The sequence below is a fragment of the Polistes dominula genome, unplaced genomic scaffold, assembly GCF_049000335.1.
Source record: "Polistes dominula isolate Pdom_NZ unplaced genomic scaffold, Pdom_raw_medaka contig_28, whole genome shotgun sequence".
In the NCBI taxonomy this organism is placed as follows: domain Eukaryota; kingdom Metazoa; phylum Arthropoda; class Insecta; order Hymenoptera; family Vespidae; genus Polistes; species Polistes dominula.
In genome coordinates, this window is record NW_028300879.1 from 4,826,047 (window position 1) to 4,970,225 (window position 144,179).

General features: G+C 28.3%; 8 protein-coding genes and 1 long non-coding RNA gene across 14 annotated transcripts in view; 3 read left to right on the forward strand and 6 right to left on the reverse strand.

The window, feature by feature from the left end:
* Positions 1 to 148: 148 nt before the first annotated feature.
* LOC149033645 (uncharacterized) lies at positions 149 to 3,729 on the reverse strand. The gene is made up of 3 exons (XR_016176390.1): positions 3,476 to 3,729; positions 689 to 930; positions 149 to 268 (listed from the first exon to the last, which is right to left on the reverse strand). It is a non-coding gene; the product is annotated as an uncharacterized LOC149033645 (long non-coding RNA).
* A 46,307-nt stretch (positions 3,730 to 50,036) lies between these two features.
* Positions 50,037 to 55,991, reverse strand: LOC107066898 (uncharacterized). Its single transcript, XM_089172269.1, has one exon. It carries the CDS (start codon positions 55,206 to 55,208, stop codon positions 53,607 to 53,609), a length of 1,602 nt encoding a protein of 533 aa, XP_089028395.1. The 5' UTR covers positions 55,209 to 55,991; the 3' UTR covers positions 50,037 to 53,606.
* A 2,617-nt stretch (positions 55,992 to 58,608) lies between these two features.
* On the reverse strand, positions 58,609 to 67,574 carry LOC107066934 (uncharacterized). Its single transcript, XM_015322001.2, is given in 8 exon segments — positions 58,609 to 62,001; positions 62,358 to 62,570; positions 62,655 to 62,788; positions 62,891 to 64,921; positions 64,924 to 65,627; positions 65,731 to 65,939; positions 66,142 to 66,306; positions 66,390 to 67,574. Coding segments are annotated over 8 exon segments (4,362 nt in total). The 5' UTR covers positions 66,957 to 67,574; the 3' UTR covers positions 58,609 to 61,662.
* Positions 67,575 to 67,706: 132 nt separating this feature from the next.
* On the forward strand, positions 67,707 to 69,927 carry Cdc10 (cyclin-dependent kinase 10). 2 transcript variants are annotated; one of them, XM_015322003.2, is made up of 6 exons: positions 67,707 to 67,866; positions 68,159 to 68,313; positions 68,398 to 68,998; positions 69,083 to 69,379; positions 69,487 to 69,620; positions 69,709 to 69,927. In XM_015322003.2, exons 1-6 carry the CDS (start codon positions 67,857 to 67,859, stop codon positions 69,742 to 69,744), a joined length of 1,233 nt encoding a protein of 410 aa, XP_015177489.1. In that variant the 5' UTR covers positions 67,707 to 67,856; the 3' UTR covers positions 69,745 to 69,927. The 2 variants fall into 2 exon arrangements, with proteins under 2 accessions (XP_015177489.1, XP_015177488.1); XM_015322002.2 differs by having other exon boundaries at positions 67,720 to 68,007.
* On the reverse strand, positions 69,713 to 72,647 carry LOC107066937 (ejaculatory bulb-specific protein 3). 4 transcript variants are annotated; one of them, XM_089174821.1, is made up of 4 exons: positions 71,645 to 72,646; positions 71,095 to 71,217; positions 70,757 to 70,999; positions 69,713 to 70,615 (listed from the first exon to the last, which is right to left on the reverse strand). In XM_089174821.1, exons 3-4 carry the CDS (start codon positions 70,938 to 70,940, stop codon positions 70,431 to 70,433), a joined length of 369 nt encoding a protein of 122 aa, XP_089030947.1. In that variant the 5' UTR covers positions 70,941 to 70,999; positions 71,095 to 71,217; positions 71,645 to 72,646; the 3' UTR covers positions 69,713 to 70,430. The 4 variants fall into 4 exon arrangements, with proteins under 4 accessions (XP_089030947.1, XP_089030944.1, XP_015177491.1 ...); XM_089174818.1 differs by having other exon boundaries at positions 70,757 to 71,217; positions 71,645 to 72,647; XM_015322005.2 differs by having other exon boundaries at positions 71,095 to 72,646.
* A 251-nt stretch (positions 72,648 to 72,898) lies between these two features.
* mRpL12 (mitochondrial ribosomal protein L12) lies at positions 72,899 to 74,092 on the forward strand. The gene is made up of 4 exons (XM_015321999.2): positions 72,899 to 73,069; positions 73,197 to 73,440; positions 73,535 to 73,663; positions 73,784 to 74,092. The coding sequence occupies exons 1-4, from the start codon at positions 73,005 to 73,007 to the stop codon at positions 73,898 to 73,900; spliced, it is 555 nt and encodes a 184-aa protein (XP_015177485.1). The 5' UTR covers positions 72,899 to 73,004; the 3' UTR covers positions 73,901 to 74,092.
* A 5,135-nt stretch (positions 74,093 to 79,227) lies between these two features.
* On the forward strand, positions 79,228 to 82,060 carry LOC107066932 (protein maelstrom 1). Its single transcript, XM_015321998.2, has 10 exons — positions 79,228 to 79,836; positions 80,004 to 80,205; positions 80,289 to 80,663; positions 80,734 to 80,894; positions 81,007 to 81,210; positions 81,300 to 81,431; positions 81,510 to 81,546; positions 81,627 to 81,713; positions 81,860 to 81,916; positions 82,018 to 82,060. The coding sequence occupies exons 1-10, from the start codon at positions 79,699 to 79,701 to the stop codon at positions 82,041 to 82,043; spliced, it is 1,419 nt and encodes a 472-aa protein (XP_015177484.2). The 5' UTR covers positions 79,228 to 79,698; the 3' UTR covers positions 82,044 to 82,060.
* Positions 82,061 to 83,916: 1,856 nt separating this feature from the next.
* Positions 83,917 to 111,812, reverse strand: LOC107066949 (G protein-coupled receptor dmsr-1). Of its 2 annotated transcripts, XM_089172230.1 has the most exons (3): positions 106,558 to 111,812; positions 87,527 to 87,691; positions 83,917 to 87,208 (listed from the first exon to the last, which is right to left on the reverse strand). In XM_089172230.1, exons 1-3 carry the CDS (start codon positions 107,786 to 107,788, stop codon positions 87,138 to 87,140), a joined length of 1,467 nt encoding a protein of 488 aa, XP_089028356.1. In that variant the 5' UTR covers positions 107,789 to 111,812; the 3' UTR covers positions 83,917 to 87,137. The 2 variants fall into 2 exon arrangements, with proteins under 2 accessions (XP_089028356.1, XP_015177510.1); XM_015322024.2 differs by having other exon boundaries at positions 83,917 to 87,691; positions 106,558 to 111,612.
* A 28,522-nt stretch (positions 111,813 to 140,334) lies between these two features.
* LOC107066912 (uncharacterized) overlaps positions 140,335 to 144,179 on the reverse strand; it is a 92,488-nt gene continuing 88,643 nt past the window's right edge. Inside the window, exon 9 of the mRNA XM_089172246.1 lies at positions 140,335 to 140,359. Coding sequence (XP_089028372.1) covers position 140,359 — 1 coding nt within the window. The 3' untranslated portion in view covers positions 140,335 to 140,358. The remainder of the gene's footprint in view (positions 140,360 to 144,179) is intronic.

Genomic DNA, 144,179 nt, shown 5'->3' on the forward strand with positions numbered 1-144,179 from the left:
CATAAAAACATATGAAATGTTTAAACCAATATATATGCATAGAAACAATCTGAAATGTAATTAGAGTATATTAGAATAATCAAATAATTGTTAATTAAAGAATAAGAGTGCCTATTTTTATTTAAAAGCTTACATATTATATATGTACCTTCTTTCTCGAGATTCACCTTATGACTGATACATTATTCTCTATGAAAATACTTTATTTTCATGTTGTTTATGTTATTTTTCAAATGTTGCCCATGTGTATGTAACGAAGTAAAACATTCTAAATAAACAGAGATTCAGATTATAACTTTCTAATTTTTACACTCTTCTCACTTTTATGTAATTACTATTTTTGTTAAATGCATATATCATTTGTACTCATTATAAAAATAATGGATAGAATAAAAAGAATGCAGAATAAAAACATTATCTTATGGTACACGAGAAAACAATCATGTAGAAGAGAAACTTTGTCAAAGAAATTTGAAAAACAATTGACATAAATTTATATATTGAATAAATAAATATTATATTATTTATGACAGGCATGTGTATAAAAATTTTAGTTCTCTTAAATGAAACGATGTAAATATCGGTGATATATTTGAAAATCAACCCCCTGGCTTCCTTTGAACATATGTCGTCTTGTCGATACGAAAAAACCGAAACAATAAATACACAGGGAGTAAAAGAAAGATACCTATGTCGTAATGTATAGGTTCGATGTGTGGTCTATCTTTTTCCATGGGAAGCTTTCAACCTGTCTGCATGTGTGTGTGTGGGTTTATGCGTGCTCCACTTTGAAAACGTGCCGTGAGAATATTTTAAACGATCATTTCAAGTGAGTTTAACAGTTTAACCGTTGTCCCTCCCATCCACTCCACCCCCAGTTAAATTCAGATAATTATATTTAGCAAGAATGATCACGCATGTGCGTTTTACCTAAAAAAGAAAATAAGAAACAATGTGTTTAGTTGTTTACTATATATATAATATATTTTTTTTATCTAACGTTCGTCACAGTATGCAATCAAAACGTTTCTGAGTTGGAGGATTAATAAAAAGATAAGAGAAGAGAAGAAGGGGTGAGTTAGGTGGGTTGGGTAGTTAAGAGGGTGGGGTATTAGAGGTATATTCATCCAGTTGTAAAGAACGGCCGCAATTTTTTCTTACAATCGTTTATCGGTGTAATACGTTGTAACGTCCGCTTTAACGTTCGCGTTTCGCGTTTCGCGTTTCGTTTTAGCGGCCCCCTTTTTTTTTTTACTTCACTGTGTCTGTAGTTTCAAGGCAGAAATTATATGCGCGACGATACGACGTTAGATTAGTGAACGGTATGTGGGCCGGTGATTTGCGATATCCCCTTTCGTGGCAACGAAATGTTTTTGCACACCGTGAAAGCGATCGTGAATGTTGAAGTAAGCAATTTAGGATTAAATTTTATCGCCTTGAAAAACGTTAACGTGCAACCTTAAATCTAAAACACCTTTTTTTTTCTTTTATATACACTTTTAGTTTTAGTTTTAGTTTAGAAGAAAGTCCAGTGCACTAACCCCCCCCCCTCCCTCCCAATTCTCGCCTATCACCATTTTGGCATAATCCTTTAAGATACAACTTGCTTGACAATGAAAATAAAGAAAAAAAAAACAAACTCCCACCCTCCTAGAAACTCGTACTTGATTCCCAAACACCATGCGTATTCTTCTACGCATTTTGGGGATTGCGTCTGTTACTTGACAGTTGAATGACAGTTTGCTAGGGACTCGTTGACACCGTAATACCATCGTTTCCAATTGCCGAGATTGTTCTGTTCCGTCGATTACTTATTTCTATTAGATACGAGATCTCGTTTACAATACAATATATATATAACTGTAGATGTATTCAACAAAATGTTGTGTAGATATTCTATCTATAAACTTAAATATATATGTATATATGTATGAATATAGGTGTATCTGAAAATTTATGAAAATAACCGTGGATAAAATTAACGAGAAAATATTCGATATACGGATTTATATGTATGTATGTAACAGTTTTACTTAGAAACGATCCATAACTCTAAGAATAATTCTTAAGGGGGTAGTAAGATTGTGCTTGAATTATTACTTAAGATGGTTTTCGGTGAATTCTCAGAACCATCGAATTGATATGAGATATTATTTGATTGATTTAAAATTTATATACTTTTAAAAAAAACTTGGACACGTTTAACATTCATCGATTAGTTTCAATGTTGTAAATCCAAATTCTTGTATGAAAATTCTCATATAGGTATTAACATTTGCATGTTAATTTTTTTCTATTTCCGTTAGCATATTGACCTCGTTTAATTATTATTACTCGACCATAAGATTCTCAATTTTGAGTAGGGGGAACAACAAGTGCAATCCACAAAGATAAAATTGAGATGATAAAAAACCAAACCGAGAGAGTTTTCTTCTCATGAAGAAAAGCGCCACAATCATAGTTGAAGAGAGCTTTCGTGTTTTACGACAATATACAGTGTGCTTGCTTGGGTTTCTCTACCCTTAAAAGATTTCTATCGAAGAACTCCGTTCCACGTTGCTAATTTTCATCTCTTACTCGTTTAATTGTAAAAACCCCTTTTTTTCTTGCCATTGTCGTTGTCGTCGTGAGGTAACTGCATTAGGAGGTAACTAATCTCAAGGATTGACCACCAAGATATTGCCCTTTTCGCGCAACTTTCGAACTTTACCTACCTACCTACCTATCTACCTACCTACCAACCCTTTCCCTTCGTATTTATTTCTTTTCAACCATTTCAAACGTAACGTTTCCATTACCCTATAATAAAATAGGTTCTATATATTTTTTATTATATTTTTGTTATTAGTTATTTTTATTATATTTTAATGAAGACTTTTTATATTATAATCTATAACAAAAAAAAAGGTTTTTTTTTTTTAAATTTAAGTCTACCATTTTAAACGTAACGTTACTATTATCCTATAATAAAAAAGTAGGTCTCATATCTTTCTTATTATATTTTTGTTGTTAGTTATTTTTATTATTATTTCTTAATGAAGATTTCTTATATTATATGTAACAAAAAAGAAGGAAAAATTTTGTCATAATACAGCAGGCGTACGTCACGCTTTTTAAACTTTAAGTCTATCGTTAAAGAAAAAACGAAAAACATGTTAAAATGATGCATTTAATCTAGCGTGATTCTCACGTCAACCGATAATATTGACCGGAACACGTTCCGCGTCTTGTGTTCCCTTATATTTAATCTTTATGTGCCTTAAACGGGGTTGGTTAGCTTAGTTCGTGGCCTGTTGGTAATATAATTCTAAGGGCGCGTGTTAAAAGAGGAAAGAAAGAGTGGGGGGAGGAAGGTAAGGTGGTATACCAGTAAAGAAGGATATATCAGAAGCCTGCTGAAGTCTTTTTGAAATATTATAGCTTTACCGGTATATACCCGGTGTGTAAAATTATGTACACTACTCTTATAACTCACCCTCCATTCTCTTACCCCCCTTTTTATCCTAGTGGACCTAGTGGACCAATCAGCGTATCGGCGCACACACCGGTATCGAATATTATACCTCGTTATATTATACCCATACTCGTTGGCTATCTTCTCATTCTTCTTCTATTCTATTCTATTCACTTTGTTTTGTTTTTTTTTCTCTATCTCTTTTTATCCTTAAACGAGTAAAAGGATCCTCCTTGGCACGTGCCAGGATGCGAATACGTCTCGCCGAGTGCGTAATTCCGTGTCATCGATATCGGATAAATGGGATAAGAAGAACCCACCTTCATCAACCCCCACCTCAACCTTCTTCCTTTCTTCATCGATCCATTTTTTTTTCCTTTCTACCTACCTTCCTCCTTCCCTTTCCTTTTCTCATCGGATCCTTCCGATCAATGGCCGATGTTATTTTTTTAACTCTACAACGTATTATTATTACACCAATGTAGGTCATTCCTTATTGGATACCGATATCTATTCTTTATCAATAATTAATCAAACTTGCATTCGTATACGTCGATCAACTTACCAAATTAATATCTCGGTATATGTAATTCTAATCATTTTCAAATCTTTTAATCTTTCGATTTCTTTAAAAGGATTATTTAAACAATTGTTCTTATACGTGACATTTTCTTTCGAGATTAAAAATATTCATTTTATATGTAAGATGTTGGAAAATTGTAAAATATCGGATTATATAAAAAAAATATGATTTAACGTTACTGTTAAATATTTAATATCGTTGTTAATTATGATAATGGAAAATAATATAAATTATTCAATCAGTTCTTTTTTTTTTTTTATTTTACTTTGATTTCTATTCTTTCACTTAGTTCACAAGTGTCATATTTATGCATTTATGATGCGCGATATTAGTTAAGTATTGATCCATTAAAACGAGAATTATTTCTTATTATTTGACATAGTTCAAATTGTTTGCTACACTTATGTACAAAAAAATTATGCAATTACGTAAACAAAAAATAATTATCTACGTATACCTAAGTACTTATAAAATAATAAGCTAATGACTTTTCAATTCATTTATATATATATAACTAAATATTTAATTATAATAAATTAAATAATTAGGATAAATAAAAATAAAATTATTTGCCAATTTTCCTATTGAACAAATTATATTATACTTTTTTTAAATATATTTTCTATTATATTTCTAATACTAACAAAAAATATATTGTAATCCCTTGCAATCATATATCTATCGATAACACAGTGCAATGACATCAATTTTTAATTCACGAAAGAGTATAGAAAAAAAGAAAAGAAAAAAAAGAAATAATAAAAAGGCAAAAATGCAATCCCAAGGATGCTTTGGTAAATTAGAAGAATCGGAAAAGACTTGTCAATCGTTTATTCCCTTTGTGTAAGCGAGAGAAGGAAGACACAGTGGTGTCGGGTATGTCGCGATGACATGCTGGGGAGTCCCTTCAGGGGGTTGATTCACGGACAACACGAGTAGGATAAGGAGAAGGATTATGAAAAGACCAAGAAATAGTAGTAGACTTGTTACCTTATTTTCCCTTTATTCAGTTCGATATCAAGGTACAAGAATAGAATAGAACGTTACAGAATAGAATGCACAGATAGACCAACATAAAATTCCAATTTTTTCAATTTATTCATTCACTCACGTTTCTTTTTTTATTTTTATTTTTCAAAAATGGGCTAGGAATTTTAGTTTTTTCTTTTTTCTTTTTTTTTTTTCTTTTCCTTCCGATATCATTCATGCGAATCTAATGGTAGAAAATAACGAAAACGAATCAATTATATTATCTTACCCCGGTCAATTACGTTTTTCCCTAGTATTAAATCAATCCTATAGTATTATTTCTATTTTTTTTTCACACGACGATACGCACAAGCAAGCAAGCAAGCACACACACACACACACACACACACACACACACAATGATGATACGTGCCATAAGGTGTACCTAACATTAAAAGAACAATCGGTCCCTGACGTGTTTCGTGTTTAACACAGGTGTTCTATACGTTTAATAGATTTACAGATTTTTTTTACTGGGCCTAAAAAATAATTTTTCTTATCGATAATTTCTATACTAATTTTGTATCTTTATTTTTATTATTATTATTATTAATATTAATATTTTTAATTAAAAAATTACAAGACGAAACGCGACATCTGAAGACTGTATTTTTTATTTCTTTTTTGTAACATTATATTATTATTAGGGTGTTTTCTTATTTTTTTTTGGCTTTATACAGAAAGGAAGCCCCACTCGTCGTCTCCGACACATTAATTCTACGTGGTATACCTACCACCTTGTTCTTTTTTTTGTTACCTTCTTTTTTTTTTTTTGGCGCGTGCACTGTTAATCGCGAAAAAGATCGTTTAGAAAGAAAGCCTTACGTAGTTGATAGAAAACGTCGGATGAAACGATCATAAAAACCGCTATGGTCATCTTCGTGAAGCAACGAAGACGAAGACAAATAAAAAAAGAAAAAGAAAAAGACGAAGAAGCCCTTTGAGAAAATCCCCACCAACGTATGGTTTCCGAATATTTTTACTCTATTTAAATTCCATGCATGTGTATATATATACGTGTGTGATACACATAAACTCACTTTTTTTCCGTATCAAATCAATCGATTCGACTATTTCAAATGTGTACCCTTCCCACGCATTTTTATTCCCCTCCTCTTTAACTTAAAACAGGGGGTGAGAAGATGCGCATCCTTTGTACAGGTGAAAAAAGACAGGGTGCTTTGGAGGATGGGTGTGGGGGTGGTTGAGGAAATTGATCGAAGGCTGACAATGACTTTACACACGAGTTTACTTAGCAATGCTATTCTTTCTATGGGAACTTTTTGTCCCTACGAATTCAATCCACCCCTTGATTGGTGTTGGGAGGGAGGGTGAGTTCTTCTTCAACTTCCGTTACATCATTTTATATCGCTTTTTCTAACATTTCCATCATTTTTTTTATTTTCTTCAGAAACTGGGTAGGTTTTCGACACGTGGTGGGGTCCCATACCAGCTTCCTTTATTATCTTTTTCTTTTTTTTTGCTTTCTTTTCTTTTGCGAAATCCTAACTTACAAAAACGAAACTGAAGAAACAAATAAGAAAAAAAAAATGAAACAAAAATTTACTATAAAAAGTATACAGATTCTATCGTAAAAAAAAAAAAAAAAGAAAAGAAATGATAGAAATCCAAAGTTACTTTACACAGGTTAAAGAAGGAGGAGTACGAAGAAATAGTATTACTGCAAAAAAAAAGTTATAATAGTACTAACATAGAGAAAACATATTACACAGGAAGGAAGTGTCGTGGTCGTTCTTCCGGGCAGCTGTTGTTACTCTGTTCTGGATATATAGGAATATATAGGCACTACGGTAAAGTAATCCACTATAGGACACCGTACAAGTGCCATTACCGTAGGGAGGGCATCAAGGGCTTCATTTGATACTCGCCGGTTCATAATTAGGATCCGGATAAATATAATATTTGAGAACCCTCCATTGAAAATACCCCAAGGGGGTCTTTTATCTCTCTCTCTCTCTCTCTCTCTTTCTTTCCTTCTTTCTCTTTCTCTCTTTCTCTTCGTTTTTCTTCATCGATAAAACGTGAAATTCCTTTCCGAGAATCATAGTAATCGATAAACGATCAAATTTGAATGAAAATGAAGAAATTTTGGCCCAGCGTGTGTAGGATAGGTTTAATGGGAAGAAAAAAATGCAATTTTCTTTTTCTTTTTTTTTCTAAAGAAAAAAGGTGTAATTTTTTTTCTTTTGTAAAAAAAGAAAAAAATTTATAACAAATAAATTACTGAACGAGTATTGTTTGGCAAAATATCTCGTTGGGTTCTTCTTCTTCTCGGTGTTAATAAACTTCAATTAAAAGTTCATTGACGTTAGGAATTTAAATTGCAATTAAGGAAGAGAAGGGTGGGGTTTGAGGGGTCTCAGGGGGAGAGACGAATGTCCGTCGGTTATCTAATTTTCCAAAAGGAACTTGAGATTCATCTCACCATATCTTTTTGTCGGAGGATTTATCGACGTACAACAATTCGCAATATTCTTAAATAGGAGTGCTTGTTGAACGTTCGAGAAAACCTTGATAAGGTTCAATTTCTTTAAGAGAAGAAGTGAAAGAAAGAAAGAAAGAGATAGAAATAAAGGAAAAGACGGTGTTAAATGAGGGAAAATAATTTTTCATAGCAATAATTTTGATAGAATTTAACTTTAATAAGTAGACGTCAGTTTTACTTCGAACCAAACCCATTCCTATCTTCTTTTTTTATTATTTTTTTTTATTCTTCTTTTTCTTATAACAATTAAGATATATATAATATTATGTTAATTAATTAAATATAAATTTAATATAGTTTATTTAATATTATTTATAATATAGTTTAGATAATAATTTATTTTAGAATTATCTTTTTTTTTAATTCGAAGAAACGAAATTTCGACATGATAATAAAACGACATTATATAACATTTCTAAGAAAAGATATAACCCTTTTTCCAACAGTCATAATATATGAGAAGGAATATTATTAAATATTAAAATTTTATAAGATAATTCACGATCGATCAATCCATCGATTTTTCTTTTTCTATCGTTGAATTTCGATGAGTAAAAGTGCTAATTTAATATAATATGTTACCGATAAAGAAGACATATCGGTTATTTGATTTTATCTCTTAATCTAGACAGACACACACAATTAACTTATACTAACTATATACATACATATACGAACAAAAATCTGATCGTGTACCTTCTTATAAGTATACGGTGAAAAGTAAAATTGATTTAAATAAGAACGAAATGTAAAATGATCTGAATATGCAATAATAATAATAATAATAATAATAATAATAATAATAATAATAATAATAATAATTCAATCGAATGAGATAGAAAAGAACATTTTATTTTTAAATGAATAGAATATAATCTACACCCGCAGATACGATCTACATCCTCCTTTCCCCTTTTCCACCTTTAGAAGTGCACGAAGAATATCCATATTCGAAAGTTTTATACAGGTAAAACTTTTGGAGCCCGTATAAATGACAAAACGGTTACCATAATAGATACTTTAGAAATCTCACATCAGTTACAAGATTTAGAAAGAATACTATAGGTGAAGATATTTTATTTCTTTTTCTAGGTATACTTTGAATACACGGTGCTGGTACGGTTTTTCTAACCCCTATGACTATCAATAATATATATATATATATATATATATATATATATATATATATATATATATATATATATATATTTCAATGATCCGATTAGGTAAGACGTTACGTGTTCTCATGAAAAGATATTCTAACCAATAATTTATTTTAAAATGATCGTTCAAATTTATTGAATATATCGTCTCAAGAGAATTTATTCTCAGTTTTTTCATTTCTCAAGGATTCATAACCCCTACCTTCATAAGTTTCAATAATCCATGAATTAATTCGAAAGATAGAAAAGGGGTTGAAAATAAAAAAAAAAGGTAATATCGCTGTTCAAGTCGTGACAACGTTACCACCAACGCTACGGGGTTGGTAACAACTTGACGTAGGTGAGGGTGGGTGTGGGGTTAGAGATTGTTGTGTTCCGATCAGTTCAGATCAGAATCAGATGATTAAGATCTCAGGCATAGTCTTTTTCTGTGGTATTTGGTGGCAATAGCGGTGACCAGACACACTCGGCATGTGGCCCCCCTTATCCTCACCCCCATTCTCCCCACTTCACCCCCAATGGTGTCACGGGGAACTTCGATGGTTCTTCTCGTAGTCGTCATCGTCATTCGCCTAACTCTCCCGCTGTGTTCTCTACGCACTATTTACCAAAAGGGATGCTGGTGGACAGATGCGTAAGTGGACGCAACCCCACCCCGTCTCGATAAAAAAAAAAAGAAAAAAAAAGGGACTTCTATACGCATCGCCGGAGGTCGAAGGAAGATGAGAAGAAGAAGAAGAAGAAGGAAGCATATCGTGTAACACAACGGTACGCAATCATTTTTGTCGGATGTATTGAGGAATGATGGGTAAGGGGAAGGGTGTGAGAGAACGAAGGGGAAGGTAGGTAGGGTGGGAGGGTTTGATGACATCTACGATACCAGGAATTTCTATTGTCAAATATCTCCAAGCTTTTTTTTCTTTCTTTTTTTTTTCTATGTTCATCTCGTAAAAGGGCTTGCTAGTAAAAACAATGATTTATTAATATTATTGTAATTAAATATAATATCTTTATATTTTATATTTTTTAAATGATGATTTTTATCAGTATCATTTTAACTTTATTATAGAATTTTTATTTGTATTTTTAAAACAATATTTATATATCAATATTAATTATATTAGACAATTTTTTTTTATATTTTATATTTTATATTTTATAAATGGAGTAATGGAATTTTTTCATTACTTATTCAATTTTATTTATGCGATACTCGAAAATGAACCAACGATTTTTTACATCACTTTTTTATTGACCACATCACTTTACTATGTTTCTTTTCTTTTTTTTTTTTTTTATTCTTTTTTAAGTGTTCTTCTCTGTTTTCTTGTACGACGCGTGCCCGCATCATCATCGAAAACTTACGCACAGATGCGTCTTGTTCGAATAAAAAGAAAAAAAAAAAAGGAAAAAAAGGGCCCTTTAGCTTCGATATATCGTTCGATCATTGTAAGAAATACCATGGAAGACTTTGAACTGTCGAAACACTATAATACCCCACCTCCTCCCCAGCTGTTTCATTAATTTCGACATTATTTAATATACGGGGATAATTTTTCATGTTTTATCTCATAATTCATCCAACATACACTTTTATCGTAAGTTTAGTTAGTCGTACGAGTCAATTCATGATAACATGAAAGATTGAAAGTACGCCCCACCCTACTTTCAACCCTTTTAAAGCTAATCGATTTTATTTTCAAACCATGAGAGATATCCCTGTAGTCAAATACAATTATCAAAGAATTGTATCGTACCACATTGTATATCGTTCACAAACCAAAAAGAAGCTTCGTCGTTTGATAAGAATTATTATACTTAAAAAAAAAAGTATATTAGTTAACTAATTTTCAACTAGTAATATACGATAAGTCCTAGGGTATTTTGATGATCTTTACACTTCATAGTATTAAAATGTTATGTTTTATTTTTAAATTTCAACTTAAAAGGAAGAGAACATTTATATCCTTTTTTTAATTTTATTTCAAAATATATATCCACGTTTACTTATCCACAAATGGATTTATTTACACCTGCATCAAATCGTTTTATCTACCCTGTTTATTCGATCGTATCCAGCCATCTATTTATCTATCTATTTATCTATCTTATTTGTCGTATTTTATCTTCTGTTTAATTTTTAAAAATATTTCAAAGAATGTTTTTTATTATTTACTATTATAAAAATCATTATCAGCAGCAGCAGCAGCAGTAGAAGCAATCAACAAATGTCAATTAATGATATCCCCGAGATAAATTTATATTTTAAAAACAAAAGCCAATAAATAATAAAATAAATAACTCGGTGTAGAAAGGAAGGAACGAACGAGTGTACGTACGCGTGTCCAAGACCCTTTTTCCCTTTTACCCAACCTCCATCGGATTATTCTGTTGTCAGCAATAACACACGTCGCGTTTTCGCCACGTGCTTTTGTGATCTTATCTATGAAAATGGCCAACATGGAAAATAAGATACGAACGTTGGAAAGTTTAGTTTAACTATATTTAATAAATAAACGTATCGTACACTATTTGACAAAATTTACGTATTTATATCTTGCTGATTGTTATTATATTTTTTTTATTTATTTCTGTATCAAAATTTAATTATCGTATTTATAATATGATTATATGATCTTAAAACATTTTTGTAACAATTAACAAAATCAAAGATATCAAATTAAACTATCTCGGTTGTATAAAAATTTCGTTTATTATAGTTAGTACCCACGCAACAACAACAACAACAAAAAAAAGAAAAGAAAAGAACTTACTTTGGTTTTTTCGTTAATATCTAAACAAACTAGCGTACCTACACTAGGACCACAGGGTTCGCTCGTGTGTGAAAATGCACACGTGCCGATGAGGATACGATCGGATATGAACGTGAAGAAAGAAAGAAAGAGAGAAAGTATAATGAGTGAGTGAGTGTACACATATGTGAATTGAGTTGGTGAGTGTTATATATACATCCATGAGTGTGTTAGTATTTTTACGTGCATGGGTAGCCCGGTGCAAGTATATAGAAGTGTTTCGAGCTTCCTATAAACGGTAGTAGTCCTCGAGCCCACACTCTTCCCTACCCTTCCCTTCCCTTCCATTCCCTCATTCGGTACACACATGCAGATAGGGCCAGGTGGTGTGACGTGGCTCTCTTATGGGGGTATATATGGGGGGGCCCTATGGACAGCTGCATTCATGGATCTATACAATGCAGGAATATAAAAAAGGATGGGAGTTAGGGGGGCTGGGGGTTTGGGGAGGGGTGACTCGTGGCTTAGAAACAGGAGTACTGCGATTGGAAGAGGGATGGGAAAAGAGAAAGAAATAAAGAAAAAGAGAGAGACGGTTGCAATGCATAGGCTTAAACCCATTTTTTACTAAAAACCTTCGTCCAATTTTATCATACGAAAATGTTCATTTGATTTCAACAGATTTTTATACAAATCCAACGATTTCTTCTTATTTATTCTATAAATTTTTGTTTTTTCTTTAATTCGATTAATTTTTATGTAAGATCAAGTCAGTTTTTATGGAGTAAGGGTCGGATGGTTCTCGTAAAAATTGTATTATTCGGGTTCCTACGCCAATGAGATTCTTCGAGAAGGTCATACGTCTTTGAACGTCTTTCAAGACTGTGGTGGACTCCTCGTAAGTATGATGACGTCATAGTAGTACGTCATAAGATGGAAGGACGTTAAGCAGGTTGTATTGAAACGAAATCGTATACACAACGATCTAAGCAGGCAAACTGAATAGGTGGATCAGTAACAGCAACAGCAGCAGCAGTAGCAGCAGCAGTCGTGTATAAAATCTTTAGAACTCGGACGACGACGTTTACAAAGGGTCGGTCACCTTGCATCAGGTTGAATGAGAAAAGGGACAAAAGGGTTTTCTTTAAGAAAGACCATTTTTTCATCAACAATCATCAAAGAATTTTGGCAAGGTGTCTGATTGTTTGTTCAGTATTTTTTTTTACTTTAACAACAACTTGTCAAAATATATTTTCTTTCGCGTGTTTTCTTTTTTTTTTTTGACTTTTTTTAAACAAGGTTTTCTCTCGTAAAGGGTGTTTTTTTTTCATAAGTTATACATACATCATTAGAGTATTTTAAGTTTCCCTTTCGGGGAGGGGGTGGGCTAGTATAACATTCTAACACGCAATAGGTTAACTTGAAATTCGTTTAAACGAATTAAAATGTGACACACGTAAACGATTAACTAATTGGCGTTTTAAAATAAAACATTCGAGTTAGCATTTGAAAAATGTTAACTATTGTTCGCGTGACTCATTGAACCGAAGAATTTGTTCAAAGTATATTTTGTTAACATCGAAAGATTAACATCAAAATGACGAATTTAGGATATCTTTTTTGTCCACATTTAATATTATTAACACCATTTAAGTATTAGGTGTGTCTTTAATTCATTTTTCATTAATTACGAATTTAAAATATCTAAATTATTTAATTTGCTCAAATGTCTTCTTAAAAAAAAAAAAACTTGATCAACAATTTAATCAATAAGAACAAATTTATTTTAAAATAAGATTCATCGGTATTTGTTATAACAAGTCATAATTTTAACCCACGGATCTAAAGTTGTCCATACATATGTCGTTTCTTTTTTCATTCATTAAATAATATAGTAGAAATAAGACTCACATATGGGGTAACACGGAGTCCCATATTATCTATCGATAAAATCGTGTAAACTCGATTCCCTATATATGCCATAACAATAATAATAATAATTATAATAATAATACGATGGTATACGGATTTGCTGTGTATTTTCTAAGAGAATGAATTTACATCGATGAGCAAACACGCGTGCGTTTCTCATTAACTTAATTGCGTCTATACTAATTACATGAAACGAACGAACGAACGAACGAACGAACGAGCGACTGGATATCATGGATTCTATCGATGATAATACACCATACCACCCCTATCAAGGGATTCTCATCGTTAGATCTTAAACAGTAGATTCCTGAACGTTCAGAGAGATTCAAACAGAACTTTTCTAAATTAACTTTGATGGGGGAGAGTGGGAGTTGGAGGGGAAGTTACTTGAAGCTCGGTATTTGATAATAATGATCTAATTCACGTTTTGTTATATTCTACTAACTAAAAGGCATCAAGTTATGCAAATATGCATTAACAAACGATCTAAATATACTCAAACGTATGTAAGTAAGTATATATGTAGATAGATACCACAAATGAATGCATATGTATGCATATGTAGATTATGGTATATCCCATATGGTGCAATGTTTACAAGCGCGTATCGCGTTACGATGCTTTAGCTATTAATTAATTAGCTTGACGATCTTTAGGAAGATAAAATATATCTTTCCTCTGCCATCGGTTTGAGTTACTATATATATGTATACATAACATATAACCAGATCTAAAAGTAAATAAGGTAGTATCTAGTTGTTGGCATCCATATGCGTGGTTAGCACGCGTCATCTAATTCAAAAATTCCATTTAGGATAAATAGTAGATGAATCATTTATACAAATTCAACGAATTAATAATAAATATTACATTTATAATATTATTTCGATTATACGTGAAATAAGTGATAAGTAAGGAATAATTTGGTTCATTTAAACAATAACGAAATGTTATTTTATTTTATCATAATTTTTATATATCAATATGCATATAAATATAAAAATATATTTACATATATAAATAAAAAATATCTATAACAATATAATGCAGATGCAAATAAATTATATTTATATATTATTATTATTATTATTATTATTTTATTAAAGTTATATAACTGATAAAACTTTAATTAACTTTTGCTAAACAAAATTAGTATCTAAAATATCATTTAAGAATTAGAAGAAAAACAAGATAAAAAGGTAAAGGGAGAGGTAGTCGGGGGAAACCCAAGAAGAAATGAAAGAAAAAAGGAAAGTGCAAAGGGTCTCGTGGCCAAAGTCCCGTAGGACACCATAGGCAGGCAGGCACACGTCATGAACTTTAGGAAGAAGCACTCATTCGTGTAGGACGCGTGCGGTACTAGCAGAAACGCGAACGGACAAACAATGGCGCAAAATCGTGCATTGTGATGATGGTGATGGTAGTAGTAGTAGTGGTGATGGTGGTGTGCTTATTGTAAGGCAGAAAGCTGTGCAGCATCGAGAGTCCTGGCAGCTGCCCTTTCATTCTCTCTTTCTTACTCACACACTCACTCATTCACCCCTCTCACCCCCCTGGTTGTTTCGTCGATTCTCTCTTCTTCTTCTTCTTCCTTTATTTTTTTCCCCCTACCGCGACCTCGTACCTACCCTCACCTCGAAGGGGTGTCGTAAAGAGGGGTGGAGTGGGGTAGGGTGATAGTATGGTTATGGTTACGGTGGTGGTGGTGGTTGTACGGACGGGTGGCACAGACGGCTGGTACAGACGAGTGATTTTAACTTGAAATATACTCTGTATAAGTGTGTATGGGTGTAGTATCGTTGTTCCTAGATACGCGAGAAAAAATTGTATGTATAATAAATTTATATATATATATTCTTTCTTTTTTTTTTTATAAAAAGGAGAAGGAAAGGAAAAGAAAAGACATGACGTTTGTAGGATTCGCACATGCGTGGCATAGTTCGTCGCACGTGGATCCCAAGTTCATGAATGAAACGAACGTAATACGATCTAAGTCAAGAAACCATAGAGATGCTATGCTGTTCTCTCCCTTCGTACTACTCCGGTGTACCAAGTAAGACGTTTGTTGGTTGGTTGATGTGTAAAAGGGTGAATGAAACAACCTATGAATACACGAACGTGAAATTCAACCGAGAATTTATTCATTGTATTTATTCATCAAACTGCATTTTATTCGCAAAAAAAAAATAAAAATTTTTCATGGATATACACAGAGAAGAAAAGAATGAATTAGAAATAGAAATGAAATTAACATGACTATACTTCGTTGATTATTATTTTTTTATGTATTTTTTAATTTAACGTATAGGGATTTATTTTTTGAATTATTATATTTGATTGAAACGTATAAGTGACTATTAAAAGAAACAATTATTACTATTGTTTGTATTCATTCTTTTCCACATGCACATAGCAGACACACATAGACAGACAGACAGATATATATACATCTGTTCGTGACGCGTGCTCAGGCGTCCCAAAAGGATTGTCCAGGTGGTCGCACAGACCTTCAGATTTCAGCTTGCCGTTTCACCTCAGTGCACCCCTTTTAGGTGGTTGTGCTTGCCAACAACCCACCCCTTAGCTCAACGAAACCACTTTAACATAGACTCAACCGAGACGAAGTACTATGACAACTTTTTCATTCCATACCAAAGAAAAAAATTGGAAATCTTTATATCATAATAATATATTTGATAAAGTAAACAAATATGTATAATAATAATAGAATAAAGAAAATATTATATAATATTTTCTCCTGTTAACTGTTTCAGTCGCAAATATTCTTTAAAAGATATTAGGATGAATCAAAAGTTCGTACATTTATTTTTATTAATTATTAACATTTCCAAAATAAATTTTAATACTAACAAATTCATTGTACAATTTCGTAATAAAGTTTCAATGCAATAAATTCACAAAACTTTGATTCACCCTAATAAAGTACGACACTTATAAGAGAGATATTATTTATAAAATATCTTAGAAAAAAACAAATAAATTATGCATACTACGTGAGACGTAAAATGTTTAAACAGGTTAAAATATTTGATATTTTTATTTTTTTTTTTTTTTTCTAACATTAATTCGTAGGATCGTATGACACATTCAGGAATAAAAAGGGATAACATTTTTTTTTTCTTAACCTGCCTTTTTCTTTTCGAATGGGGCAAGTGCCAGCAACCCCCACTCCACCCTCCATTCATTCATTCCTTCCTTCCTTCTTCTTTCTTTCTTTCTTTCTTTCTTTCTTTCTTTCTTCTTTTCTTTTCTTTGAGAAGCTTAGTGGTAGCCCCGTAAACGACCGCAGACACGCGTGAACGCGTGTCGTAAATGCGTGTAAGTTACAAGGTAAAGGCACGAAAGCACCACACCAAGCACCACACCGACACAACCAACTTCCGGTCCTCTAGTCAACACCAAAATGAAACTAAACGAAACGAAACCAAACGAAACTTCCCTTTTCCTTCCCTTCCCTTCCCTTTTCTTACAACGTGCTTCTAAGGGTGAGCGTTCATTTCTAAGGACGTGAGCCCTTGAATGGAAGAAAGATTACGTCTCCCTTACTTAGGGCCGGGTAAACCAAGTCGTCGAGGGTCGTTGCGCAAATAAAACGTGCTTGTTACAAGGTGTTACACGAAGGCACGCGACGGGCAGGTCTTATTCTGTTTCTTATTCCCTTCTTCTCCCTTTTTCTTCTTCTTCTTCTTCTTCTTATTCTTATTCTTATTCTACTTCTTCTACTACACCTGTGAACCTTCTCGTTTACAATGTTCTTCTTCCTTTATATTCGAAACACAAAAAGATACAAATCTAAAGTTAATTCAAACGTGTATCGTAAGGGATATCTTTAAACGATTATGTTTGTTATATTTCATTAGAAAGTTTCTTTATTTTTATCGAAATTGTTCTGAATTTAAAGATGATGTGATAAACCCTTTGAAATAATTAAATAAAATAATTGTGATCAAATTATTTAACAATCAATAATTATAAGTATTTGATATTCTAAATTATGATTATGATTCCAGGAAAATATGATTTTAAACAAATGCTCACGAATAATAAAATTAACTTTGTACGAAATTCATCTTAAAATTGATAACAAAAACAAACGTTTAATCATTTATTACTATCATATTATATATGGTGGTATAGTTTCTTCTTATCTTATATTATAAAATTAGAATATTTTATATTCTGAATAATGGTCAGAATTCTAGGAATACAATTTTTTAACAAATGATCACAAATAACAAAATTACTTCTTCTTATTCTTCTTCTTAATTAATTATCACTTAATTCATCTTAAGATAGATAGAAAAGTAAAAATGATAAACCATTTGTTAGAATTATCTTTATGGTGTTACTTTCTTCTCCGTATTGGTCTTACATTATAGAACCAAAGTTGGGAGACTTTAAATATCTCTGGTAGGAGAGTCGGATTCTAAATGTAGAACTAAAAGTTCTCGACTAAGCTTTCGAGGAATTCCTTTAGACCTCGAGCATGTGTCGCAATTATGAAATATGCTCGTAAAAATAATTTCATTTTTTATTTTGCCAAACTCTCCCTTTTACCTTTTTTTTTTTACACATAACATCTTTAAAATCTAACGAAAATAAAACGACGATACATTCGATAAATTGCCAAACTCAAAAATTTCACGCGTTCAAAATATATTTCATAGTTTCTATCATTACTTTAAAGGGTATAAATCAAATTCAAAGAAAAATAAAAAAGAAGAAAGGGCACATTGCTGTACACGTACTTGGTGAATCGGGATATCCCCTTTTTGCTTTTAAAAAGAAATAAAAAGAAAGAGAGAGGAGTCAGGGTGGCGGTGAGTCATCACCTGGTTGCGAGGGGAATCAAACCAGGGAATAGGGAGGGGGGTAGGGTGTCGGTTTGGTTGAAAAGGGCAGGTGAGGGCGAGGGGTATAGGCTCGTGCCCGTTCGAGAAGGGTGCGTCTCGCACGGTAACCTACGAAAGAGAGAACGTGCGTGAAGGGTCAGAAGGGGGAGCAGGGGGAGGGGGAGTTTATAGGAGGTAGAAGAGAAGAAATAGGAAGAGGAGGAAAAGGTGGAGAATGAGGAGGAAACTGACAATGAAAAAAAAAAAAAAGCTGAGCCACGTGCAGCAAACGAATTAGTATGTGCACGCGCGTATCTTATGGTGTGCGTTTATGCGTAAATTCGCATAGATAAACTAGATAAATAGATAACTAGATATGTTGGTATCTTTCTTTGCTTATATAATCCAATTATTATTTTATAATTATATAATTATACTTTTTCTGCAAACCCCTTTTATTTTGTTTTTTTTCTCCGTTCGTTTACGTTTAATTTCCAGTGTGTTGGTAGGGTTCTTTTACGAAGTATACCTAATTAAAAGTATACTTCGAAAAAGGATGGCGTGTAGACAAAAATATAATACTAATTTCATTTTTTTTTTTTTTTTAAGAATACTGTCCTTCGTAGAATACCGTTCGCTTAACATCGTCATTGTCGTCGTCATAGTCGTCTACCGTCTCGTCGTTGCATTATTATTTCATCGAAAAATCGAACTTGTTTGAAATTTAAAACTCTCCTGTGGAACCTTCGCTTCTGAACACGAGCAATGCGTGTGCGTCCCTTTCTAGGATATAAACGAAACCTTTGTGGTGGTACGCGTACGAGTAAATACTTAGACATTTATAGACATTTACTTTCTTACCTATATATATATATACATTTACTTATTACAAAAAAAATATATATATATATATATATATATTTATATATATATTGTGTATTAAAAATGTGTGTGTAAAATTTTTGAATTCTATTTGGAATCCTATATTTATTATTTATTGCACTTAAACGTTTTATTCGCCACGTGAAAAGGTTTTGTTTTTCTTTCTTTTTTCTGTTTCTTCGAAGAACAAATTACAAATCTAAGAAAACGCGTAATATTGAAAAGAAAGAAATACATAATTCGATTGATAATCAAACTTTATTACATACGCAAAGTTTTATTATTTCTTTATAACATCATCCAGATCATGTATCAATGCTCTTACGTATCTTAATCTCCCACCCACGCCCATTAATGACAATACATATGTGTGTATATACATCCTTAGGCGCGCAATTACATCGATCGAAAATGTGAAACAGATAAAGGTATAAGGTATTTCTCGCTACCTTAGGGCTCTTACCAACTAGCAGCTACCTTACCTTACCTTACTGTACCTTACCTTTAGCTTAAGCTTAGCTAGCGTTATTCAAACTTTTCTCTTTTTCTTTTTCCCCCTTTTCTTTTTCTTTTTCCCCCTTTTCTTTTTCTTTTTACATATATGAGTGAAAGACTACGGTAAATTAAACTAATTTTTTTCAAATTCAAACAATGACAGAAGATAATGCACGAGGAAAAACCCATCGGTAAACTTTTGTGCTATATTACGCTCATTTCACGATGAAATAATTCAAGTCCAAGGACCGAAAAACCTTTATGAAAATTACATACGCCCTTTTTCTGTAATTCTTGTTTTTTTTTCTTCTTCTTCTTCTTCTTCTTCTTTTTCTTTTTCTTTTCTCCAGACGACTACTATAATCGTTTCAGACGAGAGACGAGAACATTTTTTACTTTTCAACTAACTTTTTCTTCTTTTTTTTTCTCTACAACAACCCCCACCTCCCTCCCTCTTCTCTTCAACATCCCCTTACTCATTTTTCATCCCCTCTCCGAAGTATATTGTTTTACTGTAAACAATTTTTTTTCCATCGTTTATACGAAATCGTTCAAATTTTGCTATAATTACTGTTACAAAGTTTAAACAAGGGTTGAGAATGGTTGAAGTGAAAAGGGACAAGGGAAAAAGTGATAAGACTGAAGTGACAGATAATTCGACAAAAGTATTCGAATATCGTACGAGGTAACGTCCCGTGAACGTAACTATGGACACCCGTTATATAGGATTGTTAGTAAAATGCTTTCTACAGGAGTCTCTTTGAACATACGACCATATGGTATGTCCATGTGGTGATGGTGATGGTGTGTACGACTATGATTTATACGAACCCTACCCTCCCCACCCCCCTCTCCCGTGTTCGATGTACGCGTGGTAGGACGTAGGTACGCGCCCGTAAGATTTCATTAATTACCGTTGTCACGCTTTTCCCCTTTCAACCCCTCTTAACAGAAAAAGAGGAACCGGCCGTAACGTAATCGCCTAATCGTTACAACAAGGGGTGGGGGGGAGGACAAGAGAGTCCTACGTATGTTTTAGTTGCCTTGTTAACATCAAACTGTTCTTTTTTTTTTTTTTTTTTTTATCCAGTTTTAGGTTCTTCTATTATAATTGTAAGTTTAGTAATAAATCGAACATATTTTGTATTTTATATTCGAACGTATTATATATTTTTCTTTAATTTATTGTAAAAATTATTCTAAATTAATGTTCAAATAATTTTCATCGTTATAGGGTTCGTTTAATTTTTTGTATTGTTTTTTTTTGTTTTTATCGTAAAAGAAGTTTTTCGAAGGGATTGTCAAAAGTTGTTAATAAATGTTTGCGAGGTATTATTATTTTGACGCTAAAGTTGAAGTGTCTTTTTTTAGGGGAAGTTTTTTTTTTGTTTTCTTGATAAAAGTAAAGCAAGCAAAATGATAGGGTTTGTTTTGATGAAGTTGGTTAGGGTTTGAAAAATGATGTCTACAACGTTTACACAATAATAATAATAATAATAATAATAATAATAATAATAATAATAATAATAATAATAATAGTAATAGAAAGATAAATTTGTCAAACATAGAATAAAACATACACAAGGATGTATTACATTACGTCATATGTATAGAAACGATCTATGATATTTGAAAAGACAATTAAAAATAAAAAAACTTATACTCGATCAGATCAAATCCAGGTAAATAACAAATAAAAAACAAACAAACTACTAAAGTCTATTTATCCGTATGACGGTGGTACAAATCGATTATATAGATCGAACACAATTGAAAGTTATATGATGCGTATTAGTATTGCGTTCGTCATCATTGTCATCGTCGTCGTCGTCGTCGTAGTCGTCATACTATAGTTTTAATATCTAAGATTTTCTTTTATTCGTCAGGCGATCTAATACTGATCGTTATTTTGGTATTGACATTTCGTGTATGACACCGTATCATACATATTTTCGGATTCGATTGGTACTAATGATGTCCAGGGGAATCAAAATAATTGATCTGTCTTATTATTTTTTTTTTCTACCTTTCTTTTTACTCGATCTAAAATGAAATTAATTTTTTCTTTTTTTAGATCGAAAATAGATACAAAATAATAAAAAAAAATAATAATAATAATAGGTTTTCCCACACGAACGTGATAAAAAAAGAATGGTTGTATTTAAAAAATAAACAAGTAAAAAAATATATTGCAAATATATTATTTATTAATTTATAATAAATTTAATTTTATTATGTATATTTAAATTATATATAATATATTATATTATAAATAGAGATTTTTATAATTATCCGAATCTATTATAAAAATATAAATATAAGTGAACTATTTATTATTTTATATAGTAATTATTATTTTTTTTAAATAATAAAATAAATCAATTATCCAATCACCTAATAAAGATATTCTCATCTTTATATAAAAAATATAATTTTTTATATAATATAATTATATAATTATAAATATAAATTATAATTATCTTTATTTTATAAAATATTAAATAATAATATAATTATAAATATAGATTATATAATTATCTTAATCTATTATACAAATATAAATTATCTATTATTTTATATACTAATTATTATTTTTTTGTAAATAATCAAATAAATGAACTATCCAATCACTTAATAAAGATTCTCATCTTTATAATAAAAATAAAAAAATATGATTCTCGTTGTTTATTATTTATTCAATTATTTATATTAATACGGGCTACTGAACAACATCATTTAAGAGATTTAATATCAAATTTCTAGCAAATTTGCTATACAATCTGTTACCGAGAGTTGAACGTTTTATCGAAGGGTAGGGAAGGTAGAAGTGGTACTCGAAGAAAAACGTTTAAGAGGCACTTTCTATGCAAATTCATTGCAGCATCCGTCCGACTTTTCCTCACCTCTCTTCTTTCCTCACTTCCCTCTCTTCCTTCATCTCTACTCTGAACTATTCAATTTACTTATATATTACTACACCATTTTTCTTTTTTCATAACAAATGAAAATTGACATTAAATTACTTAGTCTTGGTTCTTTCTTTCTTTTCTTTTTTCATTTTGATAATAATTTTTAATTTTTTTTTCTTCGTTCTTTTTTTTATATTACATTTAATAAATAAATAAAATTGATGCATAAGGTGAATTATTTCTACTACAATTTGTTAATAGTTATTATATATTAATAAAAATATTCGATTATTTAAGATAACGAAATGATCTTGCAATGAAAATTTGTTACAACAACAAAATATATTATAATTTTATATATTAATTTTTATAATCTTAATTTAATATTAAATTTATTTGTTTCTTTCTTAAATGTTTCCTATAAAATTTAATAAAGAAATAAAATCCAAACTTACCATGCATTATTTCTACAATTTATTAATAATTATTATATATTAATAACAATATTGAAAATTATAAAATAACGAAATGATATTGCAATTAAAATTTATTACAACAACAAAATATTATTAGATAAAAATAATTTAGAATGAACAAAAATTGTAATTACTTTTCCTTAAAGCTCATTAGCAGAGTGAAGGAGAGGAAGCAGGGATGAATAAAAAAATAAAAATAAAAAAAGTTTTCATTGAAAAATAAAAATATATCCATAATGTTATATAACGGGCTGTTGCTTATGCCGCTTTTTAACTTATTCATAGACCTGTTGAGGCGTCCAAGATGCGTTTAGGGGTTGCGAGAAGATGCCGAATCCTCCCCTTCTGTCGTAGAGACCAGATATAAGGGTAGTTAGCGCCCTTACCCGTCCGTCAGTTCAGTTCATGGGGATGAAATCACTACAGTGGCCAAGGACTCGTGAAATTGCCCGTTTAAAATACAACGGGTTCTTTTTTAACACATTTCAACTTTTCTCTTCTCACACACAATTCTTCTTCTTCTTCTTCTTCTTCTTCTTCTTCTTCATTCTTCTTTCTTCTTCTTTTTGATTTTCTTTTTCTTTTTCTTTTCTTTTTCTTTTTCTTTTTCTTTTTCTTTTTTTTCCATGTAACGATGCAATTTATTCCTGGCACAGTTGGCGTGCAAACGCAAAGTAGCAGTGCAGATTTTCCAACGAATCTCACACACATCGTACGCACAAGTATTTAACACGCCTTTAAAACCGCCTTACCCCTCCACACGCCTGCCAACTGCAACCGTATTTCGATCGTGTCGAAGGAAACCAAAACAAACAAAAATTAAAGAAAAAAAAAAAAAGAGGGTAAGAAAAGAAAAGGATTCATGCGTTTTGCGTGAATCACGAGAAGATCGTTTCTTTATACCAAATTTCTTATTTTTATCTAATTCTTATTTTTACTTTTAAAACCCTAAGAAAAAAACTATATTAGAAACATTTTTAAAAAATAAGTAACTAGACAAGATAAAAAGTAAATTTAATTGAATATATATAAGAAGAAATATATAAAATCGATACGTTATACTACGAAGTAGTGTGTTGGTAAGCAAAAAAGGGATTACCCCCCGAAGGGTAGGTAAAGAAAGAAAAAGATACACGTCCATTAAGTTTCTCTATTTCTCTCTTTCTCTTTTGAGAAAAAGAAAAAAGAAAAAAAACTCACAACGTTTATCGAAATCGATCGATCGCATACCTCGCATGACGAGACATGGTGCGTCGCCATAATAATTGGCCCATGGATGCGTGTCTTTACGCACCGTATAAAAGCAAGTAAAAGAGAGGTGGGGTCCGAGTTTTCTATTCGAGGGTGGGACACGCGAACCTACACCCATCTACCCTACCTACCTAACTATCTACCTACCAAGTCCGATCATGATTCACCTGGCCCGTGGACACGTTACTATAGTTACTTTAATACATCTTTTGCTGCTGCTGAGCTTGATGAATATCCCACCCTCATCCTCCTATGCAATATCTTTTTCTTTATCATTTAATTACTTCGATTAAAAATATATATCCAATTTACTAGCATCAAATTGTACGTTAATAAATCAATAACATTTGTTTGAATTAGTTCAATTCAAGAAAATGTTAGGATGAAACAACAGTTTGTGAGGATTTTTGTTTAAATTATAATAACATTTACCAAAGTAAATTTTACATTTGTTTTTTACAAACAAAATTTTAACAAATTTTAAATATTGGAACGAAACAACAGTTCATGAGGTTTTTAATTATATAATAACATTTACCAAAGTAAATTTTACAAATAAAAATTATACATTTTACATTGTGCAATTTATAACCTAACAAATGTACGAACTTTGGATTCACCTTAATAAGATTTGATGAAATAGTTAAATTTTTAGGTTAAACTTAACGATTAGTTAAGTTCAAATATAATTATAAAGAAGTTTAGAAAATATTCACATAATTGAACAAATTTAGTATAAGTCATGGGTTATTAAATAAAACATATGAATAATATGATTTGATTTATTTACTTATTAGAAATTCGCATCAAATTAAGAATGACTTCATACTAGTCTTGCAAGGTAGTAAAAAGACAAAGAAAATAAAACAACTATGGAAATCAGTAGTTGATGACTCGAAAAGGGTTGGTAATGGTGACGATGGTGTTAGTGTTGGAGATGGTGTTGGTGATGGTAGAGTGTCTAGACGGTATATAGTCGCCATCGTCGTCGTCATCATAGTTGTAGTCTTCGTTAGTAGTAGTCGTCGTCGTTGTTGCACTGACTCACTCGACAACCAGACATCCGACTTGGGACTATCGTATTAAGAAAAAGGGGTACTGGCTAAATATTGCGTGCACGCAATGACACACGCTGCTTTGAAATAGTTCCACAACTTTTTGCCACGCGCGTTGATTCAACAACGAGTTTTCAAACAAAAAAAGGTTTTCCGACTTTCTCATCAACAGAAACCCCAACAGGGTCAAGTGACTTATTTGTACTTTTTAAAAACCCGAACTATACCCAAATGTGTACTTCATGTTTTGTTCCAATAAAAGTAAAAATAATTTCAAGAAAACTTAAAACAACAAATTGAACTAAGTTAGAGGTGAGTAAAATAATAAGAACGTATATGTGGAACCCAAAAAAAAAACAAGGGATGAATAAAATGGGTGGAGAGTAATAATTTATAATGAAAGAAAAAGAAACAATTATAATTGGTAGAGCTTTTTAATCTTCCGTTGTTTACGGCCAAGGGATCAAGAGTTCTCTGTCAGGGTCGCGTGTAAACTTGCTGCTAAGCTTTAAGCTTAAAACTCTGACATTCCTACGCGGACGGCGTCTTAACCGAAAATAGATTAGCTTTGGTATATAATGGAGAAGGACTCCCGCCGTTTCTGGGACATCGAATAAAAGAAAATCAATGGAAACGCGTATTTCTGCATTTTCAACATTATTTTTGGACACGTGTAGTACGCCATCTAAAGTCATCCTTATCGCGAATTCGTCCCGTTTTAATCCACATCACGTTTTAACTATTTAAACAAAGACAATAAAAGTGTCTTTACTTGAAATGGACAAAATTTTATCTAAGGACGAAATAATTCTACGTTACTGTGAATTATTTTTGAATGATTCAGAAAGTATACAATGGTGAGCTGAAGTTTCAGTTGTATTTTTTAATTTGTACAAATTGTTTTAATTAATTAGTAACAATTTGACTGCAGTAAAAAGAAATTTGTTAAAACTCGTACATAAAAATGATGCCTAATAAAAATGCAATAAAATTAAAGGATACTCGAATAAATTTGGGCCGATTTAATGTAGTAGCTTCTTTTGTCGATTGGTATGACTTTTTGAGTCATAAAACGGGAACGGCATCACGTGTGATACATTGAGCTGGGTTCACCGGTGGCAGTGTGTCACGCGAGCGGGTGGACGAACGTGTGTATGGAACGGAACATGGTGCGGTGCGGTGTGGTATCGTGGTGGCTACAGCAACGGCGGCGGCGTCGCGACACTCTTCACGTCTCCGAAAAGGTTGGCGCCCAGCAGGTCGTCGCCGGCGAACAAACGACGCGACGTCCCGAACGCCAACAGTCATACCCTTTTTTTTTTTCTTTTTCCTTTTTATCTTCTTCTCGCTAACTAAGTTCGATGAACTCTCTCAGTCAGTAGTCAGTCAGTCAGTAAATGAAAATCATTCTACCAACTTAGTTCCTCTTTCAACTAGTTCGTTCATTTTCATTTGGTTATTCCGAAAATATTTGAAGAATTTCTTGGATTTTTACCCCTCACCCCAAGTTCAAGGCCAAATTCAATCTAACAAACTATTCTTTGAAATAAATTAACATTCGTTTCATCGTCATTGGTTATTACAAATTCATTAATGTTTGTTGACTTTGTAAATTTTTTATTAAATTCTATTAGGTGACAAATTGCAGAGGGTCTCATTGGGGTGATCACTTTCAAAAGGTTTTTGTTTTTTTTTATCAATTTGAAAATATTCTCACGCAGTAGGATGGATTGAAATTAAATTTACAGAGGAATACAAAAAAAAAATGAATACAACGTTATATCATATTCCGTTAACTTCGAATTATCCTTTAGGGCTTGGACTCCAAGGGGTAGGTGGGGGGTCTTTGGTGTAGGAGAAAATGCGTTGCCACACACTTCTTCTTCGTGTGGGAGAGTTATAGTCGTTTAATTGCTGCGACGTTGACCCGAAGGCATTGCGCGCCTTTCGAATGAGGGAGAGAATTTCGAACCCTTCGAAAAGAAACGACGGTTGACTATACCTAGTAGCGGGTTGGGGTGATTCATGCGAAACACTACCAACAAACGAGTCGCGTTACCTTGTTGTTCGGGTACGCCGATGCGTGCAGGTTGGTACGCACCTGCGTTACTCCTACAATAATTTCATATCTTTAACGATCGAATGAAGAAAGACAATTAATACTACGAATCATTTCTCAAACATCGGTTTTAACGACTTTCTATCTTTTCTTTTTTCTATAATATTAGTAACTTCAATCAACGTCAATTGTTTATTGATAAAAACTTATCTTTTCAAACGTGAACAGATTAATATTATTACATTATGAATGTATATATGTATATATGCTCACAATTTGCTTGATTCTTAATTATAAAGACGAGTATAACGATATGAAAGATTGATGCCGTATATATCCGACGGTTTTATCGAAACCGATCAAATAAGACATTGATTTTAGTTTTAATAAAGAAGGATCAGTAATAAGATCAATTTAAACGAAAACGTTCGATTCTTTTCTTATGATGGTAAATTGGATTGAACAAAAAAAAAAAAGAAATGTCATTGTCAAATAAAAAAAAGGCTTTTTTTCTTTAGGAATATTTAACAGAACGTTGTGTTGTGTAAGTGCACACATAGGCATCTATAGATAACGAAAAACGAGACTAATGGTCGAAGAGAGATAATAACAGCTTATATTCCTATCTGCTTCTTCTGTCAGCGGCACGCGCTCATTAAAGGGCAGTTGCTTGAGTCGTACTAGCGTCGCCATTGTGAGCCCTTCGCTAGGGTATGTCAATGGAAGATTGGAGAAGAGAGAAAGAGAGAGAAAAAAAACAGCAAAGAATAAAGAAACACCCGGTCGGTACTAGGTCCGTGTCATGAATGGCAAAAGCTGCAATCTGCTAGCAAACTCTCTCTTTCTCTCTCACTCTGACTCTTTTCTAATAGGGCCTTGACTTTACGCGTTTTTCGTTTGCTGAAAAGTGAATAGAAGCGGACAAAACTAATAGGGGGGAAGCTCGCGTGCGCGAGATCTTCCGGGAACGGGATTTGAAGAGTATCCCTGAAGGTTTGCTGAAGAAATTCTATAAAGTTTAACGATAACATGCAACAGTAACAGCATCAGCAGCAGTAGCATCAGTTGCTAACAATAATGTTAGGTTGTAGTAGGTGCATTGTGGAAGTTAAAAATATGCTAGAAGATAGTAGATAAAATTGATAATAGAAAATAGTCCTAGTGATGTTTTTAACGATAACACGCAACAGTAAGTAACAGCATTCAGCATCATCTTCAGCATCAGCAGTAGTATTAGTTGCTAACAATAACTTTAGCAGGTACATTGTGAAATTTAAAAATATACCAAAATTAGGTAGTAAGTAAAATTGATAGTGGAAAATAGTCCGAGTGATATGTTCTTGTCCCATGTCTCACTCTTGTTCGTTTATTCTCGATAACAACGTTAAAGATTAAGAAGAATGGGAATAGAAAATGGAGGAAAAGGTTAGTCGAGTTTGACTTGGTATAAATGCTCAACAACGTTTCACGACACGTCAGAGAGAAAGAGAGAGAGAGATTGAAAAAGAGAGAAACAGAGATAGAGATAGAGAAGCGCAGAGCTTTGTTGACTTTTCTTGGTGGGATAGTCGGTGCACTTCCTGTTTTCCCTTTAAACGGATTACGTCGCAGTATTAGCTTCGCTATTCAGAAGTAGACAGGAACCCAGGGTAACCCTTTCGAGCGAGAGCCACGTGAATACGGCAATTAACGCGTACACCTCGAATTACCGAAAGCTCCTACTGGCGTAGTACTACTACTGTGTAGCGTACTAGCTTTGGAGGTGGAGATAAAGGAGAAGAGGTGGAGGTAGAGGTGGTGGAGGTGATGCTGGTGGAGGTGGAGAAGTCGTCGTGCGAAGCTTCATCCTGCAAATAAGCTCGTCGCGAGCTCTCGCTCGCTTGCTCGCTCAAGTTAATAGGGTTAAACGGAAGCTTCGTTCTCGACTAGCAAAAAGAGAAAGAGACAGTGTGAGAGAGTGTGAGAGAAAGAGAGAGAGAGAGTGCTTTACGAAGTAACGAAGTTATTCGAAGTAACTGACGGACCGAGAGAAAGAGAGAAAGCTGGAGTTTGGGGGTTGGGTTGGGGGTTTAGGAAAACACGAGAATACGTTACATTGCAAACAAGTACGTATGCGTTGCATTATCGTCCAATAATTTATTCTACCAGGATTTTCTATCTTCTATCGAGATAGATTGATGAGAATTTGATGGATTTGATGGATGGGATGGATTGGTAAGAGAAGTATAGTCTATCGTTAAATAATTATCTATTACATTTGTACGATTTGAAATCTAATCTTCAATTTCTATCCCTCACCTAACCCCCTAGCCCCTTTTCAGCCTCGATATTTCTGATCGAAGTAAATTTGATTATTATTCGTCGAATTGATTAGAAGATTATGATAATAATAGATTTATCAGATAGATGGAAGAAAATTAGAACAACGATGATAGTTAGCAAAGTGTTTAGCCTTGAAGAAATTTTCGAAAGTAAAGTAGTTCGAAAAGAGTCATTTGTAGAAAAAAAGAAATATGAAGTAGCAACTTTATTTCTAGAAGAAGCGTTAGACAAACCCCAACGTTACGACAGCGACTTAATCGATCGCATGCAACCAACGACGACCACCATAAAGCCAGCTGTCCCATTACCGGAGCTCCTCGTGTTTACACGCAGACCGACACGCACGTAGTAGGAGTCCTCTCTCTCTCTTTTTCTCTTACTCACTCATTCGTTTGCTTGCTCAGTCAGTCAGTCAGATCGTTGAAAGAGAGAGAGAAAGAGAATAAATCAGACACGTGCCGTCACGTAATTGCTCAGTGTGCGACGATTTTTTAATAAACTATCCTATATTTTTACTGGTAGAAATTTAAATTACTTATCATAGTTTCTCATAGTATTTTATATGTTTTATTATACGAAATTATTAGGTATATGTTTACGTATATTTAATTAATACGTAGGTACACTAAACAAAAATCTTTATTCTCTCTCACTACTAAAAATAGGACAAAAAAACTCGACAATTCATTTATCATAGTTTTCAATTATTATTTTTTATTTTGTTGCATCGAAATTATTGATAATTTTTGAAAAATTGGTAAATTATTGGTAAATGGACAAATGAAATCGATGTTAATTACTTAATTGTTGTTTGTTAGCAATCCCCTACTCCCTTAACAATCTTATCGTAACTAATAAGGTTGCAAAAGAGTCTCCCTGACCCAACCTCCTCCTTCATCCCCTTCATTTCCTTCTTTTTCAAATTCTAACGATGACTCACGACTTACAGTCGCGACGGTCAGGGCAGGTACCACCTATTTTATCGTCGCGTTATCTTCACCCTTCGGCGTTGGCGAACCATCGTGTTCCTTCATCACCACCACCCACACCTAACCAAGTGTACGTATTACCTGTACTTTGTCCCTACGTGCCTACGTGCCCTAGGTACTTTAACGTTCACATGCGTACGTTCCCTGCGTAAGAGTATCAACTATTGTATTGGTTGTAAGCGTATATTGGGTTGGGGTGATTGTACGTGTATAGGTATGCATGTGAAAGAACAATTGCAAGGAACGCATATCGCGTGCGTAAGTATATAATACACATCCCAACCCTCACCCCCACCCCCTATGAACAACAACCTCTCTAGAGACTTTTGTTGAGTACGCCTAATCCCCGGCTCGTCTTTCTTGTTTCCGTTTTTTACGCAAAATTCATTCTCACGTGAGACATATAATATTTTTTAAATTTCTTTTTTATTTGCATCAAAACTCATATACATTTCTGCAATAGAATGATGTAAAAAAAAAGATATCATTTTCGAATATATTTTATATAAAATAATTTTATATAATAATAATAAAATGTTGTGAGAGAACAGTTTATTGGTTCGTTGGTAGTTTAACAACAGGAAAATATGCACTGGAGAATTTTTGCATTAGAATGCCACGTGACCTCTCGATTTCACTTCCCTTCCTCTTCTTCTCTTCCACGCCCTTTAGATGCAGAAGAAGAAGAGATGGTGGAGAGTCCCTTTTGCTCGTACGTAAACCATTGTCAAGAATTCTACTAAAGTTGGTCGCGTGTCAGTATCCCGCAAATTCGACTTTGACATTTTTTTTTGTCAACGCTCTTCATTTTCATTTACTTTTTTGTCACCAACCCCAACCTCCACTTCTGCCCCCACTTTTAGAGCTATGGGAATAAAAAATACTTTGCTAAAAAAGAAAAAAAAATAAGGTGATCATACATAGAAAAATTCTTAATTCTGAAAAAAAAAAATGAGTGTGACAATATTGATCTGAATTTATCAAACTAAAGATAAAAAGAGAAAGAGAAAGATTGAGATGAGGAAGGTGAGGGGGATGAAAGGTGAAAGGTGGTTGTTTAATCGAGTTCAAGTCCGAGTTCGAACTGTAGAGAAGCTTAATCAAATCGTGCTTGGCCCCTTTTTAATTAACCCTCGGTATCATCGTACGAATCGGTGGATCCACCAGTAGCAAAAGCCATGGTCCAATTCGAATCAAATACCCGTAGGTTCCCCAAATAACTGGAAAAGAAGAGTTGGGTACCCGAGTATCATGGGTAGATTGAGAAAAAGAGGAAGAAAAGTATGTACTGTGGTGTGTCTCTACTTTTTTTTTGTTCCTTCTGTAAATTCGGGTAACCCTATCCCTGTTTACACGATAGGGGTGCAATACCAAAAGGTACAACCAGTAAAGTAGGTAGATAGGTAAAATGGGAGAATACTTGTTAAGGTTTTAAGTAAGGGAACAATTTTTTCTGTAATTTAGTGATCATTATTTTTATAGTCATTTCAATTGTAATTAACATATTATATTACAATCTAGTAATTTTAACATATAATCAATTCATAAATATATTATAAAATTAAATAACAAAAAATATATAATATTATATAATAAATATAATTATATAAAAATATTAATATATAAAATATATAATATATTATTAATATATTTATAAATTAAATTAAAATATATTTAATATATATAAAAAAAATTAAAATATATTTATAAATATTAAATATTATATTATTATATATATTACTAATTTATATTATATATTATATTTTATATATTATATATTATATATAACATTATTAAAAAATGTAACTTGTAGATAAATTTTTTGACCAATACATGCATGTATATATAGCAACATTGATAGATACTCGTGCGTAAGTCGTCTATGCAAAAGCAACGAACCAACCCTTAAACTCCAACCCTTTTCGCACACGCATTAGAAACGCATAACGCTAGGGCCAGGGTTATTTCCCTTTGATGGCAGGAAGCTGCTTGTTGATTTTCTCTCGTATCTCATCATTGCTAGGAGGAAAAATCGGACCAAAAAAATAAACCGTTCGGAAAGAGTTTGACGATTAAAAAAAATATATCACACGTTTTATCGAACGAGGAAAAAGAATAAAATATAGAAAAAAAGGGGAGAAGAATACAAGAATAAAATGATAACTGAACAACGAAAAACCTTGCATTTCATTGAAAGTGTCTGAAATTGTTATCCAATAATTTGAACAAATAAGAAGAATATTTTGTTGAATTGTAAAAAATAAAGATCAGTGATTGTAAAAAAAAAGAAAAATAAGAAAAATAAGGGAAAAGAATAAAATGTGAGAGAAGTAAATAATTCTCTTGGATGTTGGATCGAGATTAGACTAGAAAGTTGAATTGGTGTTACCGAGGTAACACGTGACTAGCACGCGTACGTTCGAGATCGCGAATTTTCTATTTTTTCCCCCTTGGCTATTATGTGCCCCCCCCCCCTTTTCCTACTCCCTTCTGTCCCTTTCGTCATCTCAACGTTCCCATCGTGCCAAAATCGCGTGAGTATAAAGCAAAATACTACACTCGTGCTCAACGAATACCACCATCGTCATCTTTTACTTCGTTCACAGTTTAACGTTTAAATTTACCATGACCGGTCAAATGACCGTTTCCTGTAATTCGTAAGAATGTGTGGTAATTTGTAAAAGAAAGTAATTGTAAAATGTGCATTGTATTCATTTGTAAATAAAAAAATATTCAATTGGGTAAAATTTCATTCTATAATAGATGAAAATATTAGGAATATGGGAATAGGTTTATATACATATAATAAATCTCGATACGTTTAGTAATTAATTAGGTAATTATAGTATTTTAGTATATATAAATATATAAATATAATTATTAATATTTTTATAAAATTAATAAATATAATAATATAATATAAAATAAAATAAATATAAATTATTAATATATTCTAATAAATGTATATAATTATAGTATATTTTAAATATATTATATATTATATATTATTTTTATATATATATATATATATATATATATATATATATATATATTTTATAATTATATATTAAATATAAATTATCAAAATAATATTCTGTAGTCCTAAAGATTTATTTATGACACCAAGGGTGGTGGTGGTGATGGTGGTGGTGGTGGGTGTTACCAAATATTATAAAATATTAATACAACTATAATACAAGATGTTAAATATTCATCTAATAGAAATATATGATCAAAATAATACAATGATTCAAAAAATAAACAAAGAAATGATTAAACATCGATCTTATTTAAAGTATCACAAAGTGCAACAATAACTACAGTACATACACGAGCCGTGAAATAGACCCAAGGGATGAAGAGTAGGAGGAAAATGATGAGAAGAAAAAGAAGTAGGAAGGGTTTAGTCACTCGAGAGAAAAAAGGGGTTCGCTGTGGTTTTATAGTGTTCCGACTAGTATGATAATGTAATATCGTTGATGGTCTGCTTTGACACGGTCGCGTGCCACTCTTGTTTTCTCGGTATCGAAGGTTATAATCTAATTTTCAAAAAATGGGCTTCTAAATCATAATATCAAATATCATGTTGTTGCAAATACTTTTCTACGAATTTATTTTTAACAAATACTATCATTATTTTTCATCATAATGAATAATTAATTATCAAAAATCGTGATTTGATATTATTTAAATAATTATTAAAACACACATACACACATGTACAGAATCTTACAATTTCATTAGTTTAAGAATAATACATGGATACTAATTATGATTTAATAAAAATTTAATAATATTTTTACAACATTTACTAACCACATATACATATACGAACTCTGACGTATAAAAAAAATGGGCAGAACATTTAAGACACGTGATGGGGATGGGAGTGTTAGAAACTCGTCGATTAGAAATCATCTGAAACATGACATTTAATTAAAAAAAAAAAACCCTACGTTCGAGTAAAGAGCATAATCGTGAATGACGAGTGCACGCGTCGACAATTCGTTTATCCATTTCGTGAATAAAAGCACGAAGACATACACACACATGCACAGGGTGCAACAACCATGTGTAAACCAATTTGCACGCCATGAAAACGAATAGGCGAAGAAAGACATAATGAATGAACAAGTTGCACACGTACACACATACAAACCTATACCAATCTAAGAACAAACCCTACCTCTCCCTACCCTGTCCCCGCCCCCACCTCCACTTGTACACTAGTTGAACGTGAAACGATCATCTATCCGGTACAGTGAGATCCGACACGGGGCCAGGCCAAGTTATTTCCCACAGGAATTGGTTGTGGCAGTGTGCATCTCTTCGAAAAGTACCCACCGTAAGTTCCCACAGGAACTCGGGTAGGTTGTGTTGCTGCCGCTGCTGCTACTGCTGACTCTATGGGAACTTCAACGAGATCTTTGTGTCTTGATGCTTGAACGAACCTTGCTTAAAAACAATAGATCCGAGTATCCTTCGTATCCTTCATATCAAAAGGGAACTAACCAAAAAACCCTTACCCCCTAAAACTATCCCGTACACCTCACATCACCCCACTACTCCCTTTAGATGACATTCTTTTATTCTGACCGATAAATCAAAATGCTCTTCAGATAACAAATCTTTTTGTTTTGTGTTATTTTTTTTTGTTTTATTGTAATTTTCTTTTTACACTGTACTTCAACTTCACTCAAAGCTTTGTATTTTGTACTACTACTATTACTATTACTAATACAGGTACAATTGAGCCCTTGGAAATTTGTGTGTGTGTTATTTTGTTTTTCTATTTTGCTGATTTATTTTTAAAAAATAATAAAAATTTTTTTTTCCATCGTACTTCAACTCCAGTCAGAGCTTTATACTTTGTACTACTACTAATACTGTTACTAATATTACTATTACTAATACTAGTACGATTGAAGGCCCTTATCCACGTCGTTCATCGAAGTCGTGACTCGAATTACGGTAGCGCGAATGAGAAGTGTAAGCGCGAATAATGTATTCCGCCCTCGCATGCAGATTACATACGCTAACATAAGAGAAAGAGAGAGTAAGAGAGTAAGAGAGTAAGAGAAAAAGTAAGAGAAATAGACGCGTCTGTCTAATGTCGGATAATTACACAGTAATAATTACTAATCGTGCTTTGTGCCGAACGTTAGAACGTAGAACGGAAAAGTAGTCAGGTGGGTGAAAGGGAGGGAAAAAGAAAAAAAAAAACGAAAAAAAAAGTAGAAAGAAAGAAAGAAAGAATAGCTAGTCAAATCAAGAAAATAATTATTTTAAAAGTAGATAATATTATCTTTTATTTATAATTATATTCGAAATCACACACGTTTTCTCACGTTTGTTATTCAGTAATAAATAATAGATTAAATTCGCCCGCACAGATTTTTTTTTTTTTTTTTTTTAATCAAAACGTGAACTTATAATGGACCGTCGAGGGTGTGTTGATAGAAAAAAAAAAAAAAGAAGAAAGAGAAATAGATAAGTAAAACTAATCGTGAACGGTCACCCCTCTGTGTAAAGCTTTAGAAGTATGGTGTAGGAATATTCGTGTAGACAGGGGTGTCCGTTGGCTCCCATAGAATGAACTAAACTCCATAGCAATCTCCGTCCATTGTAAAGTACCATAGTAAGAGTGTGTTTACTTGTACGTATATATATATATATGTGTGTGTGTATGTGTGTATATGTACGCTTACCTTCTGCTCAAAAAATTCTCTTCCTACGTGAGATGTAGTGGCCACTCACGTGTATTCGTTAAGATAACATTTTCATTCACGTGGGATTTTCATTCTTATAACTTTCCTACGTTCATTATAATCTTTATCGAAAATTTAAATAAAATAAAAAAAATATATATATATATATTTTTATTTTTTAATATATAATTTAATATATATATTAAATTAATTTATATATATTATTAATTATATATATATGTTATAAAGAATGTGTTATTATAAATTAATATCATATATTAAAATAAAAAATATTAATTATAGTATATTATTATAGAAAATATTATATTATATTACATAATATTATGATAAAAAAAATATTATTTAAAATTAATAAAAAAAATATATTAAAATAAAATTAAATTAAATATAAAAAAATATTATTGTAAAATAATATGTTATTTAAACATTATTTAAACCGTAGTTTTACAAATTAGACTTAGAATGTTTACCACTTATAAATTTAACTTTGATTGATGAAAAATAGAATAAAAAATAAAATGAAAACTAGAAAAAATATATATAATACGAATTTGTTTCTATTTTCTTCTTTCTTTTTAAATTCTATTTGTTAATTGTAATCCTTTAAATTTAGAATATTTATATTGGAACAAAAAATATTGAAACTCTTGAGATTAATCACAAATGTTTATTACTCATTTCTTCGGTTGAAACTTTTGAAAAAAGAAGAAGGAAAAGAAGGTAAATAAAAAAAAAAGTAATGTAAAGAAAAAGAAAATGGTGTATGAAAAAAGTAGTATCAGCACTTAAGTCGTAAGGTAGAGTCAAAGAATGCACGCGTTACGTGCCAAGGGTCGGCTGATGCTAACCGAGACGTATGCAAATGAATTCCACTTGAAAAGGCTCGTGTCCTCGACGAAGAAAATTAAGAGAGTGAGTATGAGAGAGATAGAGAGATAGAGAGAGAGAGAGAGAGAAACAGTAAAAGAGAATAGAAAGAAGAAAAAAAAGAAGGCTACTAGAAACGTCTACGTTTTCTCGAGTTTGTCAGAGAAAGAAAAGAAAAAGAAAAAATATTAAAAAAAAAATCCGATAAGTAGAAGTAGGAAATGCGGTAGGACGTGGAAAAAAAAAACCAACGGAAAGGTTGGAAAAGTTAAAAAAAAGGGTGATGGTAGTGATGGTAGTGATGGTGGTGGGCGGGTTTAAGGGAAGGTTGGTAGAAACGTTTAAAAATCAACGTTCGACGATATGCAAAAAGAAAACGCTTGCTTGCTTCAACCGCGTGAGTCCTCGATTTGCCCTAATCGAATCCGATCTCTTCTCTCTTGGAAAAAGGGTGGAGAAAACAGGGGGTAAATGGGTGGAGGGGGTGTGGAACGCGTGCGCGTCGCACTATGGCATTTACGTTAATAATTTTATCGCTCATAGGTCATACTAGAATCGGTCCATTTAGACGCACGCTCGATTGCACCCTTTATTTTTCGTTTACGTATTATTCATATGTAATTCTCTATTTACACACCTATACCTGCGTATATATGTTAACATATGTGTTAGTGTATGTTATACCTATATGTGGTACTTGTGTGTATGTATATGTATGCATTGTGTGTTTGTATGTATTGTATGTAATACGTATATGTGGTATTTATGTGTTTATGTGGATGGTTATGCATGTATGTGGATGGGTATGTATGGTGTGTGTGTGTGTGTATGTGCTATATAATGTGGTCGAGTTTATATGCGTATTTGAAAGAAAGAAAGAAAGAGGAATATAAGTATAATTACTGCGTGCAGGAGACGTTAGGTTAACCGGCGGCACACATCGAAGATATCTAGCACGTGGGGTAAACTCTTTTTTCGTATTTTCCATGTCCCGTGACTTCTAAGAAATAATACAATATGCAAATAGGCCAGGTTTTTAATAGCGCAAATGCGAAAATAACACACAACCCTTTTAACTGTTATACTCGCGCCTCGCGAATTACAAATATTTCGTTTTTTCTTTTTTTTTTGCTTTTTTAACGTTCCTATCTCGAAATTAAAAAAATAAAACAAAACATAAAATTTTAATTTTAATTGTCAATAAAAAAAAAATATATATATATATATATATATATATATATATATATTTTTGCTAATTATATTTAAAAGAAATGATATTTTTAAGATGTTGATCAATAAACATTACCAGATAAGGTGAAATTGATATTAAATTTATTAAAAGTAAAATGAGTAGTAAAAATCTAGTAAATAATTGAAATTTGGATAATTTTAGTAACTTTAAAGATTTGTGCAACAAGTGTTGACGAAAATCATACATGAACACACCCCTAACACTTGAACATATCATTTTGAAAACTCTTGTTCACCCTTTTTACTTTTACCAATTTCAATTTCAATTTTCCACTTGGAAAAAAAAAGAATGAGAGAAGGAAAATATGTGTATGTGTGTGTGAGAAAGTGAGAAAGTAAAAGTGACATTATAATAGATGACAAGGTCAACTCGAATGAAATTATTAAGAGGGTAAATGAGAGAGAGAGAGAGAGAGTACATCGGAAGATAATATAACAATATAGAAGTTTTAGATAGGTAGGAAGGTAGGTGTATAGGTGACGTATATTGGATGCCTAGACTAACTGCCTTCGCTATGCGATCATGCATTCCGTTACACATGACTTAACATCGTTCCCCATCGTAGAGGGGAAAACCCGTACGCGATTTCATAGACAGAATTTCATAGCTTCCCATTAGCGACTACCTGTCTCATGCTATCTCTCATCTCTTCTGTTCTGTTCTATTCTGTTCTACTTTGGTCTGGTCTGGTCTGGTCAGGTCTTCTTCATCCTCAGTTATTCGGTTGAGAAGTAATGGAACTCTGATTGCAACTCATGTAACATGTGGTATCATTGATAGTAACTCTTTTGTGTTGCAAAAAATTGTGTATATATTTCAAAGAATATTTGTGTCATCTTAATCTTAGTATGTTAGGTTTAATAATAATTATTAATAATTATATTTGAAATGGTTATGGATATGGAATTTTATCATTTTGGTATCAAGGAAGATTGATAATATTTTAGAATATTATTTTTAAATTATTATTTTAAGATAAAAGGTACTGCAACTATCAAGGTAATTTAGAAACTGTCGTATTGTTTTTATAATAAATAAAAAAAAATTAATAATTACATTTGAAATGGTTATGAACAGAGAATTTTATCATTTTGGTACCAAAGAAAATTGATAATATTTTGAGATATTATAATAATATATATTACAACATATTAATTAATTAGAACACATTAATATTACATATTATACTATTATACATATTATAACATATTTAACATATTATAAATATTTATTTAGATATCATTTTAAAGTATTGCAATTACCAAGTTCATTTAGAAACTATTATAACATTATTTTAATCATAAACAAATAAAATTACTAATTATATTTTTTATTATCCGAATGTATACTTTAACTATTTAATTAATGAACAAAAATTTGCAAATATATTACATTCATAAATATATAAATATGTTTAATGAGCAAACAAATATCAATAAATTACTCTAATGCTAATAATATGAAATTGATACTTGGAATAGGATTAAATTATTAATTGATTATCATTTGATTCTATTTGAAGCTAATAACAAATTAACTAACATCGATTATAATCGTTTTATTAATCATGTTCGATTTGTTTAATTTTTTTTTTTTTTACTCTACCCAAAGAATTTTTTCAATCGTTGTTACTTTTCCATAATAATCGCGTCGAAATCTCCGCGTTCGAATATAAAATACATTTAGGTATTAATTTTAATGAATTTAATAAACGTTTTAATAAACATCACGGGATTAAATATTTTTGATAATATTGAAAATAAAATTCCGTCGTTGTTGATCATGTTAACCTATACATTAATATTATTCGATGAATAAAAAATATACCGTCAAGTTTGAAATTATTTTAATGTGTCTGAAAGACAGGAGTTTATCAAACGTCAAAGTAAATTATTTGAAAATAAATTTTTAATATTATTGTTTAATGCCATGAGAATTTAAAGAAAGTTGATAAAAATTAATTGAAATTATTAATAACTACAAAGTAATTATTTCAATTTATCTGATGTTTATAAAAATATTTAATTTTTGTCAAGATAAATTTATAAAATATATTTAAATTTAAATTTAATATTAAATACCAATTTTTATTTAATTATTTTCTCAATTGAAGAAAAACGAGTTTTTCCAAGTTGAAAATAAAATTCACGATTGCATAAAAAAATAATAATAATAATAATAATAATAAAAGGATGTGTGCATTTGTGAAAGATCGCATCGTCAAACCTGAAGGTAAAATTTACGAATCTGTACGAAGAATTTACGACATTCGAAGTTCATCCGAAGATTCTTTGGAAAATAAAAATAAAAATAAAAATTGGAACGAATCATCGATGAAAAATACACAAAAGGTTGCACGAAAAGTTGCATCGTTATTTATCGATCGTATTAAAAATGATTTTCAACGTGATGACGAATTTGTACCGCGTTTTCGTACGAGAAAAAATTGGTTTCCCAAATTTACGACAAATTATTTTTGCAAAATTAAACAGAAAGTTGAAGACAAAGAAATTGAAGTAGAACGATCGAAATCTATTGGACAAAGTGTCACGAAAAGTCTTGTTTCAGTGGTACCAAAGATTTATTCTATTGGTTTATACGAATCGATGAAAAAAAATAAAAGAAAAATTGATTCGGACAATGTAATTAATCAAGAATGTGTTGTAAATGATTTAAAAGGTTCTTCGTTTTTAGTACCCAGGTAAAATGATTCTTTTTTCTTTTTTTTTTTTTTTTTTTTATTCTTTCACCCATTTCGTTTTTTATTACGTTACATTTTTATTGTAAAAATTAACTAGATACGGGATATTTTTATTGTATTTATTATATTGTTTATATTAATTTTTATTATATTTATTTTTATTATATTTATTATATTCCTTATATTAATTTTTATTATATTTATTCGAAATATAAATAAATAATTATTTAAAACATTTTTTCTCTTACAATTTTTATATGAGTCGTTAATAATAATAAAATTAATAAAATAAATCCCTAAAATATTGTTAAATACTTATACAATTTTTAAATAATTATTTCTAGATTTTTGATTAACATTTTCTTTATTTTTACCACACCAGAAATCAAGCTTTTTTTATGTTTAAATTTAGCAATATTTAATACGTTAATTGTATTTCTTTTATCTTGTAGAAATTTATCAGAAAACAAAATTGAGACCAAAAAATGGATGCCCAATTTATTTTCATCCTCTGTTACATCCGCAACACCGGTTATTAACATTCCAATTGAATTTCATTTGTCACCTGTAAAGGAAAAAAATCAATTAATTCGATCCGACGTTACAACTGATGATTCCATTTATTATTCATTAAGTCAACAAAGTTTATTGTACGAAGAGGACAACAAATTCGATGAAAATGAATGTTCGATTAATGATAAGAAAAAACTTTCCAATTCAACGTTCATCTCCGAACAATTTATAACAAATATAGAAACATTAAACAATGAAAATCATCATCATCATCATCATCATCATCATCATCATCATCATCATCATCATCAAAATCATCCTAAAGAACAACCATTTGTAAAAGATTATTTTTTTGAAGACCTTTCTTCGATAGAAAATTCTCAAACGTCAAAATGCGATGAATTTTTTACACCAATAGAAACAACGAGAAAAATCTTATCATTATCTGAAGATGATTGCAGTGATAACGGAATATTAGATGATATTAGAAAAAGAATAGATGAAGATTTTGAAATAAATTCATCGTCTAATAAAATAATCGATGAACGTTCCAATGAAAATATTTGTTATAATGAAGATAACAATTTTTTCGATAAAAATAATGATTATTATTACAACTATTACGAAAGATCATTGAATTCTAACAATGATTTAATAACAAATATAGAACAATCAAAATCAATGCCAATAATATCTAATAACAATACTAATAATTATTCATCAAAATCATTAACTTTGGTATCATCAACATTGGTAGAAAATGATGATAATTATTTCAATAAATTAACAATGTTGAAAAATAACGTTGAATTATCGAATGATTTCAAGGATCATTCTTTAACAGATCATTCTAGCATGAATTCAACCATTTATTATGATTATAATTATGATTATCCATTAGATCGTCAAGAAAGTATGACATTTGATCATGAAAATGATAAATTGCATTTTAACAAATCATTTAATTATCCTAAAATGACAGAAGTATTTTCAATACCTAATGTTACACGTGACAATACAAACATTAATTTGTCTATCGAATTAAAGACACGTAATGCAACGAAATCGAAAAAATTAAATTGCACAATGAATCATCGAAGAAACAAAAATTGTCTGAACATCTTTTGGTTGAATCCATTGATTCAGGTGTGATTACTGATTATTCACGTAATGATTTTCACCTTTGCGAATATTTATACGTTGAAAATAACATTGATGTTGTTCCTGTTAAACAAAAAGAACGACAAGAACAATTTTATGATAATAATGTTTATAATTTGACCACGGATAGCGTTTGTTCCGATGATTCTCTCGATCGACGTGTTGACCTTGCTGTAAAAAAATGTACAGAGGATTTGATCATACTTGAGAGAAAAATTCAACAGAAATTGAATACTATAGAAAAAAGTAAAGAAACTTCGAGAGATAATTTATTGAATTTTTACGATTGTATAGGAAGTATTTCAACACCTTCATTAATTTCACTGACAGATTCGGAAACATATTAAAGATTGATAATTATAATAATAATAATCAATGTTTTCCACCTGTTTTTATTTTCGTGACGACTGTTACATATTTTTTTTTTTTAAATAAAAATACACGAGTAAATATGTAAATACGAATTAATGCACATAAATTTATATGTGTGTGAGTTATTGTATATATTCACATGTGTGAACGTATTATTGTATTAAATTATTAATTATGAAATGTCCCCAATTTTCTAACATTTAAAATAACAGATTACAAATAAATAATATACAAATCAATATTTAAATGATAATCATATTGAAATTAATTTCAGAACAAAGTGTTAATATCTTTATATATAAAAATTCAGTGTAACATTTTTGGTTTCCAATGAATTTAAAAATTACTGAAATAATTAATTAAAACATTATGAATTTGTTTTTATTTTATGTGTTTTTTTTCAGCTTAACATATAGTGATAGTTTTTATCGCGATTATTTGTTACTTTTTATTGCTAATTTAAAGGATTTATTATATTTTGAGGTTATCCAGGTCTTTAAGTACTGAAAGTTTATAGTAGATGACATAATTTCCCAATTCAATTATTTCGAAAAAACTAACCTTACTTTTTATATTTATTTTAGTGTATTATTATTTTATGTATTCCATCCTAATTGTGATATTAATTAGTGTGTTGTTATAATCTACTAAATTATTTATTAATTAAGCTCAATAATATTATTAAATATATATTAGAAATATTTGAATCAAATTCGCATAAATTAAGTCAAAATAAGAGAACAATTACGTAAAATACAAACCAAAAAAATGACAAATAAATAATTGAGAAATGAATAGGGGGTTGCTTTTGATAGTATCGTAGTAAAATGATTCAAAGAGTTTTAACGAGGTGTTATAATAATATAGAGGGTGTCGAATATAACTATATAAATATATATAGAAATAATCTCAATGTGGAGACACGTCGAAAATTTGTTGAGAGAGAAAGAGAGAGAGAGAGAGAGTGCTTTCAAGAAGAAAAGAGAACGAGGAAGAAACGAAACGTGCTTGCATTAGTTCGACCGCATCGTTAGAAGAGAACCAAAACCAAGCCCCCGTTGTCCATTTCTCCGGTTCTGTGGTTTCCTTTGAAGCCCGGACGAGAAACGAGCTCTCTCTCGCATCCGTTCGATGTTTGCCCAAGCGGAAATGCATAAAGCGGTTGTCCGGAAACGATTCAAGATGCTCATTTTCACACATTTCCTTTTTTTCTTCTTTGAAAACTTACCAACCCCTTTCCCTTCTCTTCAAAGTTATCCTTTTTGAAATTACTATGACAATTCAATATTTGTTAACACTTTGACACCATCCTCTATCCCTGTACTAAATTGTTTGATAATATTTTTATTATTTAATATTTTATAGAAATATTCTTCTTTGAAAACTTACCACCACCATCCCAACAACCCCCCAGAGTTGTCTTTTTTGATATTACTATGACAATTCAATATTACCTAACACTTTAACACCCCCTCCACTCCTGTACTAAATTGTTTGATAGTATTGTTATTATTTAATATTTTATAGAAATATTCTTCTATATAAAAACTTACCACCACCATTACTACCACCCCCTCAAAGTTGTCCTTTTTAATATTACTATGACAATTCGATATTATTACTTAACACTAACTAATTTAATTAACACACTAACTTAATTAACACTCGATCATTAATTTAATTATTAATATAATCGTCCTTATAATTATAGCCAAAAGAAAATTATAAATTGGATATAGAATTACTATAGTTAAAAGGTTATGGTTGGTTATATGAAAGATACTTTGATACTTGATAAGAAAAAAAAAGAAGAATGTTGGAGGTTAGGTCGTGTTCCACATCGCGGATCCTGAGATTACCGTGATATTTATTTCCTTCTTTACTTGGACTTTCTCGTCGAACTGTGTGGGTGGAATGGGAGTGAGGTTAGGTGAAGGAGTATGGGGGGAAGGTTATGGTAGTAACGAAAGAACGGCATCAAAGAACTTTCAGGGAATTAGGTAGCACGCTGATATCTTCGCATAAGATGCTTTTCAACGGCTGATCCCTAGTAGCATTGAATGCGAGAACCTTGATACAAGGTTCTACCAATCGGAATACGATTTCTACTTCTAATTCCCATTTTATACGATGAAAGTAATTATACCCATATATATGTTCTTATAGAACCTTAACCCTAAAGGGACTCGTCGTATTCTGTTTTTTTTTTTTCTTACAAATTCACCTGTTACTATTTTTTCACCTTTACGTATATTATCATCAAAAATTATTCGTTTTTTTTTTTTTAATATTTCAACGTAATTCAGTGTGTGATTTACATTTCTTTATTATTAAAAATTCTTTTTTTTTTCTATTTTAGAAAATAAAATAAAATAATAATTAAAAATTTTTAGTTTATTGTCCTTTTTTTTTTAAAGTGATGGTGGGAAATTTTTGAAAATGATGGGTTAAACGTGATTTAAATTATAATCTGAATATCACGATTGAACTTTGAATTAATTATTCGTTGTTGTTTTTTTGACTTTATTTTTATTTTTTTTTTATTTTTTTTATATCTGTTAAATAAATCTTTCACATTTCAGTTACCTTTTATTGTACAGAAACGAAGCTCCGAATGCGTTTTGTGTTAACATTGAAGAAATTCTTAAGACCTTGTCCTTCGGTCAAAGCTTTTACAGTTATTATCCTTCAATACATATATACACATATATATATAAATATATTTGTCGTTTACAAGATCGAACACTAAGAAAAGTGAAGGATATATAATCTTGTAGTTTTGCTACTACGATTTTTCTTCTATAAGTTTTAGTACGATACGACGAGGGGTTGGTTTTGCCAATTGTTTGCCAACCGATAAAAGCAACGTTTTTCATCTGTTTGTCCATCTCTCAAAATACCGAACAACCAAACATCGTCTCAACGTGAGGATTTTTCTTCACCATTCGCATCTTTTCGCTTATAAACGTGTTTCAATCCTCTTCTAAGATTTTTCCTTTAAATGCTTAACGCTCGATAAAACTTTCACGATTTATTTAAAAACACATTATAGTTATTTATATATTTTTTATTCTTTTTTTTTATTTAAGAGAAATCATTATTTTATTATACACATCCTAAAAACACGATTAAAGTTTCTATGTTGTTTTTTAAAAATAATTTTCTATCATAATTTAGAATTAAACGTTTAAAATCATCAGTGTCACATTGTTGGTTTTTGAATGAACTTCGAAATTACTGAATTAACTGATTAAAACTTAATGAATTTGTTTTTATTTTGTGTGTGTGTTTTTTATTCAACTTAGTACATAGAATAGTTTCTTATTTTTTATTGCTAATTTAAGGATTTATTATTTAAAGGTTATATAGATCATTAGGTTTTATAAGCTTTCAATAGATGGTGTTGTATTACAATTCAATTATTTCGATAAAACTAACCTTACTTTTTATATTTTTTCAAGTATTATTATTTTATATATTCTATTCTAATATATAGTATTATTTTGTGTGTTGTTATAATTTACTAAATAGTTAAGAATTATATTAAACTAACATTTTATAACAAAGCTACAGCAATGCATGGCCAGAATATCCTAGTATATATAAATATAAATATCATTAGTCAACGTAATCGCGGATGAGATTTGTTCGGTCGTTTAGGGTTAAAAAATATTGTAAAGTAAACATTTCGTATGACTCATTTCTCAGCGGTAAAATTTTCCCTAAATACGCTTTGTCATTTATTCCATAGAATGTGTTTGCTGTTTCAGAGATTACTGGGACTCTGTAAGTATACACACGATGCTGCAGCACGTGATTGGTATAGTGAAGGAACACATAAGTGTATATAGATAGGAAGATGAAGGGGAAGGGAGGAAAACACACGTTTATTTAAGCAGTACCCCATAAACACCAGCAAACCAGTGGGAACAATTATATGATTCAGAGCAAATTTTCTCTCCTTGATCCTACATGGATCCTACCAGACAATCCTAATCTAATCTTCGTCAATTTTCATTTGACATTCCAGTATAGTGTCTTTTCTTTTCTTTCCAACGCGATTCCATCTTACATTTAATACTCAAATTCCTTTTATTTTTGTTTTAATAAATGAAACATACAGATATATTAATCAAACGTTTTGCTTAATAGCAAAATGTAATCAATCAAATTAAATATTAAATAAAAAATGAATATGTCAATATAAAACAAATATTATAAAAAAATAAAATACAAATAATAATTAATTTTATTAATATTTTTATTAATATTAATAAAATAATAAATTGAAAAATTAAATGTTTTTTTTTTTAATATAATAATTAATATAATAAATATATTATAAATATTATAGTAAATTTTTTTAATATAATTTTAAATATTAATAAAATATTAATAATAAATAAAAATATATAAATAAATATTCATTAATTCTATATATAAAAAATATAGGGTATGTGTGTGTAAGAAAATTTTATAAAAAAACAAAAATAAAATATAAATATAATATTATAGATATAATATTCGATATAAAAATGATATATAGTTGTGGAATAGAATGACGGTGGGTAGTGTGTGTATGTGTGCATGGGGGAGGAAGGGTGGTAAAGTTGGTAAGAGGCACTCTTGAGCTACCAAGAAAATTCTATTTTGTCAGGCGAATAGCAAAGCGAAGATGACAAAGTCAAGGAGGAAAATTGCGAAATTGCTTCCCTTGCAACGGCGACCAACGCAGTTCGCTTAGACGATATATCCGCTTCGTTCAACCCACACTTTATACATACACACACATACACACACAAACATCTATCAGTATCTATGTAGATACTTCATAGACCCCATACAATCCACACACATATCCCCCATCGTACTCCCACAAGCCTTAACCAACTCGGTTCTTCTTTTCCTTTCTTTTCTTTTCCTAGTGAACGAAAGGACGTGTAGGTAAGACCCTAGGGACTAAAGTAGATTCCCTCAATCCCTTTGTCGGTTCTCAGAATGTCGTCACGATCTGTACCTGGAATAGCACGAATCTCCTAGAAAATGCACCCGCCAATCAAATTCCACCCTTTTTTTTTTCAAGGTAGAAACCCTTCGCCATTTCGTAGGAACAATAAATAGAAAATCAAATGAGAGACTTTGGTCAAGAAATTTATTATTTTATTATTTTATTGTTTCTTATATTTAATTGTTGAAATATTATATTTGTGTGAAATTTTATTTCTTTTTTTTTTTGGATCAATTATATTAAATTTTCAATTTTTTTTTTTATATAATTAAAAATAAATATATATTTATAATAGAAAAGTTATATTATTATTATTATTATAATATTAAAATTATATTTAAAATTATTTGTAAATATTTAATTTATTTTTATTTTTATATATAATTTTTAAATTTTAAATTTAATTTTTATTTATTCTTTAATATTTTATTATATTTAAAAAAATTACATTTATTATAATATTATAATAAAAAATAAATATATTTATAATAAAATTTGTTTTTGTATAATTTTATATAATTAATACATACATTTAAATAATTAGAAATTTGGATTTTAGGAATGAAAATATTTTTCATGAAATATTTATTTCATTGTTTCTTATATTTAATTATTAAATATTATAATATACATTTTATTTCTTTTTTTTTTTTTTAGATCAATTATATTCGTTTGAAGTTGATTAACCTAATCAAACCAAAAAAAAAATGTATTCAACCCTTATTTTGATTTATCAAATCGATTTTTTCCCATAATGCGTATTTCCTTTTATCGAAATATTTTCATCATGTTAAAGGAAAATAATATTATATTTGATCGAATAAAAGAAGTGAGAAAATTTTGAAATAACCAAGTAAAGATAGGAAGAAGATGAGGTGGGGGATGAGGAGGAAGAGGAGGAGGAGGAGGAGGGTATTAGTAATCGTTGGGAAGGACTTTGAAAAATCAGCCTCTTGGGTTTAAAGCTTTTTATCCTTTGGGAGGGTGCACGACACGTTTCTTTATCCGTTCGCGGCACAAAGGTTCCACGAAGATTACAAGACTACCGATCCCTTCCTCCCCTACCCCCACTCACTCTTTTTCTATGTAGGTTCCTATATGGGAAGGGCATTATGGTGACACATAGTAAAGTAATATACCAGGACATCATTCTGTGCATGGACAATAGACTCCAATCATTTTGTCTCTCGTCTTATTTTATTTTATTTTCTCATTCCTTCCACATTCAATCGTTTACCTACCTGCCGTTAGCTGAAAATTATTTCTAAAAGTAATATGGAATTTTTAAAATAATATAATAATAATTAAATAAATATATATTAAGTAGATTATAGAATTTTTGTAATCTTTGGTGCCGTATATTTGAGAAAGCTCAAAAAAAAAAAAAAAACTTTATTATTATAAACAACGAATTTATTTTTATTATAATATATTAATTAATATTAAATTATATAAATATATATTATTAATTTTTATATATTTTATTCATATATATATATATATATAAATTAATAATATTATATAATATATTATATTAAAAATATATATGTATATACGAAAGTGGGTTGAACAATTTTAAACAATATATAATAAAGATTTTTATTGGTGTTTTTTTCTTTTAAATAAAAAAGGCCTAAAACTTTTCAAACCACTCACGTATACGATCAATGCATTTTGTTCCAAAGGGGAGAAAAAAATGTTCAGTTTATTTCATTTTATTTTATTTCATTTTATTTTATTTTATTTTATTTTAATTTGTTCGAATCGAGATTTATTCTAAAATCTTATTTATGTATTCTCAATGTGTTTTTCTAATATCGTTAGAATATATTTCAAGCGAGATACACATAAATAATTGTTATAATATTATCATACATTTATACACATTTAACGCGTACATTAAAGTACTTACAATCATTTTATTATTTTTATTTTTTTTATTATTTTTATTTTAAGATTCGTCATTTATTTTATATTTTATATTTTATATTTTATTTTATTTTATTTTGAATCGCATGCATTTAAATTGAATGCTTCGAGAATTTAACATTCCTCATTTATAGTTCGCTATATTTAACAATATTTATTCGTATTGCAAGCTGACTGTGAGACTAGATTATATCTGGTTGGTCTTTCTCGTAAAAGACTTTTATATTATTTGTTAATTTATAATAAACAATAAACGTATTATTATATTAAATTATGAAAAATGTAAATTATAATTGCATTTTTCCCGAAAAAAAAAAAAATTAAACAAAAATTATAATAAGAACAAAATTAATTACTTAAAATAAATTAAAATTCAATTAAAACAAAACAAAAATAATAATAATAATAATAATAATAATAAAATAAATAATAACAATGGACATTATTTTGTTTCAACCCTCGTAAATTATTTTACGTCAACAAGTGACTTTTCTTCTTTTTCTTTTTTTTTTCTTCTTCTTCTTCTTCTTCTTCTTTTTTTATTTTACTTTATTTTATTTTATTTTCCTATAGTTGTTTCTTATAAATATTTCTTACATCTACGACGATGATATTATTTGCTTAAACAATTATTACAATTCTTCTTCTCTTTAGTAATTCACTTTGATTCTAAATTTGATTCTTTTATCTCGAAAAGAGTAAAAATAAAAAATCCCATTATTATATATTGTGTTGATCATGCTTGAAAAAAGTTTAAATTCTTCGTTTAAACTTTTTAAGCACGTATTTATCATAAGATTAAACAATCGCGTTACAATTGTCAAATAAAAATAAAATAAACCAAAAAAAAAAAAATGTACAATATTTCGTATAGAATTGTACGCACGATTATTATACTTCGTTTTATTATTTTGAATTATTAATAATTCACTAAACGTATAGTATAACATTTTAATCATCTCGCTATAGATTTTTCTTTTTTTTGTTTTTTTTAATTATTTATGAAAAAAACAAAGTATCTGTTCGTCGAAGAATACAATTTTGGTTTGTGAGTTGCCAAAGTAATAGGAAATATATATATATACTTATTGGATTTTCTAGTATCAAATAATACTCTTTCCATTCTAAAAACGCAATAGAACGAAGAATATATAACACAAAATGTTGAAAAAAGATGAAACGTAAATGTACTATTATTATTATTATAATAATAATCATAATAATAGTAGTAACTATATTTTCGCTTTTCGAGAAAATGTGTGTGCGTTACGAGTTATCACGAATATGCAACAGGAACCTCTTTATCCTGCTTTATATTCTGTTAAAATCATTTCTAAATATAATACGAAATTTATCCTTAATTTATATCCACCTAACCACCCCACTTCCACCACCATTTCTTCTCCTACCACACATTAATTCAACTCACGGGTAATATCTTCCGTAATATCAATTTCAAAATGGTGTTTCGAAATTTTTTCATCTTTTCGTAATATTTAATTATCAACTAGGACTTTTAAGTTTCGTATTCAACCCTTTTTTTCCCCTTTTACACACTGTATTTTCTACAAATTGTTAATCGTTGTGTGTGTTCAAGTGAAAATAATTTTATTAAAAAATATTTCAATATTTTTCTTTTCTTTTTTTTTTTTTTTTTTAATGAAGTAAAGGATTAAATTACAACGAAAGATAAAATAATTGGATATTAAAATTAAAATATGAGTGTGAAGTTCAAAATGTTCGTGTGTGTGTTTTTTTTTTTACAACAAAAGGGTTAAAAACGATAAACTTTTGACTAGAAATTCATCCCTTATTTCCCTACGACTAGTAGTACTTTGATATTTGTTTCTAAAAAAAAAAAAACATAAAACGATTTATCCTTTAAATAATAATAATTATGATACACATGACTTATTATAAAACGTATGATTAGTTTTGTAAAAACGAAGCACGACTAGATAAAAAGAATAACTCGTTTGAATAAGAAAGATTCTCATTTTAAAAACTAGACGTAGTTATTTGATTTGAAATATATTTCCCTTAAACCCTTAACTATCTTTGATATTTAGCTGTATGACAGTGAGATACTTGTATTTTTTTTTTTTTTTTTTAATCGTATCTACCTCTGAATATTCAAATTGTTTTATTTGTATTTGTATACATTTGAGATATATCTTCCAAAAAAAAATTAAAAGAAACTAATTAAAATATAAAATAAAACAATTGGGTATTTGTAATATTATTAATGAAATTGAATGTATATAAAGTGCTATTGAATATTATTATCGTTATAAACGTATTAGAACGAAACGAGCAAGAGAATTTAACGCTCTCAACACGAATTGAGATCTTCACGCTCGATACGTCACCACCACCACCACCCCAATTCACATCCCCATTCCTCTCTACCACCATCACCACCCCCATTCTCATCCACCTTTTCCTCCTATTTTTTCACTTTACCTATGTACACCCTACAAACCGACCTACCCTCACTATCTACACATTTACATCTAACAAAAAACCCTCATCGATGATCAATTACCACTTTTACAGAAAATTTACAATACTCAAAATTATCATTTTATAATAATGCGAGCTCTTATTTTTTTTTCTTTTTTCTTCTTCAAGATAGTATATCTTATTATATTTATTTATATATATATACTGAGTTTTTCTTTCTTTACTTCTTACTCTTTTTACTTCCATTTTATTTCTTTGGCAATTATTATATAGCACGCTTATATATCTAATATAAAATAATAATAATAATAATAATAATAATAATAATAATAATAATAATTAATACTTGTTGTTTTTGTGCCAGTGAAAAATTAACGAACCATCGTTTGAAATCAATTTTTCGCAATGAACGCAAAATTTCGAAGTATAGTCGTTTAATTTTATTTTTTTTCACGATTATCTTTCCTCCCTCTCTCTCTCTCTCTCTCTTTCTTCTTTTTTTCATTTCATTTTTTTTTCTTTTTTTATTTTTTTTTCTTAATTTTCTTCCTTTCTTTTCGCTTTTAAAATTTACAGCCTTTTCACTTTCTTTTTACTTTCAGATCTCTCATAATAAATAAAATGTTTCGATTGTAGGATCAAATTTGAAATATTTTGATTGACACACATTTTCGAAATTTTATCAATGAATAATATTTAAATAACCATTTAGATTTTGAGATGCATGAATTAATATGAAATATAATAGGATAATAGTACTATAAATTAGTACTGAATTACTAACGAAGTAGTAGTAGTAGTAGTAATCTGAAGTAGTTAGGAGTCTTACAAGTCAAGGCCGTATCTCCAATAAAATCCAGGTCGTCGAGGTAGAGGTCGAGCAGGAAACTGGTGGTGTCAGGGCATCACGTTGCTCGAAAGACTTTGTATACCGAGCTGACTATTATCCAATTTGGATGGAGTTTCCGGATCATCTAATGTGATATTTTTCACATTATTATTATTATTAGTATTGTTGCTGCTATTAGTGCTATTAGTGCTACTATTGCTATTGCTGTTGATGTTGGCGTTAAGAACATTTTCCGGATGTTGATTGGCAATGTGTTTTCTCAAAGCAGCTTGTCGACTGAATTTGGCGTCACATCTGGTGCAAGGTATTTCAGTTGTCGTAGTGGTGGTTGTAGTGGTGGTGTTAGTACCAGGGGTTGATGAATTGGAACCACCGTTAATCGATTCTCCATTTGGTAATCTTGGTTTGTGCCAACGACGATGGGAAGCAAGATTAGCAGGACAAGAAAACCTCTTGTCGCACTCAGGACACTTGTATTCAACGTGAGCTATTCTTGAACACCTGTGTTGTGCCAATTGAAATGCATCCTCGTGCAATTGTCTACAAAGCTTACACTGATATGGTCCAAGACGATTTTCGATCTTAGCCAATTCGGCACGCGCCTCTTCGGTGACTTCGACGATGTTAAAAGCCGGATCAATGTCACCGGTAACCACTGCTTCGTCAGGTCCTAATATTACCGTACCGGAAACGGGACTGCTGGTATCCTCGTCGAATTTCAGTCTCCTCGCGTGTTTCTTCTTTGGTCTAGGTATAGGTTTGTCGGTTGATACGTTTTGTCGTGGTGTAACGTTGACGTTTATCATTGAAGAACTGGATGGCGATGAAACGTCTTCATCTCTGGTCTTCCTTCTTGGACATTGAGGTGGTGATGGTGTACTGGGTGGTGTCATAGGTGCGTGTATACTTTGAAAATGATGTTGAGGTGTTAATAGTAGTTGCTGATGATACGATTGTATGGATTGCAATCGTGTCGGACTGTTCAACAATAACTTTTGATTTTGCAATTGATGATACTTTTGTATAGCATCATTGTTCGGATAAGGTGGTGGCAATCGTGTTGTCGTCTCATCGGAAAATCGAACCTTATCGAATACTTCTTGAATGTGCAAACCATTTTCTTTGGATCCCAAATGTCTGTTGTCGTAACTGCGTTGACTGTGAACCGACGAACTACGTTGTTGCGATTCGATTTCAATTTCATCAATCAAAAGTGGTGAATCAACAATGTTTTCGTTATCAGTTCGATATCTTCGATTTTCCGCACGTCTTTGAGCTTCCTCGCGAATCCTCCTGTCTTCTTCGTCGTCAACCTCGATGGCAGCATCCTCCTGGTTGCTGGTGGTGGTGGTGGTGGTGGTGGTCCTAGGTGTGTTGGGTGTAACCACCGGCGGTGCTTTTAGGGACAAATCCAATGGGCATGGTGTTGATGGTCTCGATGATTCCCAACCTCGTAATACGGTCTGATGTTGTTGTTGTTGTTCAGAAATTCTAGCGTACGTACTACCATTAGTTGCGTTGTCCGTTGGTATGTGCCAGCTCGTTTGTGGTGGTGGTGCACCATAAGGATGATGAACTTCCTCACCGTAATAACCGAAATAATTTAACCCAGGAGCCAGAAATGCCCGGGGCAAAGTACTGTGTAACATTTTTCTTTCCCCTTTCTTTTCTTTTTTTTTTTTTGTTCTTTCACGAGATCTTTATCTTTCAATCTGTTTCTGTTTCTTCCTCTTTCGAGGATTAATTTCCTCGAGTTTGATTTGTCCTTGATCGAATTTTCTTCACGAAGTACCCTTTCCTACGTGATACGAACAACTTCCGTCTTCTCCATGATTTGTTTTTTTTTTTTTTTTTTTTTTTTATCAAAAATCTCTAATCTCAAATAAAGAATAGAAAATAGTCAAATGATAAAACTAATACAATAATTAAAAATCTCTTTCTGTGTGTTTCTCTCGCCAACCTGTCGATATGTATGTATGTATGTGTATATATGTATGTTTTCGTTTAAAATCCAGCCTATTTTAAAAAAAGCTGCAAAACGACACACGACCCTCCACCTTCGGCGTTCGGACGCCGTTTGACAGAAGGACGCTCGTGCCACGTCTCGTATATCCCTATGCTCCGCCCGGGAGCTAACTGCTATCTCGATTCCTATTGGTCGACAAATCTTATCCTCCCCTCTTTTGTATTCGGGCGCGTGCTCGTTTTAAACGCACGACGCCCCTCGTCGAACGACAGACGCGAGCAGACGCGGGCAGACTCTGCTTGCTTACCTGCCTGCCTGTCTGCCTGTCTGCCTGCCCTTCTGCCAGTTTTCTTCTGCTTACTTACTCGTACCTTTTTTTACCAACTGTATGGAACCCAATTCTCTTGTAATTTTCATCGAAATGTTTGATTTAAATCTAATTGGAATTGTCTTTCAATTATACGCTCTTCTTTTTCTTTTTTATTTGTTTCAACTCAAGTAAGAATTGCAGCGTTGAATTGCAAATGAAAAATTATTTCAATTTTATTGTAATATATTTGTTTATAATTGAAAAGTTGTTGTAACTGTGCAAAACCAAATTCTCTTCGTAATTTTGTTCTTCTAATATATTTTCATCATTTTGTTTGATTTAAATCCACAACTGAAACTACCTTTCAATTAGATTCTCTTTTTTTAACTTCAGGTTCTCTTCTTTTTTCTTTTTATTGAAGTAATTTACGAGTCTACGAAAAATTCAGTCAATGCACGAGTGTAATGACAAAAATTTAATCAATGCACAAGTCTACGAAAAGTTCAGTAGAAAAAAATTGTTTCAATTTACGAGTCTACGAAAAGTTCAGTCAATGCTCATTGATCATTGACGAATTTCTTCGTAGCTCATTGAATTTTTAAAAAATCCACGAGTCCTCCAATCATTGACAAATTTCTTCGTAGACTCATTGAAATTTCTTTAAAAAATGCACGAGTCTTCGATTATTGACTAATTTCTTCTTAGACTCATCGAACCTTTTTGAATATCAAATTTTAAATAATAATCGATGTCATTTTAATTTGAAAATACCTTTTGATAATATTTTAAATATATTTTCTCTTTTTTTTTTCAAACAAACGATAAAATAGTTTAATCAAAATGGTGTCGTATAACATATTTAAAATTGAAACGTCGTAGTTTGTCGCGTTTCATGAATTTCATGATTATAACGTAGCAATTTTAATTTTAAAAATAGAATAAAGAAACCCCCCCGCGTGAAATAAGAAAATAAAAGAAAAGAAAAATAAAAAGAGAAAGAGAGAAAGAGGAGAGGGATCGTGCGTGAGGAGTAAGATAAGGTACAATTATACGGTTGCATTGCATACCTTTAATTGTATACCCAACTCTCCCCCCATATAACGTAACGTTCCACGTCATTGTTCTCTCACGCTGTCGCTACTCTTCTTTCATATTCTTTTTTTCTTTTTTTTTTCTTTTTTCATACTATTAAAGTTACATCCTACCATCTTTATAGTCCTCGTACCTACATATTTCGCTCGATCGATTATTATTTTTCTTTCCTCTTTCTCCTTCGTGGATAGGCACCCACAATACTCGAATTATATTAGGTTATTTGAAAAGTAATTTTGTTTAAATCGCGTTTACCGATATCACTGAGCTTACCTTTAAATCTTACAATCATTTTTTTACATTTTAGCAAAAGATATTTTCAAAAGTAATTTCAAAATATCGTTGTGTTTCTATCCAATTCCATATAGATCATCACAAATGACAAAACTAAACGAGCATTTTTCTTTTAATATTACTATAAAGATAATAATGCAATACAAGGAAGAACAAAATTAGTTGCAGTTTAGGGAAAGAATATTTTATTAATAAAATGTTTTCAGATAATTTTGATTCGAATAAATATACCACGTTTGAGTTATCCAATTAAAAAAAAAAAAAGATAAGAATCAAATAAAACCAATGATATTTTATTTAAGAAAATAATTAATATAATTAGAAATAATAAATAATATAGAAAATAAATAATTAGGAAAATAATAAATAATAAGTTTACTTTTAATTATTATAATAATTAAAATTCGAATTTTTAATTAAAATACTAGGAAAAATAAACAAAAAATAACAAAATTACTTTCCAAACAATCAAATACTTGTACCCATTTTATGGTCAATTTATTACATGGGTTAGGGGAGGATGGGAGGGATGGGGGGTATTAATCGTTCGTTATTTTTTTGAAAATTCGTCAAATTCGTTCGATCGTTGTGACAACATGGCGATGGCGTTTCTTACTTGCCTAATCTTTTGATCTTCTTAATTATATATAATAATAATCATCATGACTACGGTAGATTAATCTTTATAAATAATTCTTAAGCTTATAATGGGCGTACGTTAATGTCACTTATATATATATGTCAACTAACATACGTCTGTTAAATATTTGCACGTATGTGTGTGTTGTATGATGTTTTGTACGTATGTGTAGGAGTGTGGTGTACCCCATACATGCAAGAAGATCAGCCGATTCCGTTAGTTAATCCGCACCCCCTTGTGGGATCTACGAAGGTCGAACAATCACGCTCTGTAATTGGACGAGAGCCTGTTGAGATGCACTCAAGACGTTGCTATTAACCCCCTACCCCCACCCACTCATCATCGATGTGTACTCTTCTTCTCCACCTTGGTAGAATAACTCGACATTTTCGACCAATCAATGCCGCAATCATTGGGCCAATTATTATCAGTGGAAAACACATGAACTTGGTTAGGTTTCGGTGGTAAAAAAAAAAAAGATTAGGGTGAACCAAAAGTTCGTGCACAATTTTTTTTTTAATTATTTGCTAAAGTAAATTTTATAAAAAAAAAAAAAAATAAATAAATTCAGTTTCGAAGTAAAGTTTAATAATAAAAATAAATGTACAAACTTTTATTTCACCCTATTATAATATAATAGGACAAAATATATATAAATTTATATATTTTTATATATAAATAATATATAAAAATATCTAATAATAATATATATAAAAATAAAAAATATATATATATAATTTTTTTTCATCCCTTTACCCCCATACCTCTTACTCTACCATCACGACTACTACCACTACCAACACCATCAGTGAGTATCAAGAATATTTTATTTAATAATTGAAAGATTATGAAGAAAAAAAATAATGTGAGATAGATAGATAGATTGTTTAAAAAAAAAATACAAATAAAAATTACAAAATACAGATGTAGATAAAGGTAGTAGTAGTAGTAGTAGTAGTAGGGAATCAAAACGTTCAGACATTAAATTCGCTATACGGATTTAATTCGGCATCGGTGTTATATAGCTTATCTCGCGTAATCATTCCGGTGTACGAACGAAAACAGGTGGATACCGTAGTGTAGGGTCCATTATTATCCGCAAATATTATTTCAACTAATATATCAGATGTGTGATTTATATGTATGTGTATGTATATGTAAGTAAAATTGTGCGTATTGGGCTGCGAGGATGGAGGTCAATCGATACGGATTTTCAATAATTATTTGATACTACGTAAAACGTTTTCCTACGTGTTGCTGCTCACCCGTTGCTTCGTTGAGGCTAATCTCCGCAGAATGTTCGCGTGCGTATATAAAACCAAACAATATATACATATATATACTATACTATATATGTAGTATAACGTGGGGAGGAAAATATTTAAAAAAAAAACAAGGATTTCTTCTGTTCATTTTTTTTCTTTTTATTTTTTAATATTTGTTTGTTACCTCGTTTATTCACCTTTTTTATTCCACCCCTTTTTTACTTTTTTTATTTCTATATTATCTTTGGTTGTTTCGTATTCGTATTTTGACCAACAACGAAAGATACAAACGATTTACCGATGGTCTCATTAGAAAATGATCAAATGATATCATTTACTTATCGATACGTGTCACATCGATATAACATTGATAATGACACATAATAACGAAGGTATAATTATCTTGTTAAATTAATCGATTAATACGATTCATCGGTTTCTCATTTAACATTCCATTACTCAAGTTGGTCACACGTAGAATTAAAAATAAATTTTTCGTTTATTCCTAACAATAATTTGACTAGAAATATTTGACTAACAATAAAATACAACACCCACGCATAATACTTATATAATAAATAAATAGTATCAATGCATAAAAATTGTTTCGTAAAATTATGAAATAAAAGAAACTTTACTATAATAGTACATCTAAAACGAATAAACGTAATTTTCTATATTTAAAGAAGAAGAAGAGTGGTTGGATTGAGTTGATGCTCGTCTTGAAAAGTAAAAGAAAGAAAAAAAGAAAAGAAAAAAAAAGATGATGATAAAAAAGAATGGATAAAGGGGTTAGAAGGAGGGTAAAGGAAAGAAAATGGGTCCAGAGTAGTAGTAAGCTTTTTCGCTTCGCGTACGAGCAGATGTAAGCGAGTGCTTTCGTAGAAGCAAGCTAGCAAGCAAGCAAGCAAGCACCAGTTCGAAAACATGGTACTATGCTACAGGACATAGGATGGAGGTTAGGGGGTGGGTGGGAAAGGAGAAGGGTGATGGGCGAGGGTGAGGGATGCGTGTACATATTTTATGCGATTTTAATGTGTCTCTGCCTGACTGTTCGGCTTGCACGCTACTCAACCTCCCAATCCACCTTTCGCGGAGAGCATCAACGTGATCTGGGCATACACCACCACCCAACTACCACCACCCTCTTCCTCCTTCTCCTCTTCCCTGCACGGACTAGGAGTGACTGCCGTGATGCTCTAATCGGCTTACGCAACAAACCACCCTCATTCCCCGTTTCCACCACCGCAGTCCTCAACGCTCTTCCAGTCTTTTCCTATCGTACATCTCTCTCTCTCTCTCTCTCTTTCTCTTTACCTTATTCCTCTCTTTCAACCCTCCCTCCTCTTCTTCTCTCCTCTCTCTCTCTTTTCTTCGTCTTTTAGCTTAAAGCCAGGGGTAACCTAAATGAGATGGAACCAACTCAGTCGTCTATTACTTTGTGGTATACTTCAATCTGTTATTCTGACCGAGAATAAAACTGAACATCATTAGCAGCAGCATCACCATCATGATCATTGTCTACTAGACTACTAGTTTTATTCATTTATAAAACACGCGAGCAAGTTTAAAGCGTCGTTCTGAAACGACGATCGGGTTTTTAACAACGTAACGGAAAAGAAGACCAACCATTTCTCATAGTAGTTTCGGGGATTTAAAAGGAAACCGTTAGAAATATTTGAAGAGGAAGAGAGGGGAAGAAAAACACACGTATATCCATCCATCTATCCAGGACGACGAAGTCATGCGATTAAAATGTAAGTATATAGTAAATGGAATGTGTTCTTGATGAGTCAGGTCACCAATAGGACGCGTGGTTGTGTGTCCACCTCAGGCCCTACCTTTCGTGTCGTGTTTGCCGAGCGTGCACGAGGGGCACTCGGTTGCCCTAGGCCAGGACGTGCATTATTGGATAGAGTTACATTAAACATACGCTCCACATGCCGTATTGTTCGGATTATTTTCCAATACCGGTGTATAAAGCGCGAGAGTGAACAACGGTGCTCGCACGCACTCACTCACGCACTCACTAACTCATATTCGTTACGTGAGAGATACCTACAGCAGGCACTATCCTCATACGACGACTACGATATCGGATGAACCGGAATGAGAGTTGCTATCGAACAAATGTACTACGGCTCTCGTTACTATGAGTACGCTCACTCTCTTTCTCTCTTTCTATTTTCTTTTTTTGTTCCAATCCAACCAACGGTGTTTCCTTTGTTTTACCGTTCAAAAAAAAAAAAAATTTAGCCAATGTCAATCATATGACACCACCAATGTGCATATACATAGAATTCATAACACATTTATATATATGTATACAGGATATATAAAAAATAGTATTATATTTCAATGTATTATGCATGTAGATCGTTTATAATAATAATAATAATAATTATAGTAATAAAATAACGATATTTACAATATTTCGAACATGCCTCTAGCATCGAAATATATATATATATATAACATATAAAAAAGAAATTATTATACAACTATTATAATCCTTACATATATTATAGTATTTATATTAAAATATTTTCTTTCTTTTCTTATCCATCCCTTCTTGTTGCTTCATTGTTCTTTTAGGCGTCGTTGTACTACCCGACGCCGAGTCCGACGCCAACGCCTTCCTCTTTCTACGTTGGAACGTTTTCTCATTCGACGTCGACTCGTTTTCATTTTTTTCGCGGATATTTTCGTTTTCTTCGTCATCGGTTGTCTTTGTGGACGGAGTTACATGCGCGAACACAAAGTTCGTAGTATTCATTGGCGCCAAATTGATCGTATCGTTCAGTTTTACTCTTTTAGCTAGACGATCCAATTCCTCTTCTCCTCGTGATAACAACGAACGTTTTTTCATAATTGTCTGAAAACGATCATTATAATAATTACATTTGTAAATATTTTTATATACACATATATTTTTATAATAATATTTATACGCATATATTAATTAGATTCGTGACCAAATAACTAATAACTTGAAATATAAAACATATTGCTAACAGAATAATACTACAATTTATTATATAACAATCAAACGAAAGTGTATAAAAAACAAATGAAGTAATTAAAATTTTTTATCACATTGCTAATATTTAATTAGAGATTTTAGAACTACTTTGCTGATCTTGAACATGTTACTAATAAATATTTATTGATAAAATAAACAATATATTATTATTATTATTATTAATATTATACGTTAGAATAATTACTCACTTTAATTACGTTTCTTCTTCCTCCCAATGCAGGTGAATTCAATAAATCGGTTAAATTACGTGGCATTATCGGTTCTATCATAGGCATATTATTTTCTAAAGTATCTTCTTTCTCCGATTGTTTAGATTCATTTTTCTTTTTCAATAATTTCACGCCAAAATTAAATATTTCACTTTTTTCCAAATCCTCTTCGATTTCTTCGTCTACTGCTTTCTACAAATTCAATTCAATTATGCACATAGAGTTTTAATTAATTTTTATAATAGAATAGAATATTTCTGTTATTATTTTTCTTACCTTTTTTTCTTCAATAAATTTATCTCTTTCATGACGAAGTTTACACCATTCTAATTCATTTTCATTTTCTTGAGCATCAAATGCAGCATCCGTGTCATCGACATTAGAAGCATCGTTATTATCCCCAAGTTTATCTAAATGAACAGTGTGATACAAAATTATTGAAATAAATTTTTCAAAAATATATTTCAAAAAAAAAAAAAAAGAAACAATATTTCTATTCATAATATTAGTACCTATATTTTTCCATTTGAATTTTCTTTCTCGTCCGCTACCCTCGGTATACAAATCACCATCCTCGAATAATATTTCTTGTAACATTCTGACCTCCCTTTGATCCTGATCTAACATTTGTTTCATATGAATTTTTTCCAATTGATTATGCACTTTACTTTCATCGATATCATCCTCATCTCCTTCCTCTATTTCCAATTTATCCAAATCTTGTTCATCCTCGTCTGCGGAATCCCAATCACTTTCGCTCAACTCGGCTTCTTCTTCGAAAAAGTCAGCAGCGATTTTATTTTTGCTCTTTTTCGGTAGAACAACTTCATTTTCTTCGGAATCGTAATCAACGTAATCGTCGTTATCTTTTTCCTCATCCGATTGTACATTGTCATCATCTTCCTTTTCGTCATCGTCGTCGTCATCGGATAATTCTAATTTTTTAGGATGTTTTTTCGTAACTTTAATTTTATCTTTGTGATTAGAATCATCTTCGCTGTCAGACGATAATACGACCGATAATTTAGTCCACGTAGGTTCGAAGTTTCTCAAATTTTCTTCTTTTTCATTATCTTTATTATTAGGTGAATTATCATTATCTTTATCGTTAGGTGAAACAGAATTTTCTTCCAAAAAGAGCGTTATGTCTTGAGAATTTTCATTCTCAAACAATGCACTTTTATCTGATTTTTTTATAACTGACATATCTTTGTTGAATTCATTCATTGTCAATGAAGATGATTTCTCCGGTGATATTTGATTTGATTTGATCATCGGCAAAGATGGAAATGCTCCTGAACATAATTGCATGAGATCATCGTCGTTAGCTACTTCATTATAATCATCGAAAAGTTTTTTTTGTGGTCCTAATCGTTTGTCCATACTAAAACGATTTTTAGATGTATCGAATGGCGTTTGAGAGAACGATTCGATATCATTACCAAATACAAACTCTTTCTTAACTGAATTCGTTTTAGAAGAATTAGAATTTGCATGTAATATTGTTAATTGCGTAATTGGAGACACAAAATCAAGTACATTTGTTTTAATCAATGGCGTCTTACATATTTGCGTTAAATCTGATTGTTGATTGTTTTTTGAAAACATTGCAGCATAACTATCTTCGTCGCTGTTCCATTGACTTTGACAATTGTCATCAATCGTTTCAAACATATCCTCGTCAGTTTTATTTCTTCTAAAAGTTGTTTTCTTCGTTTCATTAATCTCAGTTTCATCCATTGAAGTTTTTGACGACGACAAATTAGAATCATCTTCAAAAGCTTTTATTATTCTCTTGGGTTTCCATTTCTTTTTAATGTCGATACTTTCATCATTTGCATCTTCATTATCATCGTTGTTCTCCTCCTCTTCTTCCTCTTCCTCCTCTTCCTCTTCCTCTTCTTCTTCTTCCTCTTCCTCTTCTTTTTCTTCATTTTCTTCTTTCTTCTCGTCCACTTCATTATCATCATCTTCAATTTCACTTTCCATAGCTTCATCGTCCACAAATGCACACGAAGGCTTGTATACTTTATCTACCATTGGTATATCGTTCTCTTCTGGTTCACTTTCTCCACTTGTGCTAGATTCATCCAATACCTTTTCCTCAATCTCATCATCCATATCTACATCATCCTCTTCCAATTCATTATTATCTTTTTCCTCTTGTTCCTTTTGTTTCCATTCTTCGTTACGTTTCATAGCCATTTTAAGTTTCAAATCTTCCTTCAGACGTTTCAATTTAGCTCCAGGCTTAGATAATTCTGGATCTTCCTTTTCAATAATTGGCTTTTTATATAAAAGCGAACGTTTAACTGCTTTTAATCCATCAGTAGTATTTTCTATGTGAAGAACATTTATTTCCGTTGTTTCTTCTACATTTTTATCGCTCGAGGTATGTTTGACAAAGAATCTGTTAATTAAACTTTCCACACCTTTCTTGTTTGGTTTCACATTCCGCGATAAATCAATTATCATACCTGGTGAACCTTTTAAACGTGGCTCTACATTTTTCTTTATATCTAATAGTAATTGTTTTCTAGTACTTTTTCTTCTTCCACGACAAAATCTGGTAATGGTAAACCTTGTACATATTCAGCTGTTTTTTCTATTGGATTTTCTAACACAGACGTTTCTATATCTCCATTATTATCGCTAACTTGATCATGCAGTTTATCATTGTTATCTTCGTACAATGAAATATTTGTATCACTTGTTTCCAATAATTCATTTTCTTTTTCCTCTAAACAAATTTCATTTGTCTTTTCCAATACTATATTTTCTTCTGATATATCTTCTTCGTGTTTTTTTATTTCACATTCCACTAGATTCATTAACTTATCTATTATTTCTTGTACAATTGTTTCACTATTTTCATTATGATCATGAATAACATTGTTTAATAAATCAAGATCAGTTGTTTCTATTTTATTACTTAAATCTGCTGTATCTTTTACCTCATTATTATTAATAAATGATTCTTCGGAAATATTGTTTACAGTAGATTCGCAATGTGAAATATCTTTGTCAATGGGAGAACTCTCCATACCATTGGTCATTACCTTTTCAACATTTTCATTTAAAATACAATCAACATCATTTGAAAGTGTCATTCCATTCTCAACTAAAGATGTACTAGCATCTTTGATCGTAGGTTCAGAAATAGGATTTTCTACTTTTTCTATTTCTTCTTCCGAGTCAGAAGATTTGTAAAATTCTTCTGCTTCTTTTTCTTTATCTTCGAGTACTTTGCTATATAAAAAAAAAAAGAAAAGAAACAATTGATTGAGATAAATAATTTTAAAATGTTTTAGATTATTTTAACAATATTCAATATGAAGTATGAAGATATTACCTTACAATAGCAGGAGACATTTTGAGTTTAGTAGCAGTCGTAGGTGCATTGGGAAGAGTTACTGATACTTTTTTTCTATTTAAAAATTCCTGCAATGTTCGTGGTTTTGGTCTATGATATGGTAAAGATATTTCAGTTTCTCTAATTAATCGTTGTGTTTCACTATGAATTTGTTTCATTGCTTCATTTTTAGAAGCTCTGATTGAACCCTGAAATAATAATTAATATAATAATTAATTATAGTATCATATAATTTGTTATACAGCTCTGCACAGACATTGTAGTGCAAGGGATTAAGAGTGGGACTTAAATTTACATCCATGTGCTGTCAATAAACCAGAAAAATCAATACATAGAAGAATTCATTTTCTAAATGGTGTTTTCCTTTAATAAATACTATACTCCACTTACTCTTCTATTTCTTTCCTTCTTACTCGTTGACTTGGTCACACTTTTATTTGCTTCTTTTAATTCTGTAAATCTGTCATCACTTTCGACAAATGTTGATGGTTGAATTTCATCTTCATCTGACTCACTATCAACCAGTGTCTCAAATCTTTTTATTACCTTGTTGGACTGTATAATTATAACAAATTTATTATATGATAACCATTACTTATATATAATTAATGTATCAATAATATAGAAAGTAAACTTACACTTTCTTCTTTTTCTACTGAATTTTGAGATGCACTAATAGAATCATTCTCATTCTCATCATCATCATCATCATCAATTACTAATGTCTTATTTTTCTTCTTTTTAATAACATTCTTTTCTGAACTAACATTAGAAATAACAGATTCTGTGTCATCATCATCAATAACATTTTTAATCCTTCGTGATGAAGAAATACCAATATCACTGTCTTCTGAATCACTGTCTATAACAGCTGAATATTTCTTCGACGATGATTTAACTACCTGAATTTGTTCATTACTTTCCAATAAAATAGCTTTATCATTTGTATTATCTGAATCTAAGATATTTTTAACATTATTATCTACATTATCACAGTCAGCTATAATTTCAGAATTCATTTCTTTAATAACTTTTTCCAAACTATCATTTTTGGATTGATTATTATGTTTAATATTATCACAAGATGTTTTTATAATTTCATTCATTAAATTCTCTTTATTATTATCATTAATAACTAACTCGTCATTATTATCTACGTCCCGGTGTTGTAAAATATTATTTTGTTCCACAATAACTGTTGCCATGTTTATTATAAAAATGAAAATTAAATGAAAATTAAATTTTAAATGACAAAATGGATAAACAAATTTACTGTAAAAACATACTGCCTTATTACACGTGAAGCACAAAAGAATGTATACTGCCGCCAAATTATTACCAACTTTAAATATCAAAAAGTTATTAATCAAAATAAATCCCTAGTGCATCTTCCTAGTTCCAGTATATAGAGAATATTTTTAAGGTTATGAATGAAACATATTATTCTAGAGTTATTACATTTACGTGCATTATTTTCTATAGGGTCTTAATGCTTAATTAATAATTTTTATTTAACTAATTAAATTATTTAATGTATTTTTGAAAATTAAACTAATTTTTAGATTTATATTTATATTTATAACGTTGGCAGGAAAGTCCAGCGATCCCATTCGTACGATAATTATCGTACGCGTACGATAATTTGAGGTCCTGTACGATCCAAAATTCGTGGTGTACGATCCATTTGGAATTTCGAAAACTTGATGACCTTTTTTTTTTTAGTCAACAAATTTTGATGACTATGAAATGACTAAAAAAAAAAAAAGGTCATCAACTTTGAAAAAGTTGGAACTTGGACACTTTTTCCACATTTGGAAAATTTTGTCCGAGAAATTGTTGGATTTTTTTCGGATTTCAAATTTTCCCGGGGCGTACGATAATTTTCTGCCGCGTACGATAATTTTGCGCCCCTGTGTCGATTAAACGAACTAAAGTCTCTGGAGTCACTGCGATACGCGTTGAATTGGTTTCCATTGGTACGAATTTGTCGGTAAAAGTTAAACCATCAATTTAATTGAGTAATTTAGTTAATTGAAGTGTAAATGCTTGAATAAAGGAAAAATATAAATAAAAAAACTTAATAACCCATATATACAGCAGCAAATATGACAAAAGGTATGTCCAAATACTGTAACGTTGTGTACTAAAAATACCGGTACAAGAGGTTAAGTTCCGAACAAGCGTTTACAGAGAGTGAGAAGTATAAATATCAAGGAATTATGAATTTTGAGACATCCTTTTTTTCAGGCTTTGAAGGTATAATAAAATGTTTATTTATTGCATCATTGATGTATTCAGTGTCTATATAATATACGAATAATATTCGTTTAATATTATTATCATTGATATATATATATATATTTAAAGAACAAAGAAATAATTTCAATAAATTACCATTACATTTTAGACGAGGCTATAGAGAAGAAATCTGTGGAAAACAATGACACTGACAAAAAAACAATATCGGAAGCAGGACCAGATCCATCCGCACCCATTACAAGAAAGGGTGTATTAACTTCATTCTTAACTGGAAAACCTATGGAAATACCTGATCAAGATATTGTAATTATTTTTGTTATTGTATAAATTTACATTTTGTTTTACATAGTATATTAATAATAATTTTATCATTTCACTTTATATCAGCTTGGCAAAAGTCGATTTGTATCGGAGTTTGAAAAATTGAACCGCATTGGCGAGGGTACTTATGGAATCGTTTATCGAGCTAGAGATACCAAAAATGATAAAGTTGTTGCTCTTAAAAAAGTCAGAATGGAACATGAAAAGGATGGATTGCCAGTAAGCGGTCTGAGAGAAATTTCTGTACTTTTATCCTGTCGTCATGATAATATTGTTCATTTGAGAGAAGTCGTAGTTGGAAGAAGTTTAGAAAGTATATTCTTAGCGATGGAATATTGCGAACAAGATTTGGCTAGTTTATTGGACAACATGCAGGCTCCATTTTCCGAAAGTCAAGTCAAATGTATTGTCTTGCAAGTGTTGAAGGGCCTAAGATATTTGCATCATAACTTCATCGTGCATAGAGACTTGAAAGTTTCAAACCTTCTTATGACTGATAAGGGATGCGTTAAAATAGCTGATTTCGGACTTGCTAGATGGTTTGGATTACCTTTAAAACCAATGACTCCCAGAGTAGTAACTTTGTGGTATAGAGCACCAGAATTATTATTACAAGCAAAGACACAAACAACTTCCGTGGATATGTGGGCTGCTGGATGTATATTAGGTAAATAAAAATATAATACTGTTTTTTATTATTTAATGTATATTGAATACGTTAATTTATTGTTCATATATTCTGTTATATTAGGAGAACTGTTGGGTCATAGACCTCTTTTACCTGGACGTACAGAAATTCAACAACTGGAATTAATAGTCGATTTATTGGGTACACCCAGTGAAGCTATTTGGCCAGAGTTTAATTCTTTACCAGTTTTACAAAATTTTACTCTCAAACAACAACCGTATAATAATTTAAAACAAAGATTCCCTTGGTTAAGTGCAGCTGGTTTAAGATTATTAAACTTCTTATTCATGTACGATCCAAAGAAACGAGCCACCGCAGAGGAATGTTTACAGAGTAGTTACTTCAAAGAAGCGCCGTTACGTTAGTATAATTTATTTATACTTATATAATAATTTAAAATACAATTATTGTACTTGTATCGAGTATAGTTAGAATAATAATTTAATATTTATTTATTAATTCGACAGCCTGCGATCCAAAACTTATGCCAACATTCCCTCAACATCGAAATATGAAGAAAGCTGTGCCACCTAAAGAAAATCGTGAACAAGAGAATAATGTTACAGACCAGACTAATAACTTACCAGCAATTTCTGATCTAGTAAGTTAAGAAATGTAATAATAGAAGAATAATTGAAAGTAAAGAATTTATCAATCGAATTATTGAAACATTTTGTTTTATTTTACAGTTGGGATCTTTAGTTAAAAAGAGACGCGTGGAATAAAAAGAAGTCTAATCTTCTTTTCACAAATAACATTTTTAACTATTTTTCCTGGATTTACAAAAAAAATAATTTTGTATTTCATAACAAATATAATAACTAAGTTTAATATATAAAGTATTCATATGTACGACAAAAGAGAAAATAAGTCAATTACGTATCATACAGTTTAAAAAAAGAAACGAATTTATTTCCGTTTTTATTCGTTTGCTCGTGTGACACTTTCAAAAAATGACTATAATTACGTCTATTATTTCGTATTAATCGATTCCGTATTAATTTTCTTGATTTTTTATTTAAAAAAATAAAAACTTTAATTCAATACACGCGTGTTGATTGATAGTTATACACAAAGATTTTTTTTAAATATTTGAAGTAACGCATATTTGTAGATGAGATGGAAATGTTTTTATTTTAATATAGAAACAATTTATTTTATTTTTTTTTGTTAATCAAGGCAACTTTTATTTTTTCTTTATTTTAAATATAAAAGTTTTTATTGTTACAGCTTAAAAATGTTCAAAACATCCGCGTGTATATGTATATAAAAGGTACATTTAACAATCGTTGACTTCAGTCTTTCATATTTATATATAATTAACGTTATATATTATATTATCTCTAGAGGATTACACTATTATTTCTTATGAGTTATACATCACCGCTATTTACTAAATCTTCTTGCCGCTTTAATTCATGTTCATCCATTTATCAATATGTTTCTGGTATTGACCTTCTGGATCATATTTAGCGGATAACCTAGCCCATTCTTTCGGTTTCCTTGTCGTAATGTGATTCACAATCTTTTTTACATTCATTCTTTGTTTCGGGGTGCATTTACTGCAAGTCGTTTGAAGAACGTCAGCTAGCATATCTGTGTAAAAGAAAAAGAAAAATAATTAAATAACATTAGTTACATTTTCAACAATAATATCAATAACTACAGTGAACTTTGTTTGGAAAAAAACATGTTAAATAATTATTCACGTATAATATATTTCTAATTAATACTTACCTTTTATTTCACGAGCCTCCGGGGTGCAATAACCTTCGTCGAGTAGACATCGAATGTAACTGTTAAGGATGCGATTGTTTCGAATAACTCTATCCACATCAAAATTATCATACTTGTTAGGATAGTAATCTAAACCATAAGCCACTGTCACCAACAATGCCAAAAGGATGCAGTATTTCGCCATTTTCTTCACCGCGTATTTTCTTCTTCGATGAGAATAATATTGAAAGAGACAAATCAATCCTAGTATAGGAGAATAACGAAATGCTTAATTTTTCTTTACTATAACACTCTAAGATAGAAAATGATTAATAGAATACTTCTTCGTTTATGCTTACTTGTTCGTCAGTAGAAGTTGAAAATCAAATGATGTCCAGCATGTTCAGTCAGCTTTTATATACCTGATCGTCCATTAGGGAGGGGTAATCACGGCGTTAATGACCTTCTCTTTCTCTTTCTCTCTTAAGAGGGATGCAATCCAATATAAGTATGATGTAACGGACAATATTAAGAAAAAGCAAACAGAAAATGATTCAAATCATAACAAATTCGTTTACAAAAATTTAACAACATTTTATCATCCATCATTTAGATACAATGCCTACAATTGTTACAATTTTTATTAAACGTACAATTGCTAATCTTTTTTTTTGTTTCTATAACATTGATTGATTGATTTTATAACATTGAGAAATTGTTGAAGAAAAAAAAATATAATTTTATTTACAAATAAAATAAGTAAACAGAAAAGTTTGCGTAAGAAAAAGAAACAGAGGAAGAGCCGAACGTTTTAATCGCGTCGATATCTTTGAAGTTTATTCAAAGTAAATTCAATAATTTACATTTTAATTTAACACATGTAAGTATATAGATTAATTGTATGTTTACCTTATAAAAACGTGTTTGAAAACTTCGATGAAGTTATTTATATTCAGAATGTATTAGGACATTGACATACTTTATCGCATTTGGATTACGTCAAGAGAAATCGCTTCTTATAATTTTTAAATAAATCAAACAATAAAAACATCGATCTTTTATGTATTTAAATTAGATAAACAAGTTGATATATATATATATATATATAAAATTTTTTTTTTCATTTATTCATATATAAAAGAATGCAGTCATCGTAAGATTTACAATTTTTCCAAACTGCGGACGCCATATTGTCTACGCGTCTCTTTTTATTATATTATTTAATAATATATTTAAATATTGAGCTAATTTTATTTATTTTAAAAAATTTTATATATATATATAACACAAACTGAAATATTATTTTTCTTTTTAAATAATCTTATGCAGTAATGAAATATTCAAAATGTTGAAACAAAATTTATTCAAAAATATATAACAACTTGTTCGAAGATTTAAATAATTAAAAAAAATTTAAAAACATTTCCTCAATAAATATCTTAAAGAGTTAATCGATTTTTAATATTATAATAATGACTAATGAAGAGGATAATTATTCGTATGACGAAATACATTTCATAAAATTTAATTCTCTCTCATTTGAATTTGTTCGTATTTTAAAAATTCGAAATCAGAACCTTGCATATTAATATTTTATTTGTTTGAATCTGACATATTGATTAAAATTTCATTTATAATTACTTAAAAGAGATAATTCCGATGAAATACAAGACGTGAAAAGAGAAAGTTATTTCTACACGAGTAGAATCGATGTTAGAAAAGTTCTATGACGTACAATGGCGTATTAGTAATTTAAAATGATTTTTTTTTGCAATGAATAACTTCCCGATTTACCGGCATTTTCATTTCCTTATTTCTCTGACGTAATATAAAACATATTAATTTAATTAATTATAATATAGCATTACATATATTGGACTATATAATATCGTTGCATAAAATTTCATAATTTTTCATAGTTTTATCATTATTCTTTGATATACAAATATATTTAAAAAATATCATTATAGTAATAAAATTGTAAAAAAAAAAATTAGAATTTATTTCTATAATTTTTAATTACAATATATTTGTAATATATTATGAATACATTTTTTTTAAATATTTCTATTGATCTAACACTAATGATTTGACTATTTTTTAAAAGTGCATTAGATAATCTCTTCTAGAGATTTTTGTTAGTTTTCATGTAGATCGTATATTGGTATCACTGCTATAGGTTGCAACTAACCTCCATTTCACGAGGTTAGAGAAGCAATCAGAAGAATTTATAGTTATAACAAATTAAGGAATATCGATAATATTTATAATGATATTCTCTTTGCGTATGATTGCTAGAAATAGCATTCATCAATTTCGTCAGTTTCACAAATGGTAAAATTATTTTCTATTAACTTATCATTCATTATATTTTATTTTAATCTTTGTGATAGTTAACTTTACATTTCTTTTTATTATGTTCATTACTATTATTAAAATTAATTATAAAATTATTTTGCAGTGTCGTTGTTTGTCAATCAGATGCAGCACAAGCTGTATCAAATAGACCAACAGAAAATTTAACTATTCCAGTACCAGAAGGTATGGATAAACCGGTTAGTGCAAAATTGGATCAGATAGCTAAAGATATAATAAGTCTCAATCTTGTTGAAGTGATGGAGCTAAGCAATTTATTAAAAAAACGACTAAATTTACCTGATGCTCCTGTGATGCCTGTTGGAGGTTTTGCACTTGCACCGAAAGATGTAAATACATTGATTGTTAAATATTATTGATTAATATAATGTTCAAAAATCTATTTTATTATATTAATTATAATAAAAAAAATTTTGTTTACAGGAGGAAGCAGAAGCCCCGAAACAAGTAAAAAATACATTCACCGTTAAATTGTTAAAATTCGACGAGAAACAAAAAGTTCCTCTCATTAAAGAAATTAAAAATATACTACCCAATACAAATCTCGTACAGGTATATTTTTCATACATATATATATATATATATATATATATATATATATATATATATATATTTATATTTGTAATATTTTTCATTTTTCTAGACATTATTAACCGATCTTTATTTTTTTAGGCTAAGAAGTTTATTGAAAGCCTACCGGTGGTTGTGATGGCAGACATTTCCAAAGACGAAGCAGATAAACTTAAAGAAACTATTAGTAAAGTAGGAGGAGAGGTTGAAATTACGTAATTTGGTAATTTAACATTATAATCAATCTATATGTATTTTGTATTAATAAATTCTATAAATTATCCAAAATTCATATGTAGTTTAGAAAATAAGATATTCATTGTTTATACATATATTTTATAATGTGTTTAAGATACTTTTATGATTGTAAAATGATTTGAAAATTAAATTTTTAGTTATTATAAATCTTAATTAGAACCAATTAATGAAGAAAATTATCATGTGACTCAATATCAAATTAAATATAAATTAATTTCACTTTAAAAAAAAATAGCATGTAGTATAATTAATATTTAAAGTTGGTTATTATTTTTATGATTGGTAGATTTTTACATAAATTTTAATTCGCGATCATCATTTAGATCGATATTATTATAATAATCTTAAATATATTTTCCTTAGGTAATCTCAAGGATTTTCATTGGAGGATTACAAACCTTCATTAGTGTGATTGCCGCATTAAGAATAGGGACCCTGTAGGAGGGACGCGCCATGTACATTGCTAGGCTGAAAATGTGGGGGGACAGCTTCCGTTGCATCGCGCAGCCATGTTTATCTTTAGTATATATTAACGGCTGTGGTTAGTTGAATCATTCGCGCGCAATCACGTGACTACACGAGTTCCTGTCCCCCAGCAATGTACATGGCGCGTCCCTCCTATAGGGTCTTTAATTAAGAATTAGCAAAAGCGCCATTCTGGTGTGCAAAATTGGTACTACTTTTGATATTTAATATTATTTGAAAGGTATGTGGCGTCTCGCACCAGCGCAGTGTCGACATCTTTCGGCCAACAGCGCGCAGCTGTAGCAGCGCGCGTGTGGCGATACGTGCCTAGTGTATCGACGCGGCACACTGGCGCCCTTCCTCCCTATGCGGGTACTAGACTAACTAAACCCAAGTTGAACGTAACGGTCGAAATGTAAGTTAGTCCTATATATGGCGTCCAAGAGTTTAGTTGTATCTTGTTAATAAATTTATATATTTTTGTTACTTTAATTGACGACTATCGCGTAAATCTCCAGATCAACCTTTTCCGTTAACCTTGTTCCCCACATAAATAATTGGTGCCGAAACCCGGGAATATAAAAAAAGGAAAAAAATGGAAATTCAGGGAACAAAGACCGGTACAGCAAAAAATGGCGCAGATAGTCGAACAGAGAACAAAGGACCCGAGATACAGGCAAGCGAATTTCGTAGCGTTAAATTAGCTCCTTTCATGAGAGACGAACCAACGCTATGGTTCATGATGCTAGAGCGTGAATTCGCAGCTTATAATGTACGCTCTGATGCCGTAAAAAGCGCAGCAGTTGTCCGACATTTGGATGTTGCGACCTTGAAAATTGTGGCGGACATAATTGCCACCACGTCTAACGACTCATATACTGAAATAAAGGAGGCATTGATCACACGCTTAACAGCGTCGGAAGAATCAAAATTTCGACAACTCCTTACAGGCTTGGAGCTACAGAACAAAAAACCTTCAGTTCTGCTAAGAGAAATGAAATTATTAGCAGGAGACAATGTAAGTACCCAAGTCCTACAAACCCTATGGTTACAGAGATTGCCAACGAGAATACAGGAAGTACTAGCAGTCGTAGAAGACGTTGGTCTCGAACGTCTAGCAACCCTAGCCGATAAAACAATAGAAAGAACAGGGCATTATGAGGTAGCAACCATAGTTGACAAAAGCTCGGGAGACGAAACACAAGATAGAAAACTACATGACGAAATGGCACAGCTCACAGAAAAAATGGCCCACCTGGAAACCTTAGTAAGAGGTAAATATCATGGCAGACAATATGATCGACCAGTTTATCATTCCAGGAATAGATCAAGATCTAGGAGTCGTAATAGGAATAGACCATGCTATTTCCATGCAAAATTTGGCGAAAAGTCATGGAGATGTCGTAAACCTTGTAACTGGACCGGCCCAGATCAGCGAAAACAGGGAAACTAGATACACCATCTAATATTGAGGCGATTGGAGATGGTGCACAGAGACAAAGCCGCCTCATAATTCCAGACAGAATATCCGGAATAAGATTTTTGATAGACACAGGCGCTGATATATCTGTTATCCCAAAAACATCTGGTGACAGGAGAACATTAGACAGCGAATATAACCTATATGCTGCAAACGGTTCAACCATTCATACGTATGGTAAAAAAGTACTTTCCATAAACCTAGGCTTACGTAGACAATTTATATGGAAGTTCACAGTTGCAAAAACAACAAGAGCAATTTTGGGAGTAGATTTCCTAGGATATTATAATTTACTGGTGGACATAAAAAATAAAAAATTGATTGATGGCAAAACGCAACTTTCTAGCAGAGGTGAAATTAGCAATTCCAGTCACCCCACAATTACTACGATCAATAGCAGTAGTGGATGTCACGAGCTGCTAAGGAAATTCGTGGCGATCACCAAGCCAAACTTCACCAATAGTACAAAGCATCGAGTTCAACATTACATAGTAACTAAAGGCCCTCCAATTACAGAAAAAGCGAGACGTCTTCCACCCGAAAAACTTAAAGCTGCAAAAAAAGAATTCGAATTAATGCTAAAACAAGGTATTTGTCAACCGTCAAAAAGTCAATGGGCTAGTCCTTTACATATGGTAAGGAAGAAAACTGGAGAATGGAGACCATGCGGTGACTACCGTAGGCTCAATAGTATAACTCAACCAGATAGGTATCCTCTTCCTCATATACACGACTTTACACATCAGTTAGAAGGCTCAAAAATATACTCAGTTTTAGATCTCGCTCGTGCTTATCATCAAATTCCCATAGCTCCTGAAGACAGAGAAAAAACAGCATTAATTACACCATTCGGTTTATTCGAATATCTGGTAATGCCTTTTGGTTTATGCAATGCAGCACAATCTTTCCAGAGATTTATGGACACGGTATTACGTAACCTTCACTACTGTTATTGCTATATAGATGACATATTAATAGCTTCTAAATCAGTAGAAGAACATTACCAACATCTACAAACAGTATTTAAAAGATTAGAGGAGTACGGTTTATCTATAAATATAGACAAATGCATATTGGCAAAGGAAAAAGTCAGGTATTTGGGTTTTGAAATAAGCTCTGCTGGTATTGCACCGTTGACAGAACGAGTTCAGGCAATTCAGAATTACCCCAAACCTAAAACGATAACAGACCTAAGACGTTTTCTAGGTATACTAAATTTCTATAGGAGGTTTATACCAAAAGCAGCAGAAACTCATATATTGCTAAACTCCTTACTAACTGGAACAAAAAAAGAGACAAACGTCCGATAAAATGGACTCCACTCACAGAAGAAGCATTTGAGTTATGTAAAAAACAAATATCAGATACATCACTGCTACACTATCCTAAGGAAAACGCAAAACTACGATTATCAACTGATGCTTCAGACAAGGCGATTGGAGCTGTCTTGGAACAATTGGAAAATGACGAATGGAAACCTCTCGGATTTTTCTCTAGAAAACTCGAAAAAGCTCAACTCAAATATAGCACTTATGATCGAGAACTTTTGGCCATCTACAAAAGTATAAAATTTTTCAAACATCTTCTAGAAGGCCAAGACATAACTATACAAACCGACCATAAACCATTGACTCAAGCTTTTCACCAGAAATCCGACAAAGCCACTCCAAGACAATTAAGACACCTAGATTATATCGGCCAATTTACAACAAAAATAGTACATATAACAGGCCAAAATAACCAAATAGCAGACACGCTATCGAGAATCGAGCAAATTGACATGCCAACCATAATCTCCACTGAAGAACTCATCAGAGAACAAACTACAGATGAAGAACTTCAACAGATTTTAAAGGGAAGCATGCCTATGTGGAAGCTGTACAAAATTAGAATAAACGATTCAAACTCCTACCTGTATTGTGACATAGAGAAAGATGATATACGTCCATACGTACCGAACAGTCTACGTAAAAGAATTTTCAATGCCACCCATAACTTATCGCATCCCAGTGGTAGAAACACCAAGAGAATCATCGCGAAAAGTTTCGTATGGCCAAAAATGAACGCAGACATCAGAGAATGGAGTAGAACATGCATTAAGTGCCAGAAAAGCAAAATACAACGCCATAATAAAATCACGCCGGAAAAAATAGAGGTACCCAAGGGACGATTCGAACACATCCATATAGATATCGTAGGACCATTACCACCATCAAAAGGATATACATATTGTCTTACAATGATAGATCGTTTTACAAGATGGCCTGAAGCCACTCCAATAAAAGATATAACAGCTGACACAGTAGCAACCGCATTATATAGCACATGGATCGCTAGATTTGGAGCTCCGGTTACGATTACTACAGACCAAGGTACACAATTCGAATCTCAATTATTTAATGCACTGACTAAACTTTTAGGTTGCACAAGAACTCGCACAACAGCTTATCATCCAGCTTCAAATGGAATAATAGAGCGATGGCATCGATCTCTCAAAACAGCTATAATTTGTAGCGGTTCAACAGAATGGGTTGATATTTTACCAACAGTTTTATTAGGTTTACGTACTAGCTATAAGGAAGATTTAAAAGCAAGCGCAGCAGAAATGCTATATGGAGTAACGCTAAGACTTCCCGGAGAATTTTTTCTAAATGAAGAGCTACCAGATAATCCACAGATGTATATAGAAAAATTCAGAGAACATATGAGAAGAATACGTCCTGTACCAACAGCACATCATATAAAAAGCAAACCTTTCGTACACAAAACCTTGTACAGCTGCACCCATGTTTTTGTAAGAGTAGACGCAATGAAAAAGTCATTAGACGCACCATACGAAGGACCATTTCCAATAATAGAAAGACTGACAGATCATGTTTTTAAAATAGATTACAAAGGAATAGCAACAAATATGTCTACAGAACGTTTAAAACCAGCGTTTTTTGAAAACCTACAAGAAAAGAAAACTGTGCAATTTAAAACTTATTAGGTACCAAAGATTATTAACCTCAAAGACTGTACATATTGTTAAGAATAAGATAGGTTAAATGTTAGGGAGGGAGTGGTTGTGGCGATACGTGCCTAGTGTATCGACGCGGCACACTGGCGCCCTTCCTCCCTATGCGGGTACTAGACTAACTAAACCCAAGTTGAACGTAACGGTCGAAATGTAAGTTAGTCCTATATATGGCGTCCAAGAGTTTAGTTGTATCTTGTTAATAAATTTATATATTTTTGTTACTTTAATTGACGACTATCGCGTAAATCTCCAGATCAACCTTTTCCGTTAACCTTGTTCCCCACACGCGCAGGAAATGTGCTGACATCTCTCGGCCGACAGCACTAACTTACGCAAGCACCTCGGATCGCGGTTCCGCAGGGGCATCCGATTGGCCTGACCACGCCCTTTTGGCTGGCCAGAGCGGAAGAGTGACCACTGCGACCGTTGCTCTCCCCACTTCCGGATGCCTGGATCGCCGTGGCGGTACACACGCAGGAAGAACCACTTCACTTCTACTTCGTCCGTCGCACCGTCCGGTCGCATCTCTTCTCATCGCGCTCTTGTGTCTCTCTTGTGTACAAACTTATTTTCTGTACGTGACCACGTGGCCCACCACGCCGACAAATAAAATATCGTCCTACGGGATCAAAGAAACAAACGGAAATTTCTTTCCTCCACACGGAGTTCATTGGCCCATTCCTTGCGTCAGTGCAAACGCACCCTAACGCGCCTAGTAACCTCAGGGAAGGTTACATATCGAAGAGTACGCAGTTTTATTTCTTTGTTTGCTTTTTTTGAATTGTAACAATCAAAATGCCGAACAAAAAGAAAAAGCGTAATGGTTTTTTTTATTTTATGCTTGACTGGAGAAAAGAAGCAAGAAAATGCGGACTGATTTTTACAAATTTGAGTGAAGTTCAAAGTTTTCCTGAGTGTAGTGAAGCATGGCAGGTAAAATGAAGAAAATTATTTCAAAGTATTACTTTTTCTTTATTTATAATTTTTTTTCTTGAGGTTCTTTTTTTTGTACATCATGTTTATATCGAGAATGATTAAATTTAAACGTTATAATTTTGATATTATTATGTAATTAATACATTAATATTTTGTAATTGCAGAGGTTATCTATTGCTGAGAAACAACGTTATAATGATTTAGCGACAACAAATAAATTATCTAATAATTATATTAGGCCTAAATTAAATTGTCGTGGTGAACCGATAGAATTACTTGAACAAAAAGAGAAAGAGTTAGCAGAATTTAATAGAAAAATGCGCGATCATATATCTAATATCATTAATATTGGTTTAATGAACGAAAGTATGTTATTTAATATATAAATTATAAAATACTATTTGTGTGTGTACAGGATGGTCTTGTAACTATTATATATCTTTTTGCAGATTTAAAAAAAGTTAAATTTTACTTTTTACACTTTAATTGGCTTTACATTACCGCTGAGCATGATTATGTTCCTGTTGAATATGCCATTGGAGAATTTACATTGCAAGACGGTATCATCAGATATCATCATAAAATTCTTAATATAAAACCTAAGATGGGTTACGCTTGGCAAGCCACTGAAACTAGTAGAAATGGTCATAAAATTCTTCCTGAATTTTCTGGCGGTGAAACAGATTTTCGTCGTTTATACTTTGAATTCATAGATTTTTTAAAACCTGCTAAAATAAATGATGATAAATATCCACCATTTTTTGTTACGAAACAAATATATAAAGGAGTACCATCGTTTCTCGATCAATTAGCTAATGCAGCAGGTAATTTGATTTCACTATATAATGCTTTAAATGATATCTCTCATTTTTAATTAATTGTTTATTATTGTAGATCGTATAAATACATTTACTATATATTCGATTGAATTATTATTCACTGCGTTGCGTAATGCTGCGTTGAATAAGAAAGGCATACAAGCCATTTCAGAATTTATTGGAGAAAGAGAATTTGGGACTGAGAAATATGCGTTTGAAAAAGATATAGAATGCAGTGTGAGTATGCGTACATATTTGAAATATATATATAACATAGAATTTTATAGATAAAGAGATTATTTTAATAGTACCGCCATTAAATAAATTTATACTTTGATATCTTTTGAAGTATCATGAGAATATAGACGGAGGAACTCAGTTTTGTAGTTTGTCATTAATAAGACAATGGTCGTATATCATTTGTGATTATACTTGCGATGGCCTTGGAATTGAATATAGACCTGGTTTTAATTGTGCTGCTAGTCTGTTGAAGGACTTTTTATACACGTTTGAGAATCCTGCAAAACTTGATGATAAGATAAAACCTTCAAAAGTAAGAGCATATATTAAATGATTAAGTTTTTTATTATATATATATATCATATTTGTTAACAATATATTTGAATAATTTTGATATTAAAGAATTGTAGGGAAGAAGTTATTGTAAAGACAGAAGTAAAAGAAGAATCATCAAAATGTCGTGAAAATGAAAACCAAATACAAAGTATAGACAACTATAAAAATAAGGAATCACAAGTTACTCCTTCTCCTATTGTAAATATTATAATTATAAAATACATCAATTTTGTTGTCGTTGTTTAATATATTTATTATTATTTACGTGTTTTACAGAAATTTGAAAGACCATTGAGATTACCAAATACACCGAGTAAGATTTGTTCATTTATTTGTTCATTTTTAGATTATTTTGTTGCGTTCATCATATTATCAATTTTATTCATTTTCTAGGCATTGCTGTTGCTAAAACTAATACTAAAAATATTTCTGACGAAATTCCAATTGAAGATTTTGATAACTTGAACATCAGAATTGCAAGTAAGCTCTTGTTTTTTTTTTTACATTTCTTTTGTTTTCGTAGCTTCAAGTGGAAACTTTGAATAAAGTTTTACGATCGACAATAATTCTAATTATTATTTATCTTAAAATGTGCAAATAATTATGTGTACAAAATTATATTTTAGGAGGGAGAGCATCGATACTTTCTAGAACTACTTTTACTAAATGTGGATTTTTAAGAGGTTTGTATATATATATATATATTGTACCATATATAATTTTATATATATATGTGCAACTCCAATGCACTATTGATATGATTTTATTTTTTATTGTAAAACAGGTCGTGGTAGAGGAATTCCAGAATAAACTAAAGAGTATAGTTTTATTCAAAGATGTCGAAATTAATATTTTTGTACTTTTATATGTTAATCTAGAGTTGTTTTCTATAATAAAATATAATAACAATCTAGAGCAGGGGTCGGCAACCTGTGGCTCGCGAGCCACATGCAGCTCTTTGGATGTGAAGCTGCTTCTCTTTAGTTAAAAAGAGTTTAGTAAAAAAAAAAAAATTTTTTTTAAATCGTTCTGAATTGATTAACGAGGAACCGATGAATAAATAGATGAGTTTTTTTTCTTTTTATCAAAAAGATGATTTATTTATGCGAGTTATGCGAGTACTATTTCTTTTGTTGACAAGAAAAAATTTGGTTGCTCTTTAAATCTTTGAAATTTTGTAAATTGTAATTTTTTGTTCTTTCGTCTCAAAAGGTTGCTGCCGACCCCTGGCCTAGAGTACATTATTATTTTTTTATATAAGTATAAAAATATAAGAATAAAATTGAAAAAAAAAACCAAAATGTTTATGATAATTATGCTTGACGATAAATAACCAATTTGTATTGGAAAAACGTGTCACGCACGTTATTGTCATAGAACACACACACTTTTGTCATAGAATAATCGTCTACAAGATGTGTTATGCACGTCGTCATGGAAATGGCATTAGAAACAAAAACGACGTGCATAGCAAACGCTAAGCTATGATGAATTCTTTGCCCCAATACAAATGGTTAACTGAAAATTTGATTTAAAAATATAGCCTAGAAATTTTTTCAATGTTATTATTTAAAAGATTGTTTAATACGTGTTAATACGTATATTATTTGAAAAGTTTAAAATATGATTATATCATAATATTATAAACTTTAGTATTAATATTTTTATTATTGTTATATTGAAAAAAAAGTTAAAAATGACTGATTAAACATTAAGAGTGACATATAAGTATATATATATATATATATATATATATATATATATAGTGAGAGAGAAAAACAGTATTAAAAATTATTATATATATTTCTAATAAAAACGAGCAAAAATATTATTCCTTCTTTTTGACTGATTTTATCATATAAAAACCAACCCCTCTTAGTTTTATTATGATAACAAGGGTACCATCCATTACGTCAGCATTGTTCAATCTTCTTCCTCATCCGACCAAAAATATTTGTTTAAAATTTGATACGAATCGTTAATTACCTTCACAATTCACTGTATATTATTTTTCATTATTTTCGTGAACTTAAGAAAATGTAATACGTTCAATTTCAAAATACCACACTTAAGAATGAATTATTATTATTATACTTTCCTCATTATGATTGAAGAATAGAAGTTAGAATTTCGCAACTCATTAAAAATTTAATATATTTCTCGTAAGTTGCAAAACTTTGTTTATATAATACATTTTCATCGTGTTTGCTATTGGATGAACTGTGTTGCATGTAATTAATGTACGGTAATTGGTTAATATTGTAATAATAATTTTTGTTATGTAATTAATATAATATTATGAGCTTGAAAACAAAGTGTAGAAAATTAAGGGATGTCAATTCTTCTTTCTTTGATTTTTTAACTCAAAATATTGTATATAAAAAAACAGAATTTCGTATATTATAAGAGAGTTAGTTGAAAAATATTTAATCTAAAATAGAATACTATATTTATACAATATTATAATATAATATTGTATAAATAATATAAATGTGTGTATAATATAAAATATAATTAATAAAAATATATAATATAATATTATAATATTATATTTATACAATTCGTGATTTGTAATTTCATTGTTTTTTTTTGTTTGTTTTGAAGAAATTTAACATTTTTTTAAGTATTCCATTTATTCTAAAGTTAAAAAAAAAAAGAAAAGAAATAGTAATAAAATAATACATAAATTATAAAATCTTTATTAATTTTAACAATAAGATGAAACATTTTTTTCTTTGCTAAAGTTATCTTCTCCTATGGTTGAATAGTTCGATTTATTTCAGCCAACACCTGAACAATCGTAAAACTCGGAGACAAAACCATGCATCCCCCTACGTTTTATGGTCCTCTAAATGGTGATTTATTCGTTCTCGAGAAAGCTTGTTTTCTATTGATTTAAAGGATTAGAAAAAGCTTTTGAAAAATCAATACTACTCAGAAATATTTATAACGAATAAAACACAAGACAGTTTTCTATATCATTAAAATATCATAAATTAAAATAAACAAAGACGACATGTAGATCGTCAAAATAATATTTCATTTACATTATAGTGACCAGAGTAAAATAATATCACAGTTATTAGTTTAAACATTGGAATAACTTTCAAATGTAATCCAAAATGTGAACTTTCAAATCACAGATATTGCATAAAAATTATGATTTTATTTTCATTTAAAAATAAACTTCGATATTTCGACTTTACTTTTAGTTACACGAATAAACTTTGAAAAGAATAAATTCACATAACTTTACATTACAGTGTCCAAAGTAAAATAATATCACAGTTATTAATTTAAACATTGGAAAAACTTGATCATTTCAAATGCAATTCCAAAATGTGAACTTTCAAATTACAGATATTGCATAAATTATGATATTATTTTTATTTAAAAATAAACTTCGATATTTCAACTTTACTTTTAGAGTTCACAAATAAACTTTGAAAAGAATAATTCACATAACTTTTCAATACAACCCTCCGCGTATATTTTGTACACATAAATATTAAGTTCAATAAAGATGAATAGGAGGGTGGTATTGAGGGGTGGTTTTGTTTGGGTTGTTTCTTAGTATTCGACGAGTGGAAGAATCCAACTGGAAACATTGTCCTGAATAGTTCAATCGTGAGATCGTATATTGAGACTGTTGTTATTATTTATTTTTTAAAAAAAAGAAAAAATGGTAGGTAAATAAGCTTTAAGTCGAATTAAGTTAAAGATGAATAATTTCTTCATAAATGATATCCCTTAATGGAGTATTAAATGATAATGTTTCATTTACGTTCATTTTGTAAATTTACCACTTTAATAATTATTATTGATATATTTACAAATAAATGTTAGTTTAAATATCTATTAATTCACATTTATAATAAACAATGGTTTCAACCAATGAATTATAAAATATTAATAAACATTAATTATACATTTTCATGAGTTATTTATAATTACATTAATATTAACTATACTTGCAATAATAAGCCAATAACAAAAAAAAACAATAATTTCAATTTTCAATTTAGATATACGTGTACAATTTGATAAATCAAAACTTTAAATCTATTATTTTATTTGACAATATTTGTGGAAATATTGGAAGAGAGGAAGAAGAATCATCATCAATGGTGTTACTCGAAAAACCAATATTTCAAACAAAAAGTTAAATAATTGGTCAGAAAAATCTTGTTATACAGTTTTATAAACGAATGAATAAATATTTTGTCGATTATTTTCATCGTCGTTTCAATTTGTCGTTAACAATTTCGTCTCGTGATTTTAACGATCAACTTTTATTCTATTACGTTAATTGAACTACGTACAACAATATGAATCGATAGTTTCATTTCAATATTTATTCAATTTAACCTGTGTGTATGTGTGTGTATGTGTATTTGCAATAGAAATAAATAAATAAATATATGTATATATATATATATATATATATATATATATATATATATATATATATATCATTTGATTTATATTAAATATAATCAAATTTTCTATAATATAATTGTTAAAACTATTTCGATTAATATTATTACATATTTTATTACTTACATATTAATAATATTAAATAGCATTCCTGAAATTGTAAATTTATATTTACATATTATGAACAAACGTTAAGATAAGAAAAAATAAAATGAAGACAGCTGTATCAACGTTGAAGATATTTCTTAAAAGTTAGATAATATTTTTGTTGTTTATTATTATTATTATTATTAATATTATTAATTTATTTTAGTTACATAATTATCTATATTTGCGTTGTGAATTATTTTCTTCAGCTTATATTTATATATATATATATATATATATATATTATATTATTATAATATATACGCAAATATATTTCAAATTATTATTATGTATTTTTTTATTTGTTTAATTTTTAATTATTTTCGAAAACAAATTTAACACTTACCAATTATTTTTGTTTTTTTTTTTTTCACGAAGACCGTTCGAAAAATTTTACGTATCGTTTTTTCTTTTACGACTTTTTTGTGCGTCTCGTTTTCAGAGAATGAAATTAATGTTTAAAAAAAAAAAAATAAAATAAAAAGATAGAAAACATACTAAAAAGTCAGGAAAATTTTTCAAATGGTCTTAGCATTATTTGTCAATGATAATCCATGATTAAACATTAGTTGTAAGAAATTAAAAAGTATTTCCAAAAAAGAAAAAAAATAAACCATAAAAATTACTTACACATAAATCATGCACGATATACATTTGTTTATGTATATTTATTTCTATACAGGGTGTTTCATAATATGTAATATGATTCATTATTTATTTCAAAAAAAATAAACAAAAGATTCAAAGGCGTATTTCTTGTTTGCGATATCACCTGAAATTATGAAACACCCTATACATTTTTATTTGGTTTATTTCTTTCATATAAGAAGGCCGTATTTGTACATTATAATACAATAATAAACAATCTCTTTAAATAAAATTTATTCACGTTATTTTACGAAGAATCACACATAACACGTATATACGTCTAAATGTAAATGTGTGCGTGTACGTGTATATTTATTAAATAAATTATTATTTAAATTAATATAATGTTAAGATTTAAGACAAATATAATTTAGCTCACTTACTGTTTTTTTTTCCAGACAATAATAATAATAAATATAATAATTAAATATTTAATTTATATACATAATAAACCAATAAAAATTATTGTCATATTTCATTAGTTTTTTTTTTTTTAACAGTAAGTGCTTATTACTTTGTTTCTATCATTACAATTTGTAATATTTAATTAAATTTTTTCTTTTCATTTTTATTTCATAAAAATGATAGTTGTGTGTGTGTGTGTGTGTTCACGGTCATATTAACACGTTGAGTGCCATGTCAGTCATAAGTGACTGACACTGAACTTCCCGTTCAGGCCATGTCAAGCACCTGTGCTTGACGTTTAACTTTTCGTTTTACCACACGTGGTCTGACAAAGATTTCTGTAAGAATTCGCGAGGCGTTCAATGTGTTAAATAATAATGTGATACGTGTATGTGTGTTTGTAATTTTTCATCAATTCGTTTAGTCGACAAACATTTTGTTATCCGTTGAAGACATTTTTTGAGATATGGGATTGATTTTCCTTTATTTTATTTTTAATTTAATTTTATACAATAAAATAAAATAAATAAAATTAAAAAAACATATATACATATACGTAGATTATTATAACGGATAGCAATAAGTTTGACGGTTTATTCTTCGACGCTAGACTTGTGTGACCTGTGTCACCGTATGATTGGTAGTTCCCGTATTACCATTGTTATCCATTTGAAGATGTTGTATGGGCATCCATCTACCAAGATTTTTCCACTTTGTACAGAAAAGTTGCTTAAAGGTCGTACGAAATTGACGGCTCATCGTGCAATAAAGGATGAAATTTATCGCTGAGTTTATTAGAGTTAGGATGTCTATTACGTCACCTGAAAACAGATAGACATCAAAATAAACAACAAAAATAAATAAATAAATAAATAAATAAATAAATGAGTAAGTGAATTCAATTAAATCATTTCGATTGGTATATGTGATTGATTAAATTCATTGATATTACAAAATTATCGAAAGTCACGTGTGCAATTGATTGCTAGTTAACAACAAAAGATAATAATAATAATTATTATTTTGTATTAACAAAAAATATTAGAGAAAAGAAAAAAGAATGATTTATATACAATTAAATTAATCAACACTTCAAATTTTGATAAGCAATAAAATGAAACGGTTTAATGGAGCATACGTCTCGTTTATCTAATCGGGGGTCTATCAAATTCTATCAAAGCGATTTAAGCAAACAACCACAGGTATACACACATACACATATATAATATATAATATTGTATATATACACAAATCGATCGCTTTTATCCGTTAAAGTTTCTATCCTACATTAGAACATAGAAGTTTGCCAAAGCCAAAGCCATTAGCAAACGATAAACTTTATTTGGTGTTTAAAATGTGCTGATTTATTAGATACATCATATAATCTTTTCTCTTTAAATCCGTTTTATCTATCTTTGCCAAATGAATGAACGATTTAATTAAGATTGCGATACGTTATGGTAAAAGTTTGATTACAAGAAAAAAATTCGGTGTCACGATTGCATGCAAATCTTTTTTTATTCCTAATTTCATGCTTTTACTGATTTATTAAATTGCATATCATCTTATTTAAATTGTTTCATATATATATATATATATATATATATATATATATATATATATATATATATATATATACATGTGTGTGTGTAATCAGTTAAATGAACGATTTAATTAGAATTGCAATTTACTATGAGGAAATTTTAATAAAATAATTAACACATATATAGTTAATACATATATATATATATATATATATATATATATATATATATATATATATAAATTAAGAAATAAATTAAATAATTTAATAATAAATTAAAAAAATTTAATAATAAATTAAAAATAAAGTGTATTGCAATTGATTATGATAAAAATTAGATAAAACAGAAAAAATATATATATATATTTAATATATATTATATATTATATATAACTCTCTCTAATTATACACTTTTATAAGTATTATATACTTAAAGTATATATAATAAATACTTCATTATATATAAGGTGTTACACAATAGCGTTATTGAATATGTTTGTGTTTTTAATCGGACGTTTATTCGATTAATCACGTAATATTCTATCTTGAAGTAAAATCGCGTAATATCCGTTAAAATTTCATTATAAACGTATCATCAACGTTGATATAAGTATACCATGTGTGAATCGTGAATATACAATGTGATTCGTTAAGCGTAGGTGGGACGCTAGAAACTCGTACGAAAAGTTTTTAATATTAGTTAGAAGAATAGATCAACATTAGTTTCAACACTGGCCTTCTGGATGCAGCTGCTTTTCTCAAGTATCTATTATTAAAGTGTATTTGTGTACCTATATGTATGTATATATGTGAATAGTTTCTAGGATGCATTAGCAACTTCATATGTGTTTGTTTGTGTGTCTGTGTTATATGGTTTATAACAAGTCATTTTTAGAAAATTGTTGAAATTCACTTTTGAAATATGGTTGAAATGGTTTCACCATTTATTTCAATTCTATTATTCAAACGTTTGTGAAAATAATAGAATGGAATTTTGTATGAATGAACATACTTTTTGTTTTTGTAATAATTGATTTTTTTTTTTTAGAATTTAGTATAATTAATTGTGTAAATCACTCTTCGTTTTATTTTGCAATGATTTGTTTAATTTTTCCATTTCTATTTTTATTCATTTTTATATTTAATTTTTTTCTATTCTTTCTATCTATAGATATATAGAATAATATCTGTATTTAATTTTTAATATTTTATAATATTATAATGTAATAATATTGTATATAATTTTTAATATTATAATTATAATGTATAGAATAATATTTAATTTATTTTTAATATTCCATATTAAAATATGATATATTTAATATTATTATTAAATTATTATATTATTATATTTATATTATTTATATATTATATTAATTTATTTTTATTAAAATATTATAATTAAATTAATAATATTATATTAAATTCTTTTTTAATATTAAATTTTTACGAAAATAAAAAAATAAAAATTAATTATCAGAATATTTTTCTTATACACCAAATGACAATAATTATAATGGAATCAATTCTTAAATAATTCTGATTTTAGAAATCATTTGAACTAATGGTAAAACAAGTAAAACAACATGTATATTCTAAACCATAAGAAATAAGAACAAACTCATTCTACTTTACGAGATAGTTAAGAACTTTATTCTTCATCAGATGGGTTAATACGAGAAAGCAAAATCAAAGTTCGTCAGATTCCTTCACTTTAGAAATTTGTGGATTAACGTACAGAACAAAAGCCTCCTCCTATCGTAAGTTCTATTTCTATCTCTCTTTCTCTCTTATTCATTCATTCATTCATCAGGATCCTCTTAATCGATTAGAGGTGAAAATCGTATTAGGATTAGACATTGAAATGAGGTTGCGGGTACATACCCTACTCTAGTGATGACAATGCGATTAGATCGATGTAATTGTGTAAATGCATACGTACATGAGCATGTGCACACACATACTTGTAGAAGTTTACATGTATTATGTATTGCAATTAATTCGGTACTTTACTTTATAATTCATTGCATCGAAATTCATTATCTTTTCTTGTTTCTTTTTAATTTGTATTTCAAATAATTTGACTGTTGTTTTGAAAAAAAAAAAAGAAAATGTTTTGATCAAAGTAATCGAAACATTTAATAGTTAATTAAATTGAAATGAATTGTTAAATTAATTAAATGATAAATAAATAGAATAATTACGGATTAATTAAATAATAAATAAATGAGAGAGACATTATTAATTATTAAATTAAATTTATGTGGATGATTACTTTATATATTTTTAATATTACATTTGTTTATATAAAACAAACAAATAACATCGCGAATTAATTGTTATATTGCGAATATAAGTGTTTGGATTGAGTACAAAAACAGTTTCTTCGTATTTCGATGTATATATGTTATAAGATCTTTCTTTTTTTTTAAACAAAATTATAATAAATTTTAAATTATTCTACGATACGTGTCAGTTTACAAACACACGCGAGTATAAGTATTATCAAAGTTATGAAAATTGTTTTTAAAAACTCGATAAAATACGAAGAATCTTTTATTTTTTTTTAAATAAATTATAAATTAAAAAGTAATAATTAATACTATTATTATTATTATTATTATTAATATTTATTTTATTAATATTTATTTTATTAATTATTATATTTAATGTTTTAATCGTTGTCAACGATTTTAATGAATTTGTGTATGAGTGTCAGTGATTAACAAAAAAAAATAAAATTGTATTATTATATTATTATATTTATTGATTTTTTATTGTTTATTATATTTATTATATTATTATTATTATTAATATTGATTTTATTAATTATTATATTTAATGTTTTAATCCTTGTTAACGACTTTAATGCATTTATGTATGCGTGTCAGTGATTAAAAAAAAAAAAGAAAAAAAATTAGAAGAAGGTAGGAAAAGGGATCATGATGTTATAAAAATAGAAAGATAGAAAAAAAAAGAACAAAAAAAATGAAAAAAGTAATGTTGAAATGTAGAAATGTAGAAATGGGTAACACGAATCGCGTGAGAAGTCAAACTCATCCTGATTATGTCTCAGCTGTGATGCACTTTTCTAACTTTCGTTGCACCCTTTTCGTTTATCGATTTCAAAACTCGACTTTTCAAGTTATACACACACACACACACACATACACATTCATTTATATAAATATATATATATATATATATATATATATATATATGACATATATGAGAAGAGTCCTCTTAGATCGGCCTGGAAAAGAAGGAATCTAATTTTCCTTCTAAAACTTTCTGACGTCATTAATCGCAAATTCTTGATAAACTTCTACGAATTCTAAGAATTTTAAATTGAGAATGCATTTAAAAAAAAAAAAAAAAGGCATTGATTGTCTGATTCTTCTTTTATTTTTCTTCTTTTTTTTTTTTTTTGATATTAATCCTATCGAAGATTTTTGATAAGAAAAAAATGATTGGATTGAGTCATTTTTTTTTTTTTTTTTTTTTTTTTTAATACAATTTTTAATGAAATGCAATTCTTTTTTTTTCAAGTGCATAGAAAGATATGCAACAATTTAATTTTGTTTTTGTTTACTTGGTAAAATATTGTGTATTTTAGATTATTTTGGTGTTTTATCTTTTTATTAATTTTTTTTTTTTTTCATCATTTTAATTTCCTTATTTTCCAAACTTTTATAATTTAAATATTTTTTTATAATTATTTTTTTTTTAATACACAAATTTGATTTGATTTTATTCGTACACGTATGTGTATGTGTGTGTGTGTGTGTGTGTTATATACGAGGTGAAAATAATTTTATCCTTGCTACAGAGTTTCTCATTTTCTGTCGATTATTTGTATTTTTTATTTTTTTTTTATTTTTATTATCAAACTACGTTTCAAAAAATTATACGAAATAATTTTAATTATGAATTCATTTCGAATGTTATTTTATTCGAAATGATTTTATTCATCATATTCAATACTTTGTTCGAAATAATTTCATTTTAATGAAAAATCATTAAATTTTATTATACAATATATCATTCACTCATATGTTTTAATATCTTTTAAAGGAAAATAATTTACTGAGGTATAGCATATTTTTTATTTATTTATTTATTTATTTATTTCTACAAAATGTAAATTATTTTATTAAATTTGATCGAAACATTTTCCAAATTTTGATTCAACTATATTTGAAAAATTAAATTCAATTAAAATTCGAAACATTTTGACTTTCTTTTTCTTACGTTTAAAGTATTATAAATTAAATGAACATTAATTAAAACAAAAAGAATAGATAATTAATTATTAGATTAAGTAGGCAATTAAAATCACCTAGTGGTAATTTCCTTACAAAGAAAAGTTCGTATAAATTTCAATGAAGCTTCTGACAACGTTGGTATAATTAAATTACCACGAAACAAGAAGAGATGTAATACACATACACACACACACATACATACATACATACATAAACACGTGTATATTTCAATCAGACACTTGGGTAGTCTCAAGAAAGTAACTTTTGTCACTTATCACAGGTAGTTAAATTCAACCCATAGAATTCTGAGACCTTCTCAAAAGTATTATGTATGTATGCATATATGCATTATGCACATTATTAGCATACTCTCTTCAGTATATATATGTAAGTATATATGTGGATATACATACATACATACATACATATATATATATATTGTACTTTACTCCTCGACAATGATAATATCGGAGATATCAGTCTAATGCATTCACCAATGGCGACGTTTTCATGAAAATCTCGAAATGGAGTTACTCGAATAGAATCCTACTATGGTATGTTTGATGCTGCATCATAGTTGCAATATTATATGAATCAAATATTATTGGTCATAAAAATCTTTACCTTTCTTTCTTTTATTTATTTATTTTTTTTTTAATAATTTTTATGAGGTGTATAAATTAATTTCGGTGCTGTAAAATATATAAAGTTTTTGTATGGATAAAAGGTACCTAATTAATTTTTAAATTTTATGACACACGGGCTTTTATATTTTTTATATATTTTTTTTTTTTTTTATGCAAATTTTATATATTTATTTCATTATTTTAATATTCTAATAAACTCTACTAATTTTACAGGAATATTTTGCCATGGGTGTTATTAATTAATACTGAATGTTGTATTTGTATCGATAAAGTCACCTAATTAATTTCTAAATCTTATGATACATATTTAAATAATTATTTAATTATTTAAATATGATTTAATAAATATAATTTTATATTAAATATTATAATGAATTAATAAATGTAATTTAATTCGTTTCTTTTATTAAAAACAAAAATTAAATAATAAGTAGTATAATTTATATAATAGTAATATAATTATTTATAGTAGTATAATTAATAATAAGAAGTATATATATTGTATATAATAATAAGAATTATTTATAATATTATAATATTATAATAAAATAAGAAGTATTATAATAATATAATAATAATAAGTATTTATATATATATAAATAGATAACTAAATTTTGTTATAAAATCAAAAGTAAGAAACTACGTGTGAACAAATATACATCGTATTTTTGAAATCACTTTATAAATCAAAATTCTAACACAGAATTCGATATACAAAGAGAAAATGTGATATGTCATATTTATAAAGAGAACAAACAAAATGATTTTGTGAAAAAAAAAATAAAAAAAAAATAAATAAATAAATAACAAATCATTAAAATTGACTCGTTGTTCGAAATTGACTTAAAATTGTTTGACATAAAATTCGATTGATCGATTGATTCCATTGAACACCACCATATATATATACTCTGCTATAAGTTTAACGATATAAAGTTTCCCATATAACATAGTTTCCAAATAACTCGATACGAATTAATCGTGTTACAGTTGAGTTACCTGTAGTATACATAAGTGATTATCGATGGCATATATACATATATATATACACTAATCTGATAGCTGCGCCAGTGATTTTCAATGCTAATACTTTATTCATAACTTATCATCATTTTTCATCATTATTCGCACACACATTTATCATTTAATTGTAAAAACAACATTATCTTTTTAATAAATCACATCAGAGTTTTTTTTCTAACGACGTGTAATACAACGTTAATTTATTTTACGAAATGATAAAGATAAATAAATAAATTGATATTGAAAAAAATCGACTGGAATTAATGGAAATTGATTGATAAAAATAAAATATAATTAAAAAAGAAAGAGCCGAGTGATAGAACAAAATTTGGTAAAGTTTTAAGAAAAATGAATTTATATTTTAATTACAAAAATAAAAAGGGTATTTTATTATATTCGTATTGAGTTTGATTGCTGCAGGTTACAATTGAGTAATTTGGTATTACCATTGAGAATTTCCATGTTAAACATAGAGTAACATAGTAGACAAAACCACTAACACAACGTACACACACATTGTGAAATTTTATGGTATTCTGATTCCTAGTATATATATATATATATATATACGAACGATTTCTATTACCCATATTCTCGTGTCCTTTGTAGAATTAATCTAAATTTGTAAGAAACATCCCATCCACACAACCAACTATTCCTCAGGTATAGAATTTAGTTACAAATTCTATTAGTAAGAAGAAAAGGGATGGGGTTACGTAAAGGAAATGGGATGGGGATGGTAAAGAGAAGAATTCTATACATGGTACGATGTGTATTAAATGAAAAAAAGATTACGTGTGTATATACGTAGTGTGTATGTATATGTGTTAGGTAAAAAACAGAAAGAATGCATGTAAGTGGATGATTAATGATAAAAGTGTATATGTGTATGTATGTGTATGTGAAAGAAAAGTAAGTGCATAGAAAAAGAGAAGGTGTATATGTATGTGTGTGTGTGTGTCAATATGTGGATGGGTGGGTGAGAAAGTGAGAAAGAGAAAATACCAATGAAGAACTTTTTATTTTTCAATTCATTCTTTCTTTCCATTTTCATTTGTATTCAACACGAAGAAATTGATTTTGTTATTTTTCTATTTTCTTCTTTTTTCTTTTTTTTTTCTAAATAGTGTATCAAAAAGTAAGTCACATCATTTACAATCGAGGAACACATATGTCTAGAATATATGGGGGTTTAGTTTAGTAGAAAAGAAAACGGGAACAAAGTAAATCGATTATATTCTGCATAGAAAAGAAAAATACAAAATAAAGGGAAAAGAATGAAGGAAACTTAACAAATACACATATGTACAAACACATATATATGTACATACGTATGTAGAATTGAATAGAAAGAAATTGATTAGATCGGGCTAACATTTCACACAGTAACTTCCATTGTTCATTTTTGATGCAAATCAAAATGAAACCTTTTTTTTTAAAGTCGTTCGTGTAGAAGAAACAGAAATATAATGCAGAATATTGGAAAGATGATTGTATAAAATGTAATAATAGTTTTTTTTTTTTTTTTTTATTAATCATTTGACCTACACGCTAACTTCACGATGGCTGTGCCAAGCGCTACGCTTCAACCAGCGCTCATTCCCATGTCCCATTTTCACTTTCGCTTTGAAGCGCTTCGGTAAAACTAAGATTTTTTACATGTTTCAAATCTTTTTTTTTTTTTGCTTCGAAACCAAGTGCATATTGTTTTTAGACATCTAAAGTACACTTTAAGCTTAAAAAAAAAATCGATTTTTTGAAAATTCTCGAGTTTCTTTGGGATTTTATTGTCCTCCATAGTTATTATGTTTATTATATTATATTATATTATATATTATATTTTTATTTTATATTATATTATATTATATATTATATTTTTATTTTATATTATATTATATTATATTATATATTATATATATTATATTATATTATATATTATATTTTTATTTTATATTATAGAAGAAGAAGAAGTTTATTTTTCAGGTATACCCCTTTAGGGTGTTTACCCCGAAGGCCCTCCCTACATGTTCGTTCCCCTTGACAATATACTTAATTCTAATTATGCTCTAATATAATATTAGATATTAATATTAACAATATAAAAACAATATAAAACAATATAAACAACATTACACAATTCATTTTATATTATATTATATTATATGTATTATATTTTTATTATATTATATTATATTATTCTCTTAATCTCTGAATGGAATTTTTTCTTTCACTAAGATCGATAGCGAATTCAAACAGAAAAAAAATAAAATAAAAAATTAAACAAAATAAATAAATAAAATATAAAAAATTGAATATAGGTCTAATTGTCTACATATTATGCGACATCATGCACTATGGAACTATAGCTTGAGAAATAAACAATCTGGTTTTTAAGCGACGTATAGTATACGTTGCTTTTAGTTTTGGGACAGAAATACCTCGACGTATGGTATACGTCGTTTTCAGTTTTGGGACAGAAACATCACGATGTATGGTATACGTCATAATAGATCAAATGGTTAAGAATACTACGTATGTTGATATGATGTGTGTTTTTTATGTGCACACGTGCGAGAATAAATTTGGCCATTGTACAAACATTCAAATTTATATCTGACGTCTTGAAAAAAAAAAAAAGAAAAAATAAAACAAATAAAAAAGAAAATTACAACACAAGAAATCAATTAAAAATCAATTTTTATTGTATCATTGATTAATTCTTAACAAATTATTTATTAATTAATTATGTGTCTTATTTATTGATCGAAGATTTAATTGGTTGTATTTTAACCCTTTTGAGTACTATAGACGCATATATGCGTTTGGAAAAAATTTATAATAAAATTGTTAATGTTAATGTTAATGTAAAAAAAGTAATATAATGCAAACGAATTGAAATATTTTTCTTTTACAAAAATAAAAATATCATTTGAAGTTATTTGATCGATTTAAAAAACAAAAAATTATCTATATAATAATAAAATATATTCATCATAATTTTATCATCATTGACGACGTAAATTCGTATGCATCTACGTGTTTATGTGTATGTGTGTGTGTGTGTGTGTGTGTGTGTGTGTATTTTTTTTTAATTTAACAAATAATATAATATATTAATTAATTAATACAATATTTACCTTTCAACGTTCAGAATTTAATTACATTGTAACATCATTGTGGGATTTCTCTCATTAATTATTACATTTAATAATTAAAACGTAAATCTATAAAAATATAGAAATTAAATCTAAAAAAAAAAAAATAAAAAAATAAAAAAAAAACATTGAAACAATATATAAAAATGTCAGTAACGATAATAATCATAATCCAAATACAAATACAAAATTCATAGGTCGTATTTCCCTTATTGATTTTTCTTCTAATGTTTTACATCTTTTTTTTTTTTTTATTTATTGCATTTGTAGTAGACAATTACTATTTGACTAGAGGGGGGGGTCGGATGAGGTGTCTTATTTTTTTCTACTTTTTTTTTTTTTTATTTTAATTAAAACTCAAATTCTTCAACCGTGATTTCGGTTCACCGTGGAATTCACCGATCGTGCTAACGCGAGAAGTAAACTAATTGTAACAGAAAAGAAATAGAAAATGAAAGGAAAAGAAAAGAAAGAGTGAAAGTATTAAAGAAAGAAAGAGAAAGGTGGAAACAAACAAGTATAAATAGATACAAGCTCTATTTTTCTTTTTCTTTTTTCTTTTTTCTTGTATCTATGTTATGGGATTTCTCATCAACGTTGTTTTGATCCAAACAACTAGGTCGAGAATTATTATTAACGATCGTAAAACTTTACTTCAGTCGTAAACAAACCTTTGGTAAGGGCAGATCATGGAACTCGTAATTAATTCTAATCGTTAATTTTCAATTAAAGGTGAACGTATTAGTGTATGCCACCCAATTATTGTTTCTATTCGTGGATTCGTGTATTTGTGTGATGTGTGCCTAAATGGTATAAAATATTTTTTTAAATAATTTTTTTACTATTTCAAATTGTTGATATTAAAATTAATTATTGGTTAAAATATATATATATATACTTTTAGAAATTATTATTTAAATAATTAAAATATCAATAATACAAAAATAATAATATTAATAATCTTACTATTGCAATTGATTATATTTAAAATAATACTAACAAGTATTTCCATAAAACTATAACTTTACCATATTAATTACAATTGTTTGCATTCAAATTGATTATTGGTAAAAATATTTATATTAGTTTTTAGAAATTATTATTTTTAAATACTTAAAAATATCCATAATATACAAAAATAACAATAATAATAATTTTACTATTGCAATTTGTTATATTTAAAATAATACTAACAACTATATTCATAAAAATATAACTTTACCATATTAGTTATAATTATTGGCATTAAAATTGATTATTGGTAAAAATATATATTCTCGTTCTTAATAATTATTATTTAAATAATTCCAAAATCTATAATAAAATAATAATAATAATAATAATTTTCCTTAAACTATAACTTTATCATGTTAATTATACTAACAAAAATTACACGAGTAATATTTCAAATAAAACAACACAGATAGTAATAATATTCATCAAACAATAATTCCACCCTACAACTTAAATAATAATAATAATATTAATAACAATAATAATAATAATAATAATAATAATAATAATTTCATATGAAGGAAATATAATGGAATCGATTATTATATTAATGTTATGTTATCATATTCTATTATTTCCTTTTTAAAGATATTATGTTAAATGCATGTTCAAAAGGTTCATAATAAATACATACACACATATATACATGCATATATATATACATACACTCACAAATACGGTATAGGGATAATTATGGCATTGATGGATAGCTCGTGTGTACCCTTTTCTTCCCCCTCACCACTATCACCACCATCATCATCATCATCATCATCACCAACAACCCGTTAAATCACTGTAGGATTTACTATTTTCATTTGCTTTAACAAAATGGAATTGTATTCGACGAAGTCGATCGAGTAATTAGCGATCGGTCATTTCGCAAGATTAACTAGTATAATATATATATATATATATATATATATATATATATATATATATATATATGGGTAGTCAGTTATGTTATCCACGCTTCATAGATTTAACTTTTCGATCAAATTACGTGAATCGACTTTTAATCGTATTTGCCGTAAATTAAACTGTATAGATTTTTTCTTTTTTTTTGTGGTTATGAAAATCCAATTATAAAAAAAATCTACAAAATCGTAACAATTCTTTCTATATACATATATGTAGAATATATTTGTTATACGTGTGATATATACCATGTATATAATACGTGTTATATACACGTATGTTTACTTTCATGTGCATATATGAATTTATATGTTTAACCCTTTGAGTGCTGAATACTTTTAACTAAAATGTTTTTCTAAGAACGGAATAATTTATTATCAATCAGATTCTCTCTAATAATAAATTATATTTAATAATTAAAGTTTTCCTTTTTTAATATAATTTAATTAATTAATATAATAATAATTATAAAATATATATATATTTTTTCTACATTTTTTATAATAATATTTTTATAAAAAATACTTACAATATTATTATAATATTATAAAATTATATTAAAAATAAAAAAAATTATAAATTATATTATAAATATTATATAAAAAATATAATAATATTATTAAATAATTAAATAAAATAAACGTTATATTATTTTATATTAATATTAACAAACATGTATAAGCATTGATAAACCACTCTGGTAAATTTTACTAAACGCATACATACTTCAATAGCACTCTAAGGGTTGACACGTATTAAATAATTTTTTCGAGTAAATATATATATATATATATATGTCTTTTGCAGTAATCCAAATTCAATTGTAAAAGTACAAAATTGTAACAATTGCCTCTATATATATATATATATATATTGGTTCGTGTTCTGGACTTAGATCAATCTTTTTTGAACATTCTCACAAGATACATCGAATCGAGAACAAGCAAAAAGACACAAGCGACCCTTTTCCTTCCCTCATTCCCTTCACCCTTTCTCCTACCCTTTCCCTCTTTTTATCTCTCTTCATATGTCCCCTTCTCTTTCTTTTTCTTTCTACTTGAAAACGGCAAAGTTGTCCTGGTTTACGAAGTGCAAGCACGTGATGCTGCTATTATTCTCTCGCTTCATGGTGATATGCTTCATATAACGGGTATGCTCAGAACCGACTTACTTTTACCTATACTACCCTTTATTCCACCCAACCCTACCACCACCACTACCCTATCCCACTCAAGAAACGACACATACACGAAGTACCCAACCCCAACCCTCCACGAAGCAGCAACAACCGATTTCTTCTCGACAATGCACGAAGTTTCTAAAATATATAAATATATATTTTAGTTATTTATTATATATGTATTTGTTTCTTTTATTAATTAAATTTAGAGATAATATGAAATTTTTTGGTCAAAGATCTAAAAATTAATGTAAAAAATAAAACGTACGTTTAGTTGAAATTAAGGGGTTTCCTATTATATTTTTATTTTTTATATTGAATTATATATTTTATTAATTGTAATATTTATTATTGTTTTATTTAATTGTTTTTCTTTTAATTTTAATTTAACATTAATTATATAATATTTATTACAATATTTTTATTTTTTATATTGTAATATATTTTACCAATTGTAATATATTATATAAATTAATTTATATCTATTGCATTATATATTTTATTAATTCTAATATTTATTATTATTTTATTTAATTTTAATGTAATATTATTTATGTAATATTTATTATTGTATTTTTATTTTTTATATTGTATAATATTTTACCAATTGCAATATATTTAAATTAATTTATATATATTGCATTATATATTTTATTTATTGTAATGTCTATTATTATATTATTTAATTTTAATTTAATATTTATTATTTATGTAATATTTATTATTATATTTTTATGTTTCATATTGTATAATATTTTACCAATATATTGTAATATATTAAATTAATTTATATATATTGCATTATATATTTTATTAATTGTAATATTTATTATTGTATTTTTATTTTTTATATCGTATAATATTTTATCAATTGTAATATGTTAATATATATATATATATATATATATATATATATATATATATATATATATTAAATTAATTGATATATTATGTATATTAAATAGCATAATTTGTACGAACTTACAGCATTAGAAAAGAATATAACAAGGTAACTAATTGAAAGGTATAACTTGGTAAATTGTCATTGAAAAATGGGCTTATTCGTCTTCTGTAAGGAATGAGAAGCAGAGGGGGTAGGGGATACTTAATTAAAAGTTGATGTTTCATTTACTTAGTTACTTATCAACGCGTGCTTTTCTTTTTTAGTTTCTTAAATTTTCTTTTTTCTTTTCTTTCTCTTGTTCTCTTTTACCAGTTCTCTTCACTTTTCTCCAATTTACGATATAAAGTCATTTATCCTTTCCAAGTTTTAGGTTGGTTTTATTTTTAGGTAAGGGTGAGGTGTGGAGGAGGAAGAGGAGGAGCAAAAGAAGGTGAGTTTTTTTTTTATGGTTTGTATTAAATCGTTCATTTATTATCCTTAAGATTTATCATCCGTTGTTTTATTAAAATCATTTTATTTTCTTTTTTTTTCTTTTTGTGTTTTCTTTTAAAATAATCTTCCGAGTAATTTATTTTCATCTACTTTTTATCGTTTATTTTGTTAATTAATTTTATTGACAACGATTAATCGTACGTTTAGATTTTAATTGTTAATGTTTTTACGATTCGTTAATATATATATTTTCTTTTTTTATATTTATTGTAAACATATTTTCAAAATTACTGCTCTTTCGTTTAGTTGTTTGTAAATTTTTTTTTTTTTCAATATATAAGAAAAAAATAACCAAACCAAACGAATAAAAATCTATCGTTCGGAGTACACAAAATTTTTTATTCTCGTTTAATTTTATTTTTTAATTGCAAGCCTACAAAAATTAATGATTAAACAAAATAAACTAATATCTCATTCTTTCACTCTTTTTCTCAGGTTTTCTTTATTTTTTTTTTTTATATTTTTATAAATCTTTTCTCATTAAGTTCTCTGTATATTGTTCAACCGAATAATCGGTTGATTTCCTTGATTCCCTTGTATTGCAAAATAAACGTAATCATATTTGTATTCACTAATCCAGAAACGAGCAAATTAACCAAGATCAAAGATATAATATTCGAATTAGCAATCATGTTATTTTCTATTTTTAAAAAATATATCATTTAATCGATGTTATAATCTTCAATTAAAATAAAACAAATCACACAACGGAATATGATAATAATTGCATAATATTATTTTAATTATATTAGAGTCTACCGAAATGTTTTTTGTCCGTTTTTAAAAATAAAACAAAAGTAATCAATTTTTATATCTCATGAATTGACTAATAATAATAATAATAAACAATTATCATTATTTATAATTTTTTACTACAGCTTGATGACAATCTTGTATATTGCAGTTTAAAAAAATATCTTATCCCTAATGATGAAAAATTGAATCGGTGTTTGTCAGAATGGACAGAACTTTACCGATAAATCAAAATACTTATTAAAACTAATTTGGTATTCCATATGTTTTTATTTTTTAATCTGCTAAATGTAAATTAGAAAATATATACATATTTAAACGAAGTAAAAGGGTAAAGTAAAAGAAAACTGAAGTGAAATAAAAATTTAAAACAAAAGGAAGACTAGAAAAAAAAATAGAAAAAAATATACTTTTCTCACATCATCAGTCGGAGAAAGAATTAAAAAAAAAATAAAAAAATAAAAAATCTGTTCGATTTTTTTTGTATCACACGTAGAGAGACCATCAGTCCGATTGCAGTTTGACCATCAGTCTGATTGCAGTTTTTCACGGTTTTTCGAGCGATAGTTAAAAAAAAATAGAACAGGTAATGGTGTGGGGGAGGGGGAAAGGATAAAATAAAAAAAAAAATGAAAAGTGAGAGACTAACACGCAAAGCTGCTATACACACATGCAACATTTCCAAAAACAATGGACTTATTTTTTTAAAAACTATTTTAATAATAATAATAAGAAATAAAATGAAGAAACATAGTTTGTTCCAGTTTTCTCACACGAATAGATAGATTAAATATATATGTGTATGTACATATATAGATGTTTTATGTAATATTTGATATTTTTATTATTTAATTTCGTTTTTTTTTTTATTTGATATATCCGTTGAACATTAATTTAATTCTTTCAAAACGAATGCAAAAAGAAAGAAACGAAAATGTCAATATTTAATTTTCTTTCGAAACGAATTTTTAACATAAAACATTTGTTAATCAAATTAATATTAATAAAAATTATAAATATAAATATAATGAATAATTTTAATTAAATTATAAAAAATTAAAAAAATATAGATATAATAAACAATAATAAATAATTTTAATTAAATTAATATTAATAAAAATTAAAAATACAAATGTAATAAATAATTTTAATTAAATTAATACAAATGTTCTAATTAAAATTAAGATAAAGAATCTGTTAAAAGAAAAAAATTGTTAATAAAATTAATAAAAATTAGAAGTATAAATATTATAATAAAAATAATTTTAATTAAATTAATATAAAATTTTCATATTAAAATTAAAATAAAGAATATTTCAATTAAAAAATTATATTTTGTCTGAAAAGTATAATATACTTTTTGCAATGAAATTGATATCAATAACAAAATTTCAAAAAATAATCCTAAAATAAATTTCTACTATAGAAAAATTAATTTAATAATTAATAATTATTTCAAATTAACAAATTGAAGTTAAATCACAAATACAATTCAATATGATATCACTAATTTTATATTAAAATAAAATAAATCGGATTATAAGTTTGTACAATTTTTTTATTACTTTTTTTTTACTTATGTTATTTCATTATTACAATAACAATCAGTGACATTATATTATGTTGAAACATCATGACCTATATTCACAATATTTTATTAAAGATTTAATTATGATCCTTCATTAAAAAAAAAAAAACCTAATACTTTAACTAACTTTTAGATATTATATGGTCGAATATTTTTTTCTATAAAAGTTGATCAGAGTTTTCTAACGTTTAATTTATATGGAAAAGAATGAAAGAATGAATGAAAGAAAAAAATGAAAGAAAAAATGAAAGGAAAAAGACAACAACACAACTACATAAAAAAAAGAAATATATATATAATGAGTTTTATAATTCAAGTAGAAATTAATTCGAATACGTCGAGTATTAATTTATGCAACTGACAAAGGGGGGTTGAATATATTTCGTTGTTTTTATTTATTTCTATCTTTTTTTTTATTTTTACTCCTATTCAAAATCAACTTGATGCATATCTCTCTTATTAAATATTTCTGCTTTTATTGTTTTTTTTTTTTCAATTTTTTTTTTAATAATACAAATTTAATTATAATTTTAGTAAATAATCTCATTAGTCAATTGGTAAATATTAATATCGGATGGTTTAATAAAAATATGAAAGTACATTGGATATAAGCTTTCATCGAAATGATTTAATTTTTATTTGGTGAAAAGAAGAAGAAAAAAAGAAAATTGAAATATACCGAAATGCATTTTCATTTCATATTTGTTTAATTCAGAAAAATCAAATGTTTATACGTGCGCGTAAATTCGAAGAGATAGAATATACTCAATTAGACGTTTTCCTTTTTTTTTTCGTTTTTCATACACTTCTTTGAGCATGATCATCGAATGTATATTATGTTCCAGGAAAGTATAATACCATAGAAAAGAACCGAGTATGGATATAAATTTCAATTAATATTATTTTACTCGAACGTAGTTGAATACGAAATACCCTTTTTCTACATCACTCAAAATCGAACTAATTAAAAAGAAAAAAAAAACAAATAAAAATATAATTAATAATATATTTTTTTCTTTGGTTTTATTTTTCTTATAGATAAAATTTATTTATATAATTTAATAAATATAGCTTTGGACAAAATTTAATCGTAGATAAATAATTTAAAAATCCTAATTTAAATATTAATAATATTAAACGAATTTTCGATAGAATATTAAATATATTTTATTCTATATTTTATTATAATACTATTATAATAATATTTAAATTTATTATTATATTATATATGATTTTTAATATTCGATATAATATTAAAATATTATCGAAAATTATTTCTAAATAAAATAATTATTTATTTTTAAATATTAAATGATGAATATATTTTATAAAAATATTTAAATTAATAAATTATATTCAAACAAAAAACGAAATAAATTTGTTGTAGATTTGAAATAATCATCGTACATTTGTTTTACATTGAAACGTGAAAAACAGATTTGTAATTACAAAAAAAGAAAACACAACAACCACAAAAAGAAGAAAAAGAAGAAAGGAGCGGATAAGAGAAAGTGAAAGAGAAAGAGAAAGAGAAAGAGAAAGAGAAAGAGAAAGAGAGAAGGAAGATGTTTAATGAGAAACAAGGAACAAACCAAGTGGGAAATGATACTGTCGATAAAATAGAGCAAAATGTTACTTCCTTTCCCCTGTGTCCACCTCACCATTGAAAATCGGCTTTTCACGATAATGTGTTAGCGAAAGGTTCATTTAGGGACAAGATACAGGACTATCATCTCTTGGGATTTCAGATGTCGACAGTTTGAACATACTATTCTTTTTCTTTATGGTTTTCTTTTTTCATAAATAAAATAAAAAGATAAAGAACAGTATAATATAACACAAAAGATTAAAAATAAATTAAAAACACAAACTTGTTGAAACATCAAAATAATAAATAAAATAAAAAGAAAACATACCTTACATTTTAATCATTTTTTTATCTCAACTAATCATACCACACAAGATAAGTATAATAATTTATAATAAAATGTATTTAACTTGTTATTTGTAATGTTAATGTAATAATGGTAATTGATTAATCGATATTATCATTTTTTATAGAAACGGTAAACGAGATCAAAAGAAAGATACGAAGAAAGGTAAAAATAAATCAAAGTATCGGAGACAAAAAGATAAAGCTTGAAAATATATATATACATACATGTATATATATATATGTATATATATATATATATGTATAATACTCACCTAACATAAGGTAGCAGGTATGAAAGAAACCCGAGCCCAATATGACACTGAGCAAACCAAGTACACCCTGTGGCAATTCAGTGAGTAAGAATAAAAGTAAAACGGCTAATAGCATCATAGTAGTTCTATCCGTTTGCCTTTCCTTATCCATATTCCTATTAGATTTTTTCTTTTTTATTTTCGTAATAGCAGCAGTAGCAGCAGCAGCAGCAGCAGCAGTAGTAGTAGTAGTATTAATATTATCATTCGTTGTCATATCGTTTAATTTTTGATTATTACTTTTCAATGTTTTACTTGTTAATTTTTTTCTTCTTTCTTTAGCTTCAAGCAATACGAGTACCAATTTGATACTCAAAATCGTAAGTGCTAAACACGGTATTAATTTAATGACAACACTGTAAATCCAAAAGTTCATTTCTTTCAACATACCGTGTACCCTGGCAGTTTCAGTTAATCTCACGAAATAAAGAGTTACGTATTTCGTTACCGTATTATTATTATCATCATTATCATCATATAAACGTGTATAATTATGACTATCAACAACAACGTCGTTCATGATTTTACTCAAATTCATAGTATTATTATTATTGTTATGATTATTATGATTATCATTGTTTAAAGGTTCTATCTGTGGACGTACTTCGGTTGTTATGTACAATGGTACGCATAATATTGGACAAAACAAATATGCACCTATTATTGCTATGATCGTTCTTCTATGGCTACACCATTCGTGATTTTTTTGTGGATGTGCTACGGCTATGTAACGCCATATTGCAAGTGTTAAAGTTAAACATATCGATATGGTATGACAAACTTGACCAAAATTCGAATGAAATAGGACAAATACTGCCCAACCATAAGTAAACCTATCCTTTCGTGAACGATGATAAAGGTAAAGGTGTATAGCATATGGTACGTATTCGATCATGACCAATAAATCAGCAACTGCCAGACCCGTTAATATCATATTTGTAGGTGATCTCATATCACGTCTAGTAAGTACTGCTATGTTCAAACTATTTGCTATACAGCCAAATATGCAAACGATTAGGCTTGCCCAACCGTGTATTTGTGCGTATATCAAATGAAACGATTCCAAATTACTACCACATTTATAATCACTATTATTTTCGAACAACGATGATATGTTGTTAATACTGTTACTGTTTTGCCAGTTGTTTTCATGATGGTTGTTGTTGTTGATTATTGTGCTGCTAATATTCATATTTGTTTGATTTAATTTTTATTAATTTTTTTTATATGTATGCACAAATGAAATTTTTTAAATCTGATTTGTTCCTTTTTTTCTTCTAATCGATTTGATTTCTTTCTCTTTGATTATTTCCTCGACGTGCAATTTCAATCTCAATGAGATCAATCTTATTCTTCTTCTTTTGACTAATTTCTCTTTAATTTTTTCCACACGATTTAAATCTAATAATGGACAAATGTTAGGGGAACACTGAAAAACCTCGATCAAGGTTTTTTCTTCTTCTTCTTCTTCTTCTTTTCTTTCTTCCTCTTCTTCTTCTTCTTCTTGTTCTTCGATCAAGGCTGCTTGCTTTTTATCCCCCAATTGGAATTTTGAGGATAATCCTATAGGCCGGATCATTACCAACTTTTTCCCCCTTTTTCTTTCCTGTCTTCTTCTTTTTTCTTTTTTTCTTTCTTTCTTCTGCTTTTTTTTTTTTAATTCGTTTAACTGACACACACTCAGTGGAGTTTACGGTGATGATTGCAATTAAACTAAAAATTCATTTTTTTATTTTCTCGCTCTCTTTAATTTGATATTACTAAAATGAAAAATAAAAACTAGGATTAAAAAGAACTAAACAACAACAAAAAATTCAAATCTCACCAAATACACGTTGTACGTTGTAGGGCGTACGAAATGAAAAGTGTTCAATGACCGACTAGAAAAAAAAGCGCGGGAAAACAAAGTTCACCCCCCTTCTTTTATTTTTCTTCTACTTTACTTCAATTTCTTTTTCTTTTCTCTCAACTCCCCAAATTTACGATTATTCGATGAAATCAATGAAATATTTGAAAAATTAACTTGTTGTTCAGTTTTTTACTTTCTTCCTTTCTTCTTTTTATAAAATGCAATACATCAAAAAAAAAAAAATAAAACTAACAAAAAATTGCGTTGGAATATTAAAACGATAAGAAAAAAGATAGAGTGAAGGTTTGGAGTTGTGGATATAGGGGGTGGAAGTTGTTAAATAGTTGATTTTAATCAAAATCGTTTAGATATATCACGTAAAAATTATTGTAATGATTAAATAATAATATTCATATTATTATTATAATTATTATTATAATTATTATAATTAATTAGCACGCGCGTTTTAGGAGGGTTGTGCGTTGTTCTCGGTTCGCGCGCGGACGCCGAATGACGAAGTAGACGTCCCGACGCTTCAGACATCGCCCAAAAGATGTTTTATACGCATGCGTTATACACCTTCTCCCTACCCACCTCCCCTACCCGTTTCAACCCCTTCCCATTTTCTTTCTTTTCCTACTTATTTCTCTACCTTTCTTTCTTACTCTTTTATTCCAGCGTCTACGACAGAACGAGTCCAACTTCTTATCCTTTGGTTTTTTTAAATCATTACCCCCCCCCCACTCCTGCTTTTCTGGTTCTTTAATTTTTTTTTTTTTTTTAATTATTTTTTTTTTTGTAAGGAAAGCTTAATAAAACATTTGACACGTTTGCACGATCTATTTTTCATTTCAATTTTAATTTTTTTTGATGTTTTTTTTTTATGTCAATTTAATTTCTCTTCTTTGTTTTTTTTTAACGTGTTTGTTATTTGATTAGCATTTTTTATTTTTTTTTTTATTTTTTTTATTAATTCAATTCCTCTTCTTTGTTGTTTTTACGTGTTTATTAGTTGATTAGTATTTTGTTTTATTAATTTTTTAAATTTCTTTTCTTTGTTTTTATATGTTTATTATTTGATTAATATTTTGTCGTATTTTGCTTTTTTTTTTTTTAATCTAATTCCTTTTCTTTGTTTTTACGTGTTTTTATTATTTGATTAATATTTCTTCTTCTTATTTTTTTTTTTAATTTATTTTATTTTTTTATTTTATTTTCTCTTCTTTGTTTTTAACGTGTTTGCTATTTGATTAATATTTATTCTTACTTTTATTTTTTATTTTAATTTCTCTTCTTTGTTTTTAACGTGTTTGTTATTCGATGAATAATTTTTCTTACTTTTATATTTTTTATATTTTTTTTTGTTTTTTTTTTTTTTTCTTAGAAAACCAACGATTATTTTCCGCACACGCGTTATCATCTCATTTTCCACTACCCCGTTCCTACCCTTACCCTTTCCCTTTTCATTCTTTTTCTACTATTTCTCATCTCCTTTTCTTTTATTCTTTTTATTCTAGCATCTCTAACGGAACGAGTAAAATCTAACCAGGAGTTCTCTTCGGTCAAACTTTTTATTTTCTTCTTCATTTTTTTCTTTCTTCTTTTCTTTTCATTTTTAAATTTTTTTGTTTTCCTCCTTCGAAGGAATGGCGAAAAAAATTTTACACATTTACTTTAATTCCTTGTTCGTTTTTATATATATATATATATATATATATATATATTTTTTTTTATTATTGGATTACTTTCATTGTCTTTTTTTTTCTTATCGAATAATTTCTTTCATTCCTTTCTTTCTGTCTATTTTTCTTTTTTTTTTTTTTTTTAGTTTTCCTCTTTGTCTTATATTCTTATCTTACAAAGAAAGCTTGTAATTTTACCTATGTCTGGTAAAACTTTCCTTGTCACATTTTCTCGTTTCATTATATTCCCCCTTTTTTCTTTTTATATATTTCCTTTTTTTCTCTTTTTCATTCTTTTATTTTTTTATTCTTTTATTCTCCTTCAGAAAAAGTCAAGAATTGTTGTTTATCCTTCCGTTATGTTAGTTTTTAATGTTGGGATACATGTTCTTCTAGTTTTGGTTTATATCATTCTTTATCATTTTTATTTTAACATTATCAACCTTTCTTTGTACTTCTACTTCCCTTTCTTTTTGTTTCTCTCTCATACTTGCATTCTATTTTTATACATATATTCTTTAATTCTATCGGGACAAAAAGTTTCTTCTCACCTGTTTTCCGATTCTCTTCCCCGAAGTATCACAGTTATATCTCCCGTTTTAGTTTCACAGTTTCTTTACTTTTATTCTTACATTTATTATCTACCACCTTTCTTCAGATTCTTCTTATCCTATTTTTGGGATGGACAATTTTTTTATCCCTTCGAAGGTCATTTTATTTTTCTTTCGTCAAACCATTCGTTTCCATTCCTTTCATTTCTTAATCCTGCCGGAAATAAAGAAAGAAAAAAATCCTAAATGTCTCCCCCATTTTTCTTTATTTTTAATATCACATCTTTCTTTCCTTTCTCTACTTTCTTCTATTCTTCTATCGTTTCAACAACAACAAAAAAAAAATTTTACCTTTCGGTCATTCCTTTGTAATACCTTAGATTACTATCTCTCATTTCTTTATTATATTAACCAAAAAAAAAATAAAAAAAAATAAAAAAATTATGTTACACGTGTCTCGAAAGTAACTCGAACCATTTTATACAATTTTTTATCTTATTCGTTTTCACTGTCTTTTCCAATTATTTTTTATTATTATTATTTTTTTTTAAATATTTAAATCATCACATATCAACCTTCTCATTTTCTATATTTTATTACAGTCTCGTCCATCATTGGTTATTTATCCTGAGCACTTTATATGATTGCAAATTCCATTGTATTTTATATTCTATTATATATTCTTTCTATTTTTGTCTTTCTTATTATTAGCGTCCTGTCTTACTCTTTCACTTCCTTTTTTTTATCTTTTTCTTCGTCTATTTTTCTTTTTCTTTCTTTCTAATATATTATTAACATTATCCATCATGTACGTTTTACTTGGACATGAATAAAATTTCATTTTATCTTCTTTCTCTCTCATTCTCTTTCTTATCAATTTTTATTTCTTAAATTCCATGTACTTTAACATCGTTCTACTATATATATATATATATATATATACATTCTTTTATTATAATCAATATAATTTGTCACATTTTAAACGTCAACGTTATTCTTTCCTTACAATTTCTTTTCTCTATCCATTTTTCATCTTTACGTTCTTTTAAACTTTGCTTTTAATTATGTATATAATTATTATGTATAGAATTATGTATATAATTGTAATGAAATTATTAACATTATTAATATTATATTACAATTGTATAATTTAATTGCGTATATAATTATTATGTATGTAATTATGCATATAATTCTAATTATTATTAATATTATTAATATTATATTATAATTGTATAATTAAATGACTTATATAATTACTATGTATATAATTGTACCTATTATTGTTATTATTAATATTATATTATAATTGTATAATTAAATTACTTATATAATTACTATGTATGTAATTGTAATTATTATTAATATTATTAATATTATATTATAATTGTACAATTTAATTACGTAAATAATTATTATATATATATATATATAATTATGTACATAATTGCAATTATTATCAATATTATAATTTATATATTATAATTGTATAATTTAATTATGTATATAATTATTAAGTATATAATTATGTATATAACTAATGTGTTTCTCAAATACAACAACTTGTTATATTTTATTTGAGAAACTTTTATCTCATGTTTTATTTCTTTTTTTTTGAATAATGAAATTCCAACGAAATTTACATTAAATTTCTTTCATTATTATTTAACAGTTAATTTTTCTTTCTTTTTTATTATTTTTTAATTTTATTTTTAACCACAATTCTACCTACTCAAATAAATATCTCTTCCTATCTTGTTTCATTATTATCTAATACGCTATCTTGTTTAAAGTTTCCTACGTTTCTTGATGTTTTTTTTTTGTTTTATTTTATTCTTTTTTTTTTTATAAATACACTCAACTGTTTCATCTTATGCTCGTTTTATCAAATTTTTACCAGGCTTGTTTTCACTATTTTTTCTTTTTACTTGTTTTTTATCTTTTTTTTTTTTTCGTTAATACGAAGTTAACACACAAATGCAAACGAAATTTGTTTTAATTTCCTCTCTCTCTCTCTCTCTCTCTCTGTTTGTTTCTTCTTTTTATCAAGAATTATTTCTTTTTTTTTTCCTTTTCTCTCTTTCTTTATTTTTTTTTTTACTATTTTTTGTTTGTTTTTGTTTTATTATTGTTATCGGTATTTACTATTCTCATTTTTCACTCTTCTCTTTCTCTCTGTCTGGTTGGGTCGATTGCTATAAAGGATTTCAACATTTTTTTTTCCTCATCCTACCCATTCCACTCCATCCTTTCCCTTCCTCTTTCCAAACTCAACCCCCCGCATCTTTTTTTTTTCCTTTTACCTTTTTTTTTCACCCTTACCGTTTATGTTTTTTACGTTTTCCTTCAATGTAAGTAAGTGTTTACGTATTACGCGTTATACCAGTTTCTTAGTGTGTGTGTTTTTTTGTGCGTTATTCCTAGATATTTTTACCACCCCTCATCCCCCACCTCACTCCATCCTTTCCCTCAATGTTTTCCTTTTTTACTTCTCTTTTCTTTTTTGTTATTTTTTTTCTTTTCTTTTTTTTTTCTTTTCTTTTCTTTTTCTCTGATTACTTGCCAACCCCAAAGAGAGAAAAGCTTCGTATTTTATTCCTTTCTGGTTTTCTTCGTCTACTACATTCTTCAAGTCTTTTGATTCAAATTATTCTTTTTTTTCTTTTTTCTTTTTTGTTTTGTTATTTTTTTCTCCCCACTCCTTCTCTTTCTTCTCCCTTTCTTACTACTTTGGTTTATATACTGCAGCTCATTTATTTATTTTTCATTTTATTCCTGTTCGAGAGACCATTTTATTTCCCCTTCCACTACTTGTTTTTTTATTTCTCGTTATTCTATTGTTATTATTATTATTATTATTATTATTATTATTGGTGTTGTTGTTTGTCAGTAAGTCTATAAGTTTCGTAGAATTTCATTTTAATAATTTATATCAAGTTATGAATGTAATAACATTAAATATATTTATATTGTAATGAGTATTATTAATTTACATATTCTGTATTCTGAATTAGTTAATTTAATATAATTAGTAATTTAATTATAATTATTATTATTACTTATCTTTATTTCCATAAAATCTTTCTCTAAATTGTGAATAATAATTTTAATAATTAAATAAATAAAATACAATTAGATTTTCTTTTTTTTTAATATTTCAGAATTTCAATATCATTTATCGATCAATTTTTCTTCTTATTAATATTATTATTGTTATCATTATTATTATTATTATTATTATTATCGTAATATTTTTTAATCTTCATAAAGTTCTTTTCCAGTTTTTTCTGGTTTATGTATAATGCACTCGATATCACCTTCTCAACGCAATGTTTCCTCGTAGTCTGTCTCTTGTATAATGTTTACGCTGTATAAACAGATGAGAGATCACAGAGTATACAGTATAATGTAATACATATATATATATATATATATATATACTCGGATAAGAGAAGTTTTTAATTTATCTGTATATTCCTTCTTTTTCTTTTTGTTATTTCTTTTGGTTTTTGTTTTATTAAAACACTCGTTTAATTCGAAAATTGTATAACATATATATATATATATGTATAAAATAATAAGAACTATATATTATTAAGTATATATACTTATATTGTATGCATATTGTTATAAAATAAAAGTAGCAAATTGTAGGTTCCTAAAGTGGATTTTAATATATTTAATTATTAAAAAAAAATTATATAATATATATTATTATAAAATTATATAATGTGTATATATATATATATATATATATATATATATATATATATATATTCTAATACATTTTAGCAACCACCTAAAAAAAAAAAAAAAAAGATCATCTTTTGTTTACATCCCACTACCGCGTTTATTTCGTTTGTTTTTTTTTGTTCGTTTTCTTCTTTCTTTTGGGAATACACGTGCTTCTTCACTTTTTAGGTTTTGTAATTTTTTTGTTTTTTATTTATTTTGTTTACCAACAAATTTTCTTTACAACGTTATCCTCCTACTCTCTCTCTCTCTCTCTCTCTTTCTCTCTCTGTTTTTCTCTTTTTAAAAGAAAAATTTAACGTTGCTGTGAATAGAGGAAGGGGAGAAGTTTCTTTGTTTTTTTCTTCTTCAACATTTACTTGCATTTTTTACAACATCATCGGTATTACGGTCGAAAATTTATAATACACCTTACTACTAGCTGAATAAAAGAAAAAAAAAAGTACAACAATCGTCAAGGGCTACTTTTTTTCTTGTTTTTTTTTCCCCACTATCTCCCTTTTCTTTCTATTTTTTGCTTCTTCTTCTTCTTCTTCTTCTTCTTCTTCTTCTACTTCTTGTTTTCGTCTAAAATTCGCAAGGAAAAAAACTTTTGTATCTCATCAATGATAGAGATGACATTTATTAAACTTGAACTAGAATTTCTTTTTTTATTTCTTCATATTTTTTATTTTTTTAAACAAAATTTCTATCGAAACTTTTCGTTCTTTTTCCTCCTCGGCTTCTTCCCCATCCTTAATATTCCAACAAATTCGAAATAGGTGTAATACGAGTTGGGGTGATACGAGCAGAATGAGGGGGAAAAAAATATCCAAAAAATCGTTGTTTTTCTTTTAAGGGGCGGGGCGGGGGGGGGAGATAAGATGTACGATTCTTCATTTATTTTATTCTGTCTTTATTGATAACTCTCGCCAAAAAATAAATTGAAAAGTTTGTTTAAAAATGAATTGAGAATTTTGATAGAATTATTTAAATTTTGATTTAACATCTTTCTGTGTTTTTACTTAACACATCATGTGAGGCAAACTACAATAAAAAAACAAAACCCCTTTGCAAGGTTAATTTCTTTCACAGTTGCTTCGTTTCATAAAAAAAACATACAATATGGGTATGTATGGTACTTCGTTTATAATTCTTTTGAGAGAAAAAAAGAAAAGTTCGCGTTTAAAAGGAAAAAAGTTTATTTATCAAAGAAAGATGAAAGAGTAAATGGATGAGATAAAAAAAGAGAGAGGGAAGGGCGGTGAGTTTTTGAAGAGGAATGGATAAGGCTCGTAAATGCAATTTTTATCCATTTTTACGCTTGCTTTTGTTACATCTTTTCTCTTATTATTTTTTTTCCATTGTTCCATAGTTTTTTTCTTTCCAGAGTAATACCATTTTGATCCATTAAAATGACACATGACCATTTTAGTGATTTTTTTCGTCATTTCTATTTTATATATTCAACGTATGTTGAAAAAAGAATATTTAAAAAAAAAAAAAATCAACTTATGATTTTACAATTGAGTTTGAAAAATTGATTTTTCAATGCTTTAAGTTTAGTTCTTTTAGAATTTTAGTTTTAATATTTAAAAAAAAAAAAATGTAATGCTTAAAATGCTATTAAGCTTTAAAACTTTTAAATGCTTTTTTTTTCACTTTAACAAAAAAATTGTTCGAATAAAATAAAAAATAAACAACGATATTTTCTTCGATGTTTACTAATTTGTTATACATTTTTTCCCTAAAAGTTCAGTATAAACTTTAACACCACATCATTTTGTAAAGCTTTTTCGTTACACAACACACACACACACACACATTTATCTTTGCCAATAAAGTTTGTGGTTCCAAAATTTAGTTAAAAAGAAAAAGAGGAAGAAGAAGAAGAAGAAGAAGAAGAAGAAGAAGAAGAATAAAAAAACTTCTATTTTTTTTTTATGTCTTCACATCTCAACTCAGGTAAAGTTTTGCAAGGTGTTTCTTATTTCTTATTTTATTTTGCTTTGCTTTTAGAAATTTCTAAATTTCTAGTCCAAGGTTTTTCCTTTTCGTTTGTTTGTTCGTTTGCGAGCGAGAAGATATTGTAAGAAGTATTTGTTTAAAGTTTTCAAACGGATTTGTTTTAATGGTTGCAAAGGTGGTAGTAGCAGTGTGATGGTGAGGGTAAGGTGAAAGAGTGGGGAGGGGGAGATTGCATTGAATGCATGTACAACAACGGAGAAGAGTGTTCATTAAAAATTTTCTATAGAGTTTTTGTTTATTATGGGTCAGGGTTTTAGCATACGATTTAAAAAAATTGAAAACAAAAAACAAGATTAGTATAGTAACTACTATAGTTGATAATATTAATTATTTTCATTTATTATATTATATTTTCAATGTTTTATCTGTGACATTGATTTGAATTATTTGTTCTTGTTTTAAAACGAACTGCACTAATAAAATAGTATCCTCGGGTGACAAATTATCTTGGCGCGTCCCTGACGATGGTGGTATTAAGGGGTTTCTTCAGGGTTACGTCAAAGGTTAAGTCCTTGTTTTTTCTTTTCAAAGTCTTATTTTCCATGGGGTTAATTTCTTTTTATAATACTTTCGTTTGTACTTCGGAAATGCTTTTATTTATTTATTTATTTATTTATTATTATTTATTTATTATATATTTCATTTTATTATATTTTAATCTTTTTATTTATCTATCTTTTTCTTTCCTTTTTGCTATTTTTTTTTTTTTATTTAATACTTCTATACATCAATGTATATTTAGATATGTGTATGTATATGTATTGTTAATTTATCTCAGAAATATTCTTGCATTACTATAGCAAAAATTGATCGTTCGACTTTCTTGAAATAAAAATCTATTCTCAAATGACACTTCTTGTTTTCTTTTTTTTTTTATTAAATTCCTCGTGTATATATACCGTTTAGTTATTTTCTCTTCAAGGACACAAGCACAACACACGCTATTATTTAACAAATGACTCGTGCAAATGGTCGATGAATAAAAACTAAAACAACTTTTGACTGTCACTGAAGGACTTCATCTTCTTCCTTCTTATTTCTCAAATATTTCTCAAATAAAAATTTCTTTCATCTCAACTTGTTTTTTTTTTCATAGATTATTATCATGATCCTTGAAAATGTTTGTGAAGAACAGAGAATGAATTAAATTGAAACAATACGGATTACATTTTTGAAATATTGCACATATCAAGTAAACACAAACTTAATGAGTGAAATAAACAAATAAAAAAAAATAAAAAGAAAAATCATTATCTCATTTTACCATTAATATTTTAATCCCATAAACGTTAAGCTGTTACTAACAGCAGCAGATAATAAATTACGCAAAGAAAAAAACCAAAGAAAAAAATGAAATACAATATATAGTCATAATACATGATAATAATAATAATAATAATAATAATAATAATAATAATAATAATAAATTAAATAATTAACAGATAATTAGGTTATATTAAATCATGTTTAACAAATGTTATCATAAATTATAATTATACTCTAAATTATATTCATCCAACAAAATGAAAACCAACGAAACCTTCCCCTATCTTCAAACCCTTTTCCCCACCCTCCTGTTCCTTTTTTTTCTCCCTCATCGTATGGCAAAATTTTATCTCTGGTAGCTTTCAACGATTTTGGCTAAAAACGTTAAAAGATGGTTGGAATGAGGGGATGAAAAGGGTATTGGAACGAGTAGGAAGGATAGTGAAGGTAGGTGAGAGGGTTACGGGATGGAAGGCAGTGTTCTAGTAAATTTATTCGCGGGGTGATTCATAAGGATAATGAATTACCACTTAGCGAGCATGCACTCCTACCTACTTGCAACCCTTCCCTTCTTCCTTCACCTCTTTTCTATCCCACCCCCCATCTCCTTCCCTTTTCTACCCACGCAGCAAGGGGGGATGGTGGTGTATATTTCTCGTGGCTGTTGGAAGTTTCGTTCGATTAGTTGAAAGTTTTCTGCTTGGGAACGTTATTCGCTTCGTTGACGACAAATGGTTAATTAATACTAATAGCGTTTACCTTATCATTCATTAAAAAAGAATTGCGTTTTATTTTTTTGATTTTTCTTCTTTTTCTTTTTCTTGTCTTCTTTCGTTCAGACAATTTCATTCGATTTTATCCTTTTTTTTTTTTTTGGTTTTGTTTTGTTTCATTTTGTCATCGATATTGGATACAAATTTTATTGCCAATTTGTGTTTGTTGTAATATTTTTTTTTATAAATGCTACGAGAAAAGGGTTCGTTAATTATTTGATTAGATCAATATATTTTTTATTATTTTTTTTTAATAGAGAAAGAATAAATTTTATTCTTTTTTTCTTTATCTTTTTTTTTTTCAATTGTATTAATGTAACTTACAAACCAAAACTTTTTGAAAATTGTTATATTATTATACTGTTACATAAAGTACAATATATAATATATATACAATATTATTATTATTGTTATTATATTATTTATTATATATATTAATTATTATTCCGTTTTTTTCTTAGATACCAATTTTTTTTTTTTTTTTTTTTTTTTTTTAAACAAAGAAATTCATTTCAAAGAGATATCGAATAATTAATTAACGTTGAAAATTAATCAAGAATTACAATCGTTAGAGAATTAACGTTAACGAATCCTTGAAAAATCTTCCATAAGACTATAATAACCTCTTTTAAAAGAAAGAAAAAGAGAAAGAGAGAAAAATTCCTTACAATTCTGATCCTTTTTATTCGTTATACGTGTGTTAGTGTGTATGAAAAGGATATCCATCGGATATCTTCTACTTTCGATATCAAATAGAAAGAGATAAAGATAAAGATAAGGGATAAAACCATTTTGATCCAAGGAAAGATTGATATATATATATATAAGTTTAATTTGAAAAAAAATAAAAAACTTTTATTTTCGAAATTATTATCTTGAGATTATTACTTGACAAAAAGAAAAAGAAATAAAAAAAAATTCTACGTTTTCGAAAGAGTTGAAAATTTTTGTCGATGAATCAATCATAGTTGAAACTTTATTTTAACTAATTCAGTACCAAACCCTCCTCTTTGAAAAAAAAATAAATAAATAAACAAATAATAACAAAGTTAGTTAATAACTGTTCTAGATAAAACTTGTTTTTTAACTAATTTTATTACGCGTACGTGTGAATAATAACATACACACTTGTTGAGTAAATTCAAATATGTGAAAGAAAAAAACAAGAAAAAAATGCAAAATGAAAAAGAGAACAACAATTATGGTTGTCCGGTTAAAATGTGTGAAAATAAATTTGCAAACGAGGGAGATTAGGCAGGTAAAAAAGATGAAAAGAAATATACTATTTCAGAGCTTTTTTTTCTTCAAATATTTTCAAGCTTTACGATATACTATAACTAACACACACACATACACACACACACACACATGCACACACGTCGTGCATACATATAATTCAACCATAATCTAGATATATTAGTTTAAACTAAGACTCACGTGATAATAGAGAATTCCTGTCAATTTCTAATACCTTAGACGATATGTGGGTATGTATACGTGTGTCTGTATATGTGTTTTGTATTAACCCAGGTTGTAATCAGGTTCCCTATCACGTTATTTGATCCTTCATTGAAGTTGACACTTCTTGAAGACAACGACACGTACAACTTGAGACAACTTACATTTAGTTAACTTAAAGTTAACACTTATTTATATATATATATATATATATATATATATATATATATATATATAAACAAATTAACAAATTTGAAATAAATTTTTATTTAGAAATAATATTTTGCCAAATTATTCAATGATATGTAATTAAAATGTATTAGGTTGTTGGAAAAGTAATTTCGTTTTTTTCTGATACAATAAAAGTGTTTTAGTTGATGCAAACCGGCAAATAACACGTGAGATTAATGAAAGGTTAAATTTATCAAATTCAACTGTTTATGACCACTCGAAAGGCTTAGGTTTAACCTCGAAGCAAAAATTATCTTCATTTTTTATAAAACAAAAACGAAATTACTTTCCTAACAACTCAATAATTGAAAATATACACTTCTTCCCCCATCCTATAATTAAATGTAAATGAAACTTTTTAAAAAAACTAAAACTTACAAGAGGAATACCTCCTCTTCATTTAAAATAATAACTACGGTGGATATTATTTTAAAAAACAAACAAATAAAAAAATTTCAAGAAATAAAAAAAAATCATCTATGAAACGTTTATCACAGTTGAAATATTTTATATTTTATGTAATATAAAAAAAAAAAAACAATGTCTTATCCGTAAAGTTGTTTCTTTAAGAAAAATCAAAATTATCGAAATTTATACGAAAGAGTTTTGTCGATGAGAAAAAGTAAAGTATCCGTACTTCTTTTTTCTTTATGTTTTTTTTTTATTGACGATAAGGGGGTTTTTACGGTATGAAATTTCTTTCAATTAAATTCAACCGAAATCCCGAGTTTTATTTCGCCGATAAAAGTAAACAACAAAAAAAAAAAACTTTCCAAAGATATAGAAAGAAAAAAGAAATAAAAAGAATTAAAAAAAAAAAAAAAGGGAAAACAGAAAATAAAGGAGAAAAATGGGGTGAATAAGGAAAAGGGGATGGAAGGGGGATGAAGGAAGCTTTATAAAATTGTTCTCGTTTATCTGAAAATTATTTTCCAACGGCAGCAAAATCCCAATTAGTTCGATATCGAAGAAAAGGGGGAGGTTGAGGGTTGGTTGGGAGGTAGTTGAAGGAGGGAGTAAGGGGAGGGGTGAGGTGGAGTTGTTAATTTCAACAAGTACATGTTATAAACCTCTCGCTGTTAGCAACCTAGAAGTGTCACTGGAACGGTAATCGAACTCAGTTCGATGACACTAATCCGTTGTAATTATGAGCTAATCGAGTAACCACAGCGGGGCTTTCATTAACCTAATGATCGAGAAATGGGGTAGGAGCCCACAGAATACCCTCACACCCCCTGGTCCACCTCATTGTCCACCTCATCTCACCCCCTTGACTTACACACCTTTTGATCTCGTATTAAATACTTTTGGTACTTACGTATAATACAATCATGTCACTTTTATTTTCATTTAATATTTTATTTATTAATTATTTATTACTATTTAATATTTAATTATTTAATTAATTAATATTTTATTTTATTTTATTTTTATTTAATTTATATTCAGTTTATTCTTTACATTTTTAAAATTTTTTTTTTTATGTTTGTATTGCTATGTATCCAAAAAAAGAAACGTATGGCTTTTTTTTTCTATTTTAAAATAATTTTTTATCATTGAATACCATTGGACGAGATGAATTTTGTTTTAATTTATTTAATCGTAACAATATTTTTGTAATAATAAAATGTTTGTATTTATTTTTTTCTCTCTCTTTTTTTTTATTTACGATCGAATCGATATCAATTAGATGGTTGAATAATTAGAATATAAATTTTTGTTTAAAATGGTATATCGATGATTTGCGTTTTTTACGCGTCAATAAAAAAAAAAACAATTATTTATTATCTGAAATTGTTTTAATTTATTGGAAAGCAATACTTTTTATCGTAAACGCGTTATTCGATATATATTTTCACTTGATTACAATTTAATTTAAAACCTATTCGATTTTTATTGAATATACAATTGAAAATTAATATTCACTTACAGGTATTCGTAAATTGTATTACAAATTTTTTTCTGTTCCATATGTAATATTTATTCATCTATTTATCTATTTCTTTCCCAACTCCCCTTCTTCTCCGCCTACCTCCATTTTATTATCATTCACCTGCTTTAAGTGTCGTAGAAATTCAATTTGAAAAAAAATTAAAATTTCAATTTGTCTTTCGCGAAAGCATTTTTTACAATTACGAAGTATAAAAAAAAAAACAAAAAAAGAAATGGAAAATCGGCACAAAACGGAAAGATAAACTTAGACGAAAGAAAAGAATGATGAAACAAATAAAAAAATAAAGCCTAACCTAACAAAAAATGTATTAATTTAAAAATGGTGTGAGTGTGTGTGTGCATTCGACAAATGGAATGAATATATGGGTGAATGAGAATAAGTAAATGAAAGAAATAAAAGAAAGAAGAGTGAGCAAGAAAAAAAAAAGACAAGAAAAGAAATAAAACGAATTTTATTATTCAGTTATCGTGGAAAACTGTCTAACGGGAATAAAATACGAAAGGTATGATAGAGTAGAAACGGAAAGAGGGTAGTTAGATGGACGGAAATGTGATAAATATGTCACTATCTTGAAAGTAGGAGAACAACGAGGGGAGGTAGTAGTCAATACCATGAAATATATTGGAAAGTGGGTGGAGAAAAAAAAAGTGAAAAAGAGAAAAGACGAAAGATAGTGATGATGAGAGATATGAGAAACTTTTGTAGAAAAATGTTTCATGTTCTCATTTTTTTTTTCTTTTTTTTTTCATACTAACAGGTGTACACATTTGTTACATTTCAAAGTGATCGATAAATGATACAAAAATAATGATTGTAATAATACTCATGGCAAAAATTTGATTTTATCTTGCATAAATGGTAAGAAAAGTAAGAAGAAATATTTTTATTTTACATTTCTCACACGTATCACAGAATTAGATCAACAAATTTCATCTAAAATACTATACTATATACTATAAAATATTTGCATGATCAAATAAAAGTATGAAAAGTTTCTATTTTTCTTTTTTTTCTTTTCAATTTTATACAAAATTTTCATATTCTATTGAACAATATAATTTTTTATTATTATTATTATTATTATTATTATTATTATTATTATTTTGTAGGAAAGAAATGAGTGTCTTTTTTTCGTTTTTTTTTTCATTATTCAATTATTATAATTATTTTTCGATTGATTGATATGATATTAACAAGAACCATAACAGACATATGTCAAATCAGATTAGGATAATCACTAGTCATCCTAACTGTATGCAATCATTTGTAAAATCATCGATGTGCTTGGTAAGATATATATATATGACAGTTTACATGGTCAACAATCATGTTTGAGATCAAATGGGACCCATTTTGCTAGGTCGAGCATATCCATGTCCTTCATTGACCGAAATTTGCCATGTTAGCAGCAGATATCCGTTTCATTAATGGACACGTTTGTCTCAGGAATTATATTGTCGTTTATTATCATGATTGATAGCTCACAATTATTGGATGATACGATTAAAAAAAATAAAAATATATATATAATATATATTTTTAAGATATTTTTTGAATTTTATTTATATATTTTTTATTATTATTATTATTATTACTTTTAGTATAATTTAACCCATTAACTGCCAGACATATTTAGATCGTCTTGCCATAAATTTTAAAAAATATAATAACATTAAGTTACTGATATAATATTGTAATGATATTTACAATAATTGATAATTAATGTTTTTTATATCATATAAATATTTTATTCAACCTTTTTAATAATTCTAAACGCAAATAACCATTTGTAATTAATCTAAAAATACATCACACACTACGAGATGTTTTCGTACTTGGTAATCAAAAGGTTAAATTAATTACATTCATTGAAATTAATTTATTTGGAACAAAAAAATAATAAAAAATATTATAATAATTGTAATATTTAATAGTAACGTATATAATTGTTATTTACTCAGAAGAATAATAATTCATAATAAAGAAAAAAAGTGATATCGATGAAAAAAAAAAACTTTTGACGCGATTTGACTTAACGTATCACCAAACTTACGACAATCGATTTTCAACGAAACACGTTCCGACCATTTATAATAAATGTTATTCGAGTAGTGATCAGTTTACGTCGATAAGAATTTGTGAGATGTGGGTATCCCAAAAAAAAAAAGAAAGAAAAAAAAAATTGCAGTCACGCGTAGTTGAAAAAAACGAAAGGAAAGGTATAGCAGTAGGAGAAAAAAACAAAAATAATGAAACGTATGAGAAAAAATTACGAGGGGTAAAAAACAAACTAAATAATTTAATATCGTAAAAATATCCAATAAACAAAATCAATAGTTTTATTTTTTTATAGTTTATATTTAAACAAAAAAAAAAACATTTATTTTATGAACAAAAAAAGAATACTCTCATTATAAGTTATGTTTGATATTTCATTTATATTTTGTTTCATCGTAATTCCATGAGAAATATTTAAAATAAAAATAATAATAATAATAATAAAAGAAAATTTGCACGATTCACGAGAAATCAAATAAATTCCACAGATTTTTCATAAAACATGAAATAGTTATTCGTGGAATGTCGTCAAATCATCTGCATTTCTATCTAGTCTTTTTTTTTCAAATTTTATTATTTATCTTATTATTCAATTCGTATTATTCAAGAAAGGTAAGTAGTACGAACAAAAAGTAATTTATTTGATTAAACATTTTAACATTTAATATAATTTTTTTTTCTCTTAACAATAAATTTCATTGTTCGATTTTACCATTTACTATTCTTCTCTTTCACGATTTTGAATTTTATTTGGTTGTTCTTGTTCTTCTTCTGTTTTCTTCTTTTTCTTTTGCTTTATTCTTTTTCTTTTTTTCATTTTGTCGTTCTAAAACCTTATAACATCTTCTAAACATCGAGTGGAATTACTTGTCGATCCTTTTATTCCACATTGTTATGCAAAGACTTTACGTTTATTAATGTTCTCGTTTTCCCACCCACTCTTTTCTGCCCACTTCTGCCACCCCTTTTTTCCTTTCTGTCTATCCCTTTATATCCTATCTTTGATGAATGTGAATAATACAGAATAATTATAAAGAATATTTCTAAGAGTATGTTTAATATTAAAATATTCAAATCATCATTTTCATTTAAAATTAAATAATAAATATCATTAATATTATTTACATTAAAATTATTTATTTTTCGATAAAAATATTATTATTATTATTATTATTATTATTATTATAAATGAGAATACTTTTAAATGATACGATAATTATACAAATATTTATTACTAATGTTAAATTAAATTTATATGTAATTATAAAATGCAAAAATATATTATTGAGAGATCGTATTTTTTTTTTTTTTTTTTTTAATTTATTTTATAAAACTTTGAAAAAATCCCTATTGTAAGTATAATATTTAATGATGAAGATAGAAATATAAAATGTTTCATTGAAAGACTATAGCACAAGTAGATGATGATAGTCTTTTGAACGAACATAAAACATATTAAGTACTTGGGTGGTATAGTTTAAAAAAGTCAATTCAACTTTTGTTTCTCGTTTTCAGTTTCAACTTTCTTTTTTTACCATTACCAGTACGGTTTTTGATTTAACGAACCGTCTTGTATGATATACGAATACACGAAGTCTTATGAATAAATTTTAACATTTTATATTCGAGCACGTTACATGAATATTTAATAAATCTCTTTGACTTTTCTTATATGTGTGATAGAAATAATAAAATAAATACTATAGAAAGTGAAATATATAAAATGAAAATATATAAAATAAAAATGTATATAATATATATATATATTACATAGTGATATTGTCAAAAACATGTAAATACCGTTAAATGCCCATTCAATTGGATAGTATTCATGCGAGTAATCACTCGAGGGAACGATTTAAACCACTACTAGAAAGTGTCATTTTCATCTGTTATCCATGGCTTGTTTATGGAGAGCGTACTTATGTCTATCCCCGTAAAGCTTAAACGTTACAAACGATAAGGATTCGCAATGCCGAGAGCACTTAACGTTACCCGAAATAGTCAGTGTAGGTGTGCATATATAGTCAACTTGGGAATATAATTCTGCTCAGTCGGTTATCACGATATCAAATTCTATCTCGTTAATGTACTCAAATTGTCGGCCATTTTGTTAATGGAAATGAAATTTTTACTAATTACTTTTTCTATCTTTTATTTTAATCATTTTCTAATATTAAAATTATTATTAATATTCTTTTCATTCTGATATTTTATCTTTTATTCAATACATATTTATTTATTTATAACAATCAAAAAAAAAACTAATGGAAATAATTATTAAAAAAAGTTATTAAAATTATTATTTTTTCATTTTTCATTTTTATCAATTTAATTTTTATTTTCAATTCACGTATAATTTTAATTGAATAGTAAGTTACAGGTTTACTCAATATATGGTCAGACATACTAAGTAGTACGAACAAGAAGTAATTTATTTGATCAAACATTTTAAAGTAGTAAGATCCACAATTCCTTGCCTTGTCAGATACTAAGTAGTACGAGTCTTCCGTACATTATCAGACATTCAGTAGTACGAGTAAGATTCTCGTCATTATCAAATACTTTTAAGTAGTACAAATCATATTTGAGAGTACTCAAACAACTAATGAAATTATTTATACGTATTTTAAAACATCCCCTATATTTCTCGATTAATTTTGTATTGCTAGCACGTATTTTTCATTTGTAATACAGAATTATCGTAAAACAAAAAACAAACAAATTACGATCGGACTGTATGTTAACGATAAAAAATATGAATATTATAATACACGATTCCAATATTATGTTCAATACGGTGCTTTTTGTTATTTAATGTTGTTGATTCCACGTGTTCACGGGAGGGGGGATACATTTAACTTTTTTACGAAAGAAATAATGATGTTTTATTGTTTTTATTATTTAGTTACGTCAATGTTTGCATCACGTTCTTTCTCTTATGGTTATGATACGAATGATGAGAATTCAGAGTGTCGTGTTTATTTCTCCCAACCTCCCCTTCCTCCCCCCATTCCCCCCTTAAATGTATTACAGATTTCTACTTCTCATTCCTGGAAAATGAATGCAAAAATGAAAATGAACAGGAAAGGTAATGGTTAATCGAATTACGTTTCGATAGTCAATCAGTTTTGCAAATAACGAAGAGAATGCTTGACATATTCTCTTTCTCTCTCTTTCTCTTCCTTTCGCTTTTTATTTTTTATTTTTTTATAAATTAACAAAAGTACCAATACCATTTTTAGTTAATTAATTAATTTTTTTAATCATTTATTTTAAAGAGAGTACACAATTGTAATTTGTTTAGAAAATCTTCATACTATAAACTTAGGAATTGTTTTGTGTTTTATTTTATTTATTCGAAATAAAGTAACTTAAAAAATAAAAGAATTAAAACGTAATTAACAAAAATACTTTTTCTAATACTTAACGATCCATGGTGAATAAAACAAATCGTAGTAATTGAATTAAATTAATTTAATTAAATTTAAACGATAAATAAATTAATCGAATTTAAACGAAACAAACAAAACAAAAAAAATCGATGTTAGTACATTTAATTTACGTGAAGAAATGAAATGCAATGGTTTTTGTAAGCACTCTCATTAAAAAGTCAAAGGTTTGTTTTCTTGTAAGAGGAATATAAAGGGTTGTGTGTATAGAAAAGGTTGCTTGTATTCAGAGAATGAACTCAAACGAAAGGAACGTCTTCATATTGTGAACGTATTTGTAGAAAATACGATTCTCTCTCTATCCCTTTCTCTGGTTGGATGCTAAAATGCGAATTCTAAGGTAGGATCCTTTTAGTAAAAAGGGTATTTTAAAATCTAAAACGTGATTGATAAAAATTCTACTTTTTTCGATTTTAACATTTCAAACGAATTGTTAGAAATTTTTCTACGTGAAATTTTTCCTTCTTCTAAGTTTTTTTTTTTTTCATGTAAAATCTGATTTATTGAAAATTATTCATCGAGCGCATAATTTTTTTGTTCTTTAATGATCATCGTTTCTTAAAGAACTATTGTTTAAATGGGACATTGAATTGTATTGGTAAAAAAAAAAAAAGTTGCATTGAAAATTTTTCCCATTCGATTATCTTATTTTTTCCCCTACCAACCACCCACCCACACCCCAATTTTAAAAATTTTCATACGAATTTAATCGACAGATAATAAGAGAAAGAAAAAGAAAAATCTTAATGAAGAAAATATGTAAATTGTATATGAAAGTGAAAGACAAGTTGACAAAACACCCCCTCAATAAAATAATGAAGGACATTGATGCTCAAAGTTACTTGATATGGGGGTCGAAACTGATTAAAAGTTTTCTTTACGTTGATCGGTAAGCTTAAGTTACGTTCGAACGTAACAGTAGTAGTAGGAGTAGTAGCAATAGTAGTGGTAGTAGTAGATGACATTAAAAAGTTTTTAACGTAAAGAGATGAACTGAAGTCTGCCACGTTGTGTGCCTTAGAGAATCTTTAAAGATACACCGTCATATAACGAAACTTTTGTAAAAAAGAAAAAAATATTACTTTCCAAGATAGAATCGAATAAAGTATTACTAGTTGAACTAGTTAAAACTAATATGAATTACATTAGAAAAACAAAAAATTATACACGGGTTTTAATTTTATATTATGTAATAAAACTGATATGAATTACATTAGGAAAACAAAAAATTATACACCTGTTTTAATTTCATATTATTTAATAAAACTAGTATGAATTACATTAGGAAAACAAAAAATTATACACGTGTTTTAATTTCATATTATTTTTTTTTTGTATTATCAATTGTTTTCATAACAAGTAACTCTTATTCAAAAACACGTTTTATTCTGCAATAATATTTTTCTTTTATCTTTACATTCAATATTAACAATATAATTATATATATATATATATATTTCTTTTTTACAAAAGTATTAAATTTAATTTCTTTTCTTTATGTTCGAATGTAGTTCTTTTAATAGTAAAAGAAAGAAAATAACGTGGAAAAGAAGTTAGTTGTGATATTTGTTTCAACGCGACAGGTAAAAGAACACACACACAAACGCACATATATAGAAAGAAAAAAAAAGGTCGCATAAAAATTGAAGTCGTCGCACGCGAAGTCATAGAATCTTATCTAATCGGGATAGTAAACCACTTTATTTCTAAGGATTACCTTTGCTGGTGTAAATTTATTGCTTAGCTCTTGCACGGAAGAAAGTTTTACCTCTCTAGGATAGATATCTGTGCAATATAAGAGTTCTACTATTACTCGATGTTATTTATTTTCTTCAACTATACTATATAACAAAATTAGAAACGATTTCTTTCGATAAAGAAAACATTTCTTCCTCTTTCTCTCCTTCTTTCTCTTCGAAAATCAAATATATCTATATATATATATATATATATATGTGCCCATAATTATGAAAGTGGTCTAATTGTAAGTCAAAGTTGAAAAAAAAAAATAAGTTTATCAGTTATTACGCATCACATTATTTTAAAATAAATAAATTCAATGTATTTTTCACAATATTATCAAAAATGAATCGTTAGATAATGTATGTTATTTCAATATTTTATAGAATTCATATAGTGTTCAAATATAAATCTTTAAATATCTCGAAACAAGAGATACATGACTTAGACCACTTTCATAATTATAGGCACATATGTATATATAATATCATAATAATATATATATATATATATATATATATATATATATATATATATATATATATATATATATAAATTACGTGCCACATTGTTTGTCCGCAATGGATTCCTAAACTACTGAACCAATTTTAATAAAATTTTGCACACTGTGTGCAGTTTCATCCAACTTGAAAGATAGGACAGTTTATATCTCAATTTATAATCGCAATATTATATTATTGCGAATTATTTGTTTATTAACAATGAGTCATGATTATCTCTGTTAGTTCGATAAGATTCTTACAGATGGCGGTATAAGGTAATTCGTTGTCTTAAGGACTAGTGTATCGAACTGATTGTGAGCCACAGCAACGTACCCCTAGTACATATATATATATATATATATATATATTATTATATTATATTATGATTTAACACATTTTAATACGCACATTTTTAAGACGCCAAATTTTGTAGAAAAAAAAACAACCCCTTTTCCTAGATTGAGAATCACTGACTTAGAGATATTCATACCTCTTTAGAAAACTTCTTGAAAGAAAAGAACTGAAAAGGTAAAAAAAAAAAAAGAGAAAAAGAAAAAAGAAGGACAGACTAATAATTTCCGTTTCGTGATATTCATACGTAAGTTTAAATAGCAACCCGAGTGGTTTTAGATTTTAAATGAACCTCTAAAGGTAACTTGTGATGGAAATAAAAATATTACGAAAGTCATTCTAAAAAAAAGTTTATAATAAAGTGTTACATATAATTTGTGTGTGTTAATTTTGTATAAAATAATTTTCAAAAATATAGGATCAGCAAAATGAGATAAGACATTTCTTGAGAATATTCTCGTTTCATATTTGTACGTTTAAGTTTTATTATTGTATTATTTAAATAATCGCTCAAGTGTAATTGCATAAATTTGGATTCTTAGCTTTAGGCCAAACATCATTTACTCCTATATAATATTCTAACTCTAGTTTACTTATATACGTATATATCAAAGAACTCGTATTCTCAAACTCTCATTTTCTACCATACCACCACCCTCACTCTTACTAATTAATTGTTCGAAGAACTTTATCTCATCTATTGAAATTATTAACGTGCAATTTGCGAATACGAATGTTAAGTACATTACGTCAAAACTCAAATTGATGGGTACAATTTCAAATCTTTGGATTAATTTTATTATATCATTTACGATTTTGATTTCTAACATAATAAAAATAAAAATAAAATAAAAAATAAACGAACAAATAATCTTAAATAAATTTATTTAATAATAAAAATTTTACAAACAGTAACACATCTTACTTTATGTACGATTATTATTTTTTTTAATTATTTAACTTAATTAATTAATTTTTTTATCTTTTTCTAATTTATCTATACGCATAAAACTTTGAATTTGTTATTAAATTATAAATAATATTAAATTGTTATTAAATTTATTTATTGAATTTATATTATCTTATTTCTAATGCGTATTTTAGAAATTCAAACTAAATTAACATACATTTAATTGGATATAAAATTTATTTAGAAAACAAAAAATGCAGAAGAGAGAAAATGTAACGAAAATTTCAATCATTTAAATTTAAATTACATATCCTTTGTAAAATGAACTTTGTTGTTTCTTCCATTGGTCGGGGACAGTGAAATGGGATGGAAAAAGAAGAATTGAAAATATATAAAAGGGTTTGACCAGCTCGAGGGGGGTGTTTAAATGTTTTACGGAACGTTCGGTGTCCACCTTTGTATTTTATTTTTTTTTTTGTTCTCTTTACATTTCAATGCATTCGTTCGTTTTTTTTTCTCTATCTTTTCAACGGAATGAAATTCTTTTGGATTTGTTCTCCATTTGATCATTGTTTTATTTTCAAAAAAAAAAAAAAGAAAATAAAAAATTAAATAAAAATATTAAATTATTTATCTCAATTGTCAATTATTCATTTTAATGTAAAATATTTTGTATATTTGTATTATTTTTTATTATTATATTTGTATATATTTTTCATTTTACACGACTCAATATTACAAATTTGATATTAATCATAGTTTGTTAGATAAATGAATATTTTATTTTAATTTATAATCTGTATTTTTTCATATTAACATTATACTAATTACACTTAATTTTATATTTATTATCACTACTATCACTATTATATAGATAGAATTACAAAGAGGTAAAAGTACGAAAAAAAAAAGAGAAAAAAATATACAGAAACAAAGGTATTCCATATTTCAAAGACTTTGATTGGTAGGATCAAAATCAAAGTGAGTTTTATTTTGTGAGCTTATCGCACGTGATACTGGCAAAGTATCAATGCGAGAGGAAAAAAAAAATAAAAAAAAAAAAGATATACAAAGAGATTACGTAAAAAAAAAACCTTGGTAGTATAAGGTACGTGTTGAACTTCTCTCACCTTTTTTTCTCTCTCTCTTTCTCTTGATTTTTGTTTTACTTTTCTTTTTCTGTTCATCTAGTAGAATACTGAACCCACGAGCGACCTTAATAGCTTTACCGAGGTTCGCATCGTAAGCATAGTACGAAGTATGGTTGTATAGCCAGTGATCTTCAAACTGGGTTCTACGAAAACCCATTCTGAAAGGCTTTTACACGTAACTTTCATAAACCAAATTTTTCGAATTATTATTTCTCGATAAAATCAATGTATTTAATTAAATGTTTCTCTCCACCCTTTACCCTCTAAAAATAAAAGTGAAATTGCAAGTAACATAATTTCCTTAATCCCCTTTTTTGAGAAGGTGAATGTGTGTGTGTGTTTTCATTATTATATAGGAATATAAAATAAAAATATTTTTTACAATATGTGTACGTGTGTGTAATGTGTATGTAATGTGTGTGTGTGTATGTGTGAAATACAACGTATTACAAATTAATGTGAGATATTTTTAATAATAATAATAATAATAATAATAATAATAATGTATAGGAAAAATATATAAATCTTTCGTATAGGTTATCACACTGATTGATGACCCAGATAAATATACAACATCCTCCAAACTACCCCATGGATTTCACATGCCGTTCAAAATGTGCTGCGTTAGCACGGATGTTGGAAAAAAACGTAAATTTTAGAAGCCAAAAAAATAAAAAGAAAAAATCGGAAGGAAAAAAATGGACGATGAATATACGGACATAGTATATTGGACCAGCTAATAAATTTTTTTCTTCATTTTGACGTTTTCTATCCTCCGATATGAAGAGGGAGTTGAAATAATGGAGACGATATAAACGAAGTTTGCTGACAATACAATAAATTATTTCCTGTTTCGTGTAATTGTCTAATTCATCCCTTAAGACGATTATTTATTATCAATAATTTATATTTTCACTGATAATAGAAAAAGAAACAAGTATTTAAATATTAATTTTATTCATTAAAAAATAATTAATCTTTTTTTCGTATAAAATAAAATTAAATTACACGTTGACTATTTTACAAATACGAAGATAATAAAAATACCTTTTATTTTTCTTTTCTTTTTTTCAATAGTTTCTTTTAAAATAATTAGCCCTTCGTAGAACTATTATATTGTAGTATAAAATAATTTATAATAATTATTTTTCAATTTTTATATAAAAATATTGTTAGGTGTGTTATAAGGGTTCTATTACTACGACATTTTCCTTTTACTATGACTCATAGATTATGGGCCTCATATACTTCATAGGTTTTTTTCCGAAAGATACTTCTCGAATTTATCGAACTCTTTTCTACGGGGGTTAGGGGTAGAAGGGAGGAGAAAGGGGAGAGAAAAAAGAAGCCTAAGATATATACCTAAACCCACCAACGCAAATTGAAGCTTTGAAAGCGTTTTGATGTTTCCAGTCAAGATCACAAGCAAAATGAATTTATCATACGTTACGTTATCATACTTGTCAAATGAATCATCGATTACTATGTTTCTATTCCTGTTTCATTCATTTGACAAATATTTCTAATCATTTGTCCTTAATTATAGTCTTGATAAAAGTAAAAATAATTTCAAATATAATTACATTCAATTTTTAAATATATTGTGAATTATTTTACAATATTATATATAAAAATGCTTTAATTAGGAAATAAAAAGATGATGGATAACGAGATCAACCCTTGAGTAATTTTATTAATAAAATTGTTAGGTATATGTATGTATATATGCATATATACATCGAAGAAGTTATTTTGACGTGTAATATAGGAACAAATCGTTAATTTCCGAAGTTGTTAGGTAGTTAACAGGAAGCTAGAACTTGGATGTACACTCGAAATTATTTCGTTGTTGGCCATCAGCGACAACAAGTTAATGAGCAATTTAGTTAAAGGGAATGGAGGTAGAAGATGGTAAAGGTACCAGCAAATTTCAACGAACAACAGGATAAGGTTTACACGCTATGTTGTTTAATTATTTTATACATAAAATAATACATTATGTAAATTAATATAATTTATTTTATTAATAAAATAAAATCATTTGTAAAATATTTTAAAATAATAAATAATAAATTCTAATAATATATACTATAAATTAAATAAAACCATTAGAAAAAAATTTTACAAATTATTTTATTCTTAATTTACTCAAACTTTGATACAATCGATTTCCATTTAGAATTTTGGGTGGCCTTGATACAATCCTGATTATTATCTGTATTTATCTTTTATAAAAATTTACAGTTAAGTATAATTTTAACAAAATGATTACTTTAATTTATTATATTTTGTTTTTATTGCTAATAAATATTTCCGATTAGCAAAGAAATAAAATTTAATTCCTAACGATTTCAGTGAAACACAATTGGAACATAGAAAAAAAAAATAGGAGAACCGATGTTTGTCGAAGTGTGTACTAATGTTAGAATAGTTGAAGGGTTGGTAAAAAGGGATGAGTAAAAGTTACGTGGGAGTATATAAAGGGGGAGGGATAGGATAAAATTACCTACAGTTAACCGAGAAATTTTCTCTACTTCTTGTTTTTTTTTTTTTTGCTTAATTATACTCGATTTATCGAAAGGTTATTCCCGAGAAATCGGTAACGAGAAAATTTTCCACGGAAGCATTTTTTTTCACTTCTCTTTCATTTCTATCGAGTTTTATATATATATTTTATTTTTATCCTTACTCGTAATTATTATTTTCATTGCTTTTAATCTTTGTTTCTTGTTTATTTTATTATTATTAGTATTGATAATACGATACCAATATGTAATCTAAAATTTCGTTCCTCATTTTTTTGTTTGTTTGTTTTTTTTTTTATTAAAATCATTCAATTATATTTATACATTTTATCAAATTTTTTTTTAATATTTATATATTTTTTTATTATGAATGTTTTTATATTTTTTTTCCTATTATTTACATCTCTATCATGTTTTCGTATTTATATTTATATTTATATTTATTTTCTTGACAAATGAATAAATGAAGAAGAAGAAGAAGAAGAAAAATAAAAAAAAGAAATAAAATAAAATAAAATAAAATTTCAATGAAAACGTAACGTGGGAAGGTGCAAATGGGGCAACAGGTGCCACTATTAGTTGTCTCGCATCGTCAAAATTCGTTGAAAACGGAATTTCGTCAGGAATAATATACGTGACGAACAAATCTGACCTAACACGTTCGTTATTCGTAAAAGATCGTATATATTCGTTAAAAGTCAAAAGTGCTATTCGAAAATTTCTCACTCGGTAATTTTAAAACGATTGCACAAAAAAAGTAGAAACAAACAGAAAAAAAAAAATAAACAGAAATAGGGATTGGCAAGTATCGCATTTTACTTCTAGCCTCTTTTTTTTCTCTTTTTTTTTTAACTTTTTCTGCAACAAACAAAATAATATATTTTTTTTTATTTTACTCAAGCGTACGAGACAAATGGCGCTTTCGTGTTTTTTCTCAAATAAAAATACGATTTCAATTTAAAAACAAGGCTCGTGTTATTCGTCTTAAAAAAAAAAAAAATAGATCTCTTTTGAGATGCCTGTCACAAACACATAAGTATTATAACAATAAAAAAAAAAAAAAAACAATTAAGTCAATTAAAGTCTTAAATCTGAAACAGAAATGTTAAAAAATTAAACATTTTAATGACAAGAATATTAAAAATCTTTTGTAAACCTGTGCAAATATTTAATAATGTATTTATTATGAACTTTTAAATATATATATATTTCATATTTAGTGTTTATATGTGTGCCTTCAGAAATGCATTTATAAATATATCAAATGGAGGAGAATCAAAAAGGTTTGTTGTTAAATCCAACGAAGATCACCTGTAACAAAAAGAAAACTATATTAATCATACAATCAAGTGATATAAAGTAGCCTAACATATGAATCGTCCAATTCGCAGATGCACTTTTAAAATTGATTTCTCTATTTATTTTTATCAAAGTTCTATTTAAAGTTGCAATAAAATTGAATTTAAACATGTGATTTTACATTTACTAAAAATAAAAAAAAAAAAAAAAAAGGAAAAGTACAAATATTAAGTTAGGAAAAACAATAATATCTATTAATTATTATAACTAATACTTTTAAACTGCATTATATAGAAGAGAAAAAATTGCAAATTTAATAAAATACGATCACAGTGAAAAATATTAAAGATGGAACAAGATAAAAGAAATTACTGTAACATTTACAAAAAGTTAATTAGGCGAGAAAATTTATTAATAAGTAATTTAAAATTGTAATATTTATAACTCTAACTAACTAAACAAATATGCATCTTTTTGACGATTAGACACGAAATTGGTGTCCCAAGGAGATGGAATGATCCATCATCTCCAATTACAACTACAAATTATTGACGAGCAAAAAAGTAAAACAATAAAATATAAAATATGACTAGAGAACCATTCTCTAAAGGTTCAAACTTGCTGTTGAACCTTTGAAAATAACTCAATAGCCTGTAGTTGCCCTCTTGAGCCACAATTAAGTGGGGGCCTCTTCGGCATTATGCCTCTTCTTTCTTCATTCCATGAAAACTGCATTTGGACATTTCCTACGTGCCAGCAAGATAAGATCTTTCATACTAATGTTGCAAATGAATTCGTATTTTGTTATGATTCTAATTCTCAATTATTCAAAAATTAATTTACATTTCGCGTTCACTTTTCTAATTCGTGGACCATCAATGAACTTAGAGTTCATTGACCATACCAAGAACATTTAAACGAATGTCCAAGCAGATAATAATTTCCCTCGATGACCTAATAACACTTCGCACTTTTAATATCGAATAATAAAAACAAATTGAAATAAATAATGCATTTTCTTGCAATACTTTTATTTCATTTATTTGTTATATTTAATTATGTCAAATATTTCTAGCTGTAAGATGAAATCGCGATAGTGCGTAGTGCTAATCCTGAAATACTAAAAACTAAGTATCAAATGCATCAAAGAATTTGCGAATTTGATTCGATTCTATCTCGTTCGAGATTAAATCGAAATAGAAATAAATCTTTCAAATGGTTGCAAATATCTTTGAATCATGATACATAATAAAGATCACAGAATAGTCACAAAATAAATTAACAAATGAAGCATAATATAGAATGAGATGATAAAATTTTGTAACAATTCTGTATAAACCAGGAGGCGGAATTTCCACTCCGGAGTGGAAGCAAAAAGTCTAATGCCTTTCCTGGATCCTACCTACTTAAAATTAAAGTTTTCACATTCATTCAGAGAAGTATGCTACCTGCCTGCCTATTATCCATATTTTTACCCATTTTAAGAAAAACCATACATACCCACCCACTCACTCCACGGTTCTCACACATACCACCAGGGTGCAAAAGCCTAAACTAGAGAGCATGCCCCGGGGCACCTCCGACACCCTAGTTCAACCACGTTTTATAAACTTATATGCTAATGGGTATACGTACGTTTTGCTGTAATCGACTGCCAAGGCTAATGATTATTGCATAAAAAACTAAAGCAAAAATACAAGTATACACTAGTATATTTATATGCATACTAGTAATATACAAGTATATCAAAGTTTCCACAAATAAATGCAGTAACTCTACTATGCAAACGATTATCAAAAAAATTAGAAATATTTAATATAAATATAAGAATGAATATAGATATGTAGAAGTAATGCTTTAAGTATTTAATGATGTATTAAATGAATAAAAAATACCGCGAAACGACGTACAATACACACTACCTAATACGCACACACAGGTGTAAAGTACATCGTGCAATCACTAGCACAATAACAGCCGCCAATAGGGGAAAAAACTAAAACTAAACCCACGCTAACTATTTCTCACCCATACGTGTAACACCTGGGCACACGCATAGATGAGAACGCAGAAAGTATGGGGGGGAGAAACGGGAGATTAGTATATTAGAAGCTGAAAATCCTGATCTAAAAAATATGATTAACACATAAACACATAAATACATTTATAGAAAAATTCATCTAAACGGGCTAAGGACTCTACAAGTCATTTGGTGAATAATGACTTAAACAAGCGAATGAAAAAAAAAAGTTACCCCATATGAAACAATTATAGTTTCGAGGTAAGGATGTATTAAAAGACTCTACGGTGATGATGGATATTTTTTGCAAACCTCGGACGATTCTTTCATTAAATGGCTGTTCTAATGAAAGAACTGGGCTTTGAGCCACCACTTAATTGCCAGAATCTATCCGTTCGCGAATTTGGTTTGTCTTCTTGCTCATTTATTAACAATATCGAAGTATATATTATTTATTTATTATCAATAGATTATTCTCGATTAGATAAACTATGTAGGAAGCAATGCATGTAAGACATTTATTACATACTTTTCTGGACGAAAACGAGTAAATTAATGCTCGATTTCATCACTACTGACCACGAACAAAACACGTAATAAAAAAGAGAGTGCATTTATTAATTGCATTATTAATTAAATGAATTTAACCGATGAGACAAGAAAACCTATCCTAAACTAATAATAAAACATACAATAAAATATACAATTTTCATGAGTAACTCCTAAAAAGGAATTACTCATGTGCTCGTCAATAATTTATTTAAATAATTACAACCAGTAACTCGTGCCGATTTGGACCTTTCATCCTCGGCATGATTGAGCACTGGAGGGACTTTAAATAAAAACTCACGATTTAAGAAGTTCTGCGATGGCTCCAAAACACTCCTACTTCGCAGCAAGTATTGTACCACCAAAAGTCCATCGAAGGTTCATCAAAGATCCATCGAAGAATTCAACATCTTTGAAAGGAAGAGAATCCATGGTTTCATCTGTAAAATAAAATAGACAAAACGATAAGTTATCTGGAATATTATCCAAAATCATGTTAAAATAAAATCGAATAAAAATGAATACTTACAATGCATTCCAATGGGACGAAGCTCAATGGCATCACGGTGATGCACACCTCGCGTGAATCTAATAACGCGGTATAAACGAAAATAAGAAACTATAGATGAGTTTCTTATCGCGAATCCGAAATTTTATTATACGACGAACAACACTGACTCTAATTCGCGTTTGATTTTAACTTATTACTCGCCCGATCACTGATTCTAAACTGCACTAATTCAAAGACTGCATTGCTCGCAGTCAAATGCAAGAACAAAAATTTCACTCCCGGTCACTTCACATGGGCCATACGTGCACGATTGCAATCTGAAACTGAAATAAAAAACAATACTATTAATATTATTACTATTACAGAAAATCATTAAAATTTTTAAGGAATTATTTAATAAAAAAATATACTCACTTTAAATCTTTATTGATGAAGGCACAATGGGTCTCCTATCCTTAGGATAATGATGACAATGCACAAATAATGACTATAAAATTGCATTATAAATGCAATTAATTCAATTAACACTAGATTTATGGACCGAGCAAATGTGATTCATTTCAAGCTTTTTTGTTACATATATATATATAAAATAGAAATATTTTAATTAGTTGTAATTTAATAAAATTTAAATTTAATTAATTTTAAAATAGAATATTTTTTAAAAATATATATTAATTTTTAATGCTATAATGAAATATGCATAAATATTAATTCCTCTCCTCTACCCACTTTATCATTTAAACAATGTTTGTAAATTTTTAAAAAATAGTGAACAAATCTAGTGTTAAACGAATTTATAAATGAATTTAATTAATAAAATGTGAATACCATTCCAACGATGATCTGAAACACAAATAAAAACATAATTATATAAAATCGTTGTTATATAAAAATTACTATAATTATTGAGAAAATGTTTAACATAAAAATTGACTTACGTTTTTTCTTCATTGATGAATGCATGATGGGTCTCCTACCCTTAGGATGACGATGAGCATACGTTTATACCGAATAAAAGAAACTTTCGAGTTTCTTAACCGAGCAAACGAAACTTTAACATGCGACGATCAACACTGAATCTACTCTTGTCGACTTTTTTATATTTTATTTTAACACGATGCAACACACGAGAACCTCATTGCCTACGCGCTCGATTGCAATGATTTTCTGAAACAGAAAAAGAAAAAGAACAATTAAGATCATTGTTGTAATAAAAATCAATTGAAATTATCATAGAAATGTTTGATAGTAAAATATACTTACTTTTAGTCTTCGTTGATGACTGCAGGATGGGTATCCTACCCTTAGGATGACGATGTATAAAATAAAATTAAATAAAAAGTCTGAAAAGCTGAAACATACTAAAAACTATATTACAATATTTCCTGTAAATCATTCCTGAAGGCAGGGCACACATTAAAACCCTTGAATATTTTTGATAAAATATTCAATGGTAAATAGAAAGAAATAATTTAATAATCTATGAGAGTTGACATAATTAAAAGTTAAAGTTATTAAATATTTGTGAAATTGATCAAAGTATGCAACTATTTGCTTGAAATATTACATATCAAGTATGTAATGTTAGTATAAATATTAATTAAAAATCTTTAAAGTTGTCTAAATAAAACAGTAATTGTATCAGCAAACTCAATAAAGAGTAACAAAAAAAATAAACCAGATTTTATACCATTCTATGCAATGAAAAGCTTTTTAAACTATTAAAATCAAAAAGATAACGTTAGAAATAAAATTATTAAATAATTTAATACGCCTTATTTTCGTTGATGTTGTCTCGTCGAAAGATAGAAGACGAATATGAGGTACGTTATTATGTAACCTTGCTAGAGGAGATCTCGGGAGTGTCGAATGCTCGGCTATTATACCTATGTTATCGGCTGTTTACGTTTTGTCGTCGGAAATTCGACGAAGAAAATTCCTCGAGAAATTCCTGGAAATAAAAATACACATTTATAATAACCTATATGTCGAGTGTATTGTTTTCTTATTCTTCCTCTCTCTCTCTCTCTCTCTCTCACTTCTTCTCTCTCACTCTTTCTGCAGTATTTCTATATGCTTATATGCTTATATTTAAAAGAAATAATGCTCACCTCGCCATATATGGAGAAGATAAAAAAAGTTGCCACAAGGTTAAAAGATTAGTGAATTTCTGTTATAACTCTTCCCATGTTAAGAAAGCTAAAAGAAAGTAAAATATGAAAACACATATAAAAATTATGCATGTAGTATGCATTTGATATATAACATTCGTTATATATCATTTAATATATAACAGGAACGTGTACATTAAAATATTAATTGAAACATTTACCTGAAATTAACGGGATAACAAAATCCGCTGCAACAAGTATATAGATGACAGATTAAAAAATTCGAAAGATTCGCCATATTGCAGTGCATAAAACAGGCGCGTAAGACTGGCGCGAAAATACTGCATGCGCGAAAATGATGCGCAGTATATCTTCTTTCCACCTATAATAAAGAAAAATTTCGAATGATTAAAAATACGATATAGGACCACACAAATTATCAAAATATACTCAAAAAATCAAAATTGAACCTTTTATCCTTTATATATTGTAATAGAAAGGTGTGAACCTTACAAAATATCTTTTAATTACCTGATTTTAACGAGACGATGACACTCCGATGTGTTCTCCACGAAAGACGCCATGAAACTAAAGAATTCGGACGAAAGCTTGGCTGTGATTGGCTAATTCATTTTTTTGAACATCAAAAGGGTCATCACAGCTTCTTACACGGACAGAATCTGACCTTCTTCATGACCACGCTGGTCAAACTACATATGATAATTTATTTATTAAATAAATTAAAAATCATTTCTATTTTTCTAATAAATGTACACGTAACTTATAAATATTCTAAAAATAATGGAAAGAATAAAGACAATGTAGACATTACGAAAACTTTGTCGTTTCGCATAAAAGAATACAATCGTATAGATGAGAATTGTCGATATAAAAATGTCTAATATAAAATGTAGCATATGAAAGAATAAATTGCCAAAATCTGTATCGATAAAGAATCCTCACATTTGAAATACTTTTAGAGATGCATAATTGTTTTAAAAATATTTACACTAACGTTTATACACGATTCACACGAAGATTATTCCACATGATTTTCTATGCTATAAGATACTACATTCTCTTTATTCTATTCATTATTTTTAAAATAATTATGAATAATGTGTACATTTTATTTGTGATCGAAAAAAGAAACACAAATTTATAACATATCAAAATTGTTTTCTATTTAATATATGTTAAATTGTGAGATAGTAGAAACCTGCATTAAAAAAATAAAATATGCATTATAACAAAAATAATTTTATCTTGAAATTAAATAAAATGAATATTACAATAAAAGATTTCTTGTTTTATCGGTGTAATGCCTGTAACATTATAAAAGTTATTAAAAAACATTATAAGGTAATTAGTTTCTGGAGATGAAATGGATAGAAGGAGCCAAGAAAAGGAATAAAAATATGTTCATTGGAAAATTACAGAAACTAATTACAAGTATAATGTTTATGGTAAGCGGTCTTTGGCTGGATTTTACTTGCAATGGAATGTAAAACATATAAAAATATGTTAAACATTACATGGAAAGTAAAATACCATTGCCCAGGTCTAACCACGAGGAGGTAACCGCTTCTGAAGACCCAAGAGGGATGTGCATCCTAAAGATGCTCACATCCGAATACAATTCAAAGGAATAAATCTAACTCTTAGGCCCCACCATAAGAGTACCATCCAAAAAATCGTTAAAATTATTATCGAAAATACCAGAGAAAAATTTCAATATTAAAAAATACAAAATGAAAGACAAGGAGTGTAATCTGAAAAGAAATTCAATAAAATCATCGATGATACTTAAAACTAACACACCCTAGAATAACTTCAACTTATAGAAATACAATCTATACACATTTATATACATAATTTTCAATCTATATAAAATAAAGTATAATAATTAAAAAGAGTATACAATTATAAGTTGTACCATGGAATCTATAAATAAAGAAAATACATTAAAAATAATTATCAAACACGTTCGATGCTAAAAGGAGAATTATATAACGATACACATTTTCATTTTATTTATACAAATAATTATTTTATACTATCCTATATTACCAAGTCCACTTCTGGTGCCTTTATGGTCCTCCTCTGGTCCACCTGTGGTCGTTTCCTTACCATAGTCCAATCTGCAACAGAAAACAAAGGGATAAAAAAAAGTTAAAACATAAAAGGGATAGGAAAATGGGGGGATGTGTATAACTTTTAAAGCGGAACTTTTCACGATTTTTTTTTAAAGTGGTTTCCCCCCGATTGGACTAGTCCACTGACTCTAAGTTTAGGAGAAACCTACACTAAATGTTCAGTCCAACACCGTATACTATTGCGAACTTACGGAAATGAATCCTTGGGTCCGTCTAACAATTAGCGGAAGATGCCTTCCCTTACAATGAAGCTTCAGTTTCCCATGCTAAATGCATATCTATCAATGCATATCAAAAAGCCAAAAAAGAAAAAAAGAAAAAAAAAAGGACGGTAGTTCAAGTTTAAAAGTTAAATGAACATGATTCTATCCTTGGGAGTAAGAAGATAGAATCATGGCTCGCGTGGGCAGGGTCGCATCCCTGAAGTAAATTCTTTATTTGTAAATGGTACCACCCTTTACGAACAAAAAATTTACCCGCTACCCATTAAACCGCTTCTGAAACAGAAATTTTTAATGAATATTAATACAATTTTATTTGCAATGTAAGTAATTGGAGTATATTATATTACCCTCCGATCTAGGAACGCAATCAAGTTGAAGACAGTTATCTGATAAATTGAAAAAATAAATTCATATTAAAATTATTTTCTATTCAAAGTATGTTAATAGGTATGTAACGTTTAAATTAATGTATATGCGTTGAAACAATCTGAAAAAT

Coding starts and splice junctions, on each gene's coding strand:
- LOC107066932 (XM_015321998.2), top strand. CDS start 79,699: ATGCCGAACAAAAAGAAAAAGCGTAATGGTTTTTTTTATTTTATGCTT. Junction 80,206..80,288: donor TATTGGTTTAATGAACGAAA/GTATGTTATTTA, acceptor ATCTTTTTGCAG/ATTTAAAAAAAGTTAAATTT. Junction 81,547..81,626: donor GAGATTACCAAATACACCGA/GTAAGATTTGTT, acceptor TTCATTTTCTAG/GCATTGCTGTTGCTAAAACT.
- LOC107066949 (XM_089172230.1), bottom strand. CDS start 107,788: ATGAATATTAGCAGCACAATAATCAACAACAACAACCATCATGAAAAC. Junction 87,692..106,557: donor TACCTGCTACCTTATGTTAG/GTGAGTATTATA, acceptor ATCTGTTTTCAG/GTGACGTAATAGACATCCTA. Junction 87,209..87,526: donor TCTTCAAATGGATAACAATG/GTAATACGGGAA, acceptor GAATTCTTACAG/AAATCTTTGTCAGACCACGT.
- LOC107066898 (XM_089172269.1), bottom strand. CDS start 55,208: ATGTTACACAGTACTTTGCCCCGGGCATTTCTGGCTCCTGGGTTAAAT.
- LOC107066937 (XM_089174818.1), bottom strand. CDS start 70,940: ATGGCGAAATACTGCATCCTTTTGGCATTGTTGGTGACAGTGGCTTAT. Junction 70,616..70,756: donor GGAGGCTCGTGAAATAAAAG/GTAAGTATTAAT, acceptor TCTTTTACACAG/ATATGCTAGCTGACGTTCTT.
- Cdc10 (XM_015322002.2), top strand. CDS start 67,971: ATGAATTTTGAGACATCCTTTTTTTCAGGCTTTGAAG. Junction 68,008..68,158: donor CTTTTTTTCAGGCTTTGAAG/GTATAATAAAAT, acceptor ATTACATTTTAG/ACGAGGCTATAGAGAAGAAA. Junction 69,380..69,486: donor CTTCAAAGAAGCGCCGTTAC/GTTAGTATAATT, acceptor TTAATTCGACAG/CCTGCGATCCAAAACTTATG.
- mRpL12 (XM_015321999.2), top strand. CDS start 73,005: ATGATATTCTCTTTGCGTATGATTGCTAGAAATAGCATTCATCAATTT. Junction 73,070..73,196: donor TTTCGTCAGTTTCACAAATG/GTAAAATTATTT, acceptor ATTATTTTGCAG/TGTCGTTGTTTGTCAATCAG. Junction 73,664..73,783: donor CCAATACAAATCTCGTACAG/GTATATTTTTCA, acceptor TTATTTTTTTAG/GCTAAGAAGTTTATTGAAAG.